This window comes from Pseudopipra pipra, chromosome 4 (assembly GCF_036250125.1).
Source record: "Pseudopipra pipra isolate bDixPip1 chromosome 4, bDixPip1.hap1, whole genome shotgun sequence".
NCBI lineage: Eukaryota > Metazoa > Chordata > Aves > Passeriformes > Pipridae > Pseudopipra > Pseudopipra pipra.
Window position 1 is genome coordinate 16,098,788 of NC_087552.1, and position 144,179 is coordinate 16,242,966.

Consider the following 144,179-nt stretch of genomic DNA (forward strand, 5'->3'; position numbering starts at 1 on the left):
GGTATCAATAAATATCAGAGCAACTGTACATTTCATAGAAAAAAATACCCTGGGTGCATTAATTGGTAGCACAAGTCACATTTACCGCAAAGTGGCCACTGAGGTTTGGATTCAGGGGGAATGGGAGGAGATGAGCCCCTGCAGTGCCCCAGCACCTGGGCTGGGCAATGCAGAGGTGTGGGGGCTGCTGCTCCGTGGAGTATAGCTGGAAAAATAGCCACACTCCACGCTGGGGCTGGAAGGAGTGGGGACAGAAGGGAGTCTGAGGGTAATCTGGATGCCACTCCTGATAGTGGATAATAATGGAAAAAATACAACTTGACAAGGCACAGAGAGGTGACCAGCCTGCTGTGGGCTGCAGATATCTGGGGCTAATGCAAAATAGGGTTCAGTCCCTGACATGGTTTTGTATTTAGGAGATATGGTGAGTAGAGGACCAGAGGAGCAGTGGTGAACTGTACCCAAAGGTCTGGCACTGATAACAGATGACAGATGTGCAACTGCTGTCTGCAGAGGATGAGGGAGAGTAAACCACTCAGATTAATGTTAGTAATTTTACTAACTTCACTTTTGAAAGGCATGATTGACAAGGTCAAAGGCACAGTAGAAGAATTTTTAGTTAATAATAGAGACTTAATAATAGAAAATTTTAGTTAATAATAAAAATAGTAAACAAGGAATAGCAGAAAACTTAATAACAAAAATACTGAAAAAACCTGGAAGAGGCAACTCATTCTGATAGCTGGACAGAGCCAGAGTACATATCTCACAGCAGCATCTATTCACAAGACTATTTCTTACTTTTATGTTAAAAAGGATAGAGGAAAGCAGAGAAGAAGCTTTTCAATTACCCTACTCTTTCCACTGAGAGAAAGTAGCAGCAGCAGCAAATGCTTCAAATATTCTCCAAATTTTCCTCTGCCCCCAAGTTATCCTCAAAGCTAAAGCATCAGTTATTCATAGGCAACATGCTTATGCCTTCAAATTAATCAGCAGGAGGGTGGTAAACTGATAACCTGTTAGGTAATTTTTAATCTCAGAAATGATAATCGATTGACTTCCTTCTGCCAGATGCTTAAGCATCTTGTTTTGGCAGAATGATCATGAACAGCAGGGGATGGACAGTTGGAAACTCCTAAAGGGCATCCACTGGCAGTGGATAGACACTCATACCTAAGCAGCACATCTATTTTAGAGGGTCCCCATTGCCTCTCACCTCCAGGTGGGCTGGATACTGAACCAGCTGCTGGTGTGCCTGTGTGGCAAGGGGGAAGAAAACTCTGCGAAAATAATATTCCTTAACAATTTTCTTGCATCACTTGTCAGCTGTGCTTATGGGACAAAAGAAACTAGTCCTGCCTCCAGTCCTGAGTACTTGCCTCCATGCTGCACAACAGGTTTGTGCCAGATTCAGGGACAGAGGTACCACTGCACTCACTTAGAAAAATTAGAGGATGTTTCCTCTCTATTTACAGGGAGACTGTCAGAATAAAGATTTGTCCCTTATAGTGGTTAAAGAAAAAAACCTAAATAAAGAAACTCATTGACATATGTTGCCCTTGGAATTTTACATTTTTCTTATCAATTGACTATGCCATGCTGTTTTGATCTTTGAATCCATTATGTACATTGCACACTGATTCACTCTATCATATGCAAACTGATACATATGTTCTTTAAAATGTTCTAAAATTTTGTAATCTGCTGGATTTTCACTTCCATTTATTTGTCCTCACTAAGAAGGTCTTCAACATGAAGGAGGAGTCCTGTATCCTGCTCTATCTCAGATGTAGCATTTTTTCCCTCCAAAAGAATGTCTCTACAGTGGAACTCAATTTTTAAGGCTTCACCAGCAGCTTTTCATGCAGTGGCACCAGAAATCCTGATCAGAGATGATTTTACTCTCTCATTGAAGAGGTTGTTAACACAGTTGACACTTGAAAATAGGGTTCTCTGACTTTCAATCAGAAAATGCTACAGTAAAAAAAAAAATTATTAATTAGAAGCACATCAGAAGTTTAATAATTAGATGTTTGACAACAAAGACCAATAATATTTCAATACCAAAACTCCCAAATTCTGTATTATTTAGACAAGGCTGATAAATTTCTTTTCCCAGTTGAGATTATTCAGAAAAGCTAACATGATTTTTCAGACTGTTTCAAGGAGATCAAACACATATTCTAAATAATCAAATTATTAGCCAGTACTCCATTTACAGAATCATGTCATATTTGCAAGTAAAGCTCAGTTCAGCTGTCCAACTAAGATGTGAATTTTTTAAGTTATTCCTAGTTTAAATTACTGGATTCCTTCAGGTCAGTAAGAGTGTAGGTCATGTAGAACTCTTTTCATGTGATCAAAGAGAAATTACTGATGTTTTGGATTACTCTTGATTCTTTACAAAACTTTTCTTTTTTACTTTATAAACCCCATAACATATCCTTATTTTGGTCATTCTATAACAGAGTTTTTCATTTTTAACATTTGCTAACACATTTGATCTGTAATGCTTTTTAGTTTTTTAGATAAGGAAAATTCGAGTCGGATATGTAAAATGCAATCCTTACAAAAAGAGAAAAAGCACTTTTTAAAATTTTATAAACAAAAATAATGAAAAGGGAAGTTATTCACCACATGGTTCTGTAAATCCAGAAGTCTCCCTATTTTATTCTTGCCTGATGTTGAGCCTTGTTTCAGTGTATAGTAAAGGAATGACAGAGCTTAAGAAATTTTTCTCATCCTGATTAAGTTAAGGAAGAAAAAATATTATCAGCACATGACAAGAGGAAAGACTTATTAGCACCCATTGATAGGGAATAAAAACGGGACCAAAAATACACCCCTGTACATCAGGCAGTCACTTACAGAAGAATATAAGAGTTGACACAGAAGGTCCTAAGTACTAACCTTTTATTTTCCTCAAACTGAACACTTTATGTCCCTGGGAGAAACACTCCTAAAATGAAAGTGAAAAGGGAACCTAGGGAGCCAGGTATGACTACATTAGGCACTTAAGGTCATGCTTCATATGCTTCCACCAGAACTGTAAAAACAATACATATTTTTGCAATTAAAAGGTAAATTGATAGCAAGAGGAAGAAGAAATACTGCTTTGTGTTCTGCATTCATACAGCCCCTAACCAACTCAGCTTGTTGCACAGAAGTGCCTCACACAGCAGATAATCACTTGAAAATAGGACCAGCACCATCCAGAGCTATGTTCCTGGTATGTATTTTGGTTCACTTTAAAGTAAAATAAAATAACATATATTTAGCTTTAAAATGGCACATATTTGGCACAGTTTTGATGAATAGGAGTTTACCATGTGGATATTACTTTCTACAGAAAATAGACTATTCAAAAGAAATAACAAGAGCAGGATGCTTTCTAATATGTTCCAGAAGCAGAGAAAACAAACACATATAGAGAGGCAAACAAACAAACAAACAAACAAAGGACTTCGTTCTGCAAATACTTTCACATGTGAGAAAGCAGCATTTTGCTGCCTTCATGACAGTGGCTATTTTTGCAGGAAGGAGGGCTGATTCCCTTCTAACAGGACTAGCTTTATTGCCATCAGAGTAACAGGTAGTCGAATCACTTCTACAGCTGTAAAATAGTTTTTTATTTTTATTTTATAACTATCTGTCATTAATACAATAGAGGATTCAAATGATGCACACAGACACATGCACACACACTCCTATGTCATGCATTTACCCAGTATACCACACCGTTGGAGAAAGTTGGGACAACGAGTCCCACAAATCCCATTATTGCTGACAGTGAACTTTCAGGGTGAGACTGGCAGGAGGCTTTGTGTTGCAGATAGACTCTCTATTGTATTTCAAGGACTAGGCAGGAGATGTAGAGCTGAATAAGTTTTCCTTCCTGCATCACTCTGATCAACAGAGCCAACATCATTTTGGCCACTGTGTTGCTCCTGCCGTGTCTTGTTGTTGAACATGTTCCTTATGAATCCTCTTAAAAGATTATTTGCACCTTTAACATTCTGGCTGAGTGATGCAGTTCTCAGTTATGGTCTCCAACTGGAAAATACAATTGGAATCGCTGGAGAATAATTATGAAGAGTATAGAAAGAAACAATTGCCAAGAACATTTATATTATGATTTCAAAGTCTAACCAAACCTCTCCTCCATCAGTAGTGAAAACAAGGAGACAGGAGGAGAATAACAACAGAAGGGACAAGAAAGAGAGGCAGCTGGAAGAAATAAGCAGGAAGCCCCAGAATGGAAAGTCTCTTGGCAGGACCTCTGGCAAATAGACTCATATCCATAGAACTGAACTGTATAAAATAACCCATTACCAAATAAAGATTCAAATAATATACATATTTAAACTTTTCTATTACCTTTTCTGCTCAAGTAAAAAAAAAAAAAAAGGACCTTTGATAGTTTGGAGAACAGTACAAAAAAGAAGTGTCAAGTGAAGATGATTTCTTCCTCTGCATGGTGCAGAAGCGGAACTGGATAGTGGGAAGAACAGGAAGAATGGCAGAAGTATTTCATTAAAAAAGAAAAAAAGAAACAACACCTTGTTAAACAATTACTCCTCAAGTTAATTATAGCTGAGATGAAGAAAAAGCTGCCACAAACCAGGTCTCTGAGATAAACCCATGCTACCTGAAGATTGACTTTTAGTGTTCACACACAAAGCTGTACAAGTCTACTGCTCAGCAGAGGCAGCCACTGTACAATTATGACATATTTTGACAAGATACTGAGTATTTTTGCTATAGGCAAAAAAATTGGGAAAGCCTAAAACAGATCATTTAAGTGAATTGGTTTTGAAGTGTCCATTTCTGCAATTATTTGTTGCTTTTGATAAATGCCTTAAACATACTTTGCGACTGTGATGGGGCAAGGTAACAGATTGCTTTGGTCACCTGCCTCAGTTTCCTCATCTTGAAAATCAGGATAATACTTAAATGTTTTCCAAAAGTTAATTAACTACTTTTTTTTTTTTTTTAATCTACAGAACAATTATGTATCACTTGGTGTTAAAAGTGCAACAGCAAAAGTACCTGTTGCATTAGTCTGCATCAGAGGTACAGCAGCCTAACACCCTGGACAATGTTACCTTGAACTGAATAACGACATAACTGCATGACTTTGTCACAGAGATGACTGTAAATCTAACTGTAACTTGTAGTCACAGAGGGAAGACAAAGAACTACAAATTGTTTGTAAGGGAAAGCATTTTTAGGTAGTAACACAAATACAAGTATTCAGATTTTGAATAGCCAGTCACTAAAAACTGCTGAGATTGAAGATGAAATCAAGTATGACTTGAAACACTGGAAGGTAAAGCAAAGAGGGTCAGTTGGGATCCTTCCAGGAGAAGGAAGCTGTAGGCTGAGATCATCAGTGATACTTTTCTTGAGCTTCCTACCTAAGTTTTGTTATCATGAATGAATCATACATGCTGCTTTTCAATTTTAAGATATTATATGTGTTACAGAAGCATAAGTCACATTGTCTGTTGAGATGGGTGCTGTTGCATCTGTTTACTGCCATTAGATGTTAAAAATACAGTAACAGTCATTAAAAAGGACTATGAAGACACACCATTTTATTTTTGAACCACTGATGTTGTTGTAACTACTTAGTATCACAACTATTTACTTTTAATAAAAAATAATTTCTTGGGATTTTTTTCTCTTTTTTAGTTCTTTCCTTTTTTGCTTCAGCTCTTTGCAGAAGCAATGGAGCTATAAAAACAGCCTCAGTCCTATGCTGGCTCAAGTAAGCAGCAATATTGTAATGTAAGTTTCTGTTGCAAAAAATTCATTAAAAGCAAAGATGACAGCTTGACTTTCAGATCACAGGGAGAATTACAGGGCTGGCATGTAAAGAAAAAATAATCATATTCTACTGGATATGGAATTCTCTAAGATAATAAATATGGAAACCTGTACTGACATTCTCGGTCAGTCTCCTGAATATAACTAATAACCAGATAGTCTGTTGTTTCACAACCTTGGCTCCAATTTACAGTTACACATAGGCAGATTTCCCAAATCACCACACTAGCAAGAGAAATAAAATGTGAGATGTACAGAGGGATGTGAACAGTGAGAAAAAGCAAAGAATTCTAGTGCAAATGCAGAGATGGGTGAGGATTAGAAAGCTTAGACCTTGTCTCTGCTTTTGTTTGCTCAATTTGGGGTTACCTTTTGTCTGCTTTTGTTTGCTGAATTTGGGGCTGAGAAGAATGAGGGTCAGGGAAAAGGTTGCCAGCCCACAGAGACACAGTCTCACATTGACTTCAGAGCAGCACCAATGACCAGACTACACCAGGACTGTTGTCTGCCTCCAAAGAAAAACCATTCCTATACCTTTAAGCATGTCTTTTAAAGTTGGCAGAGCCAGTGTAACAGCTTGGAGAAAGGCAACTGAGACTCTTAAAACTCCTGAGAGACACATACACATAGAGGAAGCCTGTACCTAATATTATAAACCAATTTCATATTCACAAAGCTTGAATACATACAGGTGTATGTATGTGACATAAAGTCACGGAATCTTCTTAATCTATGATTCTGCAATTCTCTTAAAGTACAGGTAGTTGAGTACCAGCTCTCTTGCTGTACAGTTCCCCTTAAGAGTCCAGTGATCACTATGTATATGAGATTGCACTATGATCTAACAGCTTTGAAAAACTGGTGTCTCAAATAATTCCTTATGATTTTAAATCCAGAAACACAAAAGCTAAAAGAACATTATTTCAATATGAGTAGAAGTGAAAAAAGAAAGCAACAAACAATAAAAGACAAATGATACTGAAATATTAGCTAAATCACAAACTTGAAAATAATCTTTTCTATTTTCTTTACATATAATATGAAGCTGTATCATGTCTCTATTAGCACTTCCCATACTTAGCTACAGTATATGTATGCTGATATGGGATTATGTTTTGTGTGTTATGGCTGGTTATATATTTCTCAAAAATTAATCCACTTTGAAATTTATTAAGCAGTAAAACTAAAATTCTATTAACCTTAATGGGATTTACACGAGGGAATTCACACTTAATATGGATGCAACACTGACACTTAAAACCGTTGCCAGGAAAAAAAAGACAGGGCTTAGTGCAGTTAAAGCAAAGCCATCACATTTTCTATTTATGTAGTCCTTCACAAGGGTAATCCTCTGTGTATTAAGGGGAGAGAAGAAAAAGCTACAGACTGGTTAGTATTTAAGCTGCTCAGATGCCAAGTGAGATAACTGCATTTGCCAATAAATGGTGGTCTTACTGCTGTGGGACTAATAAACATGGGTAGAAGGATGGGATGGTATTATCTTCAGTTTTCTTATGGGTCCTGGAAGTGCTATTGCTCACATTTTCTACTGTATAATGCTGTACATTGATGTTTGAATATGTTCCCTGTAACATAAGATACATGTAACAGAATAAATACAAATTCACATTCTCCTGTACCAGCCGTTCCTCACAACCAAACTAAAGCAAAACTCAGATTTTTCTCAAGAGGATATTGATCCCTGCTGTTTCCAGGGTAAAATTAATTGTGGAGTAGCCTCTAAATGATCTAGTTAACACATGGGAGATGACTGACTTCATTTTGAAAGTCTGAGTAATATCTGAGTATGTGATCCTCTATTCAGTTTTCCAAGAATAAATTTATCAGATGCAAAGTATTAAAAGTAGGATTGATGAAGAACTGAGATTTCAATGGAAAAGAACAGAAGAATTTTGAGTTTTCTTTGAAGGGGATCACTTAATGATGTATACATGAGAATGAGGGCTGCAATGGACACTGGAACTTGATACCTTGCCTGTGCCAAGGAGGAATGGCATTTGGACAGATCCTGCTGCAGGAGTGACAGTAAAATTTGGAGAACATTTTGGCTCCTGCAGGTACAACTATAGGGGTCCTTAAACTTTCAAGCTTTGTGGGGTGACACACAGGAGATGTAAAAAGGAGATAACTCTTCTGAAGATGGCCACAGCCAAGGTTGTGTTTGAAGTGATTTCATGGGTTTAAAAGTGATGCACTGGACACACCTTGGGTACTCATGTGATAGAAAGGTTGAATTATATCTCCTGGAACTTTGCCCTAGAACTGTGTTTCACTCATAGCAAGCAATGTTACCCAGGTGATACCTTGCCCTATCTACCTCATATACCAGTCCCAATGAAAATATTTGTAATATTGAGGTCTAATCTTCTGCAGTACCAAGTCGAATAAAAGATGTTGAAACAATCATGAAGTAATTAAAAAAAAAAAAAAATCTTGTGTAAATTAATAGAAACATCTCAGACTTCACAAGGTTCCTAATTTGGATTCTCTCATATAAAAATAGCAGCCTGAAACAAAACTACTGAAATAAAGTTCTAATACAAATAAATTGGTACTTTTAGAATAAAGCACATTGTAAAGGCATGTGGATATTTACTGACATTAACATGTATTCTGAAATTATGAAAAAGAATCACTTCCTTTCTTATGCTACTTTTTTTTCATTAGGAATTAAATATTCACAAAATAAAGCCTTTCCCATGCTCTTAGCATCTTTGCCCTTTCTTGACAATGCAACCCTGTTATGCTAACACTAGCATAAAGCTTTCGAATATAGATTTTCATCTGGAAGTCTGGTTTGTTATTCTGTTCATGTCATTCTGCCCAGAAGGATTTGGAAGACAACCATTTTAAAGCCAGTAAAGTCAAGTTCCCCTCTTCACAACATGATCTACTATGTCAACATTCTTCATTAGCAAAGATAAACTATGCAAAAATCTGAAAATGAAATTAGATGGTAAAGAGATGAATTTAATGGTAACTACCTTCTGAACACAGAATTAATTTGATTTTGGTCTTACAGTAAGCTTTCTCATACATAGAATAAGAGCCAGGCTGTGGATCTGAGCCTGGATATTTTCTCTCCATGTGGGCAGAGGGTTCATTTGCAAGAGCATTTGCATTTGAAAATTTTGGGCTTCTGTATTTTGGATTGAATTCTCCTTTTCATCACATAATTGCAATAATAGAAGCATAACAAAAAATGCTTCATCTTTATGTATATGTGCCAGGAATTTTAAAATGGTGATTGATTTTGGTCATAGCAATTGGTCTAGAAGAACAGGAGGCACAGGAGAAAAGTCCTGAGCCCTGAGCTAATCTTTTAATAAAATGCTGAAGTTGGACAGTCAGGTACCCAAATCTTCAGCTGAAAAACCCCTTGATACAGCATGAAATGGAAGAGATCCTTTCCATAAGCCCACCAAACTTAATGGAACCTTTCTCTGACATCCAATACCATAGCATCAAGGTTTCTATCTGTAAGTAGCAGGGTGTCAGACCAGTGGGGGTTTGGAGCCTTTCGGCATTGTTGCAGTCCACAGTGTGCTTGTGTGCTGCAAAGAGACAGGACAAGGTGTGAATTCGCTGATGGTTTCGGTACTGGCTGCCAATACAGAATGTGCCAGCTTTTGATCAGAGCATAAACGCACTTGTTGATGGCCCAGATCAGGGAATAGGCAAAGTGCCTCTGTGGTGGGCAAGGTCTCCATTCAGTTGCTGCTCTCGCAGAGGAGTGTTCAGGCTCCTTTGACACCTTCTTTTCCTCAGTTTTCAACAATAAGACAGGTTGTCCTGAGGACAGTTGGCTTCTGGAGTTTGTAGACAGAGATAAGAAACTGAATATCCCCCTGTAATCCAGGAGGAAACAGCAACCTGCTGAGCCACTTGGATCCTCACAAGTCTATGGGACCAGATGGGATCCACCCAAGGGTGATGAGGAAGCTGGCAGAAGAGCTCACCAAGCCGCTCTCCATCATCTACCAACAGTCCTGGCTCACTGGGGAGGTCCCAGATGATTGGAAGTTGACAAATGTCACGCCCATCCACAAAAAAGGCTGGAAGGAGGACCCAGGAAACTACAGGCCCATCAGCCTGACCTCGGTGCCTGGCAAGGTTATGGAGCAGGTCATCCTAAGTGCAATCACACAGCACCTACAGGATGGACAAGGGATCAGACCCAGCCAGCATGGGTTTAGGAAGGGCAGGTCCTATCTGACCAGCCTGACCTCCTTTTATGACCAGGTGACCCACCTGCTGGATGACGGGAAGGCTGTGGATGTGTCTACCTGGACTTCAGCAAAGCCTTTGACACCGTCTCCCACAGCATCCTCCTGAAAAAGCTGCAGCCCACGGTTTGGACAGGGGCACTCTGGGTTAGGAACTGGCTGGAGGGCCGGGCCCAGAGAGTGGTGGTGAACGGTGCTGCATCCAGTTGTGATCCAGTCACTAGTGGTGACCCCCAGGGATCAGTGTTGGGCCCAGTTCTGCTTAATATCTTTAATATCTTTATCGATGATTTAGATGAGGGGATTGAGTCCACTATAAGCAAATTTGCAGATGACACCAAGTTAGGGGAGAGTGTCAATCACCTGGATGGCAGGAGGACTCTGGAGGGACCTGGACAGGGTGGAGAGTTGGGCTGATTCCAACAGGATGAGGTTCAACAAGGCCAAGTGCTGGGTCCTGCACTTTGGCCACAACAACCCCCTGCAGCGCTACAGGCTGGGAAGAGAGTGGCTGGAGAGCAGCCAGGCAGAAAGGGATCTGGAGTTTGGATTGACAGGAAGCTGAACAGGAGCCAGCAGTGTGCCCAGGTGGCCAAGAAGGCCAATGGCATCCTGGCCTGGATCAGGAACAGTGTGGCCAGCAGGACCAGGGAAGTGATCCTTCCCCTGTACTCAGCGCTGGTGAAGCCACACCTGGAGTGCTGTGTCCAGTTCTGGGCCCCTCAGTTCAGGAAGGATATTGAGGTGCTGGAGCAGGTCCAGGGAAGAGCAACAAGGCTGGGGAAGGGACTGGAGCACAAGTCCTATGAGGAGAGGCTGAGGGAGCTGGGGTTGTTCAGCCTGGAGAAGAGGAGGCTCAGGGGAGACCTCATCACTCTCTACAACTCCCTGAAAGGAGGTTGTAGCCAGGTGGGGGTTGGTCTCTTCTCCCAGGCAACCAGCAGTAGGACAAGAGATCATCGTCTTAAGCTCTTCCAGGGGAGGTTTAGGTTGGATATTAGGAAGAAATTCTTTACAGAGAGGGTAATCAGGCATTGGAATGGGCTGCCCAGGGAAGTGGTGGATTCTTCGTCATTGGAGGTTTTTCAAATGAGACTGGATGTGGCACTGAGTGCCATGGTCTGGTAACCACAGTGGTAATGGATCAAGAGTTGGACTTGATGGTCTCGAAGGTCCTTTCCAACCTGGCTGATTCTATGATTCTAAGTTCCTTTAATACTAAATTTAATACCTAGTCCCACAGTGGTTATGAACAGCAAGTAGTTCCCCACAGTGGTTGAACTCCCCAACCAGGGCTTAGAAGCAGCATCTACACACCTATCTGGTTTGGAAAAGCAGATTAGGCATCCCACAGAGCTTTCTCTTGAACCCTCTCACATGCAGAGAGAAAAAACTAATACCACTGAATATTTATGTCATGTCCCTTGTGGTGCAGTGAACTTCATGCTAAGATCATTGAAACAAATACTGCATTGCTAATGTTGTATTTCCATTTTTTTGTAGTGATATTGAGGACTATTTTACATTCAAATGCTATCTGTCTTGAATTAATGAGGATAAGAAGCATGCAGTACATTGCTACATATTTCCAGTAGCCCTTATGTTGTTTTCACCCTGTGAATGTTCCTGAAGGGAAATACACAACAAGAAAAGACATATATGAAAGGAAAAAGTAGTTATGCTGAGTTCTCTCTCCCTTCCTACTCATATATCTGTCTTTATTCTTTCTGCAAAATAACCACATGGCTGATGGGCCACATGAGAAAGGATGGAGAGAAATATTGAGCAAGAAAGAAATAAATTGAAAAGGTTTATTTCTCTTAGAAATCTGTGCATCAAAGGGACAACAGGCACCATAATTCTTTCCTAATATTCTAAATTCTTTATCGTCTCCAATCATATTCAGTGAGAACACAGCCACTGCATCTGTACGTCCTTGCTAATTTATCATGCTACACCATGCTCCAATAACCAGCTTCCCCAAATGTTCAGATCAGGCATCAATCTGGATCAACACATATCCAGTCATAATTCCATGCTGCTAAAACCCACGTACCAGGAAATCGAGGTGCAAACAGGTTTGTGCACATGGATGCAGAAATTCAGTAATCTGGAGAAGCACAGATAGGAGGACATCTGTAGGCTGGCTGTCCAAGATCAGTTTACTTTCTGCTTTATTTACTGGTTCAACAGTCATGTTTTATGTGTGTGTGTGTGTGTGTGTGTGTGTGTGTATGTGTGTGTGAAATCAACACACCCATATATATGCATGTATGTGTATATATATATATGATTTTTTATTCTCAAGTTTGTGCCTGTACTACCTCCGAATATGCAATTAAATTATTATAAGCGTCAGCGTACTATTTAAAATACTACTTACAAATTTCTATACATTTCATTGCATTATTTTTCAAATAAATTAATGACGTTAATTTTACATAGTATTGCAATTAATTTTAGTCGAATATTCAACCTTAATGAAATTAATATTTAACAGACTTCTGCAATCTGTCCAAGACTGTTTGCTAAAGAACAATTATTCCTACTGCTACATTTGAAGCAAAAATTCCTTGAACTCTGAGAAACTGAGAAAATTAGTTCACAACAGAATATTAGGTCATGTCCTCATACAACACTCCTAAGACATTCAAACATACCCACACATCTGGGAAGATGTTGCTATAAAAACTCTCTCATGCAAGTAGTCCTTACTCAGCCTTTAGTCAAATTCCAAACATTCAACAAAGCTCATAATTTCCTGAAAAGTCAACATTTTCTTTCAGAGAAAGTGGTCGGATGGTTAGGTGATGACATAGAAATGCTGAAATAAAAATGCTAAATCAAGAATTACAGAGATAATGCGTACGACTCATTTTGCCATAATATATTTTTCAATAATTTTTATATCTGGTAGCAAAAAACTTCTCATAAGTTGAAAGCCAGTATATGGTTAGCAACAAACACATCTTTTGTCCTATAAGAATTTATTATTTTATCAATGGCTGAATCCTGGGAAATCAACACAAGTTTTCTATCAGAATGAACTGATCTATTTATATTTTATGCTTTTGGAGGTCCTAAATTTTCTTACTCTTTGTGTTGTCAGCTCTCATAAATACAAAAATTTATTGAGAACAATTCTGTTCTGAGAAGCTATAAAGATTAAACACTAAGATCTACACATTTATGACATCAGATGCCCACTGTCAGAAAATAGGAAACTTCGGTGCAAACTGCAGACTTGTGGCAAAAATCTATCATTCCTTATCTTTCCAGAGCAAGTAAAGATATGGTAGCATGGTGCAAAGCATCCTATTTTTTTAGGACTATTATTACTAGCTGATGGAAAATTGTCTTCAGAATTGCTATTATGATTATAAGCCATGCATGGATGTAATGCAACCAAATAAAAATATATTACACTGGGTTTCCTTGTTAAATCACAGTAACTCTCTCCTCTCGACACACTCTGTTTATTTGAGCTGACCTCAAATACCATTCCATTTATGGTCTGTATTTAGGCCTATAAATAGGGTAGTTAAAAGAATTTCTATGTAAAATCTGTAGAGAAATTTAGGACCCTTCCCTGTTAACAAGAAGAACAGAAGGTAATGTTATTTGAGGAAAGGAAACAGTCACTGGAAATGCAAACTGGACAGTTACTCAGATCCCTTCTTCTATGAGCGAGAGTATTTTTATCCCCTTTTATGCCTGAATAATATTTGCTGTGTCCTGGGCATGTTCTCCAACCCTCAAAAAGTAGACTGAGAGTAGAAACTGATTTTTCCACTCGCTGTTATTAAGGAAGACTCCTGAAACCTTTACTCCATCCTGGCCAAATGCACAGCAGGGAGCCCACTTCTTTCTGGACCATCGCAGTATTTTGTAGCCTTTTTCAATTTTCTTGTCAGCTCACAGAATCACAGTATGGCTGAGGATGGAAAGGGCCTTGCAGGTCACCTTGTTTACTCCACTGCTCAAGCAGGGCCTCCTTCACTAGATTGCCCAGGACCATGACTTTTGAATATCTTCAAAGGTGCAAACTCCACAACCTCTCAGGAAAGCCTGTGGCAATGCTCACACACCCTCACAGTAAAGAAATGTCAGGTGGATTTCCCAGAACAGGTCAGGGAGCAATTCCCTTGCAGGCACTTTCTTGCTTACATGCAAACACTTGAGGTGACTCTGCTTAAGCCCTGTTTTGTTGATTATCATAGAATCATTTAGGTTGAAAAAGACTCTAAAATCATCAAGTCCATCCATTAACTCAGCACGTCCAAGTCCACCACTAAACCATATCCCCAAGTGCCACATCTACAGGGTTTTTAACACTTCCAAGGATGGCAACTCCATTACTTTCCTAGGCATCCTGTTCCAATACTCTTCAACTCTTTCAGTGAAGAAATTTTTCCTAATGTCAAAGCTAAATCTCACCTGGTGCATCTTGAGGACATTTCCTCTTGTTCCATTGCTGTTACCTGGGAGAAGAGACCAACCCTCACCTTGCTACAACCTCTTCTCAGGTAGTTGTAGAGAGCAACACGGTCACTCCTGAGCCTCCTTTTCTCCAGGCTAAACATCCCCAGCTCCCTCATCTGCTCCTGATCAGACTCATGCTCCAGACCCTTCATCAGCTTTGTTGCCCTTCTCTGGACACACTCTGGCACCTCAATGTCTTCCTTGTCATGAGGGGCCCAAAATTGAACGCAGTATCTAAGGTGCAGCCTCACAACTATGTGTTCCCTTCATTCACATCACCCCAGGCCCTTGTAGAAGACCCAAGCAGCACAGTCCAACCTTGTCTTTTAGCTGCTGTAGTCCTTTTTTGACACAGGCCGAGTCCTAAAGTCCCAAAGGCTCTGGTAAGGTCATTACCAAATTCTTACTTCCAAGCCTCACCCAAAAGATCTGCCTTGCTACTGCATTTCAGAGCTCTACCCTGTTCACAGTAGTCACTGAGTCTTTGCAATAAAAACTCTTAATGTCCATATGTGGCAAGCATTTGCTGTTTACATAGCCATTAGCCAATCTTTCCAGAAGATTTCTTTCTTGCATGCTATTTTCTTACTTGGGTTACAAGAGCAAAAAACAGAGGCCTGTTTTAACAGGCAAAAACTCAAACATAAAGTCACAGCCACAGTCTTTTTTCAGATGTGCTTTTCATCATAGTCTTCGGGCAACAGAAAAAGCAATATTTTTTTTTCTTCTTTCACGGTAAGATTTAGTTTAGACGATCATTTCTTCAGGCTGATATCTACATTGAAAGCAAGATTTAATCAAGAATTACATTGCTTAATGCTGTTTTGCAGAGCTTTGATAGATTGATTCAGCCTTTCCTTAGTCATATGACAAGTGAATGCAATAAAGGATGAATAGTCTCCCTATCTTGTCTCTCCACGTTCCGAGGTATTCACACCAGCCTTAGCAAAACTGCTTTTTAAGATCAGTCTAAAAAAAAAAGGTCAGAGCCTATCACAAACTACTGTATCAAAGAAATATGCAAATCTTTCCTTGTTCCATATTCTCCCTAGCCTCCCACTACAATTATTAAATTATAGGGTATTAATAGAAACTAAATGAAGCACTCTGAAAAGATGAATTCCAAAGATACAAAATTCAAATGCCAAATAGAGAGCATGCAATTAGGTTCTTAAATAATTCTTATCACAGTTCATGCTAATATTAGCACTTCCAAAAAACAATAGAAAACTGCAATATTCCAAGAGACACTCCATTGAAACAGCATAGTGAGACACAGAGAAAGAATTTCGGTGAATTTCTGTATTTTTATGTTATTTGCAAATAATACTTACCTCCAGTTACAATAGAAAAATTATTTTGCACTCCTAAAAGAATTTGTAGTATTTATGTGGTGAAAAAAATGTGGTAAGAAAAAAAATGGTTTTTTTCTGAACCAATACAAAAATGAGGCTTTTCTGCTTGGATTTTTCAGAGAGCACAAATTAGCACAAACTTTTTACCTAATTGGGCTCTTCAAGTAAGTATGCAGCAACGAGCATTAGTCTCTCCTCATTGCTTTTTAAAACCTTTATGTCTATCCAGGTCCCATAGCCTTACAGATTTTAATGGCCTTAATGAAGAAAAAGAGCATTGTTATTCAATTTGACTCAAGCAGATCTCCATTCAGAATGACAATGTCGCCATTCACAACGCTATTGTTAGAGTTGTGTCATCCTTTCTATTTTAAATCTTGTTGTTCAGGAAGTTTTAACTTGACAGTAATTTTTCTTCCTTGAATCCCAGGCTTCACAAATAAAGTTGGTTAGTCGGTTGGTCAGTCAGTCAGTCAGTCAGTCAGTCTGTCTATTATCTACAGACATAATCTACATTCCTGCTGTAAACAATACCAAAAGACAGAATCATTCATTTGGTGAGTTGTTCAGAATATCACTTTATAGAGCTCAAAATCGCTGTTCTTCTAAAAAGTGAGGTTTGGCAAATAATTTACCCACCATACAGTCCAATTAACTTTGATTTCCTGATGACAAAAAAATCGAAGTGTACAGTGCTCCAAAGCAGAATTTTACTGTAACCTGGAGCTAGATGCCATCTCAGCATGATATCAAAGGCTCACTCTAGAGGACACAATTTGCAAGAACATACACCAAAAACCAACAGGAGCAGGAATAAAAGTCTGGGTATTAGCTGAGCACCCTCAGCAGTGCAGCTGTCAGAGAACAAATTATTATATCTAGAAGAAAATATTGTTTTCTAAATGCTGGACCAAAAATGCTGGGAAAAATTGGAAGGTGAGAGGAACAGATGGCTCTCACTCAGACCAGGGCAGGCTGAAGGGAAACAGAAGGACTGAGAGTAAGTGAAAAAAACTAGTATCTGAACTCCCTTTGTTTTTCTCTCCTCCCCCAGTTCTCTCAGAAAAACTAAATAATGTAAAGTTTGGAGTAACTAGTATGACTACAGAAGTCACCAAAAAAGCACCACATCCTGGAGAAAAAGCTTTTAGCCCATGAGAACTGCATTCACAGAACCGCACTGGATCTACTCAAAATGACCAGTAAGTAAAAATGGGTTTCTGAAAGAAAAGTACTATTTATCAGTTTAGGCTTAAACTCTTGCCCTAGGGCTGACACCAGAGGTCAGATTAGATATGGACTTTTGTATCCTCCTTCATTAAAGGGGTTCCTAGAATGGAGATTTAAATAATCTCCTCTTCCCTGAGAGTTATTTTTAACATCAGATCACCAATATATCAGCTGTTTTACCAAATAATGTTTCTATACAGGTAGATATATCATTTACATATATCTATGAAGGTGTCTGACTCAATTTTCTAATCAGAAAGTTTTTTAAACATGATTTCTTGCTCTAAAAGGTGATCACTTTTTCTGCAGAAGTGAAAGTTTCCCATTTACTAGCTGGCAGTACAGTCAGAATATGCTTAGAGCTGACTAGATGTATTATCACCTGTCAGCTATTTAGGGCTCCTATTAAGTTAGAAGATAGACCCGCACTGAGTCGGGGAAAACTACATCTGCTTTCCAGACATCAAACTGACATTTCCTGGAAAGAAAACACCCCACCTGTTCTCTGTAGTCTTGGGAGCTGCCAATAGGGCAGGCAGACATTATTTTCAGGTTAACAAACTGAAAACAGATTAACGAACATTAAAACTTTGCCACTCCATTATTAACTCCAGTGCGTTACTCAGGACTGGGAGCATTTGTATTAAATATGGCACCTGCTGGAGGCTATTCAAGTGAACAAATCAGACGGAGGAATTAGGCCAGTACCAATTACTCCAGGGGAGGAAAAATGCCCTGACACAAATGGATTCCTATTTTCCGAGTACTTTGACTCGAAACTGTCTTCTCATTGACGCTTAGCACTTTCTTATAACGTGGCCAATATTTTATTGATCCATGAGTCTATTAATCCACGAGCCTGGTTTCATGGGATGTAGCGATGAAAATAGCTGCACGTATGCAGCTTCTTATGCGTCTGTGGATAATCTGTCATACTCAGTAGCCTGTATTGAGATGTCATCATCAGGATTTCAAACAATCTGTTCAATAAAATCATTCGTTCAAATTTCTTATTTTGAATTAAATCTTCTGAAATGCCTTTAGTGCCGATAAAGGAAGGGGTTTGCTAAGCAACAGTTTCAGCATTTCTTCTTGCGATTGAAATCCTGAGAGCAGTTATAAATACTAGAAAGTAGAATGCCTGGGCAATAGAATATATTCAGCAAACTGATTAGTTATACTAAAAAATTCTGTTGGCAACAAGTGAAATAAATGTAGGCAATGTTTTGCCTATAGCAACCAAAGCAAATTCAAGAAGGCATTTTAGAAGGATTACAAAGCATGTAGTCTACATTGATTTCAAAGACAGACAAATATTTGCATATCTTAAAATAATTTAATTTTAAAACATTATAAAAAACCCAACATAAATATATTTGTGAAAATTAGCACACTAACTAGTTAGAAAAGGGGAAAAGAATGTAAATAGGTGTGTGGTAATTAAAGGCAAATATGTTTCAAGAACCAGGAAAGAATTTCTATTTTCATAAAATATAACTCCCTTTTAGGGTTTTAAAAATCAATCTTGCCAATGGATTTCACATTCTAAGGACTGCAAGCTTGAATCACAAATTTGACAGTACCAAATTTCTTGACTGTAGACATGAAGCTATATTTGTGTTTGGTTATTTGAAAACATGTTTTTTAAAGCAAAAAGACTTTTTAGTGCTGTTAAGTTTCTCCCCAACACCCTCCCCACCTCCCCACAGAAGCCTTGTTTTCTTAAAATTATCAAGAAGATACTAAGCTATCTCCAGATATCTATCTGGGAAGGGTAGGTGGTAATTGTGATGTTAAAAAACATTTTGAACATTTTGAAATGCTGTCTTGTTTACAGCTTCATCATTCTGAGTATCATGTTCTTCAACTGTAATATTGCAATTTTGGTTTCTAATGGATCTGAATTCAGGGTTACACTTGTAACCCATTCCCAACAGAATTTTGAAATACAGCTGAAATGTAGCTCTTCTTGCTGTGGAATTTCAAAGCTTTTAAGTTATTAAAATTGCATGTCCTTCTATATTTACTATAGATATAATAGATGAAATAATTTCTTTGAGGCAATTACGGTCCTCTGAAGTCAAGGGTTTATTGAAACTGCTAGAGTCCAACCTGAATGTCTTTTAGAATTTGCTCAGAATTTTCTTCTGCTGTCTATCCTGAAGTGAGAAAAATGTTAGCAAATCAGTTGCTTTACTGATTGCATATCTATGCCAGTAACCACAAAACATAAAATTTAAATTTTCTTTTTGCACGTGATGCTTTAATATAAGGACTAAGGGATAACTTGGTGTTCCTACTCTATGGGCTCTTCATAAAGAACTACATGCATTTTACTATTTTATATGAATTATGAAATCTTTGTTCAAGGGAACTCTGAAACAGTAGGCAAGAACTATAAGAAAATCCACAAATTTTCCTCGTATTTCTAATGAATGGACCAGTACCATAGTTAATTACCATAATTAATAAATGGGACAATTTCATTATCTTTTCTGCTCAGGAGAACTAAAAACAGAGTTTCTTAGATTAAGCAAACTTCCCAGCCTTCTTGTTAATTTGCAAGCAAAAATGATTTTCACTCCTTTTTTCATAGCACAGATTTCTGCATGTAACTGTTGGGATGTAAATTACCTCCAGAGCATTTGCAGAGTAGGGCAAATATTTCTTATTCTGCCATAAATTTATCAACAATGTTTCTCAGAACTTTAAATCCTTAATTCAAAGGCAGAATTCTGTCTAGATTCATACTGGAATCCCTTAGGATCCACTTGTAACATCTTCACAGACCTTTAAGATACTTTGATTTTAAAAACTCTCTAACAAAGTCTAACATGACCCTGGGTTTCAATTAGGACTGACTTTCTTGGCCAATTAGATTGATGAGTAATTTCATTTAATCATACAATTATAAATTTTAAAAAATCTCTTTATTATACTACTCGATTATCATTCCTTAGAAAGGACTATATCTTGCTTCAGGATAAGGATTGCAAATCCCAATCCAGTACTAAACAGTGGTTAAGAAAAGAACATACAAATAATTTTGTCTGTTATCTTTGATATTTTTAAAATTTGTCTTGGTTTACAGGGAAATAATGATATTTCAGTTAAGTAGAACTATAAAAAAAGTGGCGGCTTGATGAAAATTTTTCTCTTTTATTTTGAAGAGTTTGAAATTCATGTTTCAAATACATGGAAGGAAATTTTTAAACAAAAAAAAAAAAGTATCACTGAAGAGTACCGACATCTTTCATTCAAAGGATGCTGAAAAAAGGATGCCAACTACATCAGTCAAAAATAAAAATATTTAAAAATTTGGCAGCTGCACTTTTCTTAAAGAACTTGATGTAATAAAATAAATAATAATTACATATGTATAATGTTCATATATTATACATCTATATAGAATGGATGTAAATGAATATACAATTCTCTATTTCTCACTATTAAAGTGCTTTGGGAGGTTTATTCTTAGCAGATGTATTATATTATGTTTGTTGTCAAAAACTGAAAAAGAAATGCTATACAAATACTAGTCCTCACAAGTTGCAATGAACTATGCTTTACATTTAAGAAACACCAGCTTAGTCTAGTAGATGTAGAGTAGTTTAGAAATTATCTGAAATCTGCATTTCTAGGGTTTCTAGACAATCCTAGAACACCTCAAAATGGTTCAGGCTTGACACTGTGAATACATGCTTGGAATAATTTCAGTACTTAGTGGTATTTTTCCATAATTCTACCTTGACATACCTCTCCACTACAGGCTCGAGTAATGCAAATCCTATTTGAAAAGTCAACATGAGGTTTTCATGTTCCACTACTATTGTTTTAGTGGGTTCTGTTAATCAAACCAGGAAACAGAAATACAACAGTGAGATTTAACTGACTAGTCGCAAACATGCTTACAGGTCTGATTTCAAACCCTGGCTTTACAAAAGGATGGATGAAATTTTAGAAAACTGCAGCCACTCCAAGAACTTCTTAAATACAAAATTAGTCAAGGGTTGACTTTTCTCAAATTAATTGATATATTTTATTTCTAATATGTTACCAATCTGAGTGTCATGTTCCCAAAATCATATGAAAATAGGACTAGAAGAGATGTGACATCTCCCTTTGCCCTTCTTCTAAAGAAATTTCAGACACTACTGTTTAGTTTTCGTGAAAAAAAAAATCTTGCTTTCTGAGCAGTCAAGCTGTCATTTCCAATATTTTTAAAGGACTTTGAGACTGAATTTTACTTCAGAATCTTTTGATATCCAACACACCTCAGGAAGCTAAAGTGTGCTCCAACATGAAATGCCACACTGTAAAAGAGCCCTAACTCTCACCTGAAGCAAGGCACTAAGATGCCGCTGCATTATCTACATCTTCTACAAGTACTTGTGTTGTTGTGCAGCTTTTCTGTCCTCCTGCATCCCCGACATCATTTAGAAAACAAAGACTTTTCTGTAGAGAGCTTGAGCTTTCGTTTGTGGGTCCAAATGCTGCATTCCAATATGCTTTTTAGGGACAGTTTTATAATACCCCAAACTATAGAAAGCTATACTGCCAGGCTACGACAGAGGAAGAAGCAGCTTTACAAAAATGCAAAGGAAAGACCATAAACACACAGTAGACATTGCTAGCCTAGCCCACTGGGCATATATTGTTGGTCACAGCATGGATCTGAGGCTGCGGGGTATATTTACAGCATGGGGTGTGCAGAGCTACACACACAAACAATCGTGAGAACAGTATATTTTTTTCTTATATGAAATGCATTGAAAACTGACCCTGTTGGGATGTAAATGGGGAACTGGATTGTTGTGGAAATTCTACTGGTTTGTATGCTTTTTAAATGTTGAATTTTCTTTTCAAGTGATCAAAAGTGTCTTTGAGTCAAAACAGTCAAAGATGGCAAAGACCACATATTGCTCTAATTCTGGTCTTCATGACATCTTGCAGAGATTAATGCTTGAAAAATATTATTAGAACTTTTTATTCCTTTATCCCAAACTGACACCATATGAAAAGCTTGCCATGATAGCTCTACAATATCTTTTTTTTATTATTATTTTTGAAGCTATACCATGTAAATTAAACTGGGAAAATCACATCAAAGCTAAAAGAAAGAACTAACATGCACTACATGGAGACATTTAAACACCTGTCATATCCTCTCCTCCTCAGGTAGTAGAATAATCACTCTACCTCTTGAAATGTGAATGCTTCAGCCTTTTATTTTACATTGCTTCCTCTCTGCTTCTTTCTTTCCCCAGGGAATTTTTAACCCCCTGTTTACAAAGCTTCTTCTCACATGCAAAACCATACTATATTACAACTCCTGTAACTGGTAGGGCACAAGACTTTCAGGGCCTTCTCATCACAGTTTAGTCTAGCAACCAAAGGAAAGGTTGATGGATTTATGTCTGTTCTAAATATCACCAGAAAACCATCCCTGGCAGAGACTCTTTACACCTGTGAGACAGAGGGGATCTGGTACTAACAGTGTGTTTCTAAATTAGTTTCTCAATGAAAGATTTGTCTTCAAAAATCTTTTATAGCCATTTGAATTAGCCACACTTAACCCATGGCTGTACTATCAATATCGGTAATTTCAATGTACATATGTATTTCCAGCAAGCACAATAACATTAAATTTTTTTGTGGTGTTTCTTCTTTATTGCAGTAAAACATTGGAAAAAAGTCTTATTTTACAGTCAAAAAACCCCCAAACCTGTATGGGGGTTCCCGTAGAGAAACAAGACTTCCATAATAGATAAAGTATAAAAATTGTGTCCTTCCTTTAACTATCAAGAGGAAATATTGTACCACAAGTCTAATAAAGAAAAGTTGACTCTATGTCATCATTGATAGAGCTGGACAGCTTAGCATTTACTTCAAATTGCTTACATGGCAAAATAAAAGTATTGATCATTCACCCATGCCATTATTTAAATAAGGAAACCATGCCTTCTTTCACCTAAAAGTATTTCAGGAAAGGGAATTTGAAATACTGTCCCATTCTCAAATATTGAAACTGAGATATATGGAAAGTTGAAATGCTTGCAAAACTTGCCACAGTGACAAAATCCAATGTGAATTAAACCTTGATGTCCTCTCTAATCGGTAAAGCAATCTGAATAAAAGAGCTGGCAAATAAATTTAGTAGGAAGATGCATTTTCATATAGTCACTTTTGCCAAGGGGAAATTAATCTTATCTTTCTTTTCCAGTTAAAAAATACAGCGAAGATTACTCATCCTTAAAAGAGGTGTTAGCAGAGTACTTACTGGTAATGTAGGAACAATAATACTTGATATAAGTGCGGAAGTGTTATGAAAACACATTGTGAAAATACTATTTATTTAAAAAATTTTAAAAGCTTAATTCCTGCTCATTTAAGCACATGTACAATTCTTATTAGAAAAATAAGAAAAAATCCATAATTTACATACGTGGTGTAAATATATGGCTCTAGGAACTTCCACTTGTGAATTAAATACAGTCACAGCTGAAGGATCTCGGGTTAGATCTTTATCAAATAGTGAGAGCCCTGCCTACAGAGGAGTTGGTAGGTGGGTGTTCACTGTTTCAGAGTTACCCACTGAAAGCTCAGTGCATCTCAGAAGCCACAGAAATAGGCACAGCAAGCAAAAAAGGGGTGTATGAATCTTGTGGTGTTTATGAGTGTTAACGGTGGACCACACAATAAATTTCCAGGGCTATGCAGAGCTAAATGCTTATTGGAAGAGGAGACTTTGAGCTACAGAAAGACCTCCATCAATAGACTAATCTCTTTTCAAGGCAACTACTGCATTGCTCTTGTCAACCAGTTTAATATCTGCTGTAACTCAAGAAGATGCAACACTCTGGTCAACTGTACAAAAAAGCTCAAAAGCCTCCAGAGCCAGATCTTACCATATGCATCATAATCTCATTTGAAGATCTGTTCTTGTCTCCTCCACTATTTTTGTCAGTGTTACAATCAAAATCTGACAGACCAATATTCTATCAAAGATCCAAATAAGCATTTTAAATGCAAAGTCATTATCTGGAATATTGACTAGCATGAGGTGAGCAGCTAAATACTTGGACTTGGCAGACTTCAATAATCTCACAAAAATGGCACCTGTCTACAAGTCTTATATACCAGTCTTGCTGCATTAAAATCAATGAATTTATGACTGCTTCCAGTAGACAGGGATCTGCCCCAAAGAAATTATAATTCAACATATCATGGTACTGGTTCAAGCATAGTTAAAGACAGTGCTAATGGTACATCAAAAACAGGGGAAAGCTTTTTTATATTTGCCTTAAAAGTACCTTTTATGTCTGCAGGAAAAAAAAATTCTTTGACATTTCATTTTCAATCAGAGGCAGGCTTACAGCTGCTAGAGTCATGAATTATTACCTAGGAAAAAATAGTAATGAAAAATTAGTTTTAAAACAGATCTGGCAACTTGAAGTTCAAGTGAGATAGAAAGTTATTTTTTGAATAGTAATTTCTTCAGCACTGCAGCTGTCATGAGGACACTTGTAAAAAAATGATGGGAGAAGGAGTAGGTCTTGTTAATGTACCAAGGATGAGCATAACTCTCTTAATTTCAGTCCAGGTCTCTTTTCATCTGAATGCAGAACAAGAACACTAAATGTCTGGACAAGGGGTGGCTCCCACTCTCCTTTGCCACTTATTCCTTCTTTCCACCAAACTTCTGACTTACATATTCATGTGAAAAAGTAACGCATGCTTGTAGAGATGGGCGTTCCTCTTTCGGTGTCCTTAAATTTCACATTTTTGTGCAACCTACAGAGTGCTGTCTTTGGGCTAATCCTAAAAATAAGTTTAGAGCATAAATGAACTGCAGGAAAATCCCATGAAGGTGTGGGAGTAACTGACAAGATTTTGTCTTGAATTTCTCAAATACAGCTTGGCTGCTATTACCTGGCAAAGTAAGGGGGAAGCGTATAAGTGTAAACCATGGACCATTTTCCATACAGACTTTATTCTGCTGTTTTATCTGACTCCAAACTTCTTGTCAGGAAAAATATTTTTATTCTGACATTAAGAACTAAAGCCTTCTACACATGTCATAGTTTTGTGGAGGTTCTTGATTTATTTGTTTCCTTTTATTTTGACCTCCCTCCTGCTTACACAAACCCTTACTGCAGCCTTCATACATTTCTTAGTGGAATGATTCCCTGAGACAAGCTAAGTGTATCAGCTTAGACTTCACAGAAGCTCTCAATGATAGCACAACCTGAAGAGGTATCTTTCTCTCCTCTACCCTTTCCACCAACCCCCCCCACTTCAGCATACACAGTGGATTCTTTCTACACATCCAGATGTAAATGTGGAGTCACTCTGCCCGTGATCCTGACCAAAAAAGTGCCAGAAAAACATATGTGCTCCTGATTTTGAACCTTCAAAGAGATTACAACCAAACATGCCGTGCTTAATATTAACTCACATAGAAAAAGTGCTACAGGTTAAGGGTGATGCTCAGTAGCTGAACTGGTAGGGTTTGTGTTGGAAGCTAAGGATTTTATCTCACCCTATGGAGAGCCAGTAGGTAAACTAACTCAGTTTTGGAAAGTGTGCATCAGTTCTTCAGCAGCAAGGACAGTGATAGCAAATTTGTTTGTGGAGATGTATATACCATATACACAGGTTCAAACAGATGATGTGGAAGGTACAAAAACTTTATGCCCTTCATTAAACTAATATCCTTCTGAGGAGTTGAAAATTTTACTTAATATCTTGGATCCATCTTTTTCATCCATGAAATGATGCACCCATGGTAGCAGCACTGTAATCAGGTTCTTAAGCTTTGGAGCAAGAAAAGGAAATAATGTGAAAGCCATTTCAAATGCTCGATGCTTTTTGATGCTTCTTACAGCAGCAGTTGAAGCTGAAAAAGGAGGGGGAAAAAGTGTATAATGACCAATATCTTTCCTCTGATATACATATAAATGTGACTGACATTCACAGTAATAACCTGCACAGATTGCTTTACTTTTATTACTTAAGTGAAACACATCAGGATGGAACTGGGAGCTTCAGCAAGTTAAAAGGCTGAGAGGTATGTAGGCTCATAAACTGTGGAGCTTCTGGATGTGATTAAAAACAGTACAAAGTGTCTAGATTGGAGAGATTTAATTGATTACTGTTCTAATACTTTAGCTAGTTCAATATGCAGATGACACTCTCTGAAATAGTACAATCCAATCTTTTCTGAGTAGAGTCCAGTGATAAGCACGACTAAAATTTTCAAAGGCATTCAGAACTTAATGGGAGATGAATGCGTAATTATTCTTCAGACCCTTTGAAAATCTCAGTCTTGATACTTACTACTTATTGATCACAAACTGTGACATACCTGATGTTAGACCATTAAATTACTTGGTTAGATGAAATATTTCAGAAGCCTATTCACAGAAGCCTATTTAAAAACAAACAAACAAAAAACCACAAAAAAAAACAAACCTCCCAACAACAACAATGAAAACAAAACAAAACGAAAACCCAAAAAAAACAATCGAACAAAAACCAAACAACAAAAAAAAAGAAAAACAAAAACAGAAAGAGTTAAAATTTCTAGTAAGAAACCCTTATCCCTACACTTTATACACTGCTCACTTCCTTGGAAACAACAGCCTTCTTCCTGACCACAGGAACAATTATAGCAAAATAAATTTCTGGATATGACCTTTTTGTAGCAACTACTGTAATAACCTCTCAGGAAGCATGTCAGGGGTGAGAGGGGAGACAGTTCTCCCTTCTGATTAGCATCCAACTGCAATACAAATCTGAGACACTGAAACTGGTGCTCAGGGTAAGAACACCTGATGCACCCATCAGAAAAGGGAAAGGAACCTAATACCCTATAGGATTGCACTGCTAGTGGTGTAGGTCTTTAACTGAACCTTCATCTGGAGGCAAAAGGATCCATATGACACAAGAAATAAATTTCAAGGCCAATTCAGCACTGAACTTCCAATGTTTTGTTGTTACAGTTCAATAAAATCACTTTGTACTACACTCATTTCTGTATAAAATAAAGTGAATGTCATACTTTTTTGTCATATCATTTTTATTTAACAGGTTTTTTTTTTCTATATCCATTAGTTAAAAAAGTTATAACAGGGCAAATCATTTATCAAAATGAAAAATGCTGTACTCCTTGAGCAAGGAAAGGGAGTCTAAATAGAATGTCCCTGCTCTTAAATTAATGGAACCATCTCACATTTAATATTTTCTCTTAAGTAGTTATGTAAGCACTCCAAGATCATTAATGAAGAAGTACAGAATCACAATTTACAGCTGAAGGGCAAAACTGCTTAAAAGCATTTCAAAATCTTGTCATGGCGTGATATAGTCTAGGAAAATAAATGTAAGGATCATTGATCTCCGATATTATAATTAAATGTACATAACACATGACAAGGAGAAAGGACAACAAAGTTCATTAAAACTTGACTTCAAAATGAAGATGCAGGACTAATCAAGCAGATGTAATAGGGAAGGGTCAGGTTTATAACCAAGGAGCACTTTCATGCTAACAATGAGAATTTTCAAAATAGATTTTTTGGTCACTATTCCAATTTTAACTACTAGTTATTATTTATATAAATAATTAAAGTTATTATTAATAAAGACAATTCACTTGTGTGCAACAACCCCAAATGTACCCTTTGGCAGTTCAGCTGGTGGTGTTGTGTTATGTTACATTTTTGTCCCTTAGAATCATTGCAGCAGTTCAGTTGTCCTTCGTAAATGCAGCTCTCACTTCGCCATCCAGACTCTAATACACACATTCCTAGCTTTCTTTCTAAATAATCCATCAGAACAGATTTACCCAGACTTTCTTCAGTAATGCAATAACTGATCTTTTAATATACAATACATTTATTGCAACCAAAGAAAATTCACAGAATTCAGATGGAATATATCCCAGAGTGTTAATGGAACTTGCAGAAATAGTGTTGGAGTAACTGGCTATTATTCTTCAGAACTAATGGAGAAAAGCAAAGGTCCCAGAGCTGGGAAATGGCAAACCATATTACTTATTTTGAAGAGAAAAACATATAAAACAGGCAACCTACCAGAGGAATTACAGAACAGAGACTTCAAATTTGAACTGCCAAGTTAGCTAGCAAAGCAGTCAGTTTGCAACCTGCTACAAAGTCATGCTGAAACATGGTGATAAACAATGGAAATAAGAATTGGCAAAGACAAAGCATGTCTACAATATAAATATTATTGAACATAGGTCTCGTGCTTAGTGCTACTGTACCACTCAACACCTTAAGACACTTCCACATATGCCAGCTAGTACAATAGTGACCCTTTACCAGACCACAGGAGCAACAATCTGCAAGATTAATTCCTCATTTCTCTGCACCACTTGCACAGAAAAACTTTATTTTGCTAATGTCCCTTTATACCATTCAAATATTTTACAACATTAGATCACCTTGCATTTGTTAAAAACCAGGCTTTAAATTGCATACTGAGTACACTAAAAAGACTCACAGAAGATATATAACAGAAGATGGAACTTGGATCCATCACACCCATATGGGAGTATTCCTATTTGAGGATTAGGTCTGCAACAGTAACAAAAACAGTCTAAGAACCAATTGTCAGGTTTTGATTCACCGTGGTTTAGGAAGGGCATTTCCCTGACAGTTAGAAGAAACTTCTCGTGTTGAAAATCAAACAACAAAAATAGATTCCTCTTTGTTCCCACAGGACAGAGGAACTGGAAACCAGCAAACACAGAAACACAGAAACAGAACAGCCAGGTTTATCAGGAAACACACACATACGCAAAAAAATCCCTGTTCAATTTAGTCCTTAAGTACTTGGATAAATAATGAGTTCATCTGTTCCAGAACACATCGAAAAGTTTCACAAAATAAATAATTTTACCCATCTTAACAAACATATGTATTTATATATCTTTCAAAAAATTAAAAACTTGAACTCTCTTAATTTTTAAATCCCCTTCTTTTTGTGAACATACATGGCATTTTATCAACAATCAAACAAACCATTTTACTTGTGCTTCTTCATTACTGATAACCTATTTTCTGACATATCATACCTTCCTGTATTTGCTACATTTAAATTCTGTATGTAGGTCCTCAGTCTGGACTAGGGACTCAGAACCCAACTCTTGCCGTGTCGATATGTACAGTGGAAAAATTCTTATGGGGACTAACTTTGCAGACTGATGGAAGAAAAAAAATTCTTGTCCTTCTTAAAAGCAAGTGAGGGAGATAATTCCAGGCATAAGCAATATCACAAACCAGAATGGACACAGATTATCTATTAAAGGTGTTAAAAAGTACAAATTCAGGCAGGGACAGCTACGCTGCTGCTAACTTAACATCTTTTAGCCCGTTCCACAAGCAGTGACTGTTGTCCTTGCAAAAAACTAGAGAATTTGCTCTGTAATTCTATAGAATATAAATGTTTTCTACTACTGGAATTCTGTATCACCTGGCTATAAAAGTCACATGTTTTACTTACATTATTTCTTACTGCTATTCAGAAACTTTTTAGTCACTATAATTGATTTTGAAAGCTTCACTTCTGTTAGTTATACTATATTCAGTGGGAATATCTAAAAAGTACAGAGATGTGTATACTTATAACTGATTTTAATACAATAATAATAATATAGTCCTTTTTAATATAACGTAAAATAATAGTCTAGAATGGTTAGAGCTGATTAGAAAGACCAATAATATAACAAACATAAGAATGCATGCTTGGTTTGGTTACCACCATTGCTGCATCTGTTTTGAAAACCATATAGTCATGTTGGTAAAAGATTATCAACTTTTGCTTGCTTTTTTTACTTTAATAATTATTCTCATCCTAGATTTTAATTTTTCTTAAAATATTATGCCCTTATTATTAGAAAACACAGATTTCTTCTGAATATTTGTCTGTATTTTCTGAACTATGATTCCAACCAAATACAAGGTACTGCCCTTTTTCCCTAATACTTACACTTATTCTGTGTGTTATTTGCTTCAGAGGCAGGAAAGTAATCCACATCTGGCACCTCACACCACATGCCACTTTGCATTAAATTCATAAATAGAAGGAAAATATTGAATCAGAAAGACCTATTAAAAAGAAATGTAAACAGGAATGTGAGAGAGATCCAAGCTAATTAGAATAATATGCAAGAAAAACAGATGCAGGTTAGGCTGGAATCTCAAAAGTGCAATTTCTTAATGGCGTACCCTGGGATTTTATTTTGCTGTCCTCTGTTTCTTTTTCCTTCAGTTTTTCAAGTCAAAATGTAAACAATCTGTGGAACCAAACAAAATCCTCAGTTATTTTTAAATTACTCCTAAATGTTCCTCTACGGGGCAAAAATCAGACCTCTAGAAGCTTTTACTTCGAAGTGGAATAGCATAGTACAACTTCTGGCTCTTCCTTATCCACTGGGCAAAGAAGAAGCAGGAGTAATGACACTAAAACAACCCTGAATCCCACATATTGGTGCCTTCTGTAAGTACTTATAAATATATTCAGAGGATGAAGGCCTCACAAAAAAAAAAATAATTTCCTGACAGTATTGGAACAGAAATCTAAGGAAATCACAGAATTTGCCAAGTCCAGACCAGACCTCCAGAGAGGAAGAGATACCAAGAATATGGTAAAAAAAAAAAAAAGGCAGGGAGCACAGATTTCATTCCAAATATGTGTATTTTTTTCTTATGAAAATTACCCTTTAGATCTTGAATCACGCTTAAAGTTTAGATTATGTGTGAAATGCCATGCACAACTCAAATGCATTTTCATATTTCATGCAATGAGATAGTTGGAACAGATATACAATACTCCTCTGAATGGATTGTGCTTCTGAAACTCTATTAGAATAAACTTTACATTTATTTTCATCAGCGTGGCAGACTTGTCTCATTAACCAGATTCATATTTGTTTTCCAGAAGATTTCAATTGAAACTATTTGGTAGCCAACTCTGAAAAAAGAAAAAGTGTATTAATCACTGCCCTAATGTAGATATATGAGAGCCTGGGGTGCCATAAAACTTGTATTCCCTCTGGTTTGGGAAAACTCTATTAATAACAGGTGGCAGAGCTGTAAGTTAGATATATGTATTTTCCCCAAACAACTGTCAACAAAAACTTTATAGAATATTACGTATAGAACTGTGTTCTGATATCAATACCAAAGTTCTGAAGTCAAGAACTACTCAAGCATTAGAATTCCTTTATGGTACAGTCACAATCCACACGAGTCCTATCTCCCTTGCTGCACCAAACTGATGGTGTTCACCTTATGAGCCGTTAGTTTGGGTTTTTTTCTCTATTTTCAGTGTTATACTTGGTTACCATACAGTACTCATGCTCTGAGCTGAAGAAGGAATTAGGAATTTCTTCATGAGCTTCTTCATGGGACTCATCACGAGAGTATTAGATGTTCAGAGACATTAGAAAATTTACCTTTGCAACAGCCTCAGGGAGGAATAGGTTTTATTATGGTCATTTTGCTGCTCAGGAGCTAAGGCACTGAGGATCAGATTTTTCACAGTTAAATAGGTACCCAAAAATGCATGAAGCAGTGTGATAGTTTTCCCAAAAAGTGCTAAAATCCTTCATTTCCAGCACAAGGGTGCTTTTGAAGTTTCTTCTATGAGACTATGCCCATCACCAGCCATGCAAATAAAAATATTTTAAAATCTGACCAAAAAGATTAAGGATGAGGGCTTCAATGAATTGTGGGTTCCAACTCTCAGACATCTTGGATCTCATCTTCAGTGCGTTTGGCATTCTACTAATATTTTGTATGCCTGAAACACAAGCTTCAAGCTGCAGCAGAAATCAAAACATCAGTTGTATTCTGAATCCTCAGCATTTTTGCATATCAGCCATCAAGATCCCAAGTCAGGCATCCAAAAATACTGAATACCTCTGCAAACACTTTTACATAAACGAACTATCAGCAAAAAGAAACTCTGTGGAGCTGCTGCGGGCAATTTTCAAATACTTTAACTGTGTAACCGTTCTCTCTCTGCAATTCTCATCATCATGTGCTACATACCTTCTAGCTTCTGCAAAAAATGGGGGAGTCCTGGCTGCAATTTCTTTCGCTGCAAATTCTGAATCTCTTGTACTGCATGAGGCAGCAGTTTCTCCACAAAGATTGTGCAGCTGAAGACCACTGCTCCACATATACATACATGCAGAGGCCAATTTGTATATGTAATGCAGCTGATGTGCAAACTACAAATCACTTGACTTTGCGACTCCAGCAGGGTTCTTTTAATTCTTTGCAGACTTGTTGGTGGGGGCTTTTTTTGGTAGCATTTCAGATATTAGAAGGAATAAACAGGAAAAAAAAAAGCGAGACTGTCCTCGTGATTTAATGTACTGACACTCCAGAGTTTTCAACAGGCAACGAGCCATTTGATGCCCTACATACATGCAGGTGATCTTGATCATAATTTCCATGATAAGAAGGCAGAATTCATGGTCTTGCCTTTGTGTTAGATGTGCCCAAACCAAACTTCAGGGTTCCAGAGTCCTCAGAATAAAACTGTGACTTCAAGTCAATTTGTTTCACTTATAAACATGAAGTAAATTTTACTCTCTATCTAAACAGATAGCCTTAAGATAACTAAACATTTATTTTTGTTATTACTTTATTTTTCTTGACATATATGAGTTATTCTGAAATAAAGTTGTATTTGTAGTAGTAATATAAAGTTAGTAGAACAATCTCCACACATGGAATCCAATCCAAAATCCAGGACTTGCAACAATTTCTTAATTTATTTTCGTCTAATCTTGTATAAATGAGCTGAAATATTCCACCATACAAATTCTCATATTACATTAGAGATGAGCTGGATTTTTACAATTATATAAGTGGTAATCATGCAGTGTATTTCTACTAGATTTTGTAATTATTACATCAAATTAAGTTTTATCATATACTAGGACCTTGAAATTTGAAGGACATATGAGGACATTTTTGTTCCTGTAAAAGTAATAGCTTATCACATTCATTGCAGACATAGATGTACAGAAGAAATAATAAACAAGGAGTCAAAATTGAAAGCAATAGAGAGTTCTGAATACTCTAATAAATTTGCAGTGCACTGGAAGGATACTTCAATTGTTGGCTAACACATAGACAGAGAGTAATCATAAGCATATCTTCAACACTGAAATATGTGTAAGGACAATAAAACTATATATATTCTTTTGTTCAACATCTTTGATGGAGAACTATCATTTAGAAATAATACATAATAGCTCTATAATGTATAATATATAATTATGTAAATAATTAGTATAATCTTGAGATGAGATGAGGGCTATTAGTGGCAGTGGATACTTTGAACCTTGCACATTTAGTCAAAAAGACCAATGACATCCAATCAAAGTTCTTTAAAATGAATTGCAACAAACAATGGCAGCACAGCTGCTATTAGAATTATAATTGAGTTTAGGAGGGAAACAGCAGCTGAATGCAAGGCAGATAATTAAGGAGCAAGCTTTTGTTAACACTATCAGTAGGGTCATGATTCTGCAGACTGTGAACTTATTATGGCTGAACAAACTAGTCTCTTTTTATAACTGAGGTGTATTTCTTCTTTTTATACCAATAGAGTATATGCTGTCTACTAGGTAACTGATGACTTATTTATTTAAAGCTATCCATTTAGAGAATGATAAGCATTTACAGAATCTAAGATTACCATGGAAACGTTATTCTTAAACGCTGAGGATTATGGGAACAATTGGTTATACAATTGGATGGCTAAATAACAAGTCTCTGAGAATGACAAAGACTGTAGCTACAAAAATACATTAAGTAATTTCTCTCTTTCAGGCTAATATACATTTTATGGTAACCCAGCACTGAAAGGGAAGCAATTTACCTTCCATGGGTAAACAGTGAAAAGAAAACATTTAAAAACATTTATAGTATGCAGGCAAAAAAAAATATAGAAATGCAAGTTCTTGAGGTCCTAACACCTAACCCAGGTGCTAGGGAATTACAAAACCCAAGACTTGGAATTAGAGAAGTGACCTAAAATTTATATTTCTTATTGTCTGTTGACTAGTGTTGGAACAAAGGTTACCCACGTAGAAAAGACAAACAAACAAGAATCACCAAAGGATTCAGTCACTTCAAGCTTAGAACCACAATCAGGCAATGCAAGATGCTTGACCACTCATAACCACGAGTCAGGGTTCAAGAAATAGAAAGGAGGTCATTAAAATATCAACAACAACATTACATGCTGTTAGAAATATCAGGGTTATAATATCATCTTTTCATAAAAACTGCTAGTCTTTAAACAAACTGAAGAGTATGTCTACCAAAGATGTTATCATTACCATTGTACTAGTAACCCCTTTAACTAGTGAGGCACAGACTCAGGATCTTTGGATTAAGACAATCCTGCTGACAACATAGGTCATTTCACTGGCAAATCTAAATTTGTTAGGCACAAATGAGTAATCCTACTTTGGAATTTCATTGACCTCAATGTGTAAATAAAGCAAGCAGAATGTGTCTGACTGGCAGCAAGCCATTACTCTGCTATGCGCAATAAAAACACTAATATGTCAAAGGGATTTTAAAAATATGCCTTGATATTTCAACCTGCTGGAAATTCTGGTTTTGACCCTGCAACCTCCTGGAATAATAGAACAAAAAAGTTTTAAAAAATATTTTAACACTACTAAACACTTGCCTGTAGCAAAGTCATTTGCAGATTTCTTGTTCCTGGTTCTGGACCTTCCAAGATCTTGTTTCACCTCACTGTGGAAAGAGTAAGCAAAAGCTTGTCCTGATTTGAAACTATTTTTATCTCTGTTTCTTCAGGAAATCCATTCCCAGCCTCAATACAGAGAAGCTTAATTTGGTCATTTTTACAATGGAGCTCAAATGTGCCTCAGTAAAACACAGCAATGGTAACATTTCTGCCCAGTTCCTTTTAAGGGAATCTGGAAAAGAACAGGTACCAGCCACGAATAAAAACATGCTCGTCTGCTCATCTGCATAGCATGTTCTGATCTATTTACTTGCAGATTAGCTCTCATCATATGTCAGCAGAAATCTGAAGCACCTTTCAAATTTTATAAAAAGTACTGTCAATAATTTACTAAAACTTTCCTAATCCTCTCTTCACATTTGTAGTGGGAGTAAATGCACAGATATATATCTAGAAACATAAGAGATAGAGCCAAATGGAGGTGAAACAAACCTGTAGGTTTTCTAAAGCGTATTATAATGGTAACTAGTCAAACCAACATCTGTCAAGAGTTATGACTGAAGAATCTGAGTATTTCCTAACTTTCACTCTATTTACAAAGGAAATTTTAGAGGAAAATTTGACTACTGTCACCCATGCCCTAAAGGTATATAGCAGAGTTGGTATCCTGCATAATTAAAAACCCTGACTTGTAGTAGCCAATGAATAGTTTCAGGATTACTATGGATAAGGACGACCTTCCTGAAAAGATTCTAAAACTAAAACAAACTTGGAGTCCTGAACTTTCCTGTTGTAGGTAAATTCTGGACTACTCTTTTGAAATGGATAGTGACTACTCTTTTGAAATGGATAGTTTCTCTAATTTATCTTTTAAAAAGTGCTATATATCACAGATTAAAAGATGCCTGAATTTGAAATTTTAGGAATTCCATATCTAAGAAGTACAAGGAATTGTGGAAATAATTAATGGGCTAACATTTATTTTCTGAACAGTTCAAAGAATTGGTGTGATTGAGATGTGAATGAGGTAATGGCATATAAAATGCAAAGTTAACGTTTTTCTAAAGGCCATTAATAAATATATTTTTTAGCACCTTCTTACTGGAAAACCTGGAAGCTTTCTTCAAGATGATCAGATTTCATCAAGGCAACAGCACTGTCCCTGTAAAGCAAGGCCTGTTTTCCTAATCAACCTCTACAGTAACCATTTCACAGTTAGCCACTTCAAGGACTTGGAGCCTAACAGAAAATCAACATTACCTCCTTTTAGCAAGAATTTTTTTCTGTTAAATTAAAATCAAAGCGTGTTGCTATGATTGTATATGTTGTTATGAGCACCACTGAAGACGGTGATGCAGAGCTGAGAACAAGCTGGAGTTGCACCATTTTCCAACATCAGATACTGCTCTAACACAAGGCTGATATGTTTGAATCCTTGAACATACAAAGCCCCCTAAGAGAAGTATGCTGCTCACCAAGCAATGAAATTAGCAAGTTTTGAACATCTTTAGAATTTCCTTCTCTCCAGTTGGATATGGCTTTTACAGTTCTTCAGTTATAATAATGATTTCAAATATTTTGCACAAGTCTCACTGTTGGGATGTCTACCAGAAGCAATAAACTGCTCTAACCAAATCCTCTTCGTTCCTGTCACAATTTCCTAGTACCTTCTCCATAATACCATAATAAAACAGCAGAGCCTTCAAACAGACATGTCCAAAATTCTCCTGCTGAAATACCTTCTACTTTTACATGATAGCCTGATTCAAAGCGCAAATGTTTCCTGTTTACAGAGTACAGTTATGATAACGGAAATTCAGCATTTCAATAAGAAAGTAGCTTTCAAAAGAATAAACAGGAGTGCTTTTTCCCCCTATGCAAAAAATAATCAGTCTTGCTAACTAAATAAGCTTGTAAAACTTAATCTGATATAGTAGAAGCATTTGCAGCAGCTGGTGGACTTCTTGGTGGAGGCCAAAGTGTCTGGAAACAGAATCAGCATTATTGGCAGGTTCTACCTCACAGCTCACTGCCTTCCTCAATTGGTCTGATGTCCCATCAAGGATAGGTGAATATCACTTGTGTCATTGACATTTTATTTAAAATTCCTCTCTTCAATCAAGAATGCAAGTTTAGTTCTCTCATTCTTGCAGGGACATTAAGAGGCAACGGAAGACAGTTACAGCAGTGGAAAATTCTGGAGATTCATTTTTCTTCCTGTCTTTTGTTTTCCACTTTCTTTCTTTGAGAACTTTGAGGGGCCATGACTGAAAGTTCTGTGGTATTTTGGATAATATATATATGGAGGATACCTACTTCTTTCTTGCACAACTGCAATGGATGTCATGACAGACATGCATTATCTATTGGCATCTCGACAGCGGATGGTCAAGGCACCAGCAGCGTTTCACTTGAACAGATATCAGTGAAAAAAGAATTTGGTCTTCATGCTTTCATTACTATGAAAGCATGATTTCTAATAATGCAGGAGGGATAAAAACTAAGTCTGATTTCCTTTGTTGTTGTGGAAATAAAAAATAGATTTTCTGGTAATCAGAAGTTGCTTTAAAATAACTGATGTGTAGTTAAACATGGAAGCCTTCCTAATGCAATCTAACAGGATGATTTTTCAGCTGAAACCCAAGTTTACTCCTCCCTTTACTCCTAAACAGCAATTTAATGAGAGCTTGCTTTCCATAGTGATGTAACTGCAACTCCAAGAAGTGGTTAAGAGCAAAGCCTGGAAGTTGAATGTCCCTGATCATCACACCTCACTGCCAGTGAGCCCTCAGTGGATGTGGTGGTCTGCAAAGCCCATTCAGAGGAGAATGACTTCTGTGTGGAAGGCTTACAGTACACAATACAAACTTACCAGAGTAATGAGATGTAGTACAGCACAATAATATTTGTCACTTATATAGCAGTTTATTATTTTAAAACACCTTATGAATATTAATCAAGCAACCTCTTCAGTATCCCGAGAGGTGGGATAACACCTACTGTTAGCAATATTGTGTTGTGTGATCTATAGCTCCACATATAATTCATAATTTAATAAGATTTACTAATGACCTTGAATTCTATTCAGATTTTCCTTCTATCTTCAGTGCATGAAACTGAAGCCCAGAAACTCAAATATATTTAGGCATGCTACTTCCATTGATAGCAGTATAGGTGAGGCAGATGACCTCTGAGAATCTGAAGTGAAATACTTTCATGACATGCATTAAAGGACAGGACAAGCATTGTGTTTCCCTTTTTCTTTTTCTCTATCTTCTTTCCCAATGGGAAAATTATGTGGCAGTTTTCAAAATTATTTTTCATTTATTTATTTTATGTCTGCTGTGCTTCACATGTTTGATATTGAGGCAAGGTTAATGACATGCAGCTTGCATTTGGAATTGAAAGTGGAGATGTTTAAGGTTGTTCCTAGATCCTGTGGGTGTATGGTAGATATTGCCAGAATATACAAGAGATTAAATGATGCTTATCAAAAATCAATGTATACTAATTTTTCCTATCTGTGCAAATTTTATGGGTTCACAACAGTAGAGGTAATGCCTGCGTTTTGTATATACTAGCTACCCAAACTCAAGGTCAAATCCTAAATTACTTCTTGAGGCAAAACTCTCAGGGAGTTGATTAATGTTTTGGCTGTAGTAGCACGTTAGGTTTCACCTTATGCAATGATTATATATGAGCCATCACTGAAGTCTTGTATGGAATCAAGGATGCTTGATTGATTCATTTAATGTCTTTAAGATGTTTCTATTTAAAAGTACTTCTAAAAACTCTAGCTGTAATTAAAGGTAGGACAATGGCTGCCCCTCCCCATAGAGAAGCATAAGATGAATTGGATCAGTTAAAAAGAGACTTCAAATGCATTCGCCACATTTTGTGACAGATCTGTAAACTAGATATGTGCTAAAAAGAGATATGAGACAAAAAATGTTAACACAGGTAAAACATCTGATTAGGCCACAGGGGAACTACAGTCAGAATTTGTTTCTATTGATGATTTCTTTGTGACTGTTGGTAAATCCCTAATTTGTCCATGCCTCTATGTTCTGATAGTAAAATAGACACAAAACCTTGTCTTTTGTCAAGGAATTATGGTTAAATTCAACAGTGTCTGTGAGGCATTCAAAAGCTTCTAGCATGTAGGGGTGGCCAAATAAGACTTTCCTTGACATTTTTTCCCCTCTCATGGCTGAGAACTAGGCTACATCATCCAGGCAATTTGTTTGTGTCTGGAGGATCTCAGAAGGCTTGATTTACAATATGAGTGTGGCTGAGTATAGTGCATATCTCAGATATGAAGCATATTGACCAAGGAAGTCATTGCAATTGAAGAAAGAATTAACTGCTCTGTTGGAGGGCTTCATAAACTCGTTTGTTATTACTGTTACTCCACAGAGCCCCAGCTGTCCAGCACAATCTCCTTCTGACTGTACGGTCTGCTGGGAGCTCAAAAACTCTTCTACTGAATGATGAGTCTTTTTGGGTTTGGGGTGGTTTTTTTTGGTTCTGGGGGTTTTTTTCCCATATAATAGTGCCCTTAAAAAAACACGTTGGGAGCTGTTGTACATTTATTTACCATAGTGGGTTAATCTCATCTGGGGAGGTATAGAAATCCAATCATGAGTGCTACAGTATATACGCTAATTGCCAGGATAAAACCAAATGAATAATTACTTAACTTCGGAATGAGGCCTGAGGGAATTTTTCTTTAATAAAGGTTTAATTCACCAGTGATAATGAATGCAATCTCACATACTACTGAACAACACCATTAGCATAATGGCTAAAATACAAAAACTATAATTAGAACAAAACAGAAATGTTAATTACAGCCACAAAGGTACCAAAGAAAAAAGGGAGTTTTCCTTTACCTGTCAAATGGGTTCCTGCCTGTGTAGCTTTAGTAATCCTTGTGAATGGGTCATCAATTCTGCTCGAGTGACTGACAGGCAGAAATTAAAAACTGAGGCTTCCTTTGCCTTTTGATTCCAAAGGGGACTGGAATTCACAAAGGAGAATTAAACAGTTAATAGTACAGGTGAGGGCAGTAAAGACTGTACCTCTAATCATAAAGCTTAAAAATTAGGCTCCCATGCATCTGAATCCCACAACTTCTTTTCACACAAAGGCAGCCCCATCGTGTCAGCTCAGGAATATTAGATCTCTTCCAGGTTTATTTACTACCCCCAGGCATATTTGCTGCGCACAGCACCGGGTAGCTGGACAAGGAAACGTGGGAGCCTCTTGGCTAGGCAGCTGCTGAGAAGTTTACTGATAACAAGCAGCTTCATTTCCGGCACTAACAACAACAACCTCTTTGTACATGAAAATTTGCACAAACTCTTATATCTCGCTTAAATGAAACCTGTGAGATGTCCTCATGGAAGAGCATTCTTTTGTGCCATTTCTGGTGTGCATTTTCTCTAATCTCAATGCTACCCAAATATTAAATCTGCAGATTCAAGAACTCAGAAATTATAAAATATGAGAAATACTGTTGCATTTTTCTCCCTTACAGGATTTAGGGTATAAAATGGACATTAACTGAATGGGGAGCTATTCAGTTTTTCTTTTTATCTTCATCCTTCTGTGTTTGATTCCAGACCTTATTTAGCACACATCATCAAAACCCTGCACTGAATACAAAATTACCAATTTCTTCATAGGCTTTTTTGTGGTTTTCTCAGCTTTTTTTTTTGGTGGTACTCTCAGCTCTCACTATAATTAATCTATCCTCCCAACACCTCTAAGAAATCATATAATTGAAGCACAGAGAGATGAAGGCCACTTTGCTAAATATTCACTGAATTGGGTGCCTGCTTTGATACAACTAAGTTGTAATTCATGCAGCATTGCACACATTTAAAATACAGCCCCTATCAATTTCTGCTTTCAGCATGTCCATAAACAGAAAATATTTGTAAAAGAGTCTGTGAAAACTCATACGGAAGACATCTGCCAATGATCCCATTAGAAGATGGTGGTGAAAGTAGGAGAGGAACTCAGTGGCATTTGGCCACCTGAACCCCTTCACCCTAACAGTTCTGCACCTTGAGTGTGACAATCCCTGCAACAAATGAACAGACAATCCAAAAGGGTGAGAAAGAAGAAAGAAAAATAATAATAATCCGAGAAATCATATAAATTTTTGTTACTGTGCTTTCTAATTGCCTTTGGAGAACCAGGAGGTAGATGTTGGTGGGAATGATGCTTTTACTGTTCACCTAACACTGCTGCCTTAAATATTTATACCTGAACCCAATCACAGTTCTAGCAGGGAATAAACCTGCCTTATGATGAATGCAGTCAGTGGCTGTTTGGTGAGCCTGGGCTGACATGTAGCTATGGATATGGCACTTTCACTGAGATGTCCAGGAGAGGGTTTAGTAAAAGTTCACTGTGCAGTAACAGCAGTGATGAAAGCACTGATGCTAAAGCATTGGCTAAACCACCTCAGGGGGAGGAGACTCAAAATCCATCTGTTTGAATAGATGTCTCACCACCTGGCTATACAGGATATGATAGCTTTCCTGTTTAAGCTGGACAATCTCAGCAAAAAAAGTATTCAAGTTTCATTAGATGAAACTGGAAAATAACAAAATCCAAGAACTATGATATGATTCTCTAATGCTGTAAACAGGATGCTCCTATGAGTGGCAAGAAACCTGGATTATGTTTCTCTTCCTGTACTTTTCATGGTGGCTATTTAACATGGAATGCATAGTAACAATTGTTACATATGGACCAGAAACCCAATGCCTCTTCTTCCTAGTCCCTTTCTCCCCTGACTGCAACACTAGACTTCTGCTGACCCTAGATCTGTTTTTCTAGTCTAGTGATTCATGAAGTCCTTTCTGCCTAGCAGAACAAATTCTACAGGTCATACAATCCAATCCACCTAACCAGCCTCTATCGTAATTATGATATTAATCCAAGATGCTGAAAACACAGATTTGAATCTTTTAAGGTTAAGCTAAGCATTGGAATTTGAAATACCATGTTCCAGGAAAAAAACCAAACAAACAAATAAAAACCCCAAAGCAAAACAAAACCCCAAAATAAACAAACAAACAAAACCCCAAAACAACAACAACAAAAACACACAAAAAATAACCTCACAACCAAAACAAAGTATATTAACTTGATAAAAGGAAAAACTTATTGACTATGAAGGCAGTCAAGGAGGAGAAGAGTTTTGCAGTTTCCATTCCTGCAGTTTTTCAGGATCATACTGGATTAAATGCAAAGGAACCTGATGTGACCTCATAGTTCAGCCTTCATTTAGCAGGAGGTGAAACGAGAGACCTCCTGAGGTTCCTTCCAATCTGAATTATTCTATTCTCTCACAGGAAAAGTGAATGGTGGTCTTCCTCATGAGTTACTCTGTGAAAAAATCAGCAATTAAAAGCATATCTTATGAGGAATTCAGAACTACCTGCAGCAGACTAGGAACACTTACCAGACAGGGTCCTTCACTCTTATCCATCTGTCTCATTCTTTCACAGTGTCTAGAGAAGCTATTTACAGGCAATTTCCATGCATAGTTCTTGAAATGGATTCCTGTTTTCTTCTTTTATCTCAGTAATTCTGTTTTTGAAGACATGTTAGCCTTACTAAACAATAAGAATATTTCTGTTTCAGCTGATTTTTATGCTTCAGAAATTACTAGTTTTTGATTTTGGGCAGAAATGACCTATTAGGCTAAACTGCCCACTCCATCAGAATCCTGAGCAACTTCAACAAATTTAAATTCACTCTGTTTAAATTATGATGCACAAAGCTAAACAATCTTCTCATATGAATTTGTCTTTCATGCAAAGTAAGGTTTTCTAGAAAAAAAATGCTGTAAAACTAACGAAAAAGAACAAAGGAACAGCTGTAAGTCAAGAGTTCTTGTGCCAACACACTGTTCAGCTGGGTTCCACATTCATTTCCATCCCCCATATCATGCTGATTACAAACTTAGATGCAGTTCTAATGCTTTCATTTAATTCATTTTTTCCATATTTTAAATTCATTGTATTTAGCGAACATTCAGTTTGAAACATGCAATATCAAAAGAAACCCCCACAGGTGCAGGGAATTTGAATAATCAGGTCCACATGATCCCTGAACCTCAATCCACTAAAGTCTCCCTGGGACCATTTTAAATGTGCAAAGAAAACAAATGTCCAAATTACTCTAAACAATCGTGAGATAACAGATGAAATAAGGCAGATGATTAAAATATTGATACTTATATTACAGTAATGCCCCATAGAGAGAACAGCTCTATTGTGCCAGGCATTGTACAAGCACACAGGATGGTGCTCTGCCCAGGAGGGTTTACAGTTCAAACCTTCATTTCCCATCAACCTCCATGTTATAACATCATGTCAGGAATAGTCAAAACCGAGTGTTGGAAAGAAACAGAAATATGAAACAACTATTCAGGTTGCCCAGTAAAACTGCAGCAGAGCTGGGCACAATTCCCAAACCTCTATAGTTCTGTTTCTGTGCCCTGCTTCCCAGACCTGACTGTAAACTAATCTGTTTGTATGTTCTTCTGCCATCCATGGCAGCCAAGCACTGGCTGGCTGCAACACATTTTCCAGCTTTGTAGGTGTTTCAGTTTTCCACAAACTACTAATTCATGTGTCAGAATTACTTTTGTTACTAGATTCTCCACAGTGCTTCTTAATTTTATAATGGTTCTTTTAATTTCTTTTTTTGCAAAACCACAAGTTTTCAAATTCACAGTTTGACCTACCATAACCTAAGGCATCTCAAAGATTAGGAGCAATCTTTAAGGCATCCCAAAGATTAGGAGCAAATGGGGATATGCAAAATGAACAATGTGATGCACAATCTTTTAATAAATTCATCTTCTGCACTCAGATTGCACAATTCATTTGATGTATTGTTGAAATACAGCCAATGGCTGAAAATAAAACGAAGAGCTGAAGGACGGCTTTCTCCTGAAAACTGGCATAGTCTGAAAAAATAAGTGTCATAAAGGAAAACTTGTGATCTGTTTGAAACCTTTAATTCTTTGGTATGTTGTAGGACATACATGCTAATGCACTGTTGAAGATACAGCAGTGGAAAATCAATAGCCAAACATCTGCAAGCATCCATACCTACATTACAAATCTGATTGACATATTGGGAGTAGAATATTCAAACAGTTTCTCTTGACAGTTTTATCAATGGGCCTTAAAGTGCTCACAGTTTCATATCTTTTATAACTGTACAGTTAAATATGATTATTTTCTATTACAGTAATTTTTATGTTATCTATTTACCTTCTAACTGAAAATTCCTCTCACTGAGATGGGTGGAAAAGAGAAAGACTTTGCCGCATGATAACAAATATGATCTTGATTACTCCAATGAATGAATTCGTTTACCGCAAGGACTGCTCTATTGAGGTGAAGAAATTTTATGCAACCTAATCTTTTGTTATCAGCTAAAGGCTTTAAAAGCTAAAATACCAAGTAAAGGTCTATTGAAACCAAATTTGAACTAGAAGGCATCTGTATAATGCACGTCCTTATTTGCATCCATATCACAGGCAAAAAAAATAGCAGAGATGAAGAAAAATATCTGATCATACACTGTGCTCCTTATTTATCAAGAGAGTTTCTTTAGATATGGTTAAACCACTACTACCTGGTGTATTGTTGCAATATATCTAATGACTGAATACAGCACACACCCAGTTTGCCTGTAATGCAACTAATAACTCTCTCTTTTTTGCTGGTCAAGTAAGAACCCAAACAGCTAATTTCCTTACTCTCTATCCGTAAGCCAGGATATATGTATTGGTTTCTAGCCATGTCAGGCCATTGCCACTTGTATTTACTCAATATGCCAAAAAATTTCATTACACAGTACATTTTGTTGCAACTTCCTCTTAGACTTTTTGTTTGGGAATCAGGAGGGAGAGTTAGGATGGTAAGGATGTTTGGATCTGAATTATTTCATAAAAAGCAAGAAAAGAAAATTATGATTCCTCTCTATATTTACTCCATTACACAAGACATTCTCCTTGACTCGGTACTAAGCTCTTTTGAAAATCTGCCAGGTTCCTAAACATGGATTTAGAAGCCTAAATTTAGGCTCTTGAATCTGAATTGTATTTGCCTGCGAGGTACGCAATCTCAAATTCACCCTTAGTATCAGGGAGTGAAGTTTCTCTGGCTTCGCTTTTGCTATCAGAAAATAAGTTTATTCAATCTTGAGAATGTACTTTACCACCTGTCAACACAAATTTTTGGTTAAGATGTTTTTATAATGAAGTGTTACCACCTTCCACTAATTTCCAAGTGAGCCTGACTTTCTCTTGGAACAACCAAAAGCTTTACAATTAGCTGTTGTTGGTTCGGTTCTTTTCAGCAACGTATCTTGCATCTCTACTGATTGCTTGGCTTTGGAAAGAGACTGAACATGTATTTATTGACTAATCAAAAATACAGTAAAAGTAGAAAGACACAGCAATATTTAAAATCTAGCTGATTACCCTTTGGTGGCAGATGACTAACAGCTTACCTCAGCAAAGCAAAAATTGCTGCCAAAGGTTTCTTCATAGAAATAATCCTTATTTATTATCCAAGTTCACAGCTGTATACACTGCAGGCAGTAACTAAAAACACTTAAAAAGCACGATGCTAAAAAAACAAACCCCAAGCTTACGTGACCATGATGCTTATTAAAGGTCTAATTCTTTCTCATTAAAACCAACAGTTTTAATGTCAATGGTTTTAGTGGTAAAGGAAGTCATCTCACAGAAAATATTCAGACAAAGTCATAAAACTCCATTCTACTCATTAGCAGTAAATGTGTGATTTTCTCTGACACGAACAAGGAAGGTGCTAAACAACTCAAAAAATATCCTTTCTCAAAATAATAAGACAACAATAAAAACTGTTTTCTGCCCCCCAAGCACATGTGGACCCCCAGCTGCCTGAACTCTAGTATTTCTTTCAGAAAAAACGCAATTATACACAGCTGTTGTACTAGTTCTTTTGGGGCTAAATCAGCAATCTTTACGTGAAACAGTATTTTTATAAGATCTATTAAAAACTCGCTTATTAATAATCACTATTAACTCTGGTAAAACGTATGGAATAAGACCAGATGAGTTCACTGAGCAATTCAACCACTTAATATTGTTTGCTTGAAGGGAAGAGCACAGGGAAATAATCTACTTTTCCTCTCTGTGCACCCCATCTTCCCCTCTCATGGTTTTTATTGGTCCTTCCTGTGCTGCAGTCTGCAATGTTTTCATACAGTTTACAGGAGCCAAATACAAAACCAAGCAAGGTTAGGTGACCAAATACCAGCCAGTGATTTGAAACAGACTGAAATGAGGTAGAATTAAACAGATTCTATCTCTCTCTTCTCGTATCACTACTACAGAAAATAATTGCCTTTAAACAAAAAGTTTTGACCCTCATTTCCTGACACTGGATGCCTGTGGCCCTATCAGGACTGGAAAGAGGACTATGACACTGAAGATCCACCTGCCAGAGCCAGCAAGACAGAGAACAGAAAGCTCAGGAGTCTGGATGAGGAAATAAACCTCCTCTGACATAAACTGAAAAACACTTGTCAGACTGAGTATGGAAACAAAATTTAGAATAAGGAAAATGTCTTGGACACCTTTGTCAGTTCTCTAAGGTTAAACCTGGTGAGTGCCTAAGAGCTTCCATGCCATAAAGTCTCCCAAAAAGGGAGACAACTGAGGGTGTAGCTGATGACCCAATCTGCTCAGAGATCCAACAGAGACCTCCGAATGAATTAGCAGGCTGTCTTATATCATGCAGCATTACCAGCTCAGGTTCCAGAAACATGATGACATTTGCGCTAAGTCTGGACTAATTAGCCACAGCTCCCAGCAAGGCTAATTAGTCCAGGTTCCACATGTGTGCTGACATGGTGGTATTGTCCTGGTTGAAGAGCTAACCTTGCAGTGCTACAGACTAAACTCCATCATGCAACAAAAGCAGCCTCTGAAGTAACACACAAACAAGACATTTAAGATCTTAAAAGTCCAATCTCCTGTTATAACCCATACTGAAAAAATATATCAAGCAATGCTGTTTATGAATGAGAGGTGATGGATGCACCAGAAAGGTGGCCTACATGGATTACCATGACAGAAATCAGTAGCTTATGAGGCATTTGTTTTTAGGCATGGTAGCATTGGCAGCCTGGAAGCCATTCGCCCACAAGCCCTCTGTATAACCAGAATTACGTATGTGACCAATGTATTGGTACAGCTGTGTGTGTTCTGTGATTACCCACACCACATCAGTCCAATACCTCAGAAAATTTAGATACAACCATACAACTTCCTCTGGGAGGAGGTCCCTAGAAAGGTACCATTTGGCATCATGGCAAAGAACTAACTGGGATCCCTGGGGCAGTTGGAGTCCCACAATTTGAAGATTCTTTTTTAAATTCAAGTTACGAAGTCTTTTTATTATTGTGTTGGTCTCCTGTCCTGATCCTTCAGTTCAGTTCTTTTTCCAGCAAATTTTCAGGTTTTCCCTCAGCCTATTTTTTCTGCTTTCTTCAATACCCTTCCTGCCTATGTTTGTAATAGTTAAAATGCCATTCAGTCCCACAACTCAATATGTTGTAGTAGCAGCTGGAAAACGCTTTTCAGATGTTTATGACCAGTTTTCGGACCTTCTAGTCATGCCTCTGATGAATCAAAAACCTCCTTATTTTCTTGCACAGGAAGCCGCTGATGAACCCTAGCAAGGGTTTGCAGTTGCCTATACAGCAGCATGTACTTCCAATAGTGTGGATATGCCAGGCATTTCTAACCCTTCCAATTCATCTCCTAGTTTTGGTTTTGTATACGTAGTGTAGTGATTTCTGGTGTATGAGTCCATCTAGTATACATGCTTCGTTTGTGTATGCGCTTTTACTGTGGCTAAATCACAGAATCGTAGAATGTCCTGGATTGGAATGGATCTTAGAGATCATCTGGTTCCCTCCTCCCTGCCATGGACAGGAACACCTTCCACAAGACCAGGCTGCTCAGACCCCTGTCCGACCTGACCTTGAACACCTTCAGGGACGGGGCATCCACAGCTTCTCTGGGCAACCTGTGCCTCACCACCCTCACAGCAAAGAATTCTTTCTTAGTATTTATTCTAAACCTACTCTCTTTCAGTTTAAGGCCATCCTCCCTTGTCCTATCACTACTTGCTCTTGTGAATAGACTCTCCATCTTTCTTCTAGGCTCCCTTCAGCTACTGGAAGGCCTCAATTATATGCCACAGTTAGGTCTTTTATATTACAGTATGTATATAGAAAAAAAGCCGAATTCCTAAAGGGGGGGACCATGCCTATTAATGGTTGAAATAATTCCGAGTTTGTGGGGTTTTTTCATTAGAATTCTAGAGTACAAAACATCTACATTGTAACTGTGTTGCTAAACAAGTATGTGCATTTTAAGTATATATGTTTTCTTTAAAGGTAGGTATAAACAAAAGGACTCTGTGAGAGCAAATTTGTATTTGCCTATTCTGTTATTATAAATTATGTGATCTTCCCAAATAGAAGCACTGGAATAATTAAACTAATTTTCCAAAATTATTCTAGTATATTCAATTACAGATTTTAATTATTTTGGAGAAATAATTCGCAGTGTTAATGAAAGAGACAGTAGTTAGAATCATGGCAGAGTATGGGTTTCATGTCTCTGCATTCCATAAGCCTTATTAGAAATGTAAATCAAATATTTGATGAATACTAAGAGTCTATTGGGACATTAAAATGAATATTACCATTGTGACTCTGAGAATCAGGTTGAAGTATAACAAAAGTCAGTTAAGGTAAGTGGATTTCGATGCCAAAGGGAACATTAGCTGTTTTATGGAGGCCTCTAGAGTATTATCCAGTATTAAATATGAAAAAATAGATGTTTAAATAACACTCAGATTGTGACAAACCAACAAAAGGCACCAGAATTTCAAAGTTTCAGCTGTTACTTCATATGCATTATTCTCATCTCCCATGCCGATACAAATTAACTGAGGACAGCAGGGTGGTGGGGAACATGCAGATGGCGCAGGGAAGATAACTATGAGTCTCCCTATGTCATCCCCTAATCATTCACTATTACAAATACTGAGAATCTTGCCACTGCTTTTGAAGACAGGAAGGTCTAATGCTGACCCTGGCTTTTATCTTAAAATATTATTTTGTGTTTAACATTCTGTAAAGCCATTCAAAGCTCACCATATTCTACAAAGGACATTTTGATAGCCTGAAAGGTTAAACGGATTTCAGTAATTAGGACAGTTCTACACATTTATACTTCCTATAGTATATAATATTTTGAAAACTGTGCAAGCTGAAATTTATTCTTTCTAGGAGATATCATGTTTTAGAGAAAGGGTAGATGGAAAACATTGATGAGCTATATCTCCTAAGGCAACAGACAAAGGCTGTGTCAGGGAAACAGCCATTACACATTTTATTCCATCTAAGGTCTTCCACAAAGCATCATGTTCCATTACTTCTTGTGAACATTTAATAAATTATCTACCTCAATTTTATGTTCATTTAAAGGGATGGAGGAGTTACACCAGCGAGGGAAAAAAATATAAAAATTCTAGGTGCTCTGTTAAATCCTAAGTGAGGTATGCAAACAAATACTGTTGGTAGTCCTGTGGTGAAGAGAGAACTATATGCCTTCAAATTTATTTAGGCTATAGTGAAGTCTGAGGATAAACTCAGATGATGTTTGTATTTGACAGAACCAAGGTTATGAAGGGTGATCCCCTAAAACTTAAAGAAATTTCTAAATTGGAAAGTGGCAGAAGATAAGCTCTATGCCAAATTTTTAACTATTTGAATGAAATTTCATGCAGGTGATAGTCCTTGTGAAATTTTGATTATATATGAACTGAACTCAGAAGAATAAAAGAATTTCATATTGTTCTAAATTGAATTTTTGTGCATCTTGTACCATAAGTCTATTTACTTATTAGGATTCATATTCAGACAATTTGGGGTAGTTATCTCCATTTTCTACATTCTTCCCTTTCTCTGTCATTTCTATAATTATATCTGTGGCTAATACATTTCATGACCTTTTATTTTAAGGTATCAATTACAACATATTTAATAAGAGAAAACGTACATGTAGATTTCCTCTGCATGATATATTGCTTGAAGTACTCCATATTCAAGGCAAAGAGAGAATCAGTGTAATAAGTACTTTTTTCCCCAGTGCTGTGATGGAAGATCTGGAAAAAAACAGTCCCCAAACCATCAATAAAACAGAATATTGTCAAAATACTTTCTCATAATAGATTGCCAATTTTCTCTTCAACCTAGAAATATTCATGAAAATTATAAATCTTCACAAAATACAAAAATTTTCCAGAGACTTTGTTCCAATTGTTTCTACAGAATTTAATGGAGTGAACCATAAATGAGGCTGGTTTGTTTTCCCAGGATAAAGATATTAATAAAAATTTTAAGTTCTTAAGTTTTTACATAGACCATTCCTGTTACATTCAAATAGCCTTTCGGTACTGGAAAAACAAAATAGTAAAAGCAGCCTCAGTAACTGTATCCATCCTACTAACATAAAACTTTCAAATTAATTTTTACAGAGATTCAATCATGAACGGTTTCAAAACAGGGATATAAGTGACTTAAGTCATTATTTAATTACTTTCACACAATATTTAAGTCAATGTGACAGTATTATGCCAATACTTAAATGAAAGTTACTCTTATGCCTCTGAACCTGTGACTAAGACCAGTCATTTGGAGTGATGAGCTTAATTCGAATCAGTTTTTCTATTGATGCCATTGGCCTCTGGATTAAACACTACAAGCAAGGGCATGTCTGTGTATTTAGAAGACAGTAACATTCCAAAGGAAATATCTATTTTTGACTTAATCATTTAGTCTGGAATGTTTTCTAACAAAAGAGCTACAGAGATTTTAACCATCATTGTATTAAGCCATTATTGCATGTTCTTGGATAAGAAATGAGGAATAGTGCAGTAGGACATTCAGATATAGGAAATAGCAATTTTTTTCATTTAACAGAAAATGTTTATTAATATGCAAATGAGAAAATCCATCATTTTTTATAGCTTTTTAAGTGGCAAAAATATATTAACTGGACTTTTTAGCCTACAGTGTTGATGACTTTCTTGAAGAAAATGCAGTCTGTTGATGAGTATCTTACAGTATTCAGTCATCTACCAAACAGAGATTCATTAGTTGCTGTCTTGAACTACAGCAGAGAGATATCTTGGATCTTATGCTCCACATCTGTTCTAGAGATTTTCCTTCAAGAAATTGGATGGTTATCACAAAGGCATCCAATGCCAGGGGTACGGTTTCAAACAATGGATTCAAAAGAAATTGCCGCAAGCATTCCACTTTCAGCACAACTTAAAGGAATTGAAATAATAATTTATGAATCAGAGGAGAAAACTCCAACCAAAAGGGTCAAGATGACAGATGCTTCCAGTGCAAAAAACAGCTCCTTGCTGGGTGACAGACAGTATTAGAGATGCTACACTAAAACTCAATTTCAGACAGAATAGCAGAACTGAGACCAATGTCATCCCAGCAAAACAAATAATAGAAAACCAAAAAGTTACTCATCATCAAAACTGACAACCAAGTCTGTTTTCTTTAGGAGAAACATGAACACTGATAGCCAAATCCCACACTGGTAGGAGGACTGGTCATTCTCTAGGAGAATTCACTAGGTTAAAGACTTTTTGTGTTTGTTTTGATCAAGCAGATATAACAGTTGATACCCAGAAAAGTGTTTAATCCTTCTACTGAACAGAATGCAAGAGATAATTTAGAAGAAAAAGAAATAATTACTCACTAGGCTAAGTAATGCTAGTTTGTATAGAGTCACTACAACAAAATGCAAAAAGATCATAATCTGAAAGGAAACAAAGCTCTTGTCTTGATACACAGAATAACTAAATAATAGAATTCACATAACTATAGAGCACTTCAATTATATTTTTTCTAGCTGTGTCATTTTTAAACCAGGTATGAAGGAGTAGAATCTTAGTCTATATAATATTCTTCTGGATATGATCTTAACACAAATGATTTACATGGAAATCAATTGTTGATATCATAAATGGTTGATTTGAGGATATTGCACAATATAAATTTGCTGTATAAGTTTGTTGGGTTTTTTTTTGCTTTAAATTTGAAGAGTGGATGAGTGACTTTATGGAGTGCTGCTGTTCAAAAAAAGGAAGCACATCTATGTAAATCAAATAATTGATTATTTTTATGTCATATACTTTAGAGAGCTTTCAATGTAACAATGGATCACAGAAACACATGACAGGACATTTAAAAACAAAATGCTGTTACTCAAATAACTGAGATAGCAGCATAAAACAAAGACTACCTTTGCTGAAGCAAGGAAAAATGTAAGAAAATATTACAAACAAACTGTCAAGCAGATGACAGCATATAACAATCCTGTTATTTTTAATATAAAGTTGTATAGATAAATTTTGCTGTTAAAAACGCTTCACTGTAGTTGTTCCAGTGGTTTTTTTTGCCACTGCTTTCAACTGTTAAAGAATCCTGTATAACAACATAGAGTTAATCAGTAAAGTAATTTTAATGGGTCAAAGCCCCTGTGGTCCTGATTTTGTAATCATGACAAGAAGTTGAATATTGTTATTATGGATAGATTGGAATTTGCCTAAAAATTACCAAAACCTAACAGGAAAAAAAACAAAGCAATGTTACAATTTTATGGTTCTACTAAAGAAATTAGGTGGATTCTCTACTTTGACAACTATTTTTCTTCTGAAAAGGCAAGTTTTAAAGCTTTTTTATGTTACTCAATCTCCTGCATATATTCACTACTGACAGAAAGAATTCAAGGACCTGTCTCAACAGGCAATAAGACCTTGAGAACATGTATGGCAGGTAAGTGCTTGGAGGAAAGGACTGAGTGTGTATGTACATAAACATATGAAATAAGGACAAAGAAAAGAAGTTGCTCCTTAGAAAACCAAAAAAAAAATAAAAAAGATGAAACACTAACATCATACATAGACTAATATCTAAACTGAATATTGGAATGATTCTCCCTTCATAGTTATCAAATAACATGTTTGAACTCTCTATCTTCATTGTCCTGTCAAGAGATCTTGGAGTGTGGGAGCAATGATAATTCACATTTCCTGCTGTGTAGTTTCTTTCACTGGATACAGATTTTTTTTTTATTTCAAGGTATACTATGCAAGTCTTCAACTTTATATATTCTATATGTACTATAAATACATACCCATGTATCTGTATAAACACATTATACTGTGCATATACTCAAATACATTATAAGTATCACAACATATATTTTAATAGGAGTGATAGTTAAATCAATTTACATGGTCCTTCTCCTCACAGACACCAAGTTTTCTAAACTTTTAAAACCTAATATATATCTTTCTGACCAATAATACTGCAACAATAAATCTTTTTTTATGTATTATTGAATAACAAACCTTCTTAAATCATGTAAAGGGCATATTTGTAGCAATAAATGGTGAACATTTAATTTCTCTCCCACATACTGCTATTCTGCACTAGAATTTGTGAATCTCTTAATAGCTACCTAATCTTTAAGATCATATTTTCTGCTGATTCATTTTTTCTTATTAGAGATCAAAATATCCTACTGAAAGGGGGAATAAATACTTTCCTGTCAAAACTGAGATGAAATATAAAGTGAGGTCTCAGAGAGGTCTGTCCCAAGTCCGGTTCTATTCAATATTTTCACTAATGACTACTAAGATAATGGAATGGAGAAGTCACTTATAAAGCCTGTAGGTGACACCATGCTGGAAGCAGTTACAAGCACTTTACAGGAGAGCAGTCAAACTCAAAATTATCTTGATAAATTGGAGAAATGGCCCAAAGTCAATAAGATAAAATTCAATAAAGACAAGTGCAAAGTAGTAAACTTGGAAAGAAACAGTCAAATGCTGAAAAATGAGGGAGAATGTCTAGGCAGCAGTAAAGGCTTGTGCTATAGAGAACAACCATCAGAATGGCAGCTGAAAGCACAATTGCAGACAGAGCATGTTTTAACAGACACGCTGCCACTCAAGTATAGGAGGGATGAACATTCTCTATCAGCATTGGAGGGCCTTCAAGAGCAGTGCATCCAATTAAGGAACTAAAGTCAAAATCTACCTGAAAAAGAGTTTAAAAAGCCAATTAAGACACAAGTGAACCTGTAGAGTTCTCTTAATGGAAAGCACTTCATTTTTTTTTACTTCATGTGTATACTAACACACAGAGATTAACACTGCCACAGGTCAGAGATTTCAACAGGTGAATATGATCTAGCTACTTTACAGAGAAAACCTGAGGCCAGAGACAAATGAGGACAAATTGGAGACAAACCAGTGGATGCACACTGCTACAATACTTTCATGTTTGTCCATAATAATGAAATACGAACTTCTTACTTGTAGCAGTTTGTGATTTGGAAAATCTCTTTGACAAAAAGATTGCAAATGCAAAATAGACAAAGCAGCATTATGGCTATTTGTTAACCATTTCAGTGTGGCGCAGATGTTAATTTACTTACACTTCTAAAAAGCTGTTAAAATGTGTGTTATTGTGTGAAGGGAATGAATTGCATTTGTTAATATTGCATGAAATATACTGGCAAACTGAGACATTAATACTTATATAAAAATATAAATTTCCTGTAGTGACAATAATGAAAACACAAACTGCTAGGTGGAAAGGGATGTGGTATGATTGATCATAGAATCATAGAACTGTGGAATGGTTTGGGTTGGACAGGACCTTTAAAGATCATCTAGTCCAACTCCCTTGCAATGATCAGGGACATGTTCAACTCAATCAGGTCGTTTAATGCCCTATCCAACCTGACCTTGAACATTTCCATGGATGGGGCATTCACCATCTCTCTGGGCAACATGTGCCAGGGTTTTACCACTCTCATTGTAAAAAAACCTTCTTCCTTATATCTAATCTAAATCAACCCTGTTACAGTTTAAAACCATTACTCCTCGTCCTATCACAACAGGTCCTGTAAAAAATTTGTCCTCATCTTTCTCGTAGGTCTCCTTCAAATACTAAAAGGCTGCAATAAGAAATCTCCTTCTGGGCCTGTGACAGGACAAATTGCTAAGAGAGAAGATGAGAAATCTGAACAATCCCCTCAATTTCAGTGATCCTAAGTGGTGTCATTAGAGAGAGGAGAAAAAAAAAATCATCCTAAGCTTCAGTCAAGCGATTACACCCCACAGATTTGAAAAAAGCCCTTACAATGAAAAATGCTGGTCCAAGGAAGATCCTTTCTGCCTGGTAATCACTCAGATGACCCCAGAAGCACACTGCTCTTTGTTCCACCTCTGGCCATACACTGATGGGTAAGGAGCACAAGCCTGCTGTGCTTCCCACTCATAACCTGCCACTGGATTCTCTGTGATAGAAGATGTGTGTAGAGAAGTTCCATCATTTAAATTTAATTATTCCCCAACTTTCTTTAAAGCAGATTTGACAATGCATCATTATTTGTACAATCTATTAGTATTAGGATAGTGCTCAGCAGCCCCAGGCACAGAACAAGACCCTCAGTGCCAGATTCTAACACAGTTGGAACAAAAAGCCAATCCAAGATTTTATAGCTTAGGTATAAGAGGAAGAGAAAGGACAAGAGAATAAAAATAAGACAGCATCAGTCTGGATGACAGGCAGCAGTGTCAGCACACTACTAGTTCAACTGTTGTCAACTATTCTGTAGACATTGTAGCAAAGGAGAATTTTAAGGAGAAAATTTACTTTTCAGATTGTTGTACTGTTGTTCCAAAGTAGATTTTTAGAATAATTCTAAATGTGATGTAAAATATGAACAGACCTGCAAAAACTCTCTTTATCAACTTAGTAGACATTTGTTTTGTTTAGATCTCAACTTTATTATCAAAACATCTTAATAATAATCTTGGACTATTACTATTGTCAAAAAGAAATAATTTTTTAACCATGTTGAAAACAAGGTTGGTGGCTGGCCCAGGGTACTTTGGGCTGGGTGGGTAACCCAAACTGCATTTTCCGGTTCTATGTGCCACCCACCCAGCATAGTGATCATACACTAAGAGCAAAACAATCAAGCAAATTAAGTTCTTAAACACAAATTTTTACCTTTCTTTTAAGAAGGAAATGACAAAAAGAGAAACATAGGTTTTTGTTTGTGAGAAACACAGAGAAACACAGGCTTTGTTTGTATATATGTGGAAGGTTAGAACAAACATTGATTAGATAGCTTTTGGATTCAGCAGGGATCCTTGTTGACAAACACTCCAGATGTTATGGGAATTCTTTAACCTTTTAAACTCATATTAATCTGTAATTCTTCCGGGAGAGAATCAGCAGTCAAGGAGAAGGGTATACTCTACATATTTTATTTCCTTTTGCTGCAGTTGATAGTGAATGACCCACAGCCCTAAAGACCTGAAGGAATCATTAGATAGATTTGCAGTTAGCCTTGATCCAGCAACCATTATGTAGGAAATGCGAAGCTTTACAATGGCTCTATTAAGACATTCTATTAATGCATCTATTCATTATCACTAGCTCTCTTGTAGAGTTCTCACACAGTGGAATTTAAATTTCTTGATGTTATATTTGGCTTAAATGGTCATCAGGATAACCTTCATCTGCCCCAGGGTTCATTACTGCAGAGGTGTGGAGAACGTTATTAAACAACAGCACAAGGAAAGAAACTCCTGAGTATTGTGCTCTGCCAGATGTAGGAGAGCTATTACACCTTTGTTCCTACTGCAGTATTCACAGCTTCCTGTTGCTTGTCCTTTAAGATTTTGTTTAATGAAAAATAAACAGCTAAGGAGGTAATTTCCCATCAGTGATGCAGGAAGCTTATTTTTCTTCGGAACATGCAGGGTACTCAACACAGAGGGGTCCAGCTCTACAAATAAGGCTTTTCTGGCATGACTGCCATTGAAATTACTGTTAGGTGTTGTTTATTTAACAATTTATGCATAGTTACAAATTTGAACCACAGTAAGGAAGAATTCAGAGAGAAAATAACTGCAAGGTGCATTGGGGAAAGCTTCAGTCAGAGAGTGAGTGACACTTCTGAGCTGAACCTCTAAAACCACGAGAACTTTCCAAAAGTCCCACTAACGGGCACCAGTTATCATGGAACAGCCCAGTGGGACTGAAAACTGATGAAGGTTCAGCATGAGTCAAGCTCTGAACCACAGGTTGTGACAAGGGCAGTGTGGGACGGCTCCAATATCCTCTGTTAGCTTCATGCTAACACCTATGCTGGGGACCTTCTGCATCTCCCCTGTCTGTCTGCAGCTTGAAAGCAAATGGGCACTGACTTTAATGAGGATACATTGCTTCAACAGGTCTCTTAGACTTCACTGTTTTACACTCTCATTTGTTGTTTCAAATCAAGCCGGATCAGTCTGCAAACTAAAAACGACTATATAAACCTTACCTTCCACTAATATACATGAAAATTTAAGTATATGAAAAATCTGGACACTTCTGTGGTTAAATGAAGAAATGGTTTACTACCTCCCTGCAAATGCAGAACAATCAACAAGAGGAAAAGGCTGATATAAATTAAGATTGCTTACAGGAAATTATTCAAATTCAAGTAGAACATGTGATATTTCATATTCTTAGCCTAAACATTGGATATTTTGTACAAATACAGGACTAGTTATCAAGATCAAAAGTGCAAAGATGGAAAAGTATGGATCTTATCAGAGGCAACTAAAAAGGTCCAACTGCAGAGAAAATCCTTACTGTGTTTATTTTACTTGAAAATACTCCAGTTATCAGGATGCTGCAACCGTGAACGGTTTGCCTTAACAACATATAAACAGGATTAGCTCACAACTATTTACCTGATCCAGCCTCAACCAGCATTAATAGTAGTAATTTCAGTGACTGTAGAATTAAATAACAAGATAATATGGCTGGACTTTTCAGGAAATATAGAAGCAAAATAACTGCAGTCCCAATACCTAACCTACACACATGCATAGTTCCTCTAAACTCGATATAAATGTTTACCTGAATAGAACAAGCAGCACAATGAGTCAACCAGAGAAATAAAAGGTATATTTAAAAACAGGCTACAATACTGCTTTCCAAAAAAAATATTTAAAGAAATATTTTTCATAACAATTAGCTGTAATTTCAATAGCTACTTCAAAGCATATGGCCAAAATTGATCTGTTCATTAGCTTTATTTTTCTTATTTTATTCAAACAAAGTACAGCAGTGTTTCGCTGAGGCATTCTCCTGACTGCATAGTGCATGGCATTCTGGTTTTCAATAGCAGAATGAAGTAGCAGCACAAATTGGTTTGAAATATGATGAAATAGCATCATTACTGCTGTATGAAATCTAAAAATCACTGCACTATGACCTTAATTTTAATTGGCTTTTTCATTAAGACAGCAGCTAAACCCCACCACTGATAGAAAGCCATTCAATTATTTCTAGTCAGTTCCTAACTTCTCAGCAAGCACTGTGTTATCTGGTAACACAGACACTGACTTTTCCTCACGCTGTGAAGAACAAGGTATGTACAAACACATCTGAAGAATCACCTGTGGTTAAGTTCATTTGACATAAAGGAAGCTCCCTTGGTTTCCCAGGAGTCAAAAAGCAGATTTCTAAAGGAAAACACAAACATGTTTGTCTGTATAAGCCTCCATTCAGCACTCATGAGTCCACTCTTGGTACCACTGTCTTTTTAATTCCTGACAGTGTCATGACTACAGTCTTGTTTGGTCAAATTATTCTACTGGCTTTGCTTATACAAACACAGAGACTCAAAACAACATGTCTAGTAGACTTTCTTTTATTCAGCTTTTTTCTCCTATCTCACCTAATATTTCTAATGCACATTTCACTGTTATTTTGCCACAGAGAGTCTTCTTTCTTATTTTGACAGTAAGATCTTTTTTATTTAATGCTGAATATTTGTGTTTTGCTACATATATTCTTGGTTTTTTTCTAATAATTTTACTGTCTTCATTGTCTAACCTTTATATCAAATAAGCAGGTTCTATAAAAATCAGATTTGTAGTTATGAATGGTACTGATGTAATTAAAACTCACAAGATAACATGTATAATTAAAAGTCTTCAGCATTTTCCTGCCTAAATTATTGTTAGCCAAAGACAGTACTCATTCATTACTGGAAATGGAAAAGTAACAGGACATTTAGCATCTGGACAGCTATTTTCACGGGCCCTGTTTTCTCAGCAATGTTTAGATTCAATTAAAAAAAAGCCACCAACAAAAACAGTAAGAGTAAAATGAGATGGAAAAATTTTCAAGAGATCTGATTATGTTTTTTTTTACCTGTGCTCAGACCAAATAGCCACATGGCCAGGGGCCCTGTTTTAACCTTCCATAGATTAGTCACAGGGCCATGCAGGATGCAATGTTCACCCAAAAAAGTTCAGTGTAGTAACTATCAGTAGATCTCTCCACCATTCTGCCTCGACACATAGACCTCCCCTTCCCCCTTATCTTTCCATTCCTGAATAAGCAGACTGATGCTATGGGGTGCTTTGCACTGGCACAGAAGGTGGTTTCATCAAATCAGTAGTCAGGAATTCCAAACATTCAATCAGTTGCAGTGTCTCTCCCGAGCAATTTAGCAAGGTTTTACTCTGTTAATAATTCATCTTCAGAAATAATGACATCTATATTATAATATTGAGAAAGAGAGGGCACTTTGCAGATAAGTGGAATTTATTCAAAATGCTTCCATGTTGGAAATCATTTTATGGGTGCCCTTTAGACACAGGCACATCTCCATGTTTTAGCAATTATTCATCATTTACATGTTAACAATTTAGGAGAGTTTTAAAATCAAAATGCATAAGAAGCCTACACACTGCCTCAAATGGCCAAACAAGTCTTGATAGCACTTCACAGCTAAGAGACTCTAAATAAATTGAATAATGATTTGGGAAGCATGAACCTTTCCTGAACACAGGGAAAAGTAGCAATAGTCTCCCAAATCTAGGATATAAGACAGAAATCTGTCTCCCAGTCACAAAATTTCCTGTTACCATAGTGATGGGGACTGAGCAAATGACTAAAAATACCTGGTCTTATTCACACTGTCTTAGGAATGTGACCTAAATGACATGTAATACATGATTTTCCATGAAAAACTGATTGCATTTACTGGAAGCCAACACTGGAAAGCAGATAATGTGCAAGTACAATGTGTGGTCAGACACTCAAAGATGCAGCTTGGAAAGAAAGCTTGGAAAGGCATGCAAAAAATTATGATAAAAAGAAACCACATGTAGGTCATCAACAAGTCAAAAGTGCCAACTAGATGTAGGTTTCTCTCACTAAATAAAGCTGGTCTTTAAAAGCAGTCTTTGGAAGTGCTGATACATAAAATTAACCATAACCTCCAAAGAAGTTCACAAGAATCCCCCAGTTGTGATAGCTTGCAAACTTAGGACAACTCATGTTTAGACCAGCTTTGTTCACAGCACCTACATATGTCACTATAAATTAAAAGTGAGCTATTAAAGTGTGCTAGAGGAGAAACTGCAAGTGGCATCTCCCACCTCAACTTGTGAGGTTCCCAAAAAGGCTCTCTCTCTGTAAGTCACACAGGAGCTGCTGCTGCTGCTCTACATTGAGAGGATCATTGCAGGCTCTTCCACTGACTTCCCTGGGAAAAACAAAAGCCAGAAGGAAGATGAGGCTCTAGATGTGTTTGAAGGGCTTGATTAGTTACAGTTTTATTTTGATTTTTAAACAAATGATCTCCCTCCAATTTACAGTTCAGGATACCCTAATTCTTGCCTTGTGAGGTCTTATTTTATTTACAGTCTTCTAAGAATATTTTCATCTATTAATATTTCTAAAAGTTCTCTGCACTGAGTCGTTTAAGGATGTTGGAAGGTAAACACCACTGAATTTAGAAAGGGGTTAATGTTTTGCCTGGAGACATCTGCAAATGCAAACCTGCCACAAAATTGCTCTACATCCTCTTAAATATATTTAAAAATAGTGTGGAATTATATCCCAGCATTTTTAGACACAGTGGAATTGCAGAAAAATGGACTTTATTTCAAGTATAATGATAAAATGCTCCATTTTGAAAAAGATCATCAGTATCAGATAAGTTTTGTCCTGACTATGCTTTTAAGAATAGTAAAAAAATCAAACAAGCAAAAAGCCCAAATCCTGCAGAACCTGCAGCTGAAATTTTTTACCATTGTAAAGCCATTATAAGTGACCATGTACCTGAACAAACCTACTGGAAGACTTGCTGTATCCTACTATCCACACTATCTCAAAAATTAAAACAGATCATTTCTCTCCATCTTTTTGTCAACTTCTCTCTGGGAAAACATTGTTTCATAAACTGAAAAAGAGAAGTTTTTTCATATATATCTTTACAATAAAGTACTGGGCACTGAAGGTTTTTTTCAGAAATGTTTTCTTCAGAAATATTTTCTTCTTTTTTAGCACTATTTTTTTCAAAGCCGAGTTAGTATGCTTGACACACTTTGTATGGAAACATAGGCCTATGCAGAGGTTATATGGTGCAGTTTGCTGCTGACTTACTCTTGCACTGAAGGGAAGGTCATGCATCATCCTTGCTGAATGAAAAGGAGAACAGCTACACTGAGAAACATCTCTTTCCTCTATTAGAATTTCTCAACAGGAAAAAGTGATGGTCAGCAGAACTTGTCTGGTAGAAAGAGGTTGAGGGAGGTGAAAAATTATAGCAGTTAGTACTCTTTTTTACCTGGCAGATACACTCAACCTAAATCAGTATATTAAACCACTCCCCCTGAGGTAAAAGGCAAGGGGAAAACTCAGAGTGGAAGAAATTTTCCCCAGTATTATTGTAATTCAAATGCCCATAGATGCCTTGCCACAGTTAAAAAAAAAAAAAAGGGAGAAATCACAGCAGTAGGCTAACAGTCAATTAAATATAGTATATAATATAGTTTCAATCAAGAAGAGTAACTCAGAGATAGATGTTGTGTGATTTATTTGGTACTGCTCAGGAAAGGAAAAGTACCAAATAAATACAAAAAACTTCACAGTCTCCTATACTTTCATGTCCACAGAGTATTTCAGGTAATATACAGATTTTTGCTGATTTGGTGTGATTTTGCAAATCTTTCTCCCTGAGAGACAGAGGTTAGTAGTCTAGCTCATACACTACTAATTAACAAAGCCATCAGACTTCCTGTAAGGGTTAACACCAATAGATCATATTACACTCCGTGTTGTGCCTGAACATCTATAACATGTCTCTTTCTGTCTTCAAAGCAGAGAAAATTAATGTCACTTTAACATTTCAGAAAAACAGCATCTACCTTGTTTGTACTCTAGTCTTTGAAGGCCATGAATCAAAAAACAGAAAAAAAAAAAAAAGACAATACATTGGGCTGCAACGTCTTATTTAGTGGGTAGTACATTCTTATTTCTCTGAAATATATACTTAAAGGAGAAGGGTAAAAAAAAAGTCAATACATTTCTAACTCTTAGGTATGAAAATGGTCACCTAAGTCCAATTTGCAGTATTGTGTTTAGATGCATGGTTAAAAATTCTTACCTATTCTCTTTTTCTCAGCTTTTTCCCAGGAGGGAAGCTATTTTCTAGTGTACACACTCAACTAATCTTAAACATATTCTGTGATGAAATGACCACCTCTTATTCTGGAAGAGGAATTTGAAGGGCAATGGATCAGACAAAAAGGAAATTCAGACTAAACTTTTCAGTCTAAACTGCTTTTTATTTTCCTTAATATCTTCATAAAATCCTTGGGGTGGTACGGTCTACACAAACAAAAACATCCAGAAGATTGAAGAGGGGAGTGAGCAGAGCATTTGGAGCTAAAGACAGGCAGTTTTGGTATTAGTCAACTGTTTCCTCTTCTTTCAATACTTCTCTGCTTATGTACCAGAAGAAGCAGCCCTTGTCTCTGTGCCTTCTTCATATTGTCATTTATGCTTCTCCTGAGCCTTGCTGGTTAGTGACTTTCCTATCATACAGCTGAACAACAGCATCTATCTTCTCTACCACACTTGCTTGACTTTACAGTGAGCTACCAAACTGATAAGGAAACAGGGGAAACAAGTGCGGGCATAAAAAGTAGTTCCACGAATTAAATAGACAATACACGGATAGCTCAAAAAAAATTGCAGAGAAATCTTCTTTAAAGAGGCTCTGTAGACACACAAGTTATTATTTCATTATGGGAGATGTCCATTCATCTCATCAAGTGCTATTCATTTTCCACAAAATCCTCCCAACATACAATGGCAATAATACTGGGAAAAAAATCTTGGCTAGAATGATGAAAAGGATAAACTGTTAAGAAAATTGTGATGACACTCAGTTTTGCACTTTCTCACCTAATATGTCATTACAAATCCTCCTTTCTGACAGTTTGTGACACTGCCCATCATTTCACAGCTAACAAAGTTACAGACTAAGAACCAAAATACACTGACGTGATCACAAACAGCAGCTTAAAAGAGATAAAATATTTAATGATAAAAGATATTTAAATAAGCTCATCTAGATACTGATTTATTTAACGTATTTATTTATTTGTTATTTATTTATAAAATAAAAATTAAAATATTAATATTTCAAAATATTATTTAAATAAGTTGAATTTATTTACATAAACTCATCAAGTGACCAAGAGAAACTTTTTATTCAGGCTAAACCTTACAGATCTATAGGGCTACTACGACACCTAAGGAATGCAGCTGTGCATATGGAGGCATGAAATCATCCTTGCACACAAAAAGCACTTTAAAATAATTGTGTTGCAGACACGGAATATTAATTAAGATTAAACAGAGTACTGAAATTAAAATAAAAGACAATTCTATTAAAAAATAGGACGACTCACATTTTTTCTTGTCTATCCACTGCTCTAATTCGAAATACCAAATTGGTGGAGAGAGATCCAAAACACCAGTTTGACACCTAATGCAGGTTATGTTAGAGTAATACCTTTCAGCTGCTGGTAGGGATGGTCCATGACTTGTAGACTGTAATTACAGATGTTTCACTTTCACTACTGTAAGAAACAAGTGAAGGGTGACTAAAGAAACAGATGAGAAGGTGGAAGTAAGAGGTGTGCATCGTACAAGAAAATCTTAAAAGAAAGCAAGAACAAATTCCATTCATGTAAACTCGTACAAACAGATGAACACATACATAAAAACAATTACTCCATAGTACTGATAGTACATTTCATCCCAAGTTTCAGAAGTTGATCAGGAACAATATGAAATGCTATCTGCCCATAATCAGTCTTGGAGGAAAGACAAGGTTCTGTACCTCAGAAGAGGAAAATTGGAACCATGAAATTTGGCAGGATGAGAAAATCTGTGTTCAATTCCTTTTTTTTATTAAACATATGTTGTGGGAAGAAAAATATGTATTTGTTTTCTACAGTCCAAAGTAGATATCACAAAAGTCTGGCTCACCTCATCATTAATTATATTAGCAGCAACAGCTCCCTCTCCTCCAGTGTATAAAGCAAAATAATATTTCTAAAGGCTGATGTTTACCAAATAATATGACCTGATTTTGATTACCCTATTTTAGGATTCTGGAAAACTAATAAAATAGATTGTTTAATGAATTAGTCAGTTCCTACTTGACCCCCTTCTTTGAATTAGATACAAGTTTTCTTACAGTGTACTTCTTAGATAGGAGGCTTAGCCATCATTAGATGAATGATAACCAAAGTTATGCAGCCTCCATGAACACTCAGTCTGCAACGTGCAAAAGCTCTTTTAACTTGGTGTAAACTTTGAGATAGAAGGCAAAAGTGCCTATTACAGCATGTAGTTTCTCAGGAACTGGTACGTCATTCCTCAGGAACTGGCATTTCAATTAGCAATACTAGAGGATATACACGAAAGACAGTAATTATCCTGTAGAATACAAGGTCTACATTCTATAGAATACATGGGTTTTTTAGCAATTGCAACTTAAAACAACGTGGGAGAAGAAAAGTGAAATAAACATTGTTAGTTACATCCTGTTTCTCAACTTGAAAAACTGCAGGCCCCAGGATTAACAGTACAATATGCATGTACACCAAGACTCTCTGAAGGCAGAGGGATTGAGCATCGCATGGGGCATTCTCTTCTAAAAACTGATAGAGAGCCTTCTTGAGATCAAGAGATGGACAGGGGTACCAGCACAGCACTCGCTATCGCTGAATTCTCCATAACCTCGAGGATGCAGAACAGCCATGTCAGTCAGACCAGCTGAGCAGGGGGGTTGTTTATTAGCAAAATAATAATAATCAAGAATTCTTATACTACTAAAATATAAGTGCTGAATGGATTAAACAATCAAGATATTGCGTTAATCTTTACTATCTTTAATGCCCTGTGTTCGAACCACCTTCTCATGTATCTTAGAATGCAAATGACAGCTTTAAGTACTTCTCTAATGCTAGGATGCTTTCTACTATCTCGAGAGGCTTCAAAGACTTCCAGCTGAGTGATATTTTTCTTCTGGGTTTGAAGGTCAAGGTGTTTGTCACTAGAAATTAACGTACAGCAGAATCATTTTTTAGTTTGGTGAACAAATGGTTGAACTATAAATAAAAATTCTAGAAGACAAATTGTAATGTGCACCTAAAATAATTACAGAATCACATAGAATCCTTTTATTTACATGAATAGCTTGAAAAGATTGAAAAGGAACTGTTGGTCATTTACCATCTCCAATTACAGAATTAGCATCCAAATCTGCTTGCCAACTGTTCTGCTGCAGCTGCGTAGATCTGCACAATGCCCATGGCTTTGTAAACTATAAAGATTAAGTTCTTTTCAAAATTGTTAACATTTTGAATTACTATTTAACTGTACAGGTTTGTTGGTTTGTTTTTTCTTTTACAAAACGGAGAACATAAAAAGTCCTATTTTTGTGTGCAAATACACTGTAATTTGAGTAAGACTAAAGAAATAAATTACCTGCCAGCTCCTACAATTTAACTGGTAATACGAGCTATAGCTGATAGACAGGGAAAGCTTTAAGTGTCTCTTCCATATGAATGCAAACTTTCATGGATTTTATTAATGTGTGTTCATCAAAGTTGCCAGGAAATTTCAACACACACACACATAAAACCAGATTTTACGAGACCAGAGAAATGTATTGAAACCAATCCTTTTCATAAGAACACAGCAGGAAATGCTGTATTGGAGATTTTCCTGTCAAAACAAGATAGCAGAAATACCAGAAAAGCCAAGATATTCAATATCCTGGACTATACATGTATTTGCTTCAGTAAAATTGCTAAGAGTAATTTTAAAAACCTGAAAGCTCTCAATTTAATCTTGATACAGAGGAGTAGAAAGGAACTCTCTGAAGTTTCATCTCTACAGTCCTCCCATGTGATGACCTGACTATGTCCCAACTGAGGAAATGATCACAATGCATATGATAAATAATCAAAAATGTTAGATTTTGCATTTCAAGCAGTGTAACTGGCAGAAATGTAAACCAAATCATAGCTGAGGATTTTTCATCAATCAGATTTAGAATTTTCTCCTGAAGGTATAATTGTGAATAGAAATAGTCATTTTATAGTTAAGGTCATAAGCAGCTCTATGTTGTAAAGCCTTAATTTTGGTTAATACATCTAGATTGTGCCAAGATTAAACCAATCTGCTGGAAATATCATTCAATTGAGAGAAAAATGGTTTTTGATGCTTGGTATTCATAAAGTAAGGTGCTAGTCAGATAAAATTCTTGAGAAATTGAGATCTGAGTATTTCTCAAAATATTGTCTTTTGCTAGTTTTTTGTTTGTTTTTGTGGTTATATTATATTGAGTCTTTTAAAAACAAAATAACTTAAATGATGAATTTTAAAATTATTGGTTTCTGGTGTTCTATGGCACTTTCTTCATGTAGCCAAGAGCCTGCAGGATTTCTCATCAGACCATTTTCTTATAATTAAAAAACATCATTTGAACTTATTCATCACTCTACTCTATGCCACAAAGACAAATCTGTTCCATCAATCTTGATCTCTCTACTGGCTATAAAATCTTCCAGGTGTTTCATATAACCTCACAATATGGGACCATGATTTCAACATTCACTTTTAATCTGATACACCCTCTAATCTGTTTCACTGAGCAAGGAACTGAACACTCTACCAGCTTAATTCAGCTCCACACCAGCAGAGAGTGTGCATTTACTTTTTCCCCAGATATCCTATTAGAGAAGAGCAACATTTTAATTTGTCTGTAGGATTTTGAGGAAATTGCAGTTTCATAGGTTGCACAGGGAATACCCTGACTGGATACTCATCACCACAACCTTTCTAGTAGACAAGCCTAGTGAGTTCCAGGTGATGTATCTACTCTGAGACATTAGAATGTACCCAGTATAAGGATATCCAAGGGCTCCATCTCTAGCCTAATCAAACCCACTCTCTTCAAAGACCAAGGAACAACATTATGTCAGATGGACAGGAAGGGAACTACCTGACTGACTATCTACATGGGTATATAGAGCACACACAGTATTCCTAGAGATTATTTTTTTTCCAAATTTGGAGAAAAAGTCTATCAAAGGTGGGAGGGCAGGTCTTACCGTGTTATCTTACAGGAAGAAAAGTTTGAAATGTTTCCAGAACATTATTTTCAGATTTATTTCAGATTCTACATAAAGTTTGACTTTTCAAACAAGATCCTCAAATCAAAAAAAAAAAGCTGAGATAGAGGTAGATTATTTGAAGAAGGCGGGGCACTCGGGTAGAAGGAGAGAAAGTCTTCCTAAAATCAACACATTTAATTATTATTTTTTTAAATGAAAACGTATTTCAGAGCAGTTCTGAATTTGTAACCACTACATTCTTTTGTAGATCCATGATAAAAAGAAGTATGTGAAAGATATGGACAAGTGGCTGTTTGAAAGATCAAGTGTACAATCAACTCCTCACTTAGGTACAGCAGCTGTCTGCACTACAGATGTCTTTGTAAAATCAAATTCATGATGCAGATCTGATGGGAATGCATTGAATGGCTCTTCCTATTGAATTATACATGGGGTAATTTTTTTTATAATATCACAATTTAATTTCATGCAATTTACATATTCTGATTAATAGCGCTGTGCAAAGATATATTTAATATGCTCTGGCACTGCTGTATAAATAATGTCTTATATCAGTATTTTATGCTGTTCTTAAAGATTAATTAATTTTATGGTTGTGTTCAGTTACACTGCTTTTTCTCTTGTATGCCACAAAAATGTATTCTAAACTACCTCAGTGTAATTTCTCTCAGTTACACTATCTCTAATGGTAACTTTTACAGGAAAATTTACGGAAGAATATAGCTAAACAGAAAAAATGGGTTTTATTTAATAAGTGTTTAGAATATACCAGAGCAGAACAAGTACCAAGCACGATATTTGAAAAGGAATTTCTACCAGTTTATCTGCATTGATATATATCCCATCACTTACAAATTTCAGTTCAGATAATGCTACTAATTAGTTTTGGCTGATATTGGAGTATTTTGTATGCCCCATTTATAAAAGCTGTTTGCCCATCTGTTAATAGGTTGGAAGTGATTAAAGGACACTTATTTTGGCTGTTGCAAAGGCCAAATCATTTTAAAGCTGCAAATATGTGACAAAATCAGCTAAAGGTTTGCCAAGTTCAGGACCTGATTTTCTTTAAGCGTTGTGGTGTCTGCTTCCTTTCTCTCCTGCCTAAAGTGTCTATGAGTTTTCGGTATATAAAAGCAAAAATTCTGCCTACTATGACAAGCCACAACTTCTATCTATTCGTTTAAACAGAGGTTTTGATGAACTTTCAATGCTTTTCAGATCTCTAGGTAAAAAGCATTTTTGCTGTTTGTCTATTAGCTTTGAAGAATCACTTTTGAGAGCTTAGCTAAAATGTGGCTTACAAGAGAATTCAGCATCACTATATTTTAATACCTGCGCCTTCTCTTCCTCTCTATTGTTTCATCAGCATGCATAAAAGAACAGGAAAATCAGAAATAAATCAATATAGGAAATATCAGAGGAAAAAGAAGACAAAAAAAGAGGTTAAAGGAATTGGATGAAAAAGACAGTCATGGATGGTGAGCTGGGAATCAACAGTAAACCAAAATCCCTAATATCAAGAGTTTTATGTGTGCCAGTATCAGGGGATAATTACGGACTTCAGCTTCATCTGGGGAAGAGTATTTCAGTCATAAGTTTAACTTCAATGAAGGTAAGATTTAGCCTTGTACAAAGAACTGGAATAACTTCTGTAAACCATTTATGCCCTACATTCTACCTGAAGGCAAAGCTCACATTTAAATTATACTTTGTTTCTTACTACATATACTTAAATTAATACTTTACGGTCTCAGGACGGAACCCAAGCTGATCCTCACTCCAAATGAAAAGCAGCAATGGAGTTCGAAAAGAGCATTCAAACAGATATTCTCACCCTGGTTTGCCTGCAAACCCCTGAATATTTTTTTCTTAACTGGATTTGAACTGTAATACCAAAGGGAAAAGACCAATAACTAACCCTAGACTTATTCGCTTCATCTGCAAATTTAATTTTATAAATGAGCAACATAAAGTGCTACCGACATACATTAAAGACATACCACCTGCTTTGAACTGCTTTAATGGAAAATCTGTCAAGCACTTTCTTTAATGATTATGTGTCTTAAAAATTCAACAAATGAAAGGATTATCACTGAAATCATATTAATCTGCAAAGGATTAACAGCCTACTGTTGAAAGACTTCATGAACTGCAATAGGAGAGGATCTGAAATAAAAAATGCAAAGAGCTTTTCACATAAATAGTGCAGAAAGACTGTAGAGGTTGAAGCAGTAAAAGTGAAAATGGACTGAAATGAAGAATGGTGATGTGAATCAAACACATCAGCAGTGAAAATAAAACGACATCATAGAAAACATGCTATAACATCCTTACCACCTGTATACTCACTTTCTTTTGTAAGTTTCTGTGACTGGCTGCACTCTCCTTGTAATTCGTAATTTTAATTAGGTTTAGATAAAGTTGTTTGAAATGTCTCGTTTAAAGAATGAAACAATTTTATTGAACATTCTGAATTAATGAACACTGGGAATGAAGTCTAAACTCCCTATGGATACAGTCCTTTCAAGGGTTAGAAAGACCCCCCACAGTTTACAAAATACTTTATCTTCAACAGTACACAGTTTAGCTTTCAGAATTTCAAGACACAAAAAAATTGTTTTATTTCTCTGTTATATCTTCCCTGCCTGTAGGACATCAATGAAATCATGGCTGGGCATTTCTTGTTGTTTAATGGCCAACAGAGTTCATTTCATCAGACCTCATTCAGTAGTTATCCATATTCATGAAGACACTTAAGGATGTGTTTGATTTTAGCTTTAGTAGGATTTAAGGATATGTTAAAAGTTAGGCACATACTTAAAAAGCTATGCTGACTTTGGATGGAGGCAATCTCATGCTTACCTGAGCTAAAGTTAAAATTAAGCATATGCTTAAGTGTTTTGCTGAATACAGATGGAGTGCTGAACTGAAGCCCAGTGATTACTCATAAGTGTCAGTATGTTCTCAATCCAGAAATTATCACTTTACAAATAAAATCTGAAGATATGCATATACATAATCAATGTATGGCTGAGTAGAATTTTGATGACCAGCTAATTATAATTCATGCAGACATAAATTAATAAGGTGATGAAATACCGCTTAAAGATGCATCCCAAATTATTCACTCGGGATGTACACAGAAGATAAAAATGCAACAGTAAAACAAAATGGAGGCAAAAAGACAAGTCATAAGGACAGGCACAGCAACAGCTTTTGCTTCCAGCTGGGGAGACCATCCTCAGCCTCAACAGCCCCCATTTAGTTGGTCTCAAGGCCTGATACAAAAATTTGCCTAGTTTCCTAAAGCGACAATGTTATTAACGGGAGGTTAATATACACATCAAACAAACAGATTTCCCTCATCACACAGAAGAAGCCAGAATTGTCTTTCTGAGATTTGAGAACTCAATGACATTGAGAATCTATGGATTCTACTTGGAAATAGTGTAAATGTATGACTAAGACCTTAGTTATGCTTTCTATTTTCTTTGTTAGTTTTCAATATTAATTTCTGAAAGAAAAAGACTGAAAAATAAGTTTGAAAATAATTACATCAGTTTCACCTGCACCTCATATTCCTCCTTTTTGACTCAGCACTTGATGGAATGCTTTTCCTTTTATTGGCTTGGAAGTCTACTGTAATTTAGAAAGACAGAAGGAAGATCTAGTGAGTTATATAAGTAAAATCTAAGAGAGCTCATAACTGCCATATATTTCAAAAACTCTCTGCATAGTTTTAAAATGTTCCTGATCTAGATAGGACTTAGAGCTTTACTGAGGAAGACTAAAAAGTTCAAAGAAATAAATCCAACCTAAGCAGTAACTGCAAATGTTAGGGATGAACCTAGCAATGCTTTAAGGCTGAATATACAGGTTCAAAAAGGGAAAATACTGCTTTCCATTTTCCATCTTCTCAATGACTTCTCACTGTCCTACAAGAAAATAATTCTAACAGTGTTTTCCTTTAATGAATTACAGAAGCACAAAACTCGCAAACATTTGCTATAATTTTATAGATTAGGGTGTTTGACTTTTGCTGTGATGTATTTTTGATCTGGCTACCTCTTAAAAAGGATATGCCATCTATAAAAAGAAAAAGATTAGAAGGAAAAAAACCCACCCAGTATATAGTTGAAGCTTGTTCTTGCCATTTTAATTCCTGTGTTCCTGAAATACAGTGATAAACAAAGCATGTCAAAGAATGCATATCTGTTATCACACCAAAGTACCACTGATCCCAATCTGCTTTTCCTGACAATGGCCAGCAAAGGAGTATAGGCAGCCATAAGAAACATGGCACTTTCAAGGGTGATTTGTCTCCATTATACACTTCTGATTATCAGCAGTTTAGTGACTGAGCTACTGGCAGCATCTGCACCCTTATTTTTAATGGCCACTGAACAACCAATGAGACATCAAATTGCCTAACCTCTTTTAGATCCCTTTTCTATCTCCAGACTCTGCAACACCTGTGGCTGCCAGATCCACAATTCAATTACACATTAAATGAAAAAGATTTTTCTACTTTTGCTCTAAATTTGCTACCTGATGATTTCATCAGAACCTTCTAGTTCTTGAGCTAGAAAAACCACAGACATTATTCCTTCTTAGCCTTTCCCCTCCTTTCAAGATTTTGTTCCTGATTGATTACCTCTGTTGCCAAGGCTCCATGATACTGAATCAATGGATGGCAAAATGGTAAATGATATCCATAATAATTAAATGTTTCCCCACCTGATGATTCCCAGCTTATTTAGTCTGGTTTATGACAGAAACTATCCCAGCACTTCTGGCAATCCTATATACTACCTTCCGGATTTCTTTTCTTTTCAGGACAGCATGACTGACGCACGGTATCTAAGACATGGGTGTACTACGAATGTAGTAAGGACTCTCTCCTGATCAGGAGACAGCTACTTTGATATTCTTACTAAATTCCAATTAGATTATCAGCACTACAGCTGGTCTCAGGAAGAACCTGACGTATTCAATTGCCTGAAGGAAGGACTGCATGCCTGACAGGAGATTTGCTTCTATCCATTTCATGAAAAAGTGAGTCCTAATGGTTGTTTGCTTTCACATACTTTTTGATACCTCATGCTTCAAATCCTGCTCCCTAATCTCATTTACTCAAATCAGAGTCTCAGATTCAGCTGTACACTAGCCCTGCCTGTTATCTACCACATTAGACCCAACTGTCCTCTGTGGACTCCCAGGTACTTAGCCCAGCTCCCACCCACAGATTCTTCTTCTGACCTGATGTACTTGGCTTTTGTCACTAACTTCTGACTGTGGCCTCTCCCCACACTGCTACTTGCCTTACATGTGGAGATGTTTTCTGTTCAGATCTAAATTCTTTTCCTTTCCTTACCAAACCTCTTACTGTGTTCTCTACTTCTTCTGGTTAGCAATTTCATACAAATAAACACAAGGATTCCAAGATCCTGCCTGTGTGAAAACACCAAATTCAGAGCTCATTCAGGTGTACGTCTGTAGAGTGATTCTCTCCACCAAACATTTTCGGATGTTAGACTAATGTAGGCAATGCATTAAGTACAACTAAACCACTCTTTCAAGCATCCTATTTAGCAAGTTTACTCACTGAGATGTTGATTATGATTTTTTAAGCAAAGAATGCAGGTTTTAAAGGCTGCAAGTCAGTCCCCTGACATGTATTGCAGATTTCCAGCAGTGTTACTCAACTGTTGAAAAAAAAAATTCTTCTGCAAAGCTGATAATGCAATTCAAACAATTGCTATTGCAAACAGAAGACCTGGCTCTCCACAATCTTGTATATTTTAGGATCATCAGCCACAAGTGCAATTAACTGTTAGATGGTGGGAGAGCTAAAATGTATGCAGATGCTCAAGAATAGTCCTATTTAGTACCTCATTTTATAGGTGTATAGTTTTTTGTCCATTTATTTCATAATTTCTGTGTCACCACTGAGTAGTCTTGTCCAGTTTGGTTGGCTTTTATACTACAGCTGTACTTTGGTCCTCACTTTTGGTTGTGATCTAGGGATTTGGGTCCTAAAGTTGCTCCTCCCAGAAGTAGAGTGACTAAAGCCTATAATTTTATCAACTCTATCAATTCTATTTGGAAACCCTGTCATCCACAACTATACATGCTGAAAGGCAATCTACATTTTAGTTCATGTGCTCCAAAGCCAAGACAATGCCTAATAAAGTCACCAACCATAATTTAATATGAAGATGAAATTAGGCTTCTTGAGCAATTGAGATGTGCCTACTTATTTTAATGCAGTCTGGATGTTAACACCAGCTTTCTGAGGGGAAAAAAAAATGAGAAAAAAGTGGACATAGAGGTGCAGTAGGCATAGGATCTGCATAAAACTTTAAGAGTCACTCACCAAAAATTATTTTCCGGGCAAGATCCAACACTACAGTAAGGGACTTTTGCACAGCTCTGGGTTTAAATGTATGAATTCAGGGCAAAATAGACACATGAAGTAACTTAGAGAGTTATTCAGTATCTTGGTAATTAACATGAAATTTCCCAATTGCTACGAAGATATTGTTGAGGCACTCATAGATCCTTCAGCTGTGCATATCAGTGATTCTGACTATGAGCTGACAATAGAAACAAATCCTACTATGCAAGTGATCAGCACGTGCCATGACAAGATCTCAGAATATCTTTGATATTCATGAATCAAGTTTCAAACACATACAAGTATTGTTCACTTCAAAAACAAACAGTTTGAGAAGATAAACCTTCGATCAGCATATGCCACCCATAAGATCAGCATATTGCCACCCATACAGCTAAGTAAAAGCTATTTTTTACCATACTTTCTTAAGCATTAAGTATTCTTTCTTAAGTAAATTGTGCCTTACTTTCTTAAAATAAGTTGACCACATAGCTTGAAGTATGTTCCCTTTTAAAAATAAGGAAAATCATACCATTGACCTCTGAAAAGTAGGACTTGAGAAATACACACATAGGTTCTTTACAATTTGCACTCACCAGGCCATTTGATACTCTGCTGTAACAAAGGAGTCAAATGGCTTTATCTTCTCAGACTCTTCCATATAAAACAGTGCAGTGAAGCATGTGCTTAATTTGGAATGAGCTGTTCCTGCTTCACACTATGATGAGCCACTTGCCAATTGAGTTCAGTCTCCTGCCTCCTGCTTGCAAAAGGAATTTAATTGGCTGTTACAGCAATCTGTACTCTGATAAGGTTGCTGAGAGAGAGAGAAAAAAAAAGCGACAAACCCATCTAGCTGAAGACCTCATATATATATTTCTTCCACAGTCCTCTATTTTTGCTGGTCCATCAACATCCAGTGTGTAGTTACCCTTCAAACAGCCATTCCTACCTCTAGATTTCCCATTTTTAACTAGGGCCATCCAAAAGTTCACTATTCTTTTCGTTTACTTCCTAAACTACCTTTCAAGTCTCCAGTATGTGATCCAATAGGTTGGATATGCTTTCATGTGAGGCTACCTCCCCCCGATGAATTCAAAGCTTAATTCTGCCTGAGACAAGGGTGGCCTACAATAAAGACCTTGCTTCCACTTCACAAGCCACCTGTTATCTTCTTCACCAACCTGCCAACTCCTCTACTGTTTCCCAGTCCTGCTGCTCGCCAGCCCACTGTGCCATCTGCACAGCAGGAATTCAGAGATAAACTTACAAAGTGTTAGAAGTCTCAGCTTTGTCTCAGAGCCGGTGCTGCTTTGTGAGCAGAATAATTATTCTGGAGTAAAAGTAACTTTCATTTAAGAATAATGTCTGCATGGAAAGCTACTCCAGAATCAGGGGTAGCAAACTAATTTGTTCCATTGTAGCTCTGTTAGTCTGCTTCCTCTTTTGTACAGGGCCAAAGACCTATTTGTGACTATGTTAAATTTTCTTATTAGGACAGGACATACATGGATATAATAATTACTTTAATCTACAAAAAGAATAGAAAATTACTCAAAGTATAATTCCAAAATTTCCAGCCATTTTGGAAAGTGATATATAAAACATTTCTGAAACTGGGAAGAAACCGAAATGCAGGAATCTTATTACTCAAAAGACTATTACAACTTCTGTCCCAAAGATTATTAAAAACAAAACAAACAAGCAAAAAACCAAACCAAACAAAAAAAATTACAAACCACAGACCACTGCAGCCAAAAAATTGGACTGGGTGTCACATGAAAGACTGGAAGACATGACTAATTTGCAACCACAGATAAAAATTCCAGTCGTCTATTATAGTCACTGGTACCACACCACAGAAACTCAAGACTTTAGTAATGGTCCCCGTGTCCCATAATGCTGGATACTGCCTGAATACATAAAGTATAGAACAATTACTATCTCAAATGAGTTGCAATTGCAGTAAAGATCAAGAGACAACAGAGAAGCACAGACAGATAAAATAATACAAGGAAACAATGAAGTGAATTCAATTGATGTTACATGAAGTTGTCACAGTACATCAGAAGCTTAATGTTGTTACTTTAGAGCAGACAGTGCAGTAAATGTTAATCTTCAGAATGAGCATAAAGTGCATTAAAGAGGTTGTTTTGTACCTTCTACAAAGTTTTTCCCAAGCCTACCAGGTAACACAGAAAAAAACCACCTGCAATTGCATGCTGGAACACTGAAACAGGCATCATTCATCAATAGGAAGAATAGAAGCTGATCATTCTATTGTGAATCAGAGATGATAGAGTGGAAAAGATGTTTCATATTTTGTTCAATTCAGATTATTGTGGTATTCTGTCTAAACTGGTGAATTTGAACCATGGAACCACTTTGCATGATAAACAGTAGAACTCTTTATCAGCCTTGAATCACGGTGCAGAAATGGGTAATTCACAGCTAGCTTTGAACGAGCTTTCAATTCAAATAATGATCTCCTGTTTTAGGTCGAGTGCAAAACCCTACTAAAGTGCAAATCACAAGCAAACAAAGCTATCTCAGCTCTTAAAACACCACAGCTACATCTATTTCACCCCAAAGAAAACAAATAAATAATTCAAAATAATGGCATTCTGGCAATATAACACCTTGCATATAACTTATTCTTTCTCATGTGTCTTTTGGGGGAAGATTTTATTAAGCATATTTTAAACTTTAATGAACCATTATCACTTTTTTGTTTCTGTTAATTTTACAGACAATACATGAAAGTCAGTCTGAAACAATACCCCTTGTGTGTAGATGTAAGCAAAGCTACAGGCACTTTCTGAGCCCACTGACTGTTTTATCCAGATTCACAAGCTACAGTGATCTCTGTTGCCTTTTCTCATTAAAGAAAATGCAATCAGAGATGGAAATACTCTGCAAGGTGATTTTCTTTCACATAAAACATTCAGTAACAAAGATGTCTTTGTGCATGACATGCTTTCTGCTTCTTCTTCACCACTTCTTGTCTATGTTTTAATTAAGGGTAGCTTTTCTTCTTGGTAGCTTAGACACTGTAGCTGGCTTTAATGGAATAAAAATGCCATGCAGCAAGTTCATAAGTTTACACAGTAACTTACCTATCAGGAGTATAGATTTTGTAAATAGCTGAACTGATGTAGAAAATAATTATAAGAATGTGCACTGGATTCAGTTGTGAAAACAATGGGAACACATTGGCAGTACAAGCCTGTCATTGAATCTTCTTTCAAGCAGGTATTTAACTATACAAATAAAGAGCACTGTCATGGTTTTGGATAATGTGTCCATTACAGGCTCATTCACAACTTCACATGTAATTTCAAGATTTTGAAGTTTAGTTTTGATTTGCTGAAGAACAAAATCAAGAGATTCTACACTGTGGCTAAGGCCACCACTTGTGATGCCAGAAACTCCTATCGAATAAAATGCCTTGAATGGTTAAACAAAGTGATTTCAACCTCGTTTTTGCAACAGCCTGCACAACATCCCCTCTGCATGCTTGGCTTCACAAGAGGGTTAGAACTTCTGTTTTCTTCCTTTAGTCCCCACAGCAGATACTACTTTAGGCCTGAGAAACTCTTCTTGACGAAAACGCCACTGAAACTCATTTCTTGGAAGAAAACATTTCAGCTGTAGAGCTTTAGGATTTGCTCAAAGTCCGTGTATATTTCACAGTCATTTGCTCCCTGTAGAGGAAGTGCTGGCAAGTATAAACTTGCTAAAAACACTTTTTAATGAGCACTGCACAGTAAAGTCAGCCCCTGTCCTAATGCAAGTGTTTGCAGCATAGCAGGAGTTACTCTGACACCCTTAATTCCATGAACTCACCCTGGTATGTAGTTTCTCAGCAATGCCTGCTTAGTCCTTCCTTTCGCTCCTTCCATGGAAGTAGCGTTCCATGCTTGTCTCATCCTTAGCATCATGAAAACCTAATAATTAAGAGACTCTTTACTTAATGAAAGATAAGGTCAGGAATTTTGATGCCAGATTAGAAATGACACACTTCAAAGAAATAAAAAATGGAGTTTTAATTTAGATTTAAAGATCAGGTGTCTCTCCAGGCAAGAGGTAACCTGTTTTGTCTAGACTCCCCAAGACTCTTCCACTCTGTCAAAACAGAAAATTTGCTGCATCCAGCATTACTTCTTCTTGTGAACATTATTCTTGATGTAAAGTTGGACAAGATCACTAAGTCCCTCCCATCCCATCTAATTTCTGGGCTTTTTTCTATTTTTTTTCCATAATATTTTTTAAACCTTCCTCAGAAAGGTTTCCTTGGAAAGGTGTGCACATCATCAGCTAGCAGGAGTTACTTCATCTGTCATTTCATACATCTACAAGATTCTTCAGTTAACATCTTAATTGCAGCTTAAATTACCTTGAAATAAATTCCCAAGACATTCCAAATGTTAGAATACTCTTAAGGCTGAATGTTAAACTTTGCTCTTAGTCACCGTCAGTCTAAGCTTGTAATAGAGACTAAATATGGCAACTTTGGGCATGTCATTAATATTGATAATGGACTTAGGAATACAACAGTACATTGAATTATCTCCAGATAATGTTTCCCAAAGACTACAGAGAAGGATTATCTGAGGGTGACATATTTAAAAATAACTATCATTATAAGATGCTTTTTAGGAATAACATCATCCATTGAAGAGGTGTTAGAATTTCAATTGCCATTATCCAGAATCCTGTCCAACTCAATATAAGCTATCAAACATTCTCTCTTCTTTTATGTTCTGCTATATCTACAGGTAGATGTTTCTTTTTAAGAAAAAAAAATATATTTAAAGAAAACAGTATTTTTTTCTTGCAAGAGTTTCAGTCTTCACAACTGCTTTTGAACAGGCTAAAATATGTCCACAACCATTTTATCAAATAGTATGATTTATGCAATTCTAAGATCAAACAGAAAACTTTTAGTAGATAAGTTACCTCCACTAGCAGCTTGTTTTTTTAAATTACTTTTAACGTTTAATCTTTTTTACCTCAAAATAAGATAGTTTCTTAATCTTGCATATAGAATGTGTAAAGTTTTGTTAAATGTTTCTATTGTTTTCTGAGCTTTACCTAATTTTGACTGTATGAATGTGAGAATTTTTAATCTCTGCAGTGTTCAGTATTTTGCATAAAGTATTTGTTAAAATTGTTATAGAGGTATGGCAATTTACATTATCGAGTTTATGCCTTAGTCTAGGTAAATAATGTCAGCTTTATTAGACCACAGGGGGAAAAGGTTTGCGTTTCTGGATAGCGTGCTCGTGCAAAATCAAGTTGGTGAAACAATGATTTAGCCATGCCATGAAGACTCAATCACTGGATATCAAATATCACTCTACCTGTCTCTCTTTGACAGCTGGACTAGATGATCTTGAAGGTCTCTTCCAGCCTTGATGATTCTGTGATTCTTCTTAGAGAAAGGGTATATCTAGATAAAGTTATTTCAATTCTGACGTGAGCCTGTGTTATCTAACTCATGGTGACTTATGAGCATTCAAAAGCCTGTGTACTCCAGATATCAGGTGTACTGTTTGGTTTAGTTTAAAACAGGAATCTGGTTTTTACATGATGTTCTATATGCAGTATGTGATGTGTACGTATGTAATGCAATAGGCTTCACTTACATTCATGGAAGTCCTACTCATGGTAGTACACCAAGACTAAAGCACTGCTTTATCCATAGTAATGGACTCACAGTACTCATAATAGTGTAAATATACCTGGTAAGCTGAAAATTTTCTGCACCCAAAATCTTGTCTACTGCTTCATCCATAAAATTTGTTCCCCTGTTTTGATAACAACATTGTTTATTTTATAGATCGCTGATGTAGAAAGCAATGTCCATTACTAAAATGCAAGAATTCCTAACATACACAGAGCTGATCCTTCCTGCCCAATATATGGTCATGTTACATACCTCTTTGTCCTTCATGCTTTTTTGCCTCATTTGGCTGTAGGCATTCACAAGATTTGCTGCAATCACACCTCACCAACCCTGGCATCCTTTCCCTATTGGGAAGATCGGTGTGCATTTGAGAAATACATCATTCGTCCAAATTACTTCACATTATTTATTTGAATTCAAGCTATTGAACTAGTAGTTTCGATTCCCCGAAGTGGAGTTGACACCTGCTTCCTACTTGGTCAATCCAAAGTTTCCATAAGTCACTTCAAATATCCCCAAGCTCGTTGTCTAGATCAATGACAACAAAACTAGCAAAACCTCAAAGCCTGCATCTCATCGCCTAGCTTTTAGTACAGTTCCACAATAATATTCCCACAAAATATCTCATTGGAAACTCATAAAATTTAAAGACATAATATCATGCTAATACATCCCTTTGTTATGAACTACTGTCATTTTAAACTTCATCTGACTAACTTTCTCCTTGACATGTGATTTGTTTGGGGTGAACTTTAAAAGTATTAGTGTTAGGTGTTTGTCTAATGGAATTTTGAGCAACTTAAAAACTTAACTCCCATATGGATCAACGCAACAATTAAAACCTGATGGGTTTTCCTAGAATGCTCAGTGCTTAGACTGCATTTTGACATGCCAAACTATGGCTGAAGTCTGAGTTTTTTACTTGCCTTTTTTGACATGTAGAATGAAAACTTTCCGAGGCAGGACCTATCTGTACCCACATGTAGGTACAGCAGCTACCTATGCAAAAATCACTGTTTCTATTCCCAAATTCTTTCATCTCCAAGCTTTACTCTTTGTCACTTATAATTCAGCTTTCACCCTACCCTAGCTACTTTGGACTGCTGCAATTTTACTTTAGGTTACCTATGTTACTAGATTTAACTAACACATCATGACAGTGCTCATCTTCATTTTCCCTTGCAGATTTATACTCAGGCTACTTCAGGGCTTGTGAAGAGTTTTCAAATGCAAGAATTCTGCTTTTGCAATCTAAAGAGTATATAAATTCTCAGTCCATTTCTTTTATATTTGTACTGATTCAAAACTTTCACTCCAATTTTATTGATTTACATGTTGCTGCAGACAAGCATTTGTAACGCTGACATTTGTTTTGTTTATACTAACCTCTTTTTCTCAGGAAAAGGAGGTCTGTTACTCTTTCTAATAGCACAGTTACTGCTGCTACCACACTTCCAGTTCCAAGCAGCCAACGTAAGATGTAATGATTCATGCTATAGAAGTAGCTATTGAATCTGCACTAATTGTACCTTTGGTGTCAGGTTTATAGCAAGAACAAAACCAATCCCTGCTAACCAACAAAAGTGGACCTGGTAACTGCCAGACACAGGATATTCTTTGGAATTCATTTTTTGTGTATCACAGCCGTGTTTTAAAAACACAGTGATTTAAAATAAAGATTCTTCTTTTATTTTTCATTAACGTATTATGAAATAACCTTCTATATTTTAAACAAAGATTCATATTTAGCAAATAATTTTGTATCTTTGGAAAAACATCAGTTTGTTTACTAGAACTGTACCAGACAGACTGTGAATAGAGAAGAATAAAGCTTCATAAAGTGCACCCACAAAGGTTTGCTTTTCAGGGTTGATATTACATGTAATTAGCCTGACATTTAATAAATGACATTTCTAGGAACTGCTAAAGCTGACTTAACAAGCAAACAGAACAACCTTTTTTGTTTGTTTAGGGAAGGTAGTAGCACTGTTGCACATTTTATGCAAAGTGATTTTGCCAGTACATGTTGAAAACATCTACATGCAAGAAATACTTGAAATAAAAATGCTCTCTGTTAACTGGACTTTCAGTTACTGTGCTGCCTGCTTAGCATAAACTCTGATAAGAGTTCCTGTGGAAAAGCTGGTATATACTGTGACTGAGCAGGGCCATACTAGAGTTGTAACAAATTTACCCTCTATTAAAGTTTTGTGTTTTTTCCAAGCATATTCCAAATCATAAACAATCTAGACAATTTTTCATTTTGATTAAAAAAGAAAAAAAGAAAACAAACAAACAAAAAACAAAAACCCCAAAACAAACAAAAAAAAAGCAGATCTGTTGAAATTATATGTCCTAAAAATTTTCCTAGATTTCAGAGTTTAATTTTACATTGGTGAGAAACTGTTTTGAAGAATCAAGAATGCACGTGTTGGCCTGGTTATCTAACCCAGAGGACAGGTTTGTTTACATGCAACACATTTCAAGGGCACTTAGAAAACCACAGTAATTCAAGAAATACATCCGAAATTTGGTCTCATTTCCTGCTTGCATTAAGAAGGAAATTAAGTGTTTATGTCATGATCATCTCAGCAGCTTTATTTTTATGCATTACAAACCTTGAAATCTCTTCCAAGTGCCTGTAATATCAGTCTCATTCACCCAGTTCAGCTGCTGGGTTAGCACACCCACACCTCACCAGGGAAGAGAATGGAGTCTTCAACCCGAATGGCAGGAATCTAGTTATAAATAGGGTTCCCATATAGGAGCTTTTTTCTTTCTTGTGATGGATTTTATTTCACTTGTTAAACATGGCTGAGGCAGATCTGCGAAGATATTCTGCTTAAAAAGAAATGTGAGCAAAACCACTGACTCTTTTTTTTCCCACACTGCCAGAGTTCAATGATGACATGGTCTACCGAACTAAGCAGTGGCCCTGTCTTGAAAGAGTACACAAAAATTTGTTTGCGATCTGCAGTACATAATGTATGAAAGGAAGACAAAATGTGGAATGTTAGAATGAGTGAAATGGTATCAAATGTCCCATCTTCTATATTCTTAAGATTTTGGAACAAAGGAAACATTCCATTTTTCTCTTTCATTATTTCCTTTGCTAATTCCTTTTACAACCTAAAAGATAATAAGCTCTATAAACACGAAATAAAAATCGCAGGGAATTTTTTTTTTGCAAAAAAAAATAAAATAAATCCTTGAAAGAGTGATGCTTTTCAAATACTTTTCTAAAAAAGAGAAAAACTTAATAAACTCAATAGTCCTTGGTTTGCAGCACTCTTAAAAGAGTGGAAACATTAAACTTAAAAATAAATTAATATAGAGTTTTCAATTGCAGTGTACAACTAGTGCTTTCAAATAATGAAAATATTATGCCACAAAAAGGCTCACCTTCACCAAAGCAATACTGGATTTAGAAACAAAATAGAGGTTAAATTAGCACACACCTGAACACCTTGAGGGTCCCTGACTGTAGTTGCAGTGGCACAGGGACATTGATAGAAGATGACCTTAAAATTTCCAGTTCAGAAAAGACACTGTGTCTTCACTGACACTCCTTGACATTTCTCCTGCTACACCTTGCAGGTCTCTTGTTGGCCCCTCTTACTTTCTCCATCTGATAGCACATTTAATCTTCTCCCTTCAACTCCTTGTATAGCTGATCCCCCTCTAGCTGATCCAGCTCATTTCCAGCCTCCCAGCAATACCCTATTTCATGGCCTTTTTTTATTTCAGTCATATAAACCTTTCCACTAAAGAACTCACTTTCTGCCCACAAGGCACTTCCATAGGCCTATTTTATTGTAGTGAAAATAAAAACAACAGGGAAAAGAATCTTGTACACACATGAATGAATTATGCTCCCTCAGAAAAAGCCCTTTGAACTGCAGTTTCTCTCCCTTCTTCCCCAGCTCTTATCAATGTGGGTTATTTTTCAAAAGTATTTTCACAGCAGCTCTTCATTGAAGTGAATGGCACTGCTTTTAGACCTTGGTATTTGTGCAGTAATTACTATTGTTCAGCCCTGTGTTTAATAGGCAAGTGAGAGGACTACTAAAAATATAGCAGCCCTCATAAAGATTGCCTACAAATTCCTTCAGAAATACATACAAAGCTGCAGTCCCAAACAAACCCCGTTCCATTCAGCAAAGCTTTTCTGTTCAGCTGTAATGCAAAAATGCGAGATGAAGAAGAAATAATATTGGGTCAGAAGAAACAGGGGAAAGAAAAAAGACTGTAGTTCAAACAACTGTGGTCTTGGTTGGGAGGCCAAAAGTCTGTTTTATCACTTCTGCAAACTGTTCTCTTTTTTTTTTCAATTGCTTCAAAACCAAGATAACTCTAATTTGCTCTAAACAGCTTTTGATTTTATCAACAAAGCATCAAAGGGCCTGAGCAATATCTAGTGTGAATATCTGTCATAAAGGTCAAATTGTTTTCCTGTCTTAGAAAGTGAAATCTCCTCACCCTTTTTTATTTTATGGTTCAAGCTGTATTTGAAAATGCACCATTTATTTGCAGTCCTACAACTCTTTCTTCTCCTCTCCTTCCTAATCTTCTTTCCAGCTAATACTGTCCTTTATGAAATGAAACAATTTAGATGTTTTCCCACAAAAAAGCCCCATCAGTTCTGTATCTTCATGTTACTAAATAAGTATGGGGTTTTTTCTGATAGACGTGTGACCATGCACTGTGATGAATTAAGTAAGAAAAATAAACTGTTCCAGAGTTTCCTGTTGTAGAAAGAAAGTGAGCTATCATAAAATGTAACCCCCACAAATTATGCTAAATTTTTGGAAATTACACGTGTGATAGTGTTAATTACCAGTAGCCTAACCATTTTAGGAGAGCATAATTGAAAAACAGTTATGCTGGAATCTAAAAAGGATAACATCTCTTCATTTGACACAATTTGTTTCTTTTTGAAAGAAAAAAATAGCCATTTCTCTTACAAAATAAGAAAAAAGCAGACAGGAGTAATGTGATTGTTTCTTAAAGACCCATTTATATTGAAGATCCAAATTGAATCCCAGCCTTGATATTTTCCATTCTACACATGTGTGACTAACTACAGATCACCTAAGATGGTGATAGAAAAGGGAATCAGAGCTAGACTTATGCTTCTGCTGAAGATCAGCAACTAGTCAATGTCCCTTCATAGAGGAAAAAGGGGTGCAGATGTTTTCACACTGAATGAACTCAAGAGAAAGAGTGATGCTGCAATCTCTGTATTTAGTAATGAGCCTGAGTAACATGCTAAGACCTCCAACTTCTGGCATTCCTTCAGCTCTGAAGATCAGATTTTTAAAACCATTCAGCTGTCCTAGATAAAGCAGTACCATCCAACATTTGGCCTTTCAGGTTCTGGCCTCTATTGTACCAAGTCTTTAATTCAGAAAACAGATTTCTTATTGACATCATCTGTTAAGTCAGGGCAGGAAAACCGACTTTCATTGTAAAAGCTAATTTTCATCAAGGCATTCAGAAATGCTATTTTTTCATATAGGACCTATCTGTAGAAATTATAGATTTGGCACATGTTTATAGTTATATGGATTCTGGGATTCTTTTTTCTTTCCAGTACCAGATCTGTCACAGCCTAACTGGGAAAGTACATATACTGACACTGGAAAAGCTGTATCAGGCCTTGTTGGCCAGTATGAGCCATTCTGGAGAGAACAGTATTACCTTATTGAGTCAGGCCACAGATGAGTGGTCTTGCAAGTGTTTCCAGCATGGCATTATTTTTTCAAAGTATAAATCAGATGCCTTATTTGAAGCACTTCACTCAACACTGAGATATCCTCACCCATGCTTTTCCATGAATGGGCAACAGGACTGTTGTTACTAGACCTTACCATCAAAATTGGTCAGTGATTTTCCTTTAAAAGGCTCTGTTTTCAGCTACTTAAACAAACTGCAACAATTGAAGCTGAAGTTTTCTTTGCTGAGCACATGCATCTTTAAACAAACCAACAAACCCAACCAAACGAAATAAAAAAAATCAAAAACCTCAAAACAGACTACTAGAAAAAACTAAATTCTAACTTGTCTCCTTGTATTTTGCTAGAAAATCGTTATTCTATATGACAGAAATAGAGGTGGGAAACAGAATAAAAAAGCTGAACTAAGTTCAAACCAGTGTCTGATTATGACTCATCTCTGTTCATGAATAAGGATGAACCAAGTCAATGCAAGGTTTCTGGCATTACTTCCTTATCATCAAATATGTTTGATTTCTCATGTATTTGTCATCAGCTCCTTTGACTTAGATTGTTTTTGGCTGATAGAGATAAGTTAGACCCTTGATCTAAGTCACATCTTGAGCTATCTCACTCACTGAAAGAGAAATATTCTACATTCTATCACCTTTACATGCAGAATAATTTATAGCATAAAATAAAGAAAAAAAAAACAGCTTCTAAGTTTTGTTCAAAAGATTTTGCTGAGAGCAAGAGGAATGAAAAATGGGCCCCAGGTCAACCTGCAAGACCCTTAGGCCCCTGCAAGCCACAATGGACTACCAGAAGTAAAGAATCAGGGCTTCTCCATAGTTTACTTGGACAAGCTTAATCTTGTCTGGTTCCTCTGCATCCTGTTACTCATATGAGCTTTATTAAAAGAAAAAAGTGGGTAGAAGACAGCAAAAGAAGCACTTTACTGTTTTTCCCCTCAGTCTCTCCTTAGCCTCAAGAAGGCCATGTAAATACAGTAAGAAACTGTGTTAATAAGTTCACAGAACATTCTTCTTGTTATGAATGTTTAAAAAAAAGGCAGGTTACTAATTATTTGGCATTAACAAATAAAGAGATTATAACCATTCTGTACAATCAATAAAGGGCCTGTATCAGCTGTGCTGTATCTGTAAGCAAAATAGATCAGTAGATCCTAGGAATTATATCTATTTTTACGCATGCATAGTGATAAACACATAAATATTGCTATCAACATAAAAGAATTGGTATTTGCCCACAGCCATAAAGCTTTTGCCTCATATTTTTAATTGAATTAATTATTTAGCTTTTTTTAACAGTGTATCAAGCCTCTACTACAAGAGGAATGACAATACTCATCACTTAATATGCAGTCTAGAATCAAATAAATACAACTAAATCTGTACAAACTTTTACAAAATTAGTTTTTGTTCTCAGAAGATAAGGAAAAAGCTCTGGTACTCTTACTTTGCAAGACAACTGGACTAATGTCATTTGCTAAAAATATTCTAGAATTAATCCTGACATTTTTAATCAAAGAAATTACTTTTTTTTTTTTTACTGAAGACTTAGGTATTCAGCTAGTTTGACAGTTGCTTGAATATGTTTTGAGGAATATTGGCACTAATCATTGAATAAATTATTAAAAACATATTTTTCTTGCACATTCCTAGCCATTTTCACCACTATTTATCAGTTCCTAGTTCATAATGATAAAATCCACTAAGCCCAAGGAAAGAATCCTTTACTTCAAAAAGAGGGATAACATGCCATTTATGTTCTTTTAGTATATTAAAAATAATAACATTTTTACACATGCATGGGCTTAGAAGCTTTAAAACCAGATTTGAAAAACACTTTTTCTTTGAAATCAACGTTTTTGCAGATACTGTGAGGACATAATTATAAGGCTTTTTTATAAAGATATGTAACAAACATCATCTCACAGCTCAGCGGATGCTCAGCTTCAACTTTCTCTACCTATAGTACAAATATATAGGTAGTACCAATCAAGGGGACAGTCATTTTGACCCAAATAGGAGATTATCACAAACTAAAGCCAACTCTGTCCTTTGAAAAGGACAGTTCCAATTTTTTTGTAAGATTGTCTCACATTTTTTCTGTTCCTCTGAATGGCATTACAGCTCCCAATGACTCCACAGAGGTTTCTCCTCTTCATCGAATACACCAACGTGCACAGCATGAGTGGTGGGAGCAGGATATCCAGCCTTGCTGGCCAGCAGATCTGGACCAGATAGGAAAGAAAAGCAATCCTGTGCTGAATAGACTGTAACAGATTGCTTCCCCCTGTAAGGAACGAGGGACCAAAGCACAAGCCTTAATTGAGAGCTAGCTCCCTGCCTGATCTAATCTGGGGGTGGACAACTATAGGCTGTCGCTGAGGCAAGTTGTCATGCTGAAATTTAATCCTAAAGAACAATCAAATGCAGGTTTTTGGAGCCTTTCTTTGCCTTTTAAAACATTATTTACAAAAACACATTGTGGATACAGTCTAAACATTCCAGTTCATTCAGACACTAGTATCCTATTGATAGTAGCTTAGATCAGTTCTTTTTTGTCTGTTTGCATGATAATTTAGGTTTCGAAATGTTCAAAAGACCTAAACAGAAGGCACAGCAAGACAGAACGGATGTTAACTCATTCTCAATACCTGATGGTTTCAGAATCCATTGGCTATTCACAGCCTTACATTTCCTTACACCAAAATTATAGAGTGCAGAGAAAAGGGAAGATCAAAGCAGACAGATCAGTTTGCTGCTAGCAACAGCCTATCTGGGGACTTTTAAGTGCAGTAGATTAAGAAAATGTTTAGTGGCTATCATGATTCAGAGCCCAGTTAAGTCTGTGAAAGCCCCAAGAAGCATTTTTGGCAAACACATTTTTATTATTGTTTCTGTTTATCAAGGAAAGCTTGGGTCAGATAAGTGTCTTATTTTCGCAAGAATCAGATATTGTTATCTATTTCTCAGTGACCTTTGCCTGAAACAGATGGATCTGAGTAAGTTCCTTAGGTCTCAAAAGCATTAAGTCTCCAATTTTGCATCAGGAGCTTTTACTGCAAATCTCTTTTCAGTCACAATATTTTTAGTTAATTTCCATGGAAGAGGAGTTCAGGATCTTGGCTGTCCCTTATACTACAGCAGCTTAGGCCAGTGAAAAGCTAAATACAAGCTAAATTCAGGATTCAAGCAGTAAATGCTGGCAAGGGAAGACAGCTGAGGGTTACAAGATCCATCCTGAAAAATGGAGGTGTCAAACGAAGAAGGCTGTAGCAGGATTAGGGTGGCTGTTTGGCAGCAGAAACAAATTGGGACAGAAGGCAGGACAGAGGGATACGTATCCAAGAGTCAGCATCAAGAACCAAGGCTGGAGCAGATAGAAACAGGTGTTAGGTCTGAGGATCACAGACCAGAACCATACCATCAGCTAAGCTTTAAACCCAGTACCTAAATCCCTGGAGAACAGATTGTGGCCAGGTGATCTGACTGTTTTTGGATTGCCCAAGTAGAGAAGTAAGGTTTAGGATGGGGTTGGTGCATGCTAGAATTGCTTGAGATCACAGCGGTGCTGTCAGTCAGACAAGACCTTGGTACATGCTCATTTATACAAAGAAAATGTGTCATATCTCACAGAAAAAGACACCTTGTACTTTGGGTTTGAAAGACACAGCACAAAGATTTCAAGTAAGCTAGCAAAGCCCAGTCAGTAGGAGGGGGTTGGGAGATAAATACAGTGTTGCCTCTGAGCTACATGGATTTACAAAAAGAAGTCTGACTTTAAAAAAAATAATATACATATTCATTTGTGTAGCATCAATGTTGTAAACCTTTTGAAGTTTTGCAGAACATTAGAAAGAATACACTCAACATGAGGAATTCTGTAAAAATATCTCTCCCACCAAAAACTCAAGATAATTTTTTTCCTAATACTCACTATAGGTTAATAATATTCTATTTATTCTCTATACAAGAACAGAATTTACTTCTCTTTATCTCTGTGTGTGATCTGAAACCTAGGAATACCACATGGTCCAGAAAAAGTGCAGAGTAAGTCCAAGGATCTGCTTTATAAAAATAAAAATAAAAACAAAGCAAAAATATCAATTCAAAATATGTTTTTAAACACTTAAAAGTCAAAATTAACCACTGGAATAAACTCTAGGTTTTGGGTTGGGGACTTTTTAACGTCAGCATCTTTAAATTCTAAATTAGCTGTTCTTAATGTGCTTAAAGTTATTACAATCTAAAAGCTGCTTTGTGATAATAGAAAATAAATTGGTGACTTCACTCTAGTTATTCACAGACTGACTTCTGTCATTGTGACTGTAATTTTCTGCCACTCATGGTGGCATTGTGGGTATGGAAGTCAAAAAATGTAAGTAAACAAACATTTTCTATGGTAGCGCTGCAAAACACCCATTTATTCATTTTGGTAAAGAGCAGTGGGCAAGTGGCATTGCCTACAGATATGCTGTAGATTTTATGTGAATAATGGGTGTCAGTGAGACAAGGAGAATTACTTTTGTAAAGCTTCATTCTCTTCTGGATCAGTGGGAGCAAGTTGGTCTGGCTTTTGCTTCTCCATAGCCATGCCAATCTGTCTCCTCATCTGTTCACTTGCTGTTCTGTGGAGTAATTCTGTCAGTTCCAGATGTTTCATTTATTTTACCATTAAAATAATGTGGTGCATAGCTGTAGCATGAAGCAATTTTCAGAAATAAAAGTATATTCTGTTTGAAAAATCAATTACTGAGAACTACTCACTGTTTGTGAGTACCAGTCCCATATTTGCTGAATTTTAATTCAGTCGTGGACATTGTGCTTTTGGGCTCCATTAAATCTGTAAATACATTTATAATAACATAAATAAGTTTATCTAACATGTTTTAACCTGGTTGCTTGACTGTGGTTAATTTTGCATAGTGCTGGACACATAACACATTCTCATTCCAGGGAATGAGTTTGCTTCCATGGGCAGTTTTTAGAACTGTTGCGAAGTAACTAGGAGCCACAGGAGACTCCATGGTATAAGCACATCTTAGTTTCAGCTCTAGCTTGGAAATAAACCACTGAGAATTGCAATAGTCAACAGCACCACAAAGCGCTTTTAAAACTGGAGCAATTTTTTTCCCACACCTGCTGTGCAACCATGCTCACAAGAACCCAGCTATTATCAAAAGTTAACAGGAAATTCGTGGAAAGGAAATCATTATCACAACCCAGGTATGCAGCTGAGCTTGGTTTTTAACTATGGCATCTTGTAAAGAACGTATTTTTTTTCCTGTTTTATTAATTGAATAGCCAAAATTGTGTTCATGAAGATGTAGGATACATTATGTATGGAAGGTTACTAGAGGCTTATCAGGGTTCACCAGTGTTAAAGGTGTTTAACCCTTTGCTTACCCCAATACTTTGTGACACCACCAAGAACAGTTCCCCCCCAGAAGCACGGTACCAAATTCTGCTCATTACTGCAATAGGTACATTTCCCAAACCAAAATCCAGATTATATGCCTTAGCTTTAAGTCTCTCATGTTCTTTTATAAGGTACTCCAGAAGTGGCCAGGAGGCTGATCTTAGGTTGTTCATGAATTCCAAGTGAGAGGGAAAGGTTACATGAGACATTCAGGCTGAAAAAGGTTACACTGAAAGCAATATCAGATGAATCCACAAGTATAGCTATAGCTGTTTTTTTTTTCTTTGGGAGTGTCACCACTGGAACCTTACATGAATTCACATGGATTTTGGAAGACTATATGAGCGTTCCTGGAATTCTTGAAGAACCTTAAGCGCCTTATATAAGAGAAGGCAAAGAAATTCCAAATAGATTTTTTCCATTGATTTTGAGTTTAGGCTTCATTTTCATATGCTACTGATGATGGTGGGGCACTATCAATTTTATTTTCAGACAGGTCTCTGCACCTCAATAGATATATACCACTGCAGTGGATTGTCTGTGCCCTTAAACCAGCTTGGCAACATGTTTGTTGAAAATCGCAAGGATTTTCAGTGAATGGAGCTATAGCTCAAAAAAAGCTGTCACAAAGGTGCAGGCAAATTCAAAAGAATCAAAAAAGAAGCCCAAAGATTCAGGATTATAAGCCTCAATGAAAATATAGTTGCATGAAGTCGTCCTCCCCCACTGCTTTTTCCGCATTTTGGTGGTCATCTTTGTCACTCCCTACTTCCTCCCCTCAGTATGATTCCACTTCTCTTGTCTATCTAGGTTCACATGAGAAGTGGGTGATGGTGAGGGGATACCAAACAGTAGAAATCCTTCAAAATCATCAAATAAATATTTTAGTAAATTTATTAAGGTTTGAGCTTTTGGGATGGATGGAATCAGGGGCAAATGAAAGGTCTTTCATAAACTAAAATGTTCTCTTCCTTTGAGAACGTGTGGAAAGAATCAGTGAAGCTTTCTGAGAGAGCTAAAATGTTTTCTCTGAGCAGCCATTTTGTTGTGCTTACACAAGGCAAATATAATTACCCTGCTAAACAGATAAAATAAGTCTCTAAAACCACACACTTAGACTTCTATATTCCCCTACTGATATTTTAATCTCAAATTGAAATTGAAAATGTTCCGCTAAGAATGTTCCTTCAAGTGTTAGAATTCAGATGATAAAAGGGAGTTTTTGTCAACCGTTTTGAAGCATTACCAAGAAGGTGTTTGAAATGGTAATAAGGATATTTGAGAAATCTTTAGAATTATCAAAAGCATAAAAGCAACTTGGTTCGCAAAGTATCATCCGAGACTGTCAATAAATATCCATAATGGATTAGAGTGTGCTCCATTGCTCATGTTGGTGGGGGGGCATGTGTTCATACACATAGTCTCATCAGAGCACATGGGCTGCAGCCTTGAGTAAACAGCTGCCAGGACAGAGCTGTATAGCCCAGGTCTATGCAGATTCACAAGAAATGGTGCTACCACAAGGGAGAAATGTGCCACAAAACAATTACCTCATGCTGAACAAAGAGAAAAGCTGATTTTTGGGAGTAGAACTGGGTCAGATCTTCAGCTGCTGTAAATTATCACCACCTTGCTTAGGACAAGAGAACAAAAGATCTTTCTCTTTTTTTAGATATGGTAGGTTATTTCATAGCTGATGTTTTAAAACGCAAATTACATACCCTGAAAAATTATGAATGTGAGTTTTGATTTTTTTTTAATTTACATTCCAATAGTGTTTTACCACATTTCAGTCATGTTTTAGTTTAGGAATAGGGCCTGACCAGAGATCACGGAATGTAGATATGCGTTTGGCCACTAAAATCAACGAGAAAAAAACCCCATGGGTTTAGACTATTAAGTTTATACATATAAAAAGGAAAGGTCAATTCCTCTTCCTGTAAGAATGTAAGTCTTCAAAGCGTGTCACTGTCAAGATAGCTCACCCTGCATTTTTCAGTAACATCTTGGGAATAATCTATGTATTGAAGAAACAACAGTGAACTCCATAAAAATAAATTTAAACAAGCAAGCAAGCAGAACTAGATTTTGTAGAACTTTATAATTTCTGAAAGAATTTAGAGTGAGGAATATACAGTAAATACAACACATAACCTGTAAAAAGGCAGTCAGTTCCTTATTTGGTTTTGAGAGAAAAAACTATTAATAGTCCAGTCAATTATTCAAAGTCTTACCTGAAAGACAAGTTCTCCTCTTTCTCATTCTCCAAAGCGCTGCTCACAGAGTTGATCCCAGACAACTACTTATTCTCTCAATGAAAAAGGCAGATGATATGACAAAGATTTAAAATACATTTATTCCTAGAGATATAAGCATTGCCAGTTCAAGAGAGACACCAAGACATCATGTTTTTCTACAAGAGTATGAGAAATTTCTCAGAAAAACAATGAACACATGCACATAGTGCAAACAGGCATCTTCTCCAATGTCACTCTGCATTTAATTTTGGAGTCCAAACAATTATGCCAGTGGACCACACACTCCACATAGGTCTGTTTTATATTCACTAGCACGGAGAAATCTAAACCACTTTTAAGCATCAAAATCGCTTTAGAAAAGATCTTATTAGGAATGTATGCATTCAGCAATTGTTTTACAAGTACCAAAGACAACAAAAACATTCAACAGCCTTCAAATATGTGCACTATAAGCACCACTTCTTTCCCATCACTTCAGAAGCTTTCCTTAAACAACAAAATTATTCCCTCTTACTTCTCATTTACTTCCCCAAATGAACATATTCTAACTTTAACAATGTTTTACATCTTGTACTGTGTTGACACCACAGATAGATGAATTTGGAAGCTTCCTGTTCCTTTTAGTATCCACATAATCATGCCACAAGTACAATTTAGGTGGGGTAAAACTGAAGATGCTCATTCCTCCAAGCCCCATCATGCCAGTTCAGCACACTGACAAAATAGATCTTTATTTAAGCTTCTCTCTTGCAAACACTCATATTTGTAAGAGACATAAAAAATACTGGGAAGAAAACAAATAAAGCCCCTAAATTTCAGTAAAATGAAGTGGCATACAAGTGTGATCTGTAATTTGAAAGTAAAACATATATTCCTCTTTTGCATTTAAAATGTGTAAATGTTTATTTAACACAGATAATAGTTTGTTTAGTTTCAGTGTCATCAGTAAATTCACATTCCACAGAGGAAGTTAGACAGGCTGCATATTTTTCATCTCCTTATGTCGGATATTTCCTTAGGTTTTCAAACTCTTTTAAACAGAATTACCCTAAGCCCATTCTTGTAAGAGTTGTACAATTTTCAGTCTCTTTGTTCTTGTGATTATTAACGTGTCATTAGCTCCTCAATCAACAGAGAATTTTCCTTGGAGATTTTGAATTTCAAATGTGGAAATCAAGTAGAAAACTTTTGGCATAAACCTTTCAAGATTTCTTTATGTATCATCAAGTACATGGAAAGGCTTTACAGGACATCCAGAACTTCTCCAGCATACAGTACTCCACTGTTCCAAATACCAGACACACATCTTTTATGAGAAGACTTAATATTAGCATTAATCCTTTGGCTTTTCCATCTGACACTGTCTTTCCTCTTCACATGCAAGCGTGCAACATCTCTCTCACATTTTGGCACTTTCATTTCATACCCCACAGTTTTATTAGGATTTTGAGCTCCAAAAGATAATTCATTTATGTGCTATACCTAGAAGACACAAAACTTTGAGTATACTGTGTAAAGATGTAGGGCAAGGTATGATGGAGTACAGTCAGACACAGATAATTTTCCTGAAAATTATTCCAGAAATTGACTACTATCCTTGCCTTGTGTCTGGGCAGCAGAACCAACAGTCCTGCCAGACTGCAGACTCACCTCTGACAATTTGCATGTTGCATCTTTTGTTCAATGATCAGCTGTTCTGATGTTGATACTCAAGGTATGCTGACAGATGATGACAAAAATTCCACCAAGACTATTTGTAATAGTTGTTTCAGGAATTTCTCTTATATAGCCTCTATAAAAATACATGTTAGCATAAGTACAAGCAAGAATGGTTACAGGCTTCCACTGCCAAATTCTTTTCAACCACCTCCTAAAGAAGGGTTGTTTTAAGTCATGACTGGTCCCTGAGATCTGCTCACTCCCTTTCTCACTATATATTTCCAAGCCAGCCTTTTATTCACCTCTGTTGCTTCTCCCCTTCTGTATCTCTTCTCCCCCCAGCCAGCCATCATAATACCTGAAATAATAATAATAATATTCTATGCAAGAATATGTAAAGGTGTTCAGACCCAGAAGCATCATTGTCTCTAAATGAAAGTAGAAAGTGAAAGGAAGGATTTGGTCATGACTTGTAGTCAAAACAAAAAAAAACAGTATATCAGTTACCTTTGAAAATATAGTGCAAGCTCAAAACAAACATGTACGGCTCTGATAAAAGTAGGTCTGTTTCTGCAGCATTGCTGCTGTTCTGCTCAATGAAATATTCAATAACATTAATTCTCTTGCTTCTTGCAAAGTGCAGGGACCCTACTCTCTAAAAGTACAACCATTTAGCAGCCCGAAGCATTAGCCAAGACCAACGCTAAGGCAGAGCATGAAGTCATAAACATGCACAGATGTTACTGTTTGAAAACATTAAAGAACTACTGAAGTTCCTCAGCACATCCCAAGTAGTGTTGATTTCAGCAGTAATGACTCATAAGGGAAGAAGACACTACTGAAATTACATGCCTGGGACACATTTCTTTGCCTCTTACATTTAGAAAAAAACAACAGTGTCTTTAGAAAATTCTCAATGGGGAGGAGAGCATTCTGAAAATGAATAAATATGCTTGCTTGTATTTATGCAGTAAAACAAATACAATCCTAATGCATTACATATTTCTGATGATTTCATGGAAGGCTCAGGAGATCTAATTTCACAAGTATCTAAAAAGGTTAGTGCTGAAGGTTATGGGAAGTTATGAAACTGATTATTTTAGGGAAAATTTTATTTAATAGAATTTGGGTAGTTTTATAAACATAGCAAAGAAAAGGAGATTACTCACATATTCTGTGCCAGTCCTGCTCTGATGAATAATTGCATTGGGTCTACTGAAATATTCAGTTAGGTGAGCGAACACACTCAGGAGGTCTTTTTTTTTTAGAAGTCACTGAACTTTTTCTGAGTTCACTTTAGTAGCAGCTCAAGCCTATTCCACCATGTGGAAACAGGGATTTCAAGATAAGCATGAAAATTAACCACAGTGTGCTAATATGATTATGCTCATACTGCCCTTTCTGTAGCTATCTTACACTTGTATTACAGAAGAAAGGACTCTCAAATTAAGAAAATTTTAAGAGATGCAACCCAATAACTCTCTTAGTTTGGCAAGTATAATTCAGGGTTTCAGAAAGCTTTCTTTAGGGGAGAAAGTGCAATCTCTGAAAGCGTCTTGGTCCATTATCTCCTAGAAAGCTGTAATTTTAACTGAGGCAGAATAGAGCTAATATTGTCCATTTTGCATTTTTACCAGTATGAGAATAAAGACACACACAAAAAGAGACAATTTAAGCTACTGCTGTATTTCTAACTCAAGGAATAGGGTACCAAAACTGGAAGAAAGTATGAGTTCATGAAAATAAACATTTCAGAATTTTTCCCCTTTTTTTTGTTGTTCAGCAATCCTGTTCTTCCCTTTTCTCTGTTGTTTAGGGATTCTCTTTGTAGAAACAAATTTGCCTTAGGCACTGTCTCTCCAGAAACGCTCTAAATGCCTCTTATTCCCAGAGAGAACTATTTAACCACCCAGTAAGACGGCAAATATCAGATATCTTCGTTGTGCACAGACTTAGCTAACTAAATGAACTAGTGCAAGTTCCATGTCACCTTTTACAAAGGGATCACTTAAGCATTCAACTACATATACAGTACCAGTGTCCTCTACCTACCATTATTTGCTGTGGTTTGACTCCAGATAGATATCTAAATTTAGTTAAACACATTTTGTTTTCGTTATCTATCTAAATATGTAGATGAATACTTGTGGAGAAGTTGGTTTGATTCAGAGTATTTGAAATGAGGTGCAATCCACCAAAGGGAGATGGGCAGAAAAAAGAGTGCAGTTTTGCTAGTGTTTGTTATTCATAAACCAAGTTACACATGCTTACAGAGCATGAAGATTATGACGTAGCTCATCAGATGCATAAAAATATTAATGGACATGGAAAAGTACCAGTGTCAAGTCACAGGAGAAGGTGGCTTCATGACATAAAAGGGGGCACAGAGTAAAGTACTGAATTTCCTCATGTTTAAAAACTTACATGTGAAAGGAAAAAACCTTTCACCTTCTTGGTCCTCTGTGGTCTGTGGAGATAGGTAGATGCAAGCGTTGTAAAATTTTGACAGGTTTCTCAGGGAATGCAGAGCTGACCGTTAAAGAAAGTGGTCTTTCAGGTAACTTGTTCAATATTTTTTCTAACCAAAAATCTTGCTGAAGAGCTCTTATGACTGGCCTTTCCAAAACCTTTGTTGTCCCAAGGGTTGGCATTATTTTCTAAAAGAGAAGAGTCTGAGTTGAGTACCCCCTGCAACAAAGTACAAAAAATTTCTGGGAAGAAAGGGACCTGTTCCATTTCTGTTGATAAAGTGAATATTTATGTTATTAAGGTGATTATGGTTTTTAATTATTTCTTTTATAGTGAGTTGTCTCCAATCTTCTGATATCGAATAAGATAACAATGAAACAGTTATCTCAGAAATGCCACAAGTCCAACAGTGGTATTATGAAAAGAAACTGCATCAACTTTTTATTATTTTTATTCCCACTTCAGAGAAATTGTTGATTTTGTTGAATGACAATCATTAGCTTGTTTGTAAAGAAAATTTATGAAAAAGAAAAATTAATAAATTCAGCTGCAATGTTCAGATTTTGAAGCTTCTTCTGTTATAAAATTTTTATTTATAGGCTAAGAGCCCAAATATGAAAGTCTTTGGCAAGAACTCATCCCTCTTTTACCCAGAACTTTGAGATTAGATTTTACACCTATTTAGCAGCTGGTCACTTAGCATTGGCCTGTTTTATGCAAATAGTCTTCCATTTAAATAACAGTCATTTCCATTTATTAGAGTAATTCAATTTCCCAGGAACTATCTAATAATACAGCTGCCCCATTATGCTATGGATGAATGTCGTCAAAAAGTTGTAATTATATTTTAAATATATTAATGCTGTTTAGTATTCTATCACACCTGTGGCACGATCAGTAGCTCACAGATATGAAGTACAGAAACCCCTGTCTTATCTAGAGAACATACAGTGTAGGTACCTGTTCTAACAAGGGCCACTGTATTGGTGCATTTTGTAATGCTCATGTAGGAAAAATTACCAGAGCTTTAATGAAGAAAAGTTTAATTGACAATCATTTCACCTCCATTATCTATAGGTAGTTCAACAGAGGTGAATTACTGTAGTATTTGCACAGTATTTTAGAGAGTCCATCTTCCATCTAAACTCTGAGTCTGGTTTTGCTGCAGGCTCTTATACCACAAAAGAGGGGGGCATTCACAAGGCCTCAATTACTCTTATCAGTAGGAGAAAATATCCTATGGATCTTTTATAACCAAGCTCGTCTGAGACCTTCCTCCAGAGCTTTGTCCTTAATCAGGTTTTGTCGTAGGCTCCTCAAAGCTTGTGATTTCCTCTCCCACCAACACTCTGTTGTTCAAGATGCAGTGAGAGAGCCTGTTCAGTCTCCCATTGACTTCATCCCTTTGAAGGGGCCACATTCCTTCCTTTATCCCTTCCTTGGTGCCCAGCTGAAAATCTTTTCAATGGTCAGAAACAACATTGTCTTCTGCTGAGTGATATTTACACTTTAGGAGCTTTTTGGCTTACTCATGTCAAATCTGTAGAATTGTGTAAATCGGGAGAATCATGTGAGTTTTCAAGTATTTTAATATAAATTGCCATAACACTACACTCTCTGGAGAAGTCAGCTTGCAGTTACTTGGCTGTACGTGCTAAACACAGCAAGTAGTAATACTTTAAATATTTAAATACTATGATTGGTTTTGTTCTTCATAAGTCAAGAGAATATATTCTAAAAGTATTTTCTGTATCCTGAGCTAGTCGCTTTCCAAACTTTTGTACAGATGCAACCCCAAATTCAAAGAACTTACAATCAAAGAAAAACAATATGAAATAAGAGGGAAAAGGAAGAAAATGCAGCTATCCTCAACCCTAAACACTATGAACTAATCATTTTTGTGAGACATTTAATTTGACACCAGCTTTAGAAGGGATGTGCAAAAGGGAGAAGTTTCCTATGTAGCTCATCTCAAGAAGCATATGATCTTGTCAGGCACAGGAGAGGCACAAGTACAGCACTTATCAAATTTGTTTTCATTAAAGAGGCTTAGAGAGCACCAGTGATGTAGTAGAGGTAAAAACACATAGGACAAAAGTAGAGCTGTGGAAGAAACTCAAAGATAATGAACAGAAACAATGTAATTTAGCAAGAAGGAAAGAGACGGTTAAAGAACTGAAAGGGTATGATAGACAATATGGACAATCTGGAGAGATACACAACCTGGGGACAGGAAAGCTGGAGACAGGAATACCACCAAAGTGGGTGATGAGAACCAAGATCAATAGTTACAGAAGATGGGTCAGAAATAAGTCATCAATATAAAATGGTAGTGGATGAAGTGCAGAGGGAACGCCCTTTAGGGACAGATAGAAAGCCCCGGCGCTCTCAGTGTGAAGAACAAGGCACTGAAAGAGATGCTGTAGAACTAAGCAGAGGGGTAGGGCAGAAAAACAGAAGAATGTTTCAGCAAACTCTGTGAAGGCTAATATTTTGAAAGGAAAAATTGGATTGAAAGTGCCAGTGGAATGAAGAAAATAAAGGAGGAGAAAGAAGTGAAAGACATTCCAAGCAATTCCAAGATTTGGCTAGCTAAGAGGAGTCTCAGTAAAGTGTTGAGACTAAAAGTTGACTAGAAGTGACCCAAGGTGTATTTACAGAAATTAAGCAAATGCTTATGTCTGCAGAGCCAATGAATTTAGACTTCTAAAGAGATGGATCAGTGGAAATTATTGAAGGGAAACTTGCTTGCAGCTTGAGGTATTGTGTATAAATAGGTAATTATGTGGGTCGTAGCATCCATAAATTATTTAATCTGATTGAATCACTCTTTACAGTATATGTTTCTATGGAAAACAATGTCATCTATTTAATTTCTAATCATCTACCTGTAGAAAAAATTATCTGTGAATGCATGTCACTTCACCTTGTAAACACCTACTATATCATGCTTCTCTCCCTCATTTCTATGTTTACTCACATAACTTTGTTTTGTTGATTACAGATAAAAAATTATCACCAAAGTGGTGCCTGCATGAAAAACCAATGAGCAATTTGATAAAGAATGATTTATCTCTTCTTCTTACAGCTGCTTATACATTTGAACTTATTCGTGAGCACTAGCTCCATAAGGAAATGTTGCAGTTGAGTAAATAACTCCTTCCTCTCCCATCATTAGCAGGAAGACAAGTCCCATTAACTCCAGAACAAAACAGAGATAGATAAACCCAAATATTTTTTAAGATCCTGCCACTCAAAGAATTGGAAAATCATGTGACTCTAGCTTACAAAATAGAGAGGCACAACAGACCTAAAAAATTTTGCACGGGCCACTAAATCCAATTTATACTTGATGCTGACCTTCTTCAGCTCAGACCATACTGTCACACTCCTACAGCACAGCTCAGCTGGCCAGGTTCCTGCCTTCTCTTCATCGTTGCCACACACATAATTTTGAGCTGGTTTAACTCCCCGAGCCTGCGTGACACAGGTCCAGGTGAACACTGACATGGGCACAAAGCACACAGCTCTGGGCGGTGGGAAGGAGAAGGGACCGCAGCATCTCTGTCTTAGATCAGCTTACTCTATTTTGGATCTGCTTCAATAGGAACAGACCAACAAGGAGACAAAGGTGCCACCATCCCCATAACCAGAACACCTGACACCATTTTCTAGTTTCAAATTTCGTCCTTCACAGTCCAGCAGAGACATTATAATGCACCAATCTTCTGCAAGCTTAGAATAAACTGCTGGTTTAAAATTTAAATAATATTTTGGAGCTTATATCCTACTATTAGAAAAAAGAATTGGGAAATATGGCTTTCTTATCTTCCTCAAAAGTTTAATTGATTTTATGGAAATGGAGGATTGTACCTTGAGCACTCTGGCTGCAAGCTTTAGAGTTTTTTTTTGAGAGAGGAAAATTAGTTAATATACTGCATTTACATGACTGTAAAGCATTTGGCTTATTTCCACATTCTGAGCTACCATATTCTTGCTGATTTTTTGGAGTGAGGGGTGGATAGTATTATATACAGTGGCTGAACTAGTATTTGAATGATTAAGGTTTGTTTTTAAAATGATAAATTTTTTATTATTCACAGCTGTTATAAACATATTTTACATTCCTCTTCATCTATATAGGAGTCTATAGGAATGCCTCTCTAATAACAGTATTTTGAATATGGATGAGCCAGTATTGAAGCCTTAAGTACTAAGTATCATTTTCAATGATCTGGAAGAAAATACAAAGCGATTGCTGGTAAAACTTGAAGAGCATGCAAAAATTGATGGAGTGGCAAGTAATAAGGCAAATGTTCTATAGAATGACCTGTCCTGATTGGTTTGGTGGCTTCATTTGAACAAGATAAATTTAAATAAGGACAGATGCAAAGTCATTAATCTAAGCACAGGGAATGCAAGTTATAGGATGGGGCACTGGAAAAAGTGATTCTGAAACTGTAGGTGGATAAGGAACTGTCTGGGAATTCCCAGTGTAAAGCTGTGGCTAAATGAAAACTAATTTGATCCTTGGAAATGTAAAGGGATATTGAAAATAAGTAGATGATTTTCAATATTTCCAAATTCAAAAACCGATGTCACCAGTGCTGGAACACTGTTTGGTCTGGAATTTGAACTTTTTTAAACATATTAAAAAAAAATTGAAAATATTCAGAAGTCAACTAAAGCATATTTTGACAACAGAAAAATATGTCTTAAGGCCAGATAAGGTCAATATGCTCAGTTTAATCAAGAGAACGCTAGAAAACTACTTGATCATGTTGAGAGAAGCTAGACTAAACCAGCAGAAAGTAGGGAAGGAAATAATCTTAAAGACTCAGCTGTTTAGAGGAAAATGTATATGTTATGTATACAGAATTCATAAAGATAGATGACAAATAAAAGCTGTTCAATAGTTAAATTCTCTAGATGTAGAAGGTGTTTTCCCTTGCTTCCTGGGAACACTACTTGATATAAAGGGTATAATTGCTCTTAAAATGAGCAATTAGCAGTGTTAGTTTCCCAGAAATCAGGAAAACAGCCAATGCCAGAGTTAAGGAGAAAATGTTGCCTTATCACCAACCATGTTCAAACCAAACATTAAAGAAACAAGTTTAGCCACCATGTGAAAACACTGTGAGGAATATGTTTTCTTTCACCACTCCTTCATAAAGAAGGGACAAAGGAATCTGGAGTAGCCAGTCAAAGAAAGACTAAGATAAATTCAGTTCTGGAAAGGGGATGAAACAGTATATGGTGTCATTAAATGTGGGGTTCAGAGGATGGAGGGGTGTATTTTTGGATCTGCTGTGTTGTTTTTTAAACGACAGATTGGAAATAAAAGATACTGAGAAAGTTGAAAGGATGATTCCTTTAGAACCATCTCACCAAATACAGACAATATCTCTAAGGAAATCAATAAAAATTGAATGGCTTATTTGCTTGCAAACCAATAACACCTACTGTGTGACTCCCAACAAACAAAGATTCAGTAAACCCTGTGTGTCAACTATCAACTTCTCATTTACTTATTTGCAGTAAGAGAGAAAATCTTCTGTAATATCAGAAGTTTTGTGCAACAAATCATAGTCTGTATGTGCCTACATGAAAAGATTTCAAATAGTGACTGGCTTTTTAATCAGACTGAGAAGTGTAGCAAAACCCAACAGGTAGAATGAGAATGAAGTATACTTGTTTACATTGAAGGTACCTGTTGAAAGATAAAAGTCATATGTTAGACTTTCCATAACCTGGAATCTTTAAATCAAGATTTGATGTTTATCTGAAAAATATGTTTCAAAAGTTCCAGCATCATGCAAGATTTCCTCAGATGTTATGCAGAAAGGCAGTCTAGATTATTTTTCCAGCTTTGAATTAATTGAAACTCTGAAAAATAGATGGATTCCTAAATTCCACTGCAACAGAGAAGATAAATTGCATCAGAGAGCAAAAGTATGATATACAGACAGACCATGTACTAAATGAATCCTCATCTGCTGGAGAAGGGGTGGTGACCCAGAATTTTCTGGCTTTCTTGAAAATACACTTTATAAGAGGAATGGGGGGAAGGACGACTCAGAAGGGTAAGAGGGGCATCAGAAATTAAAATGAACATCCATATGTTTCCATATTTCTTCAGACTGCATCTAATAATTCCAAGGACACTCATAATTAAGCAAGGATAGAACACTTCATTTCAAATTACTGTACACATATCGACTAATCACCTAGAAATACTTTTAATTTGTTGGGTTTTCAGCATCAGTTTAATTTTTAAAGGTTTAAATATTGTTTATTATAAGCCTGAAGTATTCTGTGTGATGTTTCCAAATAAATTCTTTTCGTATCTTTAAAACATTCTCTGTTGCAGAGTATAGAATGAAATATTACTCTGTAGTAATGTATTTTAGATTACGCTGATTTTATTTTGTCAAATACATGGTAATGTTTATTGCAATAAATAATAATAACAATGTAGATGATTTCTGCAGGGAAAGAAAATATATACAGAGAAGAAATCTATAATTATGTAAAAAATAAAATGTAATATTTCTTATGACAGCAGGTTCCATGATAAATAGTTGGTAGGAGGCAAATTGGAGGGAAGCAAAGGAGCCAAGATAAAAATTATCAAATTATTTAGATGTATGTCATAACCATTTTCTTCCTGAATATGGACTTACTGTATTTGAAAATAAGGCTTTAGTCAACATCACTGACCCTGAATTTAAAGCTTTGTGGATTATTTTCACCTAAAATCATCTTAGAATTACAGCAGAGGTGAAAATAATTTTTCAAAATGGGAATGCAGAAAGAAAGTTCCCCTTCAACCTTCACATTGTGGCAATCCGGCCAAAACGGGCACTGCTTTCTATGACTGTAAATTCTACAGAGCCTTTACCTCTCTCTTTTCCCAAGGATGTTCAGAAATATCACCTGCTCACTTATCCTCCTATCTGAACAAAAAAGAAATCGTATTTTCTTAAGCCATCAATTTTTACCTCTTCCGTGATGATTTGTAAGATTGCAGTTTCCCTTTTGTTCTGTCAACCAGATGTCTGTATTCTCATTGCAGCTGACCTCTGAAGGCACCATAGGAAGCAGAAAAGTTTGATACCATCACTGCAGGGTAACCTCTCGTTACAGAAACAATGACTACTCGAGTAGCAGGGGACTCTGTGAGAAACCTCTTAATTCTAATCATTGAAAAGATGACTTCTTCATCAAAATGATCCTAGAGTTCTTCATCTGATTCTTGAAAATGATAATATTAAGGGAGTAGTGTTTAATCCAAGGAGGATTTTATTAAGAGCAGATGCAGCAAGAAAGGCCTTATTTTTCTTGGATGTTTCTGGGAAATTAACCTGCAATTCTTTATAAATTCACCACACTGTTCTACCTCCAAACTATTATTTTAACCCAGATTAGACTCACTCTATCTGTGCTCTCTAGTGCATTCCTACCAGTTATTAAAAAGCAATGAATAACCTTGCAGTGCTGTCATCAAAGGTATTGCTTCTCAAAATATGTTTGGAAGGAAGATAATGGGAAGGCATAGAACATGTAGGATGAAAGCAAAAGCAAATTTTGGGGAGACTGTAATTTTATTTCCCTTTCTTCTTGCATTGCTGTTCACAGAAAATCATTCTTATTCACATGCACACAAAGATGATTTAATTTCACAAGGACCACTAATAAAAAAATTGAACAGGAAAATCAAAGAGCTTTGGTACACAGTTACGTGTAAAAGGTATAGTGTAGTGACAACAAAACAAGAAACAAACCACTACCTTGACAGCAGGGCAGATATAGGTTGATTATGAGGAAAAACTATAATAGATAGGACACAGTCTTGGATTGTCACAGGAATCTGCTGAGCACCATTGTTAGAAGTTTTGCTAGGATGGTACAGCTATAGTTTTAAAGGCAAAGACCCTGGAATTTGGCCAACTCCCTGAAAAGAGGATCAGGGAACGGGGAGCCCCTGACTATTTATGGGACAGACAGGCTTGATACTTAAAGGTTTCAGACTAAACTACTCAATCTTGTTTTCATCATCCATAGAAGGGTGCTATGGACACCACCACAACCCCTGGAGCTGTTGCAAAGCATTCTGTGTCTGTCATAATGTTAACAATAGTCCTGAACATCACCCACAGACCTCCTGACTTCTCATGGTTTTCCTAATATACATAAAATCAACTTATTAACAGTTACAAAAGGCTTTACTAATCTAGTATATTTAAACAACTAATATTTTAAACAAAGAGGTTTCTCTTAACTGTTCTTCCAAGAAAACTGTTCTCAGCATTTTGGGGTTTTGGGGGGGCTTTTTGTTTGCTTGTTTTTTAAGGGGAAGCAGAGATGAGAAAACTCTGTAGCCACTGCAGAAAAGTACAACAATGACATCACAGCAATGCTACCTTCTGCAAAGTTGCAGATCAATCCCAAAATGGTATTAGCTCTAGCAGTCCCTTGGGAAATAAAAATATCAGGTTGACTTATAACTGCAAATGTTAAAGGCTAAGAAAAAAGAGGAAACTATGGGGTCAGCTGCAAATATCTGAACCTGCTGAAGAAAGAAAAGCAGCATGAAAACACTGCATTTCAAAAAAAATTGCTGGTGAATATTAGATACGGTGCAGGTCAGCTGGATCAAATGGTTCCTTTCCAAGACTATAAAATTAACAGGTAAGATAAGTTTCTCTTTCACTGCTAAAAACCTGCCTGCCTTTCATCATTTATGGGATATGACTTGCAATAAGTGAAGAAATACATTTACAGCTAAAAAAAGCTATAACTTCCAAAGGAACAGTCGAAACTCTCTCCTTCTGTGTGTAACATGGATAACATGTACCAACACAGATTTGAGTTCTGAACTGTCAGTTGAAGGAACGTGCTCCAGAATGCTGTCTGCTCTCTAGTGGTTTGTGTTTGGGGGAGCTCTAGGCCTTCAAAATTCTGCCATTTTTCTTTGGTTGTATCACAGGATTTAGGAATCTCTGTGTCCTGCCTGTTATCTCAACAGGGGAATGAATCTACTTTTCTCTTTAGCTTCCAGGTGCTGAGGCATAGTAATCTACAGTCATTGGTCCCCAACTCTCTTCTAGCATAAACAACAGTTCCAAACAAGTACCAGGTTGTAAATGTGATATTTTGAGGGGAGGGGATGTCAGTCTAAAGATACCTGTATCTATGGAGAAGAAAATATAGGACAAAAACCAGTACTGCAGGAAAACGTCACAACAGAATAGCTACCACATCACAGGTACATCTGAGATAGAATAGTGTTAGCAACAAGACACACAACTAGAAAATGTACAGCATGAGAGAAATACAATATCAGATATAATAGATATGGCTGAAAAATGGAGGAAAAGTCAAAGCAAAGGTACTCTGAAGCAAAAATAAATCTGAGAGAACTTAGTAGCAGCTCTGAGCCCTTGTAGTTTAACTTTTCAAAACAGAAATCCTGAAGCTTTGCTAAGAGTGGTTTGAGATGGTGAAAATCATCACTATTGACAGATGTATACAGTTGTTTCCATTTGAAAATATATAGGTTGTTTATACCTATGCCATAGGGATATGCAGAGTAGTCCTTCAAAAAGAAATACCAAGTTCAAGACATAACATGAAAGATCTAAATTTAAGTTGTTCAGAAACAACTTTCAGAGGTGCAGAATAATCTTCCTTTCAAAACCCCAATATAGACATACTGCAGTTTTTCGCCAATTTTTTGAAGTCAATACTTCTGTTTAGCTAAATATTCTAACAAGTTAAAGTCTGAAGAAGTGTGAACTTGAGACCTACAGATCAGTTCAACAAATATTTAAAGTAATATTACTTTTACCACTCTGCACACAGTATCAGAAGTTAGGATAGCGTATCATATTGATAGAGAAATCCCCACCAATGAATCCTGTAGCTACTTTAAATCTCCATGTAGAAGACTTACTAAGCATTTTGTTAAAGGAAGGAGACATTGTTAACCATAAACTGCTTATTTAGTACAGCCAGGGACATGTAGGCATCTTAGAATCTAATTCTCAAGAAATGTGTAAAGACTGCCAGTAAAGTTCTTCTTGATCAACCAAGTGCCTTTGGAAACCAGTCTACCACATGCTGTCCTACCATACAAGGTGGAACATCACATTTACATTTATTATCAATTTTCCTGGAAATCAAAATGTCTCTGTGAAGTCACAATAGCAATTGACTGAGTCTGAAGAAACCTGCATTCTTTACTCAGCAGATTCTCTAACCCAACACCACCTAAAGATGTAGTTCTGAGGCATACTCTCAAGCCCCATATTAACTTCTCTCTTCTGCAAATTTAGCTCGACTCTTCATTTTTATCCACTTCTTGTAACAAAAAAACCCCAAACCCTCCCCCTAAAAAAAATTAAAAAAAAAAATAAAGACAGTAACTACAACAAAAGATGATAAAACATCAGCAACAGTACCTCTTCAGAGACCTTTTCTGGGATAGTGAACTACTGAAGTAGCACAAAGTTCTCCAATTAATTCTGGAAAGGAGAGAGAGAATCAATTAAAAATATTTCTTTTCCTGCTCATCTGTTACAGTTTTAACCATTGATAACTTTTAATTTAGAATTACTCAGAAATAATTTAACTTATGAAGATTTTTCAATTCAACTCCTCAAAGCCAAATGTCATTAAAATTTGAAGAACTAAGAATCTATTCAAATATAATAAGATTTCCTTCCTCAGAACCTCTTTACAGGTTCTATTCTGTACCTGAAGACTGGCCCCACTGTCCAATTGACTATCACTACTGGAATTTCCGTGATCAGGACTGAAAGACTACTTTGATAGCAAAAACATTAAAAAGCACAATAGCTGTATTAGTCATAGTCACTGATCATCTCTCCAGCCTTACAAAACACTGACATGGCCTTATATACCAAAAAAGAACTTATCTAGTGTTTATGTAAAAAAACATACAGCTGTTTTCAAGGCAGCAGCACATTTTTCAGTCTGAGGTCTCCAAATAAACAAAAAGGTACCTCTAAACTAATACTCCATTTTACCAGTCCTTGTAAGTCTTCTCTCCATTTATTCTACAGCTCACTTATTAAACCACCAACTAAGTATGCACCTTACTCTTACGGTGTAATACAAAAACTTAGTTTGCCACAAATTTTCTCTGCCAACATCAAAAGCAAAATGCATGAGAAAGACGAAAGCAACTAGAGCACCTGACTTGACTAAATGTGCAAGTTGTGCTTCCTAAAAGGTTATGTACCTCCAGACTGGGGTACAGCTTAACAGGGCTGGGCCTGCAAAGAGGCAGAGTGCAGGAACAGGTCACAATCCAAGGATAAGTGGCATTTGGAACACAGAAACCATAGGCTTGCTCCATTATAGAGATCCTTGCATATTTTTCACTTATACCTGTAAACCAGAAACTGTTACTCTCTGTTCACCATTCTTCCCCACAAAGTAAGGAAATGTTTGGTTAAATTACTGCATAAATTAATCTCTTCTTTGACGTTCTTTACCTAAGAAATTTTGTGTGAATTTTGTGTGAGTCTACAAGGAGGTTTGAGGGCTTTTTATAAGATAGAAAAGTTACGTGGATAGAGGCCTGTAGAGAGTGCGTGACCCCACTTTCAGCAGCTGTATTATTTGATTCACTGGAGTTGAAACAAAAATTGTCAGATGCAACTTAATTTCCACAGTGAGCTAATGTTTGTAGTTGCAAGTTGAAAACATAGCCATCACTTCTTCAGCCGATTTTTATGAACATTTTAATTGTTAAGTGTCCAATATATTGCAGCCTGTCACTCTTACTAATACAGTAACTAAAGAAGGATTCAAAGTAAAGGATTTGATATCTGGAAAACAAAAAGAAAAACAAATAAATAAAAAAAAAGGGGGGGGGGAGGAAAAGGAAAAAGCTCTGATTCAAATTCAAAGACATTTCCAGAGATATTGATATTGGAGGTGTAATGTGAAAGTCTGGATTTCCTGGCACTAGGTGTCCTTTCTTTCTTTTCTTCTTGCATTTGGCAGGAAATATCAAACGTAAAGGTATATGAGGGAGGGACTTAACATCCATAAGGGTCAACAATGGAACCTTGATGCACAGGGGTTTGCACTGTATCTTCAAAGCACTGTATTAATTTTTCAAAGTAAAACCACAAATCTTCATCCCTAAAAAGTGAAAGGGTTATCTGCAGCTTCAGCTTCTAAATCTCTTATGGCAAGAGAGCAACAATATGCACAACATTTAAAATTATTAACATTTCTATGGCTAATTAACACTGGAATACACTAACATATAATATTAACCTGTTATTCCATCTTGGTTTTGTAACTTCAGCAGGGTATGGCCTTAGTTGCTTACAATATCATCAGAACACATCACTGAAATCAGAACCTCACAGAATAAGTCCTAGGAGATTCAAGTTAGAAGTCAAGCAGAGGTTCCTAATCAGTAGATTTCTTTTAAATGGTACTTGGATTAATAAAAGAACAATTACTTTCACTCTCTAAATCTTCTTCTAAATTGTTGTAACCTTGGATAAATAGAGTTTAAAGAGATCACTTTATGCTAAATTGATTTTTCTGTTCTATAGAGCAAAGTGCTCTTCAGTTCAGAACTCAACAACACATGTAGTGAAGTTATCATGATCAAAATACTCCTTTCATTATATGAAATGTGAAGACATACACTGTATATTGCTTTGCTAGGAAATTCTAATATAAATGTGGGTCACTTCTATATTCAGATTTCTGAAATTAATGTTTCATTCCTTACAATAATTTTTTTTTCCTTTCCAGTGCAGGATTTTTCAAAACCAGATACATTGCTTTTAGAAATCACATATATCCTCATAAGACAGATAAAGTCATCTTATGTTGAACTGAAGTCGGGACCTACCAAATCTAATACATCTTTTGAATCAAATATATGATCTACTAAATCTTAATGGTATTATGTATATTGAAAGCTAAACTGATGAATCACTAGATAAATTAGCTAGCAAATGCATGACAATATAGTATTTATTAAAATGGATCAGTGATTTGTTTCAGTTCATAGAACCTCATATATCAACTTCTGAAGAGTTCTTTAAAAATGCAGAGATTTTAGAGAAAGGCAGAAGACGCAGGTAAAAATAGACTAGAAATGGGCAATCTGTGTGTGATGATACTGTGTGCTGTTGTTTAGCTTGTAGGGTTGTATCACTAGGGATTTCAAAGAAATGCAGGTATCACTGCATCACTATTAGTCAGACCTAGGCACTTATTTGAGATTTTACATTTAACAGGTAAAAAAAAAGGCAGCAACTCCCCAAAAATGACTGAATATTTGGGAAAAAAACCCCAAAACTTAATGAAAGGCTCAGTAAAGTAGATATATTCACTCAAGAAAATAAGAATATGTAACATACACATTTTTTATTTCAATAACTGTTAATATTATTTAGACATGGTTTCCAACAAGGTAAAGATTATTACTAAAAATCTCTCCAAAATTTCTTACACTGTATTGTAACTAAAACTGCATATCTCAACAACTCAATTGTCACTCTACTTCCAGAATATCTGTCCTGGAAGTTCCAGACCTGAGAACACATGTTCATTTTAACATCCAGTATCTTCCTGGGAAAACTGAAATCTGTGATTACATTGGAATGTTAGTTTCCTTAGCATCACTCCATTTCCACCATTGTGAGGAATCAAGTATTACCTGAATTATGGGCCAGAATAAGTGGTCCAGAATTCATTCCAATTTAGACACCTATATTTTTCAGACCTTTTTAATTAAGAAGACAGGAAAATCACAGAATCACAGAGTGGGTCAAGTTGGAAGGGACCACATCATCTGGTTCAACCTCCCTGCTCAAACAGGGTCATCCTAGAGCACATCACATGGCACAGGATTGCATACAGAGGGTTCGTGAATCTCTCCAGTGAGAGAGACTCCACGTCTCTGGGCAATCTATTCCAGTACTTAATCACCCACAGAGTAAAGAAGTTCTTCCTCTTATTCCAGTGGAACTTCCTGTGCATCAGTTTCTGCCCATTGCCTCTCGTCCTATTGTTTGGCACCACCAAGAGGAGCCTGGATCCATCCTCTTGGCACCCTCCCTTCAGATACTTATAGACATTGATGAGATCCCTTCTCAGTTGCCTTTTCTCAAGGCTGAACAGGCCCAGCTCCCTCAGTCTTTCCTCAGACAAGAGATGTTCCAGTCCCTTCATCATCCCTGTAGCCTACACTGGACCTGCTCCAGGAGATCCATGTGTCTCTTGTCCTGAGGAGCCCAGAACTGGGCACAGAACTCAGGGTGAGGCCAAACTAGGGCTGAGCAGAGGGGCAGGATCACCTGCCTTGAAGTGCTGGCAATGCTCTTCCTAATGCCCCACAGGATACTGTTGGCCTTCTTGGCCACAAGGACACACAGCTTGTTGTCCACCAGGACCCCCCAGTCCTTATCCACAGAGCTGCTTTCCAGCAGGTCAGTCCCCAGCCTGCACTGGTGTTTGGGGTTACTCCTCCCCAGGTGCAGGGCCCTGCATTTGCCTTTGTTGAATTTCAGTCAGTTCTTCTCTGCCCATCTCTCCAGCCTGCCAAGGTCCTTCTGATCAATGAGTCCAACTGTTAACCCTGGACCACCATGTTCATCACTAAATCAAATCCCTAAGTGCCACATAAGTGATGCAATAAAAAAGCAAACAGGGGGCATGAGAGCAGTATCATTTAAAATTTTTGAAAATGAGATAATAGAAAAGCAATATTCCCTGAGACAATATTCAGAGCTGAAGACGTTTCAATTTACCAATCAATTCAAGTGCTTCAATACAAACTTCTTTTTGAAAAAATCTTCAAGATGTACATATGACTTAAGTAATTTATTTTTATTAACTCTAATCTGATTTTTGAAGTTATAATATCCATACATTCATGTATCTGTGTGTGTGTAGGTATATATATTTATATATATTTATTACATATATCTATTTGTATAAAATATAAAATATACGTATGCATTACAATATATGTAATCCCCATATCCCTTGCTGCTTAGAATTAATTTACTTGTTCCTTTCTCACTCAAAGCCTGCAAAAACATGCTTACACATTTACCTCATTTAATGCCCTACTAAACATCTTTGTGTCTTTATAAAATGCTTTTCCTTTTATATATATTCTGCTTTATGGCTTCTACTCTCTTATTCTATGATTTACTAATAATATGCACTGGTTTGTGTTGGTCTGCTTTTGTTTTTTAATGTGGCAGTTAATTTGAAATGCATTCTGGTTTGATAGCCAAGGAAAAAACCATATTTACTTTGTAAAAAAAATGGAACCCCAGCCTCAAAAGATGGAGTATATAATGGGTTTCATGATCCCTCTCTCAGTATAATGCTGGGATGTGTCAGTCTGTCACTCTGAAGAGCTTGTGTTTTTCATGGTCATCTGTGGGTAAAACTTCCTAACATTCCTTGGGAGCCTATGTCACATTCTCAAAAGCCAGTTGTGAGTTCTGGGGTCTAATTTTATTTGCTTCCAATGGACGTTAGGCTTCTTTATGCCCTTTAAAATTAGAACATTGGATACTTTTGAAATTTTCACTTCATAGCCATTCTTGTGTGATAATTAAGGCAATTAGATTTTTTTTTTCTACAGCATCATTAGCATGCGTTTGACATAACTAATTTGTGGATATTGGACTATACATTTCTGAATTAACACCTACACCTTCAAAAGTGGAATCTTCCTGATAAAAGCTAACAGTAAGATTTGAGGTAGATATATATAATACAGTTCCTGTCCACTGCATGGTACGATTCACAATGCTCAGTGAACAATGCAGTGACAAACTTGTAAGAGTGACAAGACAGCAGTCCATGTGTTATGAAGTTTTTACTTTCTTTTATACCAGGTTACAGGGTTGGGATTTTTAAGGTGAAGTTGTAAAACATTTGCATAGGAAATAGAAACCATAGCTTGAGATAAATCTTATATTCATCATAATTTATGTTGTTAGATTACCTTTAGCATTGCTCATCCAAGGAGTACCTTTCTATTTCTTTAAAAATTCTATAATGCAGATAAATTAAAACATATGCAGTAATGATTTAGCTCAGATGCTGTGCTTTGTCTACAATGGAGTCCTTCTCTGACCTTGCCAAGTTTACAGTGTGCCAATAACAGAGCTGGGATTTGAAAACTGACTGATTAAAATTTTGCTCACTAGGATAAAACACTTGAAATGAATCATCTAATTTTCCAGCATGTCCTCGGGTTGCTGCAGGCACAATAAATTACATTCGTATAATAGCAAACAACTATAAAAAATTAGAGTTAATATATTTCATATATATTGTAACACTACACTATGCCCTATTTTTAAAACTCTCAATTACCTTAAATTTTGATGTTCACAGAGAATGAAATATATGAACAGCACTTTTCAGGGTGAAATTTCAGAACCATTAGCCTGATCCAAAATACACAGAACTCCACTGGAGTATTTCTCCTGACTCAGTAGACTCCCGAACAACGCCTATCTGCACATTTCTGATAAACATCAACTGCTGTGCCTGGTACCTCCACAAAGAACAGACTTGCAGACGTGCTGAATGTTCTGGGTATAACCTTGCACTCCAGTGAAATGAGCAGAATATAAATAGGAAACAGCAACAAGCAGTTGCAGTGTAAAATAATCAGCAGAGGTAGTAATGGAATTAATGGCTGCCAAAGCCTTGCATGTCATGGCAAAAATGCCATATATCATGTGGTTGTTTGGCATCCTTGCAGGGAGTTTCAAAGGACTAAGGTTCACCTAAGGAGGCAAATCTCTTGGGTTTTCTCTCTAGAGAAGAAATGTAGGTTCCTCCAGAAGGAGATCAAGAGCAGCCTCTTCCAATTTCCTTTTCAAGGAGCCCATCTACTCCATTCACTGTAGAGACAGCCTGAGAAGATTAGCTGCCATAGGGTAAAAGCCAATTATTTGCAAAAGCAATTACACAGAACTTGGTTTTTCTAGCCTAAGAAACAGTTAACATGTACATTTATGTAACAACCTCTGACTTCTGTCAAGACACAGAGGTACTCAGCTAGTTTGGTGGGCTGCTGAACAACATAATCAGCAGAGGGGTCTGTGTAGAGATTCTTGAAATATAAATGAAATTCTTTTACACCAATAAAAATATTATTTTTCATTGTAGCTATTTTTACTGTATATGTTACAGTAGTTCCCAAAAGTTTCAGAGCGAATTACAGTGGATGCCCTATAAAGACATCAAAGGAACCCACAGTATCTCCTTAGATTTGTCTTCTTTTTCTGTTCATCTGATGCCATAAGTAACTCCTGCTATTACTGAAAGGTACAGGATTTACATTTTGCACTCTGTGCATTAATTGGATTTGAAAGTACTTGAACATATATATACGTCAGAATGCCAGCTATCAGGCAAATTGGGGAAACGCCAAACCTAAAAGAAAACTGTAAAAAATTAAAGCATTGCAGCAGTTCTCAGCGGCTCAAAATTTATAATAGGCTTTTGAACCGGATTTGAAAGCATATGGACACTCTTAAAAGGACCATCAAACTTTTTTAACTCCTGGAAAGCAACTTACACTCTTCAGAATATCCTACCATTCTGCTGCACTGAAAGCTGGTACCTCCAAGGTAACGAAGATTGCTGTGTATCACGAAATACTCCATCCTCAATCCAGTAAATGCCTGTGGGGGAATGAATTTGACCACATAAGTAACCATACTGAAAACTAAGAAGACAAATTCTGAAGTAAACATAAGACAAAATCAAGACAACTTGAAATCCTAAACCTCAATTTTATATGTTCTAAAATACAATCACTCCTCGATCATTTTGTTTCTTCCTTTTATAAATGAGGTATAAACCAGAATTCCTTATGTAAACACCAACAGAGGTTCACTGGACTACTATTTTTGCAGAGACTGGCTAAAATCAATGTGCTTTTCAACATTTTTCAGGAGTACAATATTAGAGTTTCACTGTAGATTTTAAGATACCTGAATTTGGTAAAGGATACGTGAGGATTTTTGAGGAAAAATACAACACAGACTTACAGATTTTATTTTTTTTTTCTTAATGAGGGCAAATAGTCTAATGGTTCAAGTAATTTACAACCTCAAATGCATTTTCTGGAAAATAAATAAAATAAATAAGTATCACAAAGAGGTTCCTAGAAACAATGTGTATTCTTAAATACCTTCTAAAGTTTGATAACTGGTATGAGATTTTTTTAACATTGCAAATAGCATTACCATAACCAGGAGTCAATATATTCCCAAAAACAAGACAAAAATATTACCAAGTTAAAACTGGCCTACTACTGGGCTTCAGCTGAAAATATTTCATTTTTCATGTTACAAATATTTGCCTTAATTTTTTAAAAAAGACAGCTATTGCTATAACAGATAAACAAGTTAATCCTAAACAGCCATTTTTCTCAGTAGTAATAAGATACAAATATATTACCTTTAAAAATCCATTAAAAAATTCAAAACCCAACACTACATCATTGATTTTGCAATATATAAGCTTTAATGTTTTATAAATGACTGCACAGTTGACATATGAAAGAGTTTTCTCCAAAAAATAATCAAAGGTAGACCATAATCTATCTGAACAAAATCTCCAATATTCATGCAAGTTAATAAATTTATAGACCAATGATGAGATGCTAGGATATCTAAAGAATATTTCTTTATTTCTTAGCAGCCCTAAATTAGAGGTTTGCTCTAACAGTAATATAATATGCTACGACTAAACAAAACAATATGCAGTTTAAAAAGGAATTCAATCCATGTGATCCATTTTTTTTTTTTTTTAAACTTAAGGAAAAACATATTAACAGACGCTCAGACTTTGGTATGACACTGAACAATTCTGTGGAAAAAGATGTTTACTGTTCATATAGAGTGGATTCATTTTAAATTCTCATTCAGGAAAGCATCCTTATTCAGGAAGACACTTATGGTTGACTTTAAACACATGCTTTGGGCCTAAAGAAGCAAATGAGATTTAATCACATTCCAAATAATGACGGATATAAAGCCAAAAGTTATTAACATGAAGGGTTTTTGCATTTGGGCTTAGCATTTTTCAAGTCTTAAATATACACATACAGACATGTACATACACCCACACACAGACATGTACACAGAAAGATCTGTCTCTAAACTGAGCCAAAACATGCAAAACTAAAATTCAAAAGGTAATTTTCTAAGAAACCAGAAGTTAACCGAAAACAGAGATTTTTAAATACAGTGGCTACTTCATCTTACTGGCTCCTTAAATCCCAAGTTTATTTACTCTAAAGCAAATATATATGAAAGCCTGAGCATCTCCTGTCTGGAATCTTTCTTCCAGACTCTCATGCCCCAGGGTTTGATCTCACAGAAATGATTTGGCTCTAACAACAATCCAGTTTACATAGCTTTTTTTTGCCATGCTTTGATTCCAGGAACAAGAATCAATGCCTCTTCTAAAGAAATGAGTCTCCTGATAAGAGATTCATGTTGGCAAAAGCACGGACTTTACATCACAGATCACTTTATGGGCTTTCTCACATAAGAAACATAAGAAAAAATAAGTATTCTAATCTTTACAATTAGATTACTCTAATAATTAATCACTTATTGGGTTAATCGTTGCTGATAAATAAAATTAGGATTTCCCTTCGTTATCTCTCAAATGAAGAAATGATGTATTTTCAGAAGCAATTGCTAGAAGGGGGGTTCGGTGAAGATTTGTTGAAAATATGGTGCACATTAACATCCTTTTTTTTCTTTTGTAGTACATTTCACATGCAGCTAAGCTCTTTAAAAGCCTAATAATAACTGAAGCTGTAAGACTTTCCCCCTAAAACACAGCACTTGGACAAATCTGCCCAGCAGTAAGACTATATGTTTGAGGAGGCTTTTACTGTGGACTGAGGATAATGACCTGATTATCACTTGATGATGATCTACAGATGCGTGCAGAAGAGGCAGCCAAACAGCCAGAAAAGCCGGGGGAAAAGCAAGAGAAACACTTACCATCTGACTATCAGGTAGTCTCTGCTGTTTGGAAGTCAGAATGAAACACAGAAAATAAATTGCCATCTCTTTTGTTTGTGTTGTGCTTGAGGAAACAGTTTGTTATATCAGTGGCATTTAAGAAATACTGCTTAGTATCACTGATGTCTCCCCATAACAGGAAAGAGCATGCCAAAAGAACACAAGCATAAATTTAAAAAAAGTCCCCACAAACCCCCAAAGAATTTCTAATTGCTTAAAAAATTCACAGCAGAATAGAAGAACCTGCTTCAAGTAAAGGCTTATAAAAATAACTGAAGAAAGTTCTGTGCCTTGATGCTGTGTAACAGGTTGGTCTAGTGGTTTCCTGCACAATTAAATCAGGATATATATCTCCACAGCCATAAGGATCCCACTTCAGCCAAAGCATGTCATGGCACAAACAGATAGTAAGTGAAAGAAGAGAATCAGCTCCTTGTAGAGGAACGCCTACACTAAGCCTACAGTCTAGAGGTCTGACTCAGCACATGTAGACTGACTGCATCTATAACAGGAGTACACACAAGAGATTGTTCTTCTTACCTGTGGCAGAAGACTCTATCTCCAAAAAACATGACATTCGGGGTTCTGTCTAAAACCCCTTTTTACACTGCTGTTTGTAAGAGAGAGCAGTAGGGAACCAATTGTGATCTAATAGCTTGAGAATGAAATACACTGAAAATAATGCAATAAAGTCTATCTGATTTCCTTCCCATATTTCCACAAAATCAAAATATGAACTTGTCCCACTAATCTTCCTCTATCTGGAGCACAGATGAAAAGCTGATCCTGCAATCTATACTAATTTCAGTAAGCTCTGCAACAGGGTGACTTACATTTTCAACATTGTACAAACTTAAGTGAATCATTCCTGCCTTATTTGCAAAGCTGCTAACTTCCAAGGATGGCTTAGCAAAGATGTAAGGAAAACAGAGCTGAAAGGCATCCAAAGCACGTTCTATAACATACATGGAAAACATACAAAGATGTCCAAGCTGGCAAATTCATGTATCACATAAACAACAATAATTTCCAAGCTTGGATTCAGCAGCTTTGAAATTCTCAGTGCTTGAAAACAGTTATGCCGCTCTAAGGACTGAGATGAAGATGGTTCCTGGGGATATGAAAGACTTTTCTTCTTGTTTTTAATATGTTTGATACCTCCTAATACACAGGAGTTATAAAACAAAATTCTAATGGGTATTTTGTTAAGATCAGCATTATAAAACCTTCTTTGGGCAGAAAAAAAAGGTTGGACTTGAGAAAGGCACAAGAACTAAGATGAAAGACAGTATTTCACATACAAATTCAAAATATGTCTACACAGCTATATAAACATCTATATTAATGACTAGAATTTTGGGATTCATATCAAAATGGTGTTGGAGTTTTAGGTAATATTTTGATGATTGATTGTTCCATTTCTATTAAATATTGAATCTGATTTGCTATTTGATTTGATGACTGCTTTGCTTTATTCTTTGTTTTAGCATAACCTAAAGAATAGTAGTTTCATTTAAATACATTTTCTTGGATGTGTTCATATCATTCAATAACACCAGCAGTTACACCAACATTTAATATTGATATAATTTTTATTAGCTTATGAACTTTTACAGTAGTGGAGTCTAAGTGCCTTTTTTTTTATATACAGATACATGATTCACTGTTAGACAACACAGAACTTTTCCTAAATCTTCCATTTGCCACTAGTATCTCAAGAATTACTTACAAGGAACAGCAGAGAAGCTGGACATGCAACCCACAGCCAGCTTAGATACTTAAACTTACAAGCATTAAGACTCCAAGTGCCCAAAGGAAGGTTTCCACCTAGAGAAGCCATTACTACTTGTCTCTTTACCAGAGGGAAAATGAAATATATTCTTCACAAGCATAGTATTTTACAACTTGTCCAACTAAAAACCATACTATTATCCTTTACTTCAGACTGCCTTATTTTTTCTCCCAGATTACCCTGTGGAGGATGATTACTACATGAATTCAAAATATTTTATTGAAATGTACATAAATACACTTCAAAGGGATTCAGTCTTACTGAAGTAAAATGCTTCCATGCATCTTTTCAATATTCTCTGAATGGAGGTGTCTGGAATTTTTTTATTAAATCTTTAGGTTTTTATTTTGACTCAGGATCAACAGAGAGAAATTCAGAGTTTTGACCATCTTAAAAATAGCTAAATATTGTTTCTTATCATTAAGTGTTACCATCACAACTTCATATCTTTAGAGATTCCAGGATGAAAGTACTAGGAACTGTATTAATACCATTTTACCTTTCAGCATCATAAATTGCCCAACTACTGACAAAAACCTCAGTTTATCAAGATCAGTTTTTTTCCTCAAAGCAGATTTTTCGAGCTGTTTTGCATTTAAAACTTGAATTTAACCTTAAAACAGTAAGGTCGAAAGAAAGTATTTACAAGGGCTCATAAGGTATCCCTAACCAACATCACTAAAGTTCTGCAGTGGTTTATAACATTTCATTTACATTGTTTTCATTTCAGTTCTAGTACTCTCAGCATACACTTCAGATATGAAGAGGTAATACTTACCTACATAAAGTGCATTTGTAAAAAAAAAAATATTTTATTTCCAATGACACCTGTACAAAAGAAGATTTTCTATGCTTTCCATGCAAATTTACTGAGATCTGATGCTAATTATCCTTGACTGGTGACCCTGATCAAAATTTCATTAGTATTGTCTCCCCACTTTATCTCTCCAGTTTGGAAACAACTGATTTCAATGGCCTCTTCAACATTTCTAGCTGTATGTACCTACTAGATAAGTTGCTGTAAGGATAATCAGGGAACTTGCACCCAGAATCTCTTAATTATATGGATAATTCTTCTGCTTGTTAGGCACGGTAGATTACTGAGAAAGAGAGAAACACAAAGTGCTCACACTGCTGGGTAAGAAAATAATTCAACAACAGCATTTTTTTTAACTCAACATCCCTAAAGTGTTTTAAATTAAGCCAGTCATTAAGGTCTTATAATTAAAGCCTTGCACAATTATAAAATAATTAGGGCCTGATCTTGTGACGTTTTCTCTCTGGAGAATACATACCTCAGATTCCCTTTTAATACTTGCACACCAGGCACAGCCGCTGCTAGAATTGATGCATCTGAACTAGCTTTGACAAAACTAGCCTGAGTAGTGGGCAGCTGTAACAGAGCAAAGCTCAGAAAAGGCTGCCATCCTAAATACTTATAAGTCTCCTCAAACACGTTTTTGTAGTCCATACTGCATTCTGTCCCTGCTGCTACTCTGCTAGGAGAAGCCAGTGTAGACCGTTTAAAACTGCAGTGTAGTTCCCTACTAGTCTGATGAGTATGTGCTACAGCAATAATTCTAAGCCTCTAGTTTTCCTGACTGCCTAAGGATGCCAGGTACCAGTTCCCACACTATACAAAAACAAAAGTATTTTAATAAGAAGAACTATGTCCAACTAATCCTTAGGGCTTTACTTACAAAAGCCAAATCAGAACTAAGGAAGTGTAATTGAATTGCCTTTGGTGTCATCTTTTCTGAGCTATTGCACTGGGTTTGGTTGGAGTGGAGTTAATTTTCTTCACAGTAGCCAATACAGGGTTATGGTTTGGATTTTTGCTGGAAAAGGTGTTAATAAAGAAGGTATGTTTTCCTTACTGCCGAGCAGTGCTTACACAGAGTCAAGACCTTTTCTCTCTCTCACCTCACCCCACCAGTGAGGAGGTTGCAGGTGCACAAAGTGTTGGGTGGAGACACAGCCAGAACAGTTGACCCCAAATGACCCAAGGCATATCCCACACCATATGGTGTCATACTCAGCATATAAGCTGGTGCAAGAAGAAGGAAGTGGGGGGATGGGGACGGACGGACTTCTAGGGTGATAGAATTTGTCTTCCCAAGTCACTGTAATGTGTGAGATTGTAGTGGAAATACCTTTTAAATTGTTGAAACCCATGATTTGAGTTGCATGGTATGGGAATTCCTGTAGCAGGAGCTCCTTGTTGATAATCAGAGAAGGAGAGTTCCTTGCAATGTTAAACCCTATAACTCAGTCCAAAGGGACCAGGGGTGGAGATTGCAATAGTTACCACAGCAGGAGCTGCTCAAACCAGTGGAGGACAAGTGCTACAAGAAGCAGTGCAAGTGTAGCAGTGACACAACCTGATTTGGCTTTGGTGCCCAATAACTTAACACAATACAGCACCTCTCCTATCCAGAGTCACCACCATAATCACTTTTACACCTCTGATTCTGAACCTCATCCTATTGCAGGGAGTGAACAAGTGGTTGCATGGCTGGGGTTAAACCGCAACAGCTACAGTGAATGCTAAGACACTAAAGTAAAGTTTCTTTTATCCATTTCTCCTGGATTCTAACAGAGACTTCCTTTGGAAAAAACTGAATTTTAAAAAAAAATCAATGTCTATCTACATCTAGCTGGATGTCAGGTATCATTTTAAAAGCTTCACTGGGCATTCAAAGCATAATCACACTTCAAATGATGTCCTTATTTTACACCACTGAACTGGCTGCATGAAAATGTAATAACAGCCTGATAAATAAAACTCACGGTCTCCTGAAATGCTTTGGGAATAATCATTCTTGCATATAGATTTCACACAGTGACGTTAGCCTTCAGTTTTATAAGTGAAAATTAAAATATTAGAAAACGCAGGTAAACCTCTCAGTATCCTTTCAGAAATTATTAAGGGTGCCCTATATAATGTTAATAACAAGGCTTTGAAGATATATGATACTTCAAAGAGCTAACTATTGTTCTGAACCAGCCTGTGCATTATAGCCCCACATGCACCCCCTCCCAGAAGGTACTAACTACACAGAGATTCAGGCAATTCAAAATATATGCCAACCAAAACTACTTTTTACTGCCGAAAGTTTTCCCCAAGAAGTGAATAATATTTTCCATAACTGTGGAAATGACTGAATTAAGTTTGGTAATAAAATAGTCATAGCTACTTTTTTATGTGATTACACATTCCATTTCTCTACTGAAAAATATGGGTTACATTAATTACATAAAAGGGAAGCTCATATTTATTATTCAATGAAACTATTAACAGTCTAAAAAACACAATATTTTAAAACACTAGGGAATATTTAACTCAATGTTTAAAGCATGAAATTTGCTTATTTTAACCTACTTTTCATCCTGAAAAGTTATTTATATTATTACAGTTTAATCTTACAGAATTTCTATTACATATTAAATATATTGAGCATATTTTGTATTGAGTGTTGCTAATTATGCAGTGGATATTTTGTAATTTAAATAGCTTAGATTTAATTTTCATGCAGTTCTGTACATAGACCAATTCGACAACCACCAGTCATAACACTACTAATGAATTCAGGAACAGAATACTTTCTCATGTTCTTTTCCCAGCAAGAAGTATTGAGGCAACCCCTTGTCTGTGATGCCCAGCATTTCACTGAGATTTCATTGAAATTTTCAAATCTCTGCTTTGCTTTCTGACCTTTTTTTGGGTTACTACCTACACACATAAACTTCTCCACTGACACTGGCTATTCTGTTGCCCCAGTGGAATAAAGCTCTTACAGGAGGTGAAAGCTATGCAGAAAAGCAGCAGAAAGGTAGCTTTTCAGATAATACCAATTAACGCAGCAAAGGCCTGAAATTATGAAAACTCAATGTCTGAATTTGACCCACAGGATTTAGAGAAAAGACCAGTGAGATTAAATATTCTTAGTGCTGAGAAAAAGCACTGAGCTGTCATGCCCAGCTCAGTTTGGCATTGTATACGTGCAGCCTTTGATTTCTATAGTAGATAGATGCTCACATGGATGTTCACAATAAAGCCTACAATTACCAGCTGCTTGAATCATACTACTAAAATCCAACAATCCAACAGAAAACAACCTCTGGTTGTCAGCTCCTATAGTTGACATTACCTTCACCTTCTGTGTAGGAAAGATTAAAGTGCAGGACAGGAGATGAGTCTTCCTGTTTTCCTTCTCCACCTTTCTGAAGAATGCAGTCACTGTGATAGAACTGGTTCAGAAGACAGTCTGGAAGTTAAGAAATCCTGAGTGTCAACAAGATGACATGGGGCCCAAAAGAAATCTACCCCTTCTTCCCATCACACTGTGAGTTTAAGTTTTGCTTCTGTCTGGCTTTCCTCCTGACACCAAGAAAATCAGGACAAGCTGAGATCTATAGAATTGGAGGTAAGCAGGTGATGGCCCACAGTGAGAGAGAGGAATAAAGAGAGTTAAATTAAGCATTTCTTCCTCAGTGCAAAGAAGGTGACTTGAAAGGATAGAGATGTGTTAAAGAAACTTTACAACATGTTAAGGGCAAGTAATTAGTTTTGCTTTTTCTTTATTTGTCTCTTTATACAATTGTGTTTACTTGAAAGTGCATCCTTCTGGGAAGATGATGAGCTATTATTGGCTGTAATTAAGCTGTGCTCCTCTGCCTGATGTTACACCACTGAAGTCAATAGAAAACTTAAAGGCCTCATTTCTGGACCCATTTGAGAGATGCTTCTTCTATCCTGCACCATATTCTTACTCATCTATACTTTCTCTATCCATTCTTAAGCTTAACATGAAGAACACATGAAATTAGTTAATGTCTTTTTAAAAAAAGACATTTATTATATGCTCTGAATGCAAAATAAACTATATTTCAAGGTTATGTCACAGTTTATTCAGAATAAAGATAATGAGTTTTTATATATAAATGTTACTGTTTCCAATAAATTCTACTCACGAAGCACACTTAAGGACAAATACAGGCATCATTTTAATTTATTAGAAAACTGGTCAGTATCAAAATAGAAATATCAACAGCAGCACTCTTCTAGTCTAGCTTTCTCCATGAAATATGGAACAGCTAAAGTATTCAAGCAATTCCTCAAATTTATGTGCTGAAAGCTATTCAAATATAAAATAAGCACTAACAAACGGGCAACCTTGTCAGTTGCAATGCTAATAAATCAAATTCACCAAGGTAAGTTAGCTACATTTTCAGTGCAAGTGGATATATCATAAGAGCCTGATAATGATACAACTACCACAAAAATAAATGTGCATTCTCTGACCTTGACAATAATTCACTAACAGCTTGCCTCACAATTTTCCTAACATTGAGCCACTCTTCACAGGCCAAGTGTTTATATTTCTGTGGATAGAGAGTTTCATCTGTGTCACCACTATTGTATTAGGGATTTTAGTGCAGTATTAAGATTAATTACAGAAAATTATAAATTTCAGGATAATAGTCTATAAAACTGCCCAGGGAAATTTGGGGGATAGGAATCAGAAGAACAATAGGACATTTTGTTGTGTTGGTTCTTTTTTTTTCCTTTTCTTTTGGAGTACTCATATAATACCCTTCACACATTTCACACGGCTCTATAGCAATCAAAGATGGTCCTTTACTGTTTTGTTATTCCCTAAAATAGGTAATGAGTGAGATTTCTGCTGAGCTTGCAAGGGAGAAGCACCGTACTTATTGGACCCTTAGTAAATCTTAAAAATTTAGAAGAACAGTGACTTCAATAAGGGAAGACAAAAAGAATGTATTTTATTTTAGGTTGCTGAAATGGTGAGATATGCACTTTATTTTTACTTTATATGTAAACTGCAGACAGGAAGAAGAACTATTTTAGCTAGAACATGGCCATGAAGAAAAGACAGTCAAAACTAGAAACAGAAGAATATAGATCTTGACAAGGAACTTGAGCAGTTAGAAAATGGAATTTGATAACTTCATGGAAAGAGTTACATGATGCTGTTCCAGAAGAGGCAAGAAACCTAACTTGGAAATCCTCACGCTGTTTCTAATGTGAGCTTCAAAGAGGGGGTAAGGAAATAATGCAGTTCCCTTTCGTGCTACTTAAACTTAATAGGCTGTAAATGCAGACTCCTTTACCCATATAAGTATTTTGTCCCCTGATAATTGTTCTCCTTTTTGGTAAGACAGTTTAAAACACAAGTAGTCAGGCTTTCCACAACAGAAAGCAGCAACTATCACTACCACCACCATTTGTTCTGTGCTTACTTGTCTTTCCATGATGCAGTGCTGCCAAGAGATATTTGTAGTCAGAAACTCTGTCACCAGTCAGAACTGTTCTCAAGCTCAGCACTACAAGATGACCCCAAAGTATAAAATATCAAGTAATCCTTATGATCCACCACATCACTTTAGGAACTTGAGCTCAGGCTCAATGGACTTGAGGTTCAGACTCAATGGACTTGAGGTTCAGACTTTGGAATGGTGGGTGTAGAGCAAGGTGCTGAGATCCAGCAGTAGGATTGCTAACGTGTTGCCTCAGCGAAGGGTGTGGATATACATCTCATCTCCCTCTCTTGTCTCTCTCCACCCACAAGCACTGAGCACTTTTTAGTCTGTGAAAGACAGAGATACACTGTCAACCAAAAAAGCCTATCAAGGCATAATGGGGTTAAATATGAAGACCAGTATATCATCCAGATGTACCTACTCTAAAGGTATCTGTTATGAAAAATAACATACAACCATTAGAAAAATATATTGGTTACAGCTGTTTTCAAAAAACTAGAAAAACTTTGAGAAATTTATTTCCATGGCTTTTTGAAGAAGCCATACATAGAAAAAACATCTTCTGTTTTAACTTACAAAATTATCTTACTGTAGAAATAGACTTCAGAGTCAGTGTCTCCATCCTGAATGGAAATATATCGACGTGTGCAACCAGCTTTGGGGATACAGAATGTGATTACACAGAGGGCTTGACTCACTTTACTATGATTTTTTTCCCATTGTCTAGAAATTTAAAGCAATGGGAGAGAGAGGGAAGAAAGTGAACTTACCTAAATATAAGATTTTATTTTTTTTAAACGGTGTCAAGGAGCATTGCTTTTCAAGGGAGGGTTACATTTTTTTACTTTTGAGCAAACACATTTTTCTCTTGCAAAGTGCAATGTGTGTAGGAGTCAGCTCACGTAGAAAGTGGTTCCCTGATCAAAACAGATGGCATGCTGGCAGGGTAAGTTTTAAATGGCAGAGTGTTGATGTTGAAAGATTTCAACAGCAGCTTCCATGACAGGGACAGAGACATAAATGACAAATACAAAATACAAAGACATTTCAATAACTTACCATCATATCGCTTTTTAAGTTAATATTTCTCTCTCAGTTCTCAAGATGTTAGAGGAAGACTTCCTAGCTGTGGACATGAAACTATATTCTAGCTCAATCTCAAAACACTAATGACTGTGCTATTTTTAGGACAATGAAGCATGAAAACTAAGGCTTTGCTGGCATGGGGAAGGAATAAGCAGCTATTGGAAAGGTTTTTAGCAAAACTTGGCGAAACAGTGATCAAGTATTTCCTCTCCTGACTTACTGATCTCATCGAGTTCTTCTGAAAGAAGGTTTTTATTAGATTCTCTGAGCTTTTGTCACATGTGTTTTAGTTATCCATCCACTAATGTGTGAGGCACAGTATACCAAAGTGCTCAAACCAGGGAATATGTGAGGGGTTTTTTTCAGTGTGTGAATAATATTTTAATATTTTCCAAATGTTAAAAAACATTTAACTAGAGAAATCATTTTAGATATCCAAATTTACATAGCTCCTGTCCTTGCTCTTTTCTCTTCAGTTCTCATTCCTTTTACATACATCTGTAAGTCAATATTGCTTTTAAGATATTGAGTCATATTTAGACAAGTTCTTGATATTTGCTATTCTCCAAACATTTCCTCATTTCCCCCTGTTTTCACTGTCTTTTTTTTTTTAAGGCTGAGGGTAATCCTTTTTTTTCTAACCTTCTTACCAGTATTCTATTCTTTTTTTTCCCCCATCAATCCAGATTCCATGAATCCAGCTCTCCATGAAGCATTTACTACCAATAAGACAAGGCAGGGAATTTTGCATTTTTTAGGCAGAAACAGAGCAACTGAGCCTTAATTCAGCTTCTTGCTGTAGAGAGGGATGCCCAAGATGGAATGACAGCTCCATGAAGCAACAAATCATCAAAAGGAGATCAATGACTCCTTTTTCCTCTGCAACGAGAAAGGTGTACAGGTGTCAGCTTGTACAGCAGGTGCTTCCAGATCAAAAGAAATGACATATAGACAAGAAAAATTTAACATATTTTACAAAAACATTTTTCTCATAAAATAACCTGGGAAGGAACCTATGCAGAAGACTCACATGAAAAGCAGCATTAAGTAAATTCTTTGTAGCTCGCTCAAAGAAATAATGGGGGGGAGGGGAAGATGGGGAAGACATGAAATTGGTAAAATTGTACTTAGTTGTTGTATCTGGTAATGCTTGTGGTCAAAAAATGAACAGTGAACAGATTCTTTACAGTCTCCAAGGCACTGGCTTTATGCTTTTGGTAGGTTATAGATTACCTTTTTTACAGTCTATGCTTTTTATGAAACAGATAAACACTAAATACTGAGTAATACATAGTAAATATTAGTACTGTATAATAATAATGTGTTGTAAACACTAAAGAACATAATGGTCCCAATTTAAAATTGCTCTGAAAGGCATTCATAGAGCACATATATAAAATAAGTTACTAAGGAAGGTTGGATCCCTCTTCATCAGACAAAATATACTGTCTTTTCAGGGAGCTATCTCCCAGAGAGTGAGCTGCACCTGTGCACTCTTGACAAGTTGCCACCTATCACCACAATAACAGCATTATTGGGGGTATGATAAAATATGGGATGTTGTCTCACCCATTCAGCTAAAATTATGAAAACCAAACTGCAGTAAATTTAAAGGTGTTTTAATTATTTGATATAAAGGAACTTGAACAATTTTGTCAATAAAATACTAATTAATTGACATTAATAAAGCAAGGTTAGGGAAGAGGAAAGTGATGAAACTCCTAGTTTTTAGTAAACTTCTTTCCACTTTCACTTCCAAAATTATTTGCTTACTGCTAATAAAAACATAAAGCTACAACCAATCTGACAGTTGCTCTCCAGAGCAACTGTTAGCAGTTCTTAGATTCAGGTGTGCCATTACATAACTGTAAGGTTTTGCCTTTATATATATATATCTGTAACAAAGTTGAATACACTTGAAGTATCCTTGCCAAGTGCCTGCTCGGTAGGAGTTAGAACTGTTAACAACAATTTTAGATTTGGCTAGAATCAATCAGCTAAGTGCAGCACAATATTAGACTTCACAGTTACATGCCTAACCAAGAATTCATACTTTAGTTTTTATCAGACAGGTTTGAATATTTAGATCTATGTTTCCAGTTTTGCACATAATTCCACTCTTTTGTTTTGGTTTGGATGCTCAGACTCCAACTAACAAGCCACCCTTTTTAAATGCATGATGTGAAACCACAAAAATGGCACCCACACATTTGATTGCCAAAATCAGTATAGTTTTCCCTTTAAATGCTAAGTTTAAAAAAAAAGCCTTTGCAGACAGTCTTGTAGAACAAAATTTAGTGAGAAGCTTTATGACATAGCTTTTTTCATTTATTTGCCATTTCTATGCTAAATGGAAGCTTTATTTTATTTAAGTAAAAGGGGAATTAGTGATTGCACTCTGGGTTTACTACGGCTAAGCGTCCTAAGAAAAAGCAAACTACTTTCTGAGTAGAATATAAGGGCAGAAAGAGCGAAATCAGAGGAAAAAATACGATGTATTTACCTCAAGTCACTGCAATTTATGGTCATAGCAATACAGTTTGGCAAGGTATCAGTGTGCCATGAATTCCCCTTGAAAACCTGACTGTGCCAGTGTTCCACTATTCTTCTCAGGATTGTGTTCACTGCCTGCAGACCCCCCTCTTCTAGGAAAAGCTTAGTGATTCACCCCATTGAGCTCTCTAGTTTGTCCTAGCTAGTACAAAGCAGCTAACAGCTGAGAGAAGCGAGACTGACAGTATTGAGTTTGTCTATCTCAAGTACTCAGAATCACGAGTCACACTCCAATGTCCTGAGCTCTAGGGAAAAAGTTGAGGCATCCTCTTACTTGCCTTCTGGTCTTTGAGACTTAAGTAGCGTTTTAAAGCTTTTCTCTGCAAAACCAGGAGAGCTTGAACAGTGAATAAATAAAATACAAGCGTAAGTCTTGAATTTAGTCCTTTCGCTTTAGTAAAAACACAACACATCTAAGGCCTACAAATAGTCAAGATGTGGCTATTGTGATAACCTGTTCAACTTCAAACAGCACCCATTCTAAAAGAGGAGAAATGTAGCAATCTGGGCATTGCATCCCTCACATTTCTCTGTGAGGGAGTGAACTGTTAGCAAAACAAAAGCAGCTGGCAGCTAGCAGTAGGGAACAGCTAAAACAACCAGTGTGGGACAGGCAGAGAAATACAAAAAGAACAAAAAAAGCTACAAAAGCCCGCAAACAAACCTCTTATGGAAGAGGTTAGAGATAATTTTAAGTTGGTTATCATCATTTTTGCTACAGCTGGCCCCAAGAGCAGAACTCATGTGGGTCAAGATGAAAGGGCAATGAGAGGTACTTCGCTTCCTGCCATAGCTGCCCTAATTGGACAAGACTGAGCCTCTGACCCACAATCACCACAAAGCACTCAGCAAAATGAGTCACTATACTTGTTACAGTGGCATAAACTTCTTGTTTGCTTGTTGTACTGTTACCCAAACATTCCATCCATTCAACTCCAAAATTTTATGTGACAAAGCCCTACAGATTTTGAAAGAAAGCAACAGAAAAATGGAATGGAAAAATGGGAGATACACAGAATCAGACACCTGGCTGGCAGAGCCATCATCACCAAGCAGACGTGTAGTCAAGCTATTCAGTAGGTGATGGCACCTGCTGACAATTTCATCATTAGCCATTCTCCCAACAGTTTAATATGATGGCATCCTCATAATGAATGAATCATCCAGAAAAAAAAAAAAAAAGAAAATCAATAATATTAGTTAAAGGAAAGTGAGAGTAGAGAGGCAACACTACACAAAGGGAATCCCAATCAACATCTGGAGCAGGGAAACACAAAGACAGAGTCTGTTCACCTGGCAGGTGGAAATGGAGGATGTGAATACAAGACTGCTTGCAATCAATGCATGGAAACAATGAAACACACTTAAAAACATACTCCCTTACAACAGTTTTTACGCCTCTACAAGAGACTGATAAATTCCTCGACTGTTACAAGACCTAAGCTATATCTAGACTGAGATCCTAGCACTCTACAGGCTGATTTGATTCCTAGCTCGACAGCATCATTTGGGAGACAACTGCCAGAGAAAATGGACCCAATCCTCTTAAAAGAGGACAGCTAACATGCACCAGTGGGATAAAAAATATTCCCAGGTAAAAAATAATTTCACATATCATGTTGAATTAATTGAAATAAATAAGATAGTTGCTGTTAAACCAACATGAAGAGAGCTATGATTCAGTGTTGCAAAGCAAAAACATGTTAAGAGGTAAGGATGTTAAAATTTAAAAACCAGATATTGTACCTATGAATTACTTCACCAGAAAAAGCATAAACATACCTTTCTCTTCACCCCCTAACTCAGAAAAAGAACTGAATTCATAAAGCATCTCAGAGTTAATAGTGAACTGTAAGGCATTTAAGTATTCAAAAAAATAATTTCCATGTTCACATGCCAGTTGTAAAGAAGAAAAGTACCCAGGTTCTAACATATTAGAAACACCTTATTTCTATACTGTGGTATTTCTTACACTTGAGCAAATGTAATCCCTACTTTATAAAGAGATATTATCACTGCTGCTCTAACACTATTGGAGCATGTATTGTGTTGCTGGCTCTAGCTGGAAAAGGGTCTCTTTAGCACCATAAGAATTGACTCTCCTAACAGCAAAATCTTGTACCTTTATCTTCCACTGGTGAACATATACTGATAATCTGAAAATTGTAAGACCCTTGCTATGAAATACCCATTCCTATTCGTCTGCCATAATAACACTTTTAAAATGACAGGCATCACGAATAGATTAATCTATGACAAAATATTTATTCAAAAATAATTTGGTGTTCCAGGAATCTTCAAAATGTTCTTCATATTCTGCAATCTATCTTTTAAAAATTCTAATTTTATAACAAAAATGTGAATCCTTTTGCTGTGTACGGCAAATACAATACCCATTGACTACCAGACAAGTAGGCTATTACAAAGAGACATTGTTCATGGCTTATAGTACATAATAAGTACTTACAATGACACAATATATTGCTCTGATAAGATTATAAACACAACATCAGAAGAAAATCCATAAAAATCTAATTATGCCCACGAAAGTTGCAGCATGAAAAGCTAGCTGAGGCATTTGGACAAAAGGTTTGAAGTTAGAATTAATTTTAAACATAACACTACTGGCGGACTTAATTCCCCCAGAAATGTAATTTTGAAGTTTTACTACTACATGATGATTAGAATAGAGCTCCAAGGCCAACAGACTTTTAGTATTGCTTTTAATTTAATACGGATATTTGATGCAAACCCAGCTCAGGTCAGTAGAAACAGGGAAATCAGATGTTTGAGAGCTTAGTGATTGGAAGTTACCTGTAATGAACAGCTATAAGTTAATCTGAGGCATTGCAATGCAAGAGGGCATTTCAACTGTCACCTTTGAAAACTTGGGAACACGGAAGTGCAAAAAGCAGTGCACAGTCCAAACTGCAGAAAAGAATAACAGAATGAACTCGCCATAAACTGACATAATCACAAAACTCAAGTGCTCTACCCAATCACCTACTGCCACAATCACCTACTTGGACCGGTATTGACACAAAGGACCTGATGCATAAATTTTTCTAAGTCTTACCACTAACATGATACAGGATTCTCACTTCTTTATCACAACCATGGCCTCCCATGGCTCATGGTAAAGTGTCTGGGTGACAAGCTAAACATAATGCAGTACACAGATCATAAAATTAACTTTTCAACAGGCAGACCACCCCTATATGTCTTCATCTGTTCAGCTGCTAGAGAAAGAAAAATATTATAAACTAGGAGAGTGTATATGTATATATATATGTGTATATATATATATATACACACACACACATATATATATAGGGGATGATATGAAAAATGTATTTGGATACTCTCCCCCTTCCCATCAGCAACAAGGAAGAGGATAGCATATATGAAGGAAAACAAATACCTTGCCAAGAGGCAAGTTTGTTAAGTTTCTAACCTTAAATGCTGTGGAGTCAAACCTATTAAAGGTAGTGACAAGATTTTCATTGACAAGATGACTGAGTGCTAAAATATCAACAGGACACAAGAGGAAGAAATCCAAATCTTTGTTCTGTATGGTACACATCAAGACCTTCAAGAAATATAAATATAGATAGAGATTTATATGTATATTTGTGTACACAGAACCAGGATATATATATATATTTAGATATCCTGATAATAAGAAAAAATGTGAAGAAATTGAAGTCTCAAGAGAGAATGACAATATCTGAGCAGAAAATGGAAACAGTAAGGCAAAAAGTGAAGCTAAGTTCTCTGCAAAGGCTGATAGTTCAGAGTGCAGTGCTGAAGGAGGTTTCAAACAAAATAAAGATTCAGTGAAAGTGATGGATTATATGTACAAAATCTTGCCATGGTATTCCTAAGTTCTAAGAACAATTTTTTGGGGAGACTATTAAAAGCAGGAATAACAAGTCAGGAACAAGTAGTGAACATACTACAAGTGCAAACAAAATCTGACTGCATACCTGCCACGGTATTCTGAAGATTTGTGGGGAAAAAAAGAGTGAAGAATTTATTTATTTACTTTTATCAAACATTTAGGCTTTATTTAGAATATTGGAGTCCTTCTGTCATACTATGCTCTCTGTTCCTCTTGCCTATCACCCTATTATCACACAATTTTATATGTAAAATATAATAAAGATGTTTTAATAAGATCCTAGCAGTAAGAAATTTAGTTATATTACTGAAGCAATATGAAGAGTGAGAATAAATCAGTCAGAGCTATCAGAAAGTAGGTAAGAAGCTGAGGAACCAGCTGTTGCACAAACATGAAGTCTAATTCTCCTTTCAATTTCACTTTTGAGAACCTATGTTGTTGTGAAAACAAAACTGGTGAAAAATGTATTCTGTGGTCTATGATACCCAAGACTGAAAATCTGCAGAGAGAGAGAAAAGCAGGATAAAGCTGAAAAGAAAAAAGGAACTCTATTTATTTTCCTTCTGACAGGAAAGAGGAAACCAAATGGAAAAAGAAAAGGAAAACAAACGAAAGGGGGGGGGGGGGGGGGGGGGGAGAAAAATAGGAAATAAGGAAAAGAAAGATAAAAAAATCCTTTTGTCCAAGAGATACTGTGAGTAACAGGGGATAGACACAATTGCCTGTTACAGTTGGCTCTGAATTAGGAAGTCTCTTTCAGAATAATAAAAGTTAAATTACTGTTTGTTTCTTTAAGAGGAAGGTTATGCTCTACATACATATGTCCTTAAGCCCACACTCACCAAACATTTACCTGAGCCATAAATGTCAATGCTTTGTTGTTTCAAGATTCTGCATTGAGAATCAGATAAATACAACACTCCTCCAGAGGAAGAGCATAAGCTCCGTTTACTTGCATGTTATCCACAGACAAATCCATGTTGAGTAAGTTTAAGCTGAACTCTAGAGCAAATCTGCAACGAGACTCTTCCATAGTCTGAGCACACATTTAGTATTGATAAGCCCTGCATCAATAAGGCCAAACATATCACAGTGCAGAGCAGTGTCAGTAACATCAAACACAGAGCTTCCCGCCTACTGTGAATGTAAGATCCAATGATTTGAACAAAATCACATCCAATTAAGCTTCCTGTTGGACAAGTAGATCTAAACTTAGCCTACATCTGGGAGACGTTAACTTTAAGACACAAGAAAAAATAAAAAAGGGGACAAAAAGCATGTTTGCCACACACTTGTGACTTTAGTAACTGTATTCACCAGTAACAAATGCACATGGTGCTTAGATGGTCACCTTAACAGTAATATACTGTTCAACTCGGTGGTTTGCTCATCGAGAGAGACATGACAAGGTTTCTTTTGCATTCAATTTTTGTTACCATTTTCTCGCTACAACACTACTTTATTCAAAGTAAAAAGCAAGAATGTATATCGATACTTACTTTAATTCGTCTTTTCTACTTGTTTCCTTCGTCAATGCTGCCACCTTCTGATAGTCAGAAACTTCACCAAGTGTCTCAAGTCCAGTGCTTAGGTTACAGCGCTGTGGACAAATTCAGAATTGCAGTCTTTGTGGCCCTCAGACTCGGGAACCCTCTCTCCCCTCCCCAGTCTGACCATCTATTCAGTGGGATTTTCACATGTGGATGGAAGAGAGGATTTGAACGTTATAAATTTATAACACAGCAAATATTTACGAGATCAAACCTGAAAGATGCTGGAGTTTACATTTGTTCATCAGTCTCGTTCTAAATTTACTGCAATCCAAGGTCACTAATGGCACTGAAAACTTCTGGAAGTTGCTGTACATTATGCTTTCTGCATTTTTGCCCTCTCTCCTGGAAAATTTACCATGGAAATTCCTTGGTTTTGTGAGTATTACCCCTATTTACTGTTTCTGTGCCATAAAATACTTTCCCATTCTAAGTTCCTGGGTCTGTCTAAAGTATTACTGAGCCTTTTTGGTTTATTCAACTGTTTATCTGTTCTGTCTGTCCAGGTCAAGATCAAGGTGACCTAGGGAAAGACAGTGGTTTATATAAATGAAATACAATAAATATCTTGAAGGATATTAAATACTGACCTACAACCTTGAACTGAACTCTCCTTGCTAGGAAAGCTGCCAATTTAATATGCTCTCATACCCTTAAAGATTTTCAGCACAACACACTTCATTTAATAAATTCACAGGCATTGACATTAGTTCAGGGGAAAATTAAAATTTAAAGAAAAAAATGTATTCACAATTTAATAGAACTTCGGAAATTCAGTTTCATGGAATATTTATCCTGCTGAACATTAACAGATACAATGTTTAGATGGTAAAAAAAAATAGCAGTATCTGATTAGAAATAAAGGGGGGAAAAAATCAAGGTTTTTTTTTTTTTTTGTATTAAAAGACACGCCTATGTCCAAAGCAAGAAACCAAACTTCACAGCCAATGATCTGTCACAGCATCCGATGCTAACTCCACAACTTGCAAGAACAGGCCACGTTCATGTACAGCAAGCACAAATTTCAAGCTTAACAGAGAGGGTACAGACAAAGAAATCATAGATACGGTAAGAAGATCTTACCCTAAACTCTTTCACTGGAACAGGAACTTATAACTTTCTTAAACCACAGTTAAATGTCCCAGCCTCTTGTCTACTGAAATAGAATCAGTCATTCTCTCTCTCTTTTTCACTCAGGGGCCTAATTAATATTTAATGCGAAGTGGAACTGCTCTGATCTGACTCCAGAGCAGACAGATATTTTAAACTGCAGTCTCTCATACCCCAGGCAAATGGCCTGATCACTAAACCATTGATTAAACAGGGTACCATACGCCTCACTATGTTGAGGACAGGCATCAGTAAGTGTTGGACTCCAAGTGAAAAAGAGAGAGAAACTCTCACTTCATGAACGGTGGAAAGATTCAAGCAAGAAAATCCCCAGTCTGTTCAGAATTTGACATTTCTAGGCACAGCCATAAGTAAAAATGTACTTGATATGTGGACTTTATTGACAGAAATCTAGGCAGTCCTGGGATTAGCCAGTTTCTTGTACCTAGATTTTGGATTAAAGTTCCAAAATTAACAGTAGCAAAACTATCATATCTATGACACAAAATAGTGCAATACAGAGAGAGCTCTTACAATGCCATTTGCAGATCCAGAAGTAGCATAGCCCTTCCTGATGGCACTACACCAAAGGGAAGACTGTTGAAAGGAATTCTTTTTAGTATAGTTCTTTCCATTTTGCTTCATTGTATTGTTGAGAATATGTTCACAAGGGGCTCAGCAGTATAATATGGTCCACGTGTCTTTGGGTTTGCATATGCAGCTATAATGCACAACAATATGATTGCCTGTAGCTTGTTGAACATCTGCTACTTTGGTGAATTATTTTAACAACCCAATAGGACAGTGCACTCCGTTGGCTTTTAAGTGTTTTACAAGACATCTAGGAAAAGAGGTTACTCTCACAGTTGATTATTCATCAGAGCCAAAATTCCCAGGTTGTATGTCATTAAAAATTTCACATTAAAAGTTTAACAAATTGAAAATACCAGATAAGCTTTTAATACCATATACTGAAAAAGGTTTGTGACACAGAAATCATCTTAGTTGAGTATATCTCAATACACACTGATTATTTTTACAGGAAATCTTCTGGAAGAGCCACAACTCCACATGAACAGGCTATCAGTCCTGCCAGCTGGCTCATCATATTGAGAAATGGAAAATAAAGCATCTATAGATTTTTAGGTCATTTTAAGATACAGTATGAGTGCAAACCCGTGTTTGCTGCATAACCAAAATTTCTCTGACAGAGAATGCAGGTGCAGAGTCAGCTGCTAGAAATGTTTACACTGTAATAAATTTCCAGGATTAGTATTGTTCCTTTTAGAAAATACAAGTAATACTAGTTTTCAAAGAGAAGCTTCAACAGAAGTTTTTTGAACAGCCCGTATAATAGCCAAGAGCATAATTTAACTCTGGGGACTTAAATTACTCCAAAATTCTTTATTCCACACACTTTAAGGTTATTTACAAAGGACACATTCTACTCTTGAGTAAACCCTTTCCCTTTAAATAAGTTCAGAGAAATAAGTGGAATGCTCTAAAATAAAGGTATTCAGTCACTTGAATAATAGTTACAGAATAGAATAGAGTAGTTCCAGACTAAAGGAAGAAGAAAAGCAAATCTCTCATCTTATAGGGCAGTAGTGTGTTAAAAAAAAAACTAGGCATGTACAGTATGTTCACAGAATGCCATAGAACATAAAAATGCCTGATCCACAGATGTCAATGACTACTGAATTAGGTCTAAAATATGTCAAGTAAAGGAAAGCCAAAAGTTGCAACTCTCATTCTCGAGAAAAAACTCCTGGAATTTCCCTGACAAAAGATTTTTAATGTTATGTCACTATATTTGACACATTCACTCACATTATTCTTTGAAGGTACATGCTTTTAATTATCAAATAGAATTAGTCTAGCTGAAGTGTACAGTAATGCAATAAAATAGTGAGCTGTAATACTATATAAGGATACACAAAGCAATTGAAAAATATATGTATTAACTTCTTTAATGGTATTTGAATTATACAATTATTATTTTGTGTCCTCTAAGAATTTTTTTTGGAGGACACATTTCCTCACAGTTTTTTCGCTTCAAATAAAAGATAATAATTTCCAAAAGATCTTTATAAGAATTACAGTTGACTGAAATAGCTTTAGGAGAGGGATGAATAAATCTGAGAGCTAGGCAGTGAACCTAAATATTGTTGCTTTATAAAAGGTGTTAGGGTTTTCCAAGCTTTACACATTTGATTTATCTTTTCCTACCTAACAATATGGAGAGAGAAAAAAAGGGATTTTATACATGGAAAAAATATGTTTCGCAATTTAAAAACTGAATGAGAAGGAAACTAACATAAACAGAGATGTCAAGGAGGGAAAATCCATACTGTATCAGTACAATGGGGATATCAGGTCTTGAGTGCAGCTTGAGCTCTCCCTCATGATGGTCAGTAGCATCTCACAGAAAGGAAACCCACCAGAGTATTCCTGTGGGTAAAAGCTCATTATTGCAAGCCAATAACAAGGCAGCACTAAAAAGAAGTTACCCTGAAAAGTCTGCTGTAGTGGGAAATGTATTCATACCTAGCTCCTTATGCTGCATTTCCCTTCCAGCAATATATTTTGGGAGATCTCCGTGCTGTATGGAACCAAAGAGGAAGTTGCACAACCTGTTGTTGAGTTGTAAGATAAGGCTGCAACATATAAGTAAAAAATGTAAATACAAAGAAGGTAAAAATGTTTGAAGTAATTCTAGTCTATATAAGATTATATGTACAATAATCTATATAGGTACCACTAGCAACCAGAGTACACCAAGAGCCAGGCTGTCTTCTCTCAGATAACTCATACCTGTGAACTTGTGTATTTACCTGAACTTCTTTATGGTAAAGTCATCACAAATAAGCCTGTTTGCTTTACCTTCATTCACACCATTATTTGTTTCTGTGACCTGATCTACAGGAAGAATTCAGCAATGTACTTTTGCCATGTGGATGGAAAGCAACCACAGGGAAAATTTGACCTGAGCAGTCCAGCTGCATGTTTGTCACCTGTAAAACAGAACTGAAATCAGCATTTCTACAGGAAGCAATTCTCCAAGATATTACCATTATTTCTGTGTTCTCTGATCAAGAATGAACATGTGAAGTCTTCCTCGTGCTCACATGAGTGAACTTCGCAGTCTCTTTCTGCAACTTTTGTGACTATAAAGAAAAATTATGATACAGTGATGATGATATAGTGTCTTCTATCTGAAACTGCAGGTAGCAAGGCACCAGCAGTAATTAGTAATCCAGGTGCATCAAGTGCCTCTGTTGTCTCAACAAAATTGCTGGGTTTTGACACCAGTACCACCCTTACTTCATATGAGGTATAACAAAAGAATCTCCTTCTGAAGAGCAAAGAGAGAGCAAAAATAGTGGAAGATAAATAATGAAAATCTGAGCAAGAAGTGATTGGAAGGCAAGGAGGAGAAGACTTGCAACAATTTTCTGAAAACTCTTCTGGATCACCAAGTGTAGAAGAACTGCATTGCCACTAGATGTACTAGCACTGAAAAAAAGAAAAATTAAAAAATACTTCCAGCACTTAAATAAGTCTAGTGTTATTTCGCCTTTGCCTCTCCTCCCAGCCCTTCTGTTGTGTTGGCTTTTGCTGTATCCAAGTAACAATCTCTGATCTCACTCTTTGACTGTTTTTTCCTCAACAGCTATTTGTTCTTTTCAAACCTTATGCTGCTCCCCAAATTGGTTGCTTCAGCTGTTTGCTAAACCTCTGGAAAAAGAAAGGCAACAGTCCCTGTTACCAGGCAACATCCTGTTTCTTTCCTGTGAGGTTGTGATGAGGTGCAGTCCTGCCGCCACTACTGCTCACAGCACCTGGAGCTGGCAGGCAGCAGTTAGTCTCTTTAATTTGTTCTGATAGGTATTTTGCAATTAAATCAGGTAATATCAACTTTCTGCATCTTGATTTCTAAGCAAAATTCACAGCAGCAACAGGCCAGAAAAAAGAACTTAAGTGTAGTTTTAGTAAGGTGATTAGATTAACAAGGATTGCATGAATAAAGCAGTATATCTAAGTAAAATTTCATCCTTCAGCATGTAAGGTGATTGCTTTGGGCATCAGAAATAAATCATTTGTTCCTTTCACTTTTCTTTTTTTTAACTCAAATGCCTGGTTCAGTTCTTGGTCAATGGAGCTTAGCAGATAAGGCTGGACGCTGCAGTTTACGCAGATGGGGAGTTCACGGTGAGTCTCCCCATGCTTTGTGCACAGCCAGCCTACCTCCAGAACTTCTCAAGCCTCCAGCACTTCCTGTGAAAGCAAAATTAAGTCCATTCTCCATGCTTCTAGGTCAACAGAATTTAACATTTAATTATTTTTTTGTGTGTGTGAAATCCTAAGACAAAGGATACAGAGCACCAGTAACAGAAAACCTCTACCTTCCTTTAAAATGCTTTATCCATTCCGTATGGGCTTAGCAAGATGAAGGGAATGTCTGTGCTGATGTGATTGTACAGGTTGTAGGTATGTCTAAGCCAAGTGTAAACTACTAACACCATAGTAGCAGTTTGAGCACAGAAGTTTCAAGCTCCAGCACAAGCTAATTTACCCATTTTCTCAGTCTCTGAACTAAAGGCAAACCCTAACAATCCCAAATGACATTGCAGATACTAAATTCCTGCATGTAAAACTCTTTACAGTCTGAAAATATCTCACTTCTCACAGAGATGATAACATATCTCGCAGCATAGAAACAAGGCTTCACCCTTTAGTTAAATCACTCCCTTCCTTCATACCCCTTTGTATGAATTGCACCAGACAGATTCCGCCTGTTCCTGAATGTAGATTGTGAACACTAATCAGATCTCCAAAGGGGCCTTTGGGATGATTGACGGGGAAGCCCTTAATAAAGGCTTTCTGGTTTTGGCAGGCAAGCGGGAGAGCAAGCAAGAAAAGGAAGCAGCTTGAGTTATTTGAAATGCTGAGGTGGAGGCGTTTGATAAATGGTGATGGGAGAGATGTTTGATGAGCCCCGAGCAGAGAGCAGCTGCAGGAATTCTGATGGGCGTGCTGAAATAGCCACGGAGTAAGTGGTTAAGTCTTGATTTTCCATTCCTGTCATTGGCAGAAAGGAGATATATAGAGTACAGGCAGCAAAACACCGATGAGCAGAACCATCCTAATTTTCAGTGAAACAAGGAGCCTGGAGACCTGCCTGCATTTTACAGGTCATGTCTAAAATCCTTGCATTGTCAAGGTCTTGGAGATGGACTCTGTTTTCAGAGCTCTCACTGAATTCTGTAGTAGATTTCTAAAGACACAAGAGGAAGAGAATTTATAATTTTGCTTCCCCACGCTGTAAACAGTGGCAAGTCTAGTGAAAATACTAGGAGCATCTCAAGTAACAAGTGACAGGACAAGACAAAACAGCCTCAAGTTGTGCCAGGGAGGTTAAGGTTGAATATTAGGAAAAATTTCTTCCCCAAAAGGGTTATCAAGTGCTGGAACAGGCTGCCCAGAGAAGTGGTTGAGTCACCATCCTTGGAGGTATTTGCAAGACATGTAGATGTGACACGTAGGAACATGGTTTAGAGGTGGGCTTGGCAGTGCTGGGTTAGATGGTTAAACTCAATGATCTTAGAGGTCTTTTCCAATCTAAATGACTCTGAGATTCTACAATAGTATTAGGGCAATAAGGCACTGAAAATCACTGAAGAAACGGTCCATAAAGAAGCAAAGAAATGCTCACAGCATCAAGGGTACTGAAGAGTTTCTGAAAGTTGTATTACAGAACAGCCTAAGTCCTTACTTCAGGCCAAGAGGATTTAGAACATGTCGTCTTGATTAACTTGAATAACTCACAGCAAATGGAAAGGTCTGAGATCTTCTCTCAAGTTTTAGCAGTGGGAACTAAAACCATTTGATAACAACAGGCCACAGAAAAACCAGCAGCAAGAAGAGGCAAAAAAGGACAGGGAAAGATGCTGGCATTACATTTTGCCAATTTTTGTAATGATGAAACTCTTTGATGCACTCCTAAAACATAATTCAAATTGAGACTTAAGTAGATCTACTGATCAGCACTATTACTGTACAGCATGAGGGTTAGAACCAGGTTCTGTGGTGATAGCCTCAAGTGTGTTTTCAGAACCCTCTTGTTCCAATGCTGACCCCAATTTTGCAGTATTAGCTGTAGCACTGAGTGACCACATACATGTCTTGCCAGCAGGGCAGTTTGTTTACTTCACACAACACCAACACACACTACTTTACTTAACCAGTCCAGGAGTGGAAATGAGTGATGTTTAACCAGTGAAGGTTTATTCAGACTTCATTTGGCAAAAAGAGATGGAATCTTATTTTCTCACAACTATTAAGTGCTGAGAATAGCTAAATTGTTGCTATGGAAGTGGAAAGATACAACCACCAAATAGCATACCAGACTAACGGTCCAGAGTCTGAAACATAAAAATGTGGCTTCACATACAGATTCACCACAAATGACACATTATAGTAAATCTCATAGGATGAATATACCTAATTATATAATGAAAATAGGTTATTGTAGCTATATAACCATGTTTCTTTGTTTTCCCAACCTGGTTCCATTCTGCAAGACAAAAACGGCAAGGTATACATGACACGACATTCATATTCCATGTGAAAGACATGAGACTACTACTAAACGTATTCTATTAGTAACCAGCCAAATTTTCCCTCAAGCTGAACTCTTCATATTATCTCATTAAAGCATCTTCCAAGCTTTATAACTGGCTTCTCTGTGTCCATTCACACAGCAACTACAGGTTATGTTTTCTGACTTAGCACAGAAAGGGGTTTACTTGCTTCCTTTCAGACATGGGGAAGGGAGAAAAAAGAATCTAGAAAATAGAAAGTAACAACATTGTGCATAGTTCAATCTGAAACTATTCTGCTCAGCCTATAATTTAATTCCCAGTACAGATCCATATTCAGTGACCCAAAAAGTCTAGACTCCATCCCATGGAATTTTGCTACTAACTTCACAGGGATTCCACCTGAAAGAAATAAGTTGTTTCACAAGATCGAAAGGCCAAGGTGCAGAGGGCAAAAATACTCATTGAAAATTCAACAGATGCATTGCTTTTAGAGACAATCAAATTCACCCAAATAACCTTGGTTTATCCACATTTATGATCTAGTTCAATGAAATCTTGAATAAAACTTCACATCAAAGTGCCACAGGAAAAACACAGATGTATTCAATGTTTGGGACCTTAATGCGTGGTGTTATCTTAGAGGATATATCTTACTGGTACATAAGATGAATCTTATCTTATTTTGATAATTAATACATTTTGAATTTGATATTAAAACCTGTTTTGAGATAGAAAGTTTTAGCTGGTGTCTAAACTAGCTAAAAGAGTATTTACATTTTTGCAGTAGCGTACAATGGAATCATTATTAAGAGATGAGTCACACCTTGGAACACCTTTATACATTTTTGACTGACATTTCTAAATGCTGACTTCTCTAGTTAACAAGGGAAGTAAAAGAAGTGATTAAGAATCTAACACTAACTTTATGGATTTAGGTTTCATCTTGAAATATCACTTGGTAGCTAAGATTTACCAAGCATCATGGATCAGGATTTCAAGACATTCTGAAGTATGGACAATATTATTGAAAAAAAAGATAATCAAATTCCCAAACTTTTTATTAATCCAATTTGTTCTGTGTGCATGGGAATTTTTCAACTGAAAGTTACTCTTCTCTGAGAACATTTTCTTCTTTGTTAAAAAAAAAAAGTCAAGCCCCCCAGAAAACATCAACAAGGGGGAAAAAACAGTTTGAGTTTTGATATTAGACTCATCCACTCCTATTCCCAATCCTCTGCCCAAGTTTTCATACTTTCTAGCATAATTCATATAAGAATATTATTTAATGTAATAAAACTTGTGTTACTTTACATAGCATATTATTCTTATATCTAAACATATGTATACGAATAAATGTATTCTTATGTATATAATTTTACATATAAATCACAAAATATTTTATTTACACAAATAATATAAATGTCACTTTATATTTATTAAATGCTCTGATTTAGTTCATAAACCTATAACATATACTATGTAAAACTAAATAAATTTACTATGTAAAACTATGTAAAGCGTTAGCTCCTTAATCCTATTCATGGTTCTTTTGTAAACATAAAAGTATCTATAACTCTCCTGTTCAGTTCAGCTCTCAGCTCAATACTATGTTGTACCTTCAGTCCAGCTACCTGATTTGTTAGAAAGAGTATAAAGACCATAGAAGGTGGAATTAGAAAAATGAAGATACTATTCTTAAATAACTGGGGGCAGTGGTGTGAAGGATGGGGCAACAAACTAACATATTAGCAGTGATTTCAAATTACATTAATTTTTTTATCCTGCTTTAATATTCTGTGTATTTTTAAAAGTTTACTTTAGAAATAAACTCCATGGGGTTTCTGGCAGAGCTGCTCTGCCACAACAGTTTATACCGACCATCTGTGGTGTGCCAGAAGCTTCCCGAATGTTCTGCCACCTGACTCA

At 36.4% G+C, this 144,179-nt stretch overlaps 1 protein-coding gene and 1 long non-coding RNA gene across 2 annotated transcripts; both read right to left on the minus strand.

Annotated features, from left to right (window-relative positions):
- Positions 1–25,851: 25,851 nt before the first annotated feature.
- IQCM (IQ motif containing M) lies at positions 25,852–97,460 on the minus strand. Its single transcript, XM_064653483.1, is given in 8 exon segments — positions 25,852–26,042; positions 60,583–60,683; positions 61,325–61,382; positions 63,901–64,042; positions 65,375–65,555; positions 68,700–68,754; positions 97,234–97,306; positions 97,308–97,460. Coding segments are annotated over 8 exon segments (954 nt in total).
- Positions 97,461–107,740: 10,280 nt separating this feature from the next.
- On the minus strand, positions 107,741–117,748 carry LOC135413826 (uncharacterized). Its single transcript, XR_010430411.1, has 3 exons — positions 117,596–117,748; positions 114,899–115,004; positions 107,741–107,804 (listed from the first exon to the last, which is right to left on the minus strand). It is a non-coding gene; the product is annotated as an uncharacterized LOC135413826 (long non-coding RNA).
- Between the last annotated feature and the right edge of the window lie 26,431 nt (positions 117,749–144,179).